Source organism: Rhinolophus sinicus, linkage group LG09 (genome assembly GCF_036562045.2).
Source record: "Rhinolophus sinicus isolate RSC01 linkage group LG09, ASM3656204v1, whole genome shotgun sequence".
Classification (NCBI taxonomy): Eukaryota; Metazoa; Chordata; class Mammalia; order Chiroptera; family Rhinolophidae; genus Rhinolophus; species Rhinolophus sinicus.
The window spans coordinates 74,982,223-75,126,401 of NC_133758.1; the positions used below are offsets into that span (position 1 = coordinate 74,982,223).

General features: G+C 34.2%; 1 protein-coding gene across 2 annotated transcripts; it reads right to left on the reverse strand.

The window, feature by feature from the left end:
• Window positions 1–26,787: 26,787 nt before the first annotated feature.
• Window positions 26,788–95,075, reverse strand: HGF (hepatocyte growth factor). Of its 2 annotated transcripts, XM_019746907.2 has the most exons (19): window positions 94,958–95,075; window positions 94,562–94,688; window positions 87,568–87,733; window positions 83,913–84,025; window positions 82,258–82,372; window positions 77,787–77,929; window positions 71,808–71,928; window positions 70,406–70,524; window positions 55,870–56,044; window positions 52,383–52,510; window positions 44,566–44,668; window positions 41,133–41,266; window positions 36,111–36,149; window positions 34,809–34,905; window positions 32,206–32,280; window positions 31,215–31,361; window positions 30,254–30,360; window positions 29,986–30,131; window positions 26,788–27,529 (listed from the first exon to the last, which is right to left on the reverse strand). In XM_019746907.2, the coding sequence occupies exons 2-19, from the start codon at window positions 94,647–94,649 to the stop codon at window positions 27,353–27,355; spliced, it is 2,193 nt and encodes a 730-aa protein (XP_019602466.1). In that variant the 5' UTR covers window positions 94,650–94,688; window positions 94,958–95,075; the 3' UTR covers window positions 26,788–27,352. The 2 variants fall into 2 exon arrangements, with proteins under 2 accessions (XP_019602466.1, XP_019602467.1); XM_019746908.2 differs by lacking the exon at window positions 94,958–95,075 and having other exon boundaries at window positions 77,787–77,914; window positions 94,562–94,798.
• Window positions 95,076–144,179: the final 49,104 nt, after the last annotated feature.

Genomic DNA, 144,179 nt, shown 5'->3' on the forward strand with positions numbered 1-144,179 from the left:
ACATACTTGTATTATTATGTACACATAATTTTAATGTGTTTGTTAGGAGTTTACATTTTTTATTTTTTTTAAACATTCCTTTGTGACATGCCATATGTCAAGAAAAGACACGTGATGTGTGAGTTGTAGCTCTTCAGTAGCAGATGTACATCCATGGGAGACCTCGGGTTTCCTTTTGTTAAATATTTATGTGACATTCACACCACAAACTAAACTCTCAACAGGCAGCACTGACTTCTTTCTCCACACAAATACTTATACAATAAATATATTGACAAAGGCAGCTACTTTCCATTTTGTCAAATATTACCAACATAGAAATCAGCAATTGTTACTAATTATAATTTTAAACTACTGAGACAGACTCTGTCCTCCCTTAAAATCAAGACTATAGTTTCACAGATGGGTAATTATGATTACTGTTAATAATTACAGTATGTATTACATTGCAGCATTTATTTCCTTTTCCACAATGTACTGATTTCTCTCATCTTAATTTACTTATGATGTATAATTCACTGTCTTCCAATAAGATTCGGGCGAATAAAATAAGGTATACAGGGAAAGGTGAAAAAATATTGTGAAATTTAAAAATAAATGTAAGACCACAGATATAGGGTTGTCAAACTCTGGATAAACTAATTATCAAACTGATAAACATGAACGTTAAGGCCAAAGAAGCCAAACAAATATTGTCTCACTCACAGACAAAATATGCGAATTAAATGTAACAGGTTTAAAGGACTAAGAGAAGGTCGAATAATCCATTAGGTTGGATAAAACTCCTTCTGAAACTATATTTGCTTATAATTTACTTGTAATTCCTTGCAAGTTTCTGTTCCAAGATCTCTATTTTGTGATAAAGTAATTTGCATATATTTAATACCTACTGAGAGTGTGATTATTCAAAGTATGGAGGTAGAATGTTAAGAAAAAAAGCAAATCTTTTTTTTAGCATATCACTACTTAAAAAGGAGAATTACTTTAACAGCTTTAGTCTTGGTTACATTGAATCTTTAAAACGTTTTAAGGAATGATTCTGGCTTTCATTTTCTTGCGTAATTTTAATTGCCTTATAGTCAGCTTTCTATTACCTCCACCTAATCCTACTGGATCAGAAGTGCCCTATCCCTTCACAGTTATCTTTGTTGCTTACACTTTGAGTTGGAAAAATCATAACTATTAAATACAAGGTTGTGCCAAGAAAAATATTCCATAATTTTAAAGTAGTAGTATTAAATTTATTTATTGTGTATTTCTGTCAAAACTGGGATGACAAGTAAAATACCATACCAGACACAAACTCTTACTGAAAGATTGTAGTCTCCCAAAGGACAAAGACAAAGCAAACTGATAACTTTAATCATATCAACTATGAAGATTGGTTAGTAAGGTAGCAAGGTAGCTGAATTTACCCAAGAAAGCCCCTAAAATAGAAGTTAGTTGTTCACGTGCACAGTGCAGAACCCTTACATTTCAAATTTCTAACAAAATTTAACTCTAATTCCAAAGTAAACTTTGAAGCTAATTAAAGATAAAATGTATGTCTTTTAGCCAAAGATGAAAGTTAGAAAATACAATAGGAACTTGGAAGTCAAACTTGGTGAATTACATTCTCTGAAAGGACAGAAAAATGATTCCTTCGTACTGAGATTTACAGTAGTACATATTATAGTTTAGGGCAGTTTAGCTTAATTTACCACCTGATCTTCATATGATTTAGTTAAAATACATACATATACTTTTATATTGATTTATTTATAAAGGAAAATAAGTTGTGCTCAACTCTGGTAATGTTCCCTTTTGCTCTGACAAAGAAAAAAGGAAGAGAGGAAGGGAGGGGGGAATGAGGGAGGAAGGGAGGAAGGAAGGAAGGAAGGAAGGAAGGAAGGAAGGAAGGAAGGAAGGAAGGAAGGAAGGAAAGAAATTTGAAAGTTCGGTTAATGAAAAAACTTGAATGCACATTACATTTTATTATTGTATCAGTATGTTCACAAGAGAAAATTTTATTGCTAAAATATCCCCATGGCGAAGCATTAAAAAGGAAAGAAAGAAAGAAAGAAAGAAAGAAAGAAAGAAAGAAAGAAAGAAAGAAAGAAAGAAAGAAAAGAAAGAAAGAGCCAATTTGTGTCTGCAGTTCAATCAGGGAAGTCAGAGCAATGAGCTCATTGGAGCAAGGTGGGTGACAAGTTGGAGGGACAATTTTCAAATTTAGAATATACACTTCTATTCCCTCATAGTGCAGAAGAAATATTTATGTGCTGCCTTTTTCACTGTTATGATTGATCTTTTTCTCTTCTTCCAGAGATTTCTTTATCTTTCCACAGTCCCTTCTGAAAGGGAACAGTAATTCTACTCCTGGATTGCATTCCTTCATTGGGAGCCGAGATCCTCTCTAAGAACTTTCTGAGGAGCTCCCAGCTGCTGGGGCATAGGTTAAAATCTCGCAAATGAATGTATCAATTGTTACAAGAATAAAATATAGAAGTTCATAAGCTTAAGAGCCTGCAGTACAACATTAGCACCACTTCCCTGATCACGTTGATGGCAGGGACTGGACCTTATTTCCATAACTACCTTAATTCTGAAGCCAAAAGAACTTAATTTATAAAACAGCCTTATATTTACACCAGATAAATGTGCAGTACAGTTTGTATTTGCACTTGATTGAAAGCTACATTGAATTATATGCCATTCTTTAGAGAGAATTTTACTTTTAGATTTATTTTTTGGAAAAAATCAAACAGCTGTTTTTAGTTTAAATAGTTTACTCTTGCTAAAAGCGATGGCAGTCCAGAAACATTTTTCTATCAAGGTTTATCTCCACTCGTTAAGTTTAGATAAGAGACTGCCAGATTTTCTGCTTCAAAAGAGATAAGAACAAATGTTACCACAGACACTGCTCATTTATCACTAGCATGTATGGCTTTACAGAACAAAGCAAAAATGCATCTATCTCAGCTTAGAAAGAGGATACATTTGAATTAGACCAAGGAGGAAACATCAGATATTTAATTTCAAAAGATAGTGGCACAGTTTTTGTACAAGAGGAGAGACTCATTCATAACTAATACAATAATGAAATTTTAAAGATAAAGTTGATAAATTGGTTTTGAACTTCTAGACTCAGGTGCTTTCAAGGGTTTTTTTGGAAAAGACTGAATGTTTTAAAACAGTCACTCATCATTATTCCGATGCTCAGAGTTGAAACATAGTGATTTTTTCTACCCAAGGAGATTTGCAAATATTTTTGATGCTTACATAGTATCTGTTTTTATTCAGCCACTAACACTTATGTTCACTTAAATAAACAAATTATTGAGAGGCATTAATCATTATAAACAAAATAATAAGTGGGAATTATCATGTAGGTAATATAGTCGAAGCTAATGCTAAGCACAGAGGATTAAAAGACAACAAATAAAGGATTCCGGAAGGAGAAGATACTGAAAATTACAAGCAAACAGAATGTAGTATGATAGGGATTATGATACAACAATGAATGAACAATTTATGGGCAAAGCAAGATTCATGGATAGGAGGATATTAGACCCGGGACTTCAAGAATAATCAGGGTTATACCAACTAAAGAATGCAGAAGGGAAAGACATTCTATTTAAGAGCCATAAGCAAAGGTACTGAATCATAAAATGATATTAGGAGTTTGGAGTCAGAAATATACCATGGTTCCCCGAAAATAAGACCGGGTCTTATATTAATTTTTGCTCCAAAAGACATATTAGGGTTTATGTTTAGGGGATGTCCTCCTGAAAAATCATGCTAGGCTTATTTTCCTGTTAGGTCTTATTTTCTGGAAAACATGGTAGTATGACTTGATCATACATTACCAGATGCTGAAATGGTCTGGTGAGAAACTATGTAGGAGATATAGATTTGGGCCAGGTAATGAAGACAATTTAATTGAAGCTTTGGCAAAATTGCATGGTACATTTCTCTCATGACAAATAGGACACTAGGGCTAAAATATCTTTGGGTAACCAAAGAAAAAAAGAGGCAGATATAAAAAGTCTGGAGCATCACATCATCTAAAAAGTTTGTATTTAGCTTCTGTCAATACAGAGCCACTGAATTTAAGCTAATGATTTGGTTAGATCTGTCTTTTGGGAAAACTGTAGTGATGCTGTAGTATATGTGCAAGAATGTGCAGGAACTGAATTGCACAATATCAGGCTCATGTTAACTTTGCCTTCCCATCATTCTTCTTCTCCCTTTTAGTAAAAGCACTTTTTCCTTTTTTTTTTTTTTTTCCTGATTCTGGGAGCAACGAGCACCCTATCCTACTGTGTCTGGGTTAATTACAGTAATTTTTATCCTTGGCTACAGTGAAAGGACCAGAAATGGGTTTGTATGCCAAGCAGAGGAAATTAGTGTTTCCCTCAGGTTACTTTTTTTTTTTTTCCAGCTGAGAGGGAAGAATTTACTTTCACTGTAAGCACCAAAGCACTCACAACCTTACAACCAGACTTGTGGAAATAGCTGCCTAAAAATGACAAATTAGAGAAGAAGAAAAATAGAGATTGATGCCTGGTAGACGTCTATTCCCGTATCTAATCTTCTTTAAAGCAACTCCATCCCATTCCTACATTTGTTTATGTGAGTATAGCAGATTGAGTGTGAAAAAGGCACCAATTCTTCCTCTCCCTTTACATGTGCCCTCTGTGATATGAATTATCAGCTCCTCCCATTCAGAAGTAGAGTCTATTTCTCCACCCCTTGAATATGGGATACCCTTGTGATTTACTTTGACAATAAAATGAGGCAGAAATAACTGTGTGCCAGTTTTGAGCCTAGGCCTCAAGAGGCCTGGGGCAATTTGTTCTCTGGAAACCCTGCCATCGCCCTCAGAAGAAACTCAGGGCAACTTGCTGAAGGTTGAGATCGACTGTAAAGAAGAGCTGAGCCAACCTAGCCAGTTGACAGTCAACTTGCCAGCCTATCTCAGACAGACAAGCTAGCCCAACCAAGATTATCCAAACCTAGTCCGTATCAGCAGAACTGCTCCAGCTCATAGACTTCTGGAGCAAAACAAGATTTATTGTTATTCCACCAAGATTTTATGGTTGTTTCAGGTGCAGCACTATTGTGGCAGTACGTGATTGTCACAGTAAGCCAATAAATTTCCTCTTTTCTTGAGTAAATTAGTTGGATTTGAAATTCTGACATGACTAAATGAATCTTAATATAACTGGTTAAGAAGGCATGTCAATATCTAGGTAAGAGTTCAACCTTGAAATACAGTGGAATGCACAAGACTGATATTAAAACCAGTCTAATGGGTACTATACAAAACTTGTTATACAACTGGATATGGTTTGGGACAGAGGAGGCATTATTAAAATGATGCTAAGATTTCAATCTAGAAAAATTGGGTGATTGGTAATTAAAATGGGGAATGAAAAAGCAGAACAGATAAAGGTGGTCTGACAAAACAGTAAGCATAATTTAGGTATATATATGTATATATATATATACATATATATGTGTATATATATATGTATATATATTATATATGTTATATCAGGGGATATATATATATATCCCCTGAATATAGAGAATTGTAAAATTGTATAGGATATGATCTGGAATTTCATCAGTTTGATTTTGCTGGAGAAGAAATTGTGCTGTAGGAATTGTAGTCAACCAGGTCAGAGACAAAAGCAGGGTCCAAATCATGAAGAGATTTATCCATTCCTAAGATTGGGATTTGTCCTATAGAGAAGCTTAGGAGCGGAAGACACTTATGACAAGGAGCTATAAGTTTTTTGTTTAGAAAGATAGCTCAGAAAACAGTATGGAGATAAAAAGAAGTAGAGCATGAGGTTGGGGTAAAAAGACAATCCAGGTAACATTTTTTCAAACATCAATTATTCCCATAAAAAGTCATCAGGATTTTTTTCATATCAATGTGTTACCTACATATGGCTTTACTTAATGTTTAAGTTATATCCACTTGCTTAAAAATGTAAACCTATTTATTCATAAATAAAACAAGTTATCTTAAAATAAAATAAACTATTTTTATGATTTATTCTTACATGCCTTCTAAAACAGTCTGTATTACTTGTGGCATGTGAATAATTTGGAAAACAATATCCTTTATCATTATCAGGAGTAACAAAAAGGAGAGGATAGAGTTGAAAGACACTAAGAAAGAGATTCATCACATCTGGTGACCTATTGAGTTGTGGTGGTGATATTAGCTAACTTTATATTAGACCCTTAATGTGTGCTGAATGTAATTGTTAGCACTTCACCATATAAGAATACTATTATTGGCTCTGTTTAGTGGACTTATACACATACCATAGATGGGAAATGAGGCAGGATGATTCTCAGGATTCTCATCTACTTGATTTTTTCTAAAGATTCAAGCAGATGAAATAAAGAAAAAATCAATATCATTGTGATTAAGCCAAAATTTATTGGATACTTGTATATTATTATTAGATATTATAACAGGATATTGATGGTAGTTGGTGATATTAAGTCCAGGCACAAAGAAATAACAATATTCTCCCCACTTATGAAAACTAACCTCTTGTCTTCCACTACTACGTGACGTGAATTTTCCTATAAAATTATTCTTAAAGACTAGTAGCAAACTGAGGATTAAAGTGCCCATTGAACTGTATTTCATAATCCCACTGGAAAACTGGTGAAATTGAGTTTGATGTAGAGCTTGGGCATTCTACTTTCTGCCAATCTATCTTTCTTTCTTTTATTTATTTATTTATTTATTATTATTATTTTTTTTTTTCCATTCATTTGGTAAACAAAGGTTGGGTACCTATACTGTGTCAAGTAGTAGGATTACAGGATTGAAGATACACCTTTCTACCGTCCTGGACTTTATATTCTATTGAAAAAAGAAAGACTATCAACAAGTTAGATTTTGAGTATGTTGGTTGATCATAAGTGGCTGGGGGCAATAAAACAGGGAAAATGATAGGGAGAACTAGAAAGGTGGGAACGCAGTTTGTAATAGGATGGATCAGAGAAGACCTCATTGAGAGCTTTGCACTTTGACAAAGACCAGAAGGAAGGAAGTCATAAAATAACTGAAGTATTTCAATGCAGAGATAGAGAGTGAGAGCACCACAGCTCAGCTAAGATTTTATCCACTCAGCTGCCTACAAAGAGAAAGTGGAAGCAAAAGAACCAAGAGATGGCAGCCACCCTTTAAGTTACAGTGATTCCATTTGCTGGTTATTGTGATTTATTTGTTTATTTTTATTTATTTGTTTGTTTGTTTTATAATACACGCAAGCTGATCAAGCAGGCCAGCAACTACCTCTTCAAAAGGAGAAACTAATAATGGGTTTTACAGAGGCAGGCATGGCTCAAGCAAAGGGGAGAAGTGTTCTCTCAGTGCTAGTCTTAGATTATTGACAGGCGAATAGAGGAACTTTGTACAAATAACTCCAATCCGTGCCAGAATGTGTTCAAAGGATTGCTTTTCCAAACTGACCTCCTTGTGTTATTATCATGTATGCATCTACTTCATTTAATTCATCACTGAAATAAAGGGTATGCTTAATAAATACTATGCTTAAATACAACATCTGTTTTCTAGTAATTAAGGAATAATTAAAAATAGGAAGTTTAAACACCATAATAATGCAATTAACCACCATTTTGTTAGAGTTCTCTCACTTAAATGTAACCTTATTTTTAATAATGTATTGAGTTACAGTTTATAGAAATCGATACCTCATTGGAAAGGAATTTTGTGATAGTATAAGTATGCATTTAACCATTAAAGTTGCTCATAAGAGGAAAACAACCTCCAAACACACGATATCATTGAAAAGAATTTCTTATATCTCCCACTGGAAAGACTGTTTCTAAAATCATAAGAGGGAGCTTATAAAACTAAATCAAAAGCCACTCAAATGTCAGCAAAATCCAGTAAAAGAGACACTAGCATGACTTTCCAATGTTGGCTTTACCAGAACTAGAAAATGCTAAATGGAGAAGGTATAGCTATAATGAAGCTGCAGAAGGTTCTGGTGCCTTTAAAAAACAGGCCAGGGGAGTATTCCCATGGGTCTGCTTTTGCCCAAAACAATATACTGTACGCAATTTGAACCTAAGATCATAGTAAACTCGGGCAATATCTGTTGGCGTTTTTGTATTGGCTGATTGTGGAAAGTACTGTTCTTCTTACCTTTTTCATCATATCAACTATGGAGTGGAATAAGCCCCAGAAGTGATAAGGTTTAGACCATAATTAGTATCATCCACAAGGTACAAAAATACACCCCCACAAAGATGCATATTTAGATTAAAGCTCATCAATATTCTCTTTGAAGATTTACTAATTTTGTGTTTTATGGTCAGAGTTGGTATATAACCTTAAAGTATGTATTCCATTGGTATTTATTTACCTTGCATTATTTGAGCACTGACTATTTGCTAGCCAATAGGCTAGACTGTGGAGAAGACAAACAGAAACTTTAAACACAACTTTTACTTTCTGAAAGTTTCTTTCTAGTGGAAATAGAAACATAATTATACTATATTATATTAGGGTATGTACCATGGTAAAAGCATGTCCAAATTGCTTTAGTAACTCATAGTAGGAAGTGATTATTCTCTCTGCGGAAGTCTAGGAGTGTTTCCCAGAGATGGTGATAGAATGGAATATGAAATATGAATGTGAGTTTACCATTATAGAAGTGAAGTGGGGTAGTATGTGAGAAAGCATATGCAACATTGTGAAACAATATGTCATATCTAGTGAATGAAAATTAGTTTTGCATGATGATGGTATCCAGAAACAAGGGACAAAAGAGTTTGAATGATTTTTAAATATTATCAATGATTTAAAACTAGATCCTTTAGAGAATTTGTAACCACTGAAGGTTTTTAAGCAGGATTACTACATTTTATTTTTAGGAAGATAAACTGAAGCAATGTAAGACAAATATTACTCATTACAAACACTTAAATAAGTGACATTAAGTGGTTTAATGGAAAGAATAAGGGCTACGTATTTTTACAGACATGTTCAGATACTATCATGGTCATTTATCACTTTTACTTTTTAACCTTTAGAACTAATTTTTTCTCTCTTTTGTAAAATGGTGATTATCTTCGGAATTATCAATGGATTATCAATGGAATATCTAACTTGCATGATAGCTGGACAAAATTTACACATTATCAGGTACATGATAGGTGTTCAATAAATAGTTTACCAACAATGGATTTTATTTACAGGGTCGTTGTGATGACAAAAACAAATGTATACATTTAAAATTCTTAGTATAAACCCTGAAATATATGAAGCACAATGTTTCATTTCCCTTTCTCTTTATTTTTTAAAATGAAATAAGTGGTTTATTAATGGTTATTTTAACAAGGAAAGGCAAAACATAAGACCTCATTTTGAAAATTCCATAAGAAAATCTTGGGGATTATAATCAGTGTGATTAAGAAAAAGTGACAATAATAAAGTTATGTGATATTTATTCATAAAAAATAATAGTTTTCAAGGGAAATGTTGATCTCTATATATGCAACCACAATATAAAATGAGTTCAGATATGGGGAGAGAAATGGTCTATAAGTGTGATCATGGAAAGAGCACATGATATAGTGCTGAGAGTACAAAACAAATTGCAAAACAATATCTGTAGGCTGATCTCATTTTAGAAAAAAGTGTGTATGTTATTATATAAATAGAATACTATTTGAAAGATATATACCAAACTGTTAATATCACTTCTGTGATAATGTGTTACTTTCACTTATTTTATATTGTTATATCGTTCTGCATTCTTTGCATTTTTATAATTATAGGTGTGTATTACATCTTCATAATAAATACAAAACTTGGTAATACAAACACACCCACCCCTCAACAAGCTATTTATCTTACACTAAGATAATGCACAAAAGACAACATTAATGAACAAAATACCAATTCCTTTTCCACAGGGCCCCAGCTCACAAAAAATGCAAAGGGGAAGTGGTGGCCTTACCTTAATGAAGATAAAGCTGACATTGAGAAAGCCCAGGGGAGGGTGATTGAAGAGACAGGCAGAGGAAAGCCTCCACTCATTATGGTGACTGACTCCCAACAAGGCTGCCATGCATGGACAGCAGAGGCAATCTGTGAGCTCACAAGTAAGCAAATAAAGATAAATTTTCCCCTTTATTCTACACAGAATTCGAAGCAAAAGGGGTCAGCAACCGAAGTGATAAATGGCACAAAATTAAACTTCAGCATATGGTACCTACAGCCACAGAGGATATGTTTCAGAGATTCCAGCTAGAGTTAAGAAAGAAAGTTTGCGTCATTTTCAAATGATAAATTGAAGGTATAATATTGTGAAATGGATTAATATGGAGTCATAAAGACTCTCATTCTGAGTTCCACAAAAAAATGTTGGCAATGTTCAGGGGAAACATGCTATTTTTCATGTAGATGAGAACTCAGGTTTTCTCTTTTAAACACTTTATGAACATTTTGCATTTGTATATATTATGTTTTCTGCTTAGATAATCCCAAGGCTGAGAGGGAACATTTGGAAAATCACAAACTAAAATCACCTACTAATTTATACATCATGTTTAATCTCTTTTCTTCCTCAATTAAATCTTGTCTTTCTAAGATCAGCCATAGCACACTCTACCTGCCAAATCCTATAGCCCCTATTTTTTCCTATATTAAATGTGGGTGTGTTCATACACTAGAATGATAAAATTTAGTAAAAAGTAGCAAGAATAATTTAAAATCACTTTTTAGTCCATCATCTTATGGTTGTAGATGTCATTATTTTGGTTTCTTGCCATCTCACAGGTTTTTTTCATTCATTCATATATATATATATATATATATATATATATATATATATATATATGGAGAGAGAGAGAGAGAGAGATTTCGCAAGCACAAGCATTTTATATGTAACATCAGCAACATAATGTTTTAATGGCAGCAAAATATATCTATGAATTTGTACTATGTATTCTATTATTCTAAAGCTGAATATTTAGGTTGTTTTGGTATGTATTATAAAATTCTTATTTCAAACATATTTGCATGCTTTTTGCTCTCTGTATACATTATTGTTTCCTTAGACTAGATGAGTTAGCTTATTGTGTTAACTTCATGTAAGTGTTTTAGTGTAGAAAGTTTGACAATTAAGTTCGCGAACTTGTTGCAACAATGTTGCAAACCTTTTTTTATATCAGAGGGATTATTCACCATAAATTTGAACAAACTGGACAAACAGTTAACCATGTTCACTATTTGGAAGTGTTGAAAAGGCTGCATGAAAAAGTGAGACGAAAACTACCTGAACTTTTCACCAACAATTCATGACTCTTGCATTACGACAATGCACCAGTTCACACGGCACTGTCTGTGAGGGAGTTTTTAGCCAGTAAACAAATAACTGTATTGGAACACTCTCCCTACTCACCTGATCTGGCCTCCAGTGACTTCTTTCTTTACTTGAACATAAAGAAAATATTGAAAGGAAGATATTTTGATGGTATTCAGGACATCAAGGGTAATACGATGACAGCTCTGATGGCCATTCCAGAACTAGAGATCCAAAATCACTTTGAAGGGTGGACGAGGCGCTGGCATCAGTGCATAGCTTCCCAAGAGAGTACTTTGAAGGTGACTGTAGTGATATTCAGCAATGAGGCATGTAGCACTTTTTCTAGGATGAGTTCGCAAATTTAATTGTCCTATCTAGTATCCTAATTGCATTCTTCTGAAACATAAATAAAGCAGTCAAGATAGAGTAGATTATGTCAGGTGATAAACAACATGAATATCCTGGTGGTTTTCAAGACAAGAGCTTTATTTCTTTTCACCCCACATACTCATTGCTAGTGAAGAGGGCATGAAAAAGGCTATCTTCAGAACTAGATAGACTTGCGTTCAAATTCCAGCTCCTCTTGGAAACTAGAGCAGGAGAGATTGTCCTTATTGTACTATGTGAAGAAACCTAAACACATCAAGCCAGAAAACAATCTATTATGCTCCAGCAACACTTAAGCTTTCATGTTGTTGATGGGAGCTTAAATTCACACAACCCTATTTTCAAGGCAATTTGACTGTGTGTGAAGAGCTTCAGAAATAATTCTCAATAATCTAATGATTCTTTTTCTAGGGCTTTAAGTAAATAGAGAGGTTGACCTGTTTAACTGGTAAATCTATTTGTTTCAAATAAATAGCTGAAACTTTATTTTTTCAAAATTGGAAAAATGCATTTTAAACGGTATGATTTAAATTTTGTTATATAGACTATATAAAATTTAGTTGGGGGGCCCAGAAGACCCTCAAAGTCACCACAATTACTATGGTAGGTTATGTCATTATTCACAAATGTTCTCTCCCACTCCCTGGGGGAGTATTACACTGTGTCACACAGACTGAGTTGCCCATGTGACACACTCTTTGCCCATGGCCAGCAGTTCTAAATCCCTTCTGCAATAATGACTGGCAGTGGTCCAGTGTGGGGACAGAGCCCCAGAGAGTAGTTTACAGGCTCTCGGCCTCATGTGCGGGGGTGCTGGCTCGGGTGGTGAATGGCCGTCGGCTGTGGCTGATTGGCCGTCGGCTGTGGCAGGTTAGCCAATTGGCCGCTGGTATAACTGCTGCGGCTACGGAGGACTGCCGAGGATTGCCAAGGAGCCGAGCAGAGAGGAACAGAGTCGAGAGAGTGGAGGAGAGTCGTTGGGTCGGTAGGTTGGCGGAAAGGCGGATGGCAGGTCACGCGTCCGGTGGGCCCAGCCTCCAGTGAGACCGTAGTGGTATGGCTCCCCTACCTGTGGCTCCGTGGGTGTTCCTTTTCGGCCTCACCATATCCTGCGTTCTTGTGTGGGGAACGGGAGCAGAGACCCCACAGGCCGCCCCGCCTGAAAGATGGCGCTGCGAGAAGGCCTCCGCGCACGACAAATGGCGCAGCGAGCAGGGTCTCCCGCACGACATCCAGACTGAGCTATTTTCATTGAGTTGTGTAAGCAGAGAACTGTACTACTTTTAGGATAAATGCAAACTCCTAAAGATGGCCTATAAAGCTCTCCATATATGTCCTGTCTATACCAAACGGTACCTTCCACTGCTGACAAACCCTCCTCCAGACAATCAGTCCTCTTTGTTGCTCTCATTCTATAACTGAACAAACTGGTACCCCATGAAGCGTACCCCACTTCATGTCCTTTTCTTTCCCTTCCCTCCCCATATAGCATGGATTTTTTTACCACATGCTTTCTGTCTCTACTCAAAATGATCTTCTTGAAGAGAGACGTCTTCCCTGACTATAGATCTACTACTTTAGGCTCTTCTTCTGATTTATCTCCCTACACTTTGATTTCTGACTTCGAAAACTATTGCTTTTATATTTTTAAATATAAAATTGGTTTTCACTTGTTTACTGCCTGGATCATTCACTGCTGCATTTTCAATGCTTAGAAAAGTACCCGACTCTCAGCATCTGTTCAATAAATGGGTGCAGGTTAAATTAATTAACAAATGTAACTGGGAGCAGGGTCTAGCTTCACATTCTTGAATAAATGGTTTGTTGTCTTGCTGTAAGGAATTTCCATAAATATCAACAAGCAGAAAATAAATTAAAACTAGGAAGGCAGAACATACAAATACAGCAACAACACTAGCATTTATGTAAAAAGATGTTTAAATTATTTCATCCTATTATCAAAGAATGAGACGAAAGTGCATGTTATGGTGGAGCAAGACGAAAATTCCACGGTTAAGAGCACACATTGGATACTATCACTTAAGACTATCATAATGTGTAGTTCTTAATATTCTGTTAACTTGTAAGTAAAATGAAGATGTGCAGATTATTGTAAAGTTTAAATTAGAAATCTATATTCATTTCTTAGTATAATATCTATTATATAGGAAACACTCAATAAATATCAGCTGTTTTACCTTTAATGAATATGCTTTCATTTGGGGGTATATAACATTGTTATTTGGAAGTAGATTACCTAATTATAAATATTTCCCAAATTGAATGTGTATTTAATAATGAAAAACTAGGCATTACACTAGTTATACACTTTAACTTAAGAAATTGGCCGTTGTAAAATAAAATTTTCTTCTGCATAGGCACATAGAATGCATAGAAGAAATGTTTATGGAATATCAGGTGTTAGTGACGTTATTTGATGTACTGCATTCTTTATCACAGGAATATAAAAATGTTTAATATAAATTGCAATAGTTGCTAGAACATTCATAAGAAGTACTACTCCACTTTCCCTCCTCTATAAAGTATCTTTTATTATCAGGGATATCATTAAATCACATGATTGTTACCTGAAATACTCATGACAAGATGTTAAGTACAGTTTATCTTCTTAATTTTAACAAGACATTTTTAGGTTTTTCTTGTGTGTTTTTTTAAAAAAACTCACTGATTGATTATACATTTTTTCCTACAAAGTATACAAAATTGGTTACAATACAGGTATACATAACATACATTATACAATAAAATTTCAGGACTGTAATGTGATGAAAACACTGGAAAATAAATATAAAAGGAAAATTTGAGGAATGCGAAATTTCATTAGCAAATATTCCCATTCTTATTCTGGAGACTGGAAATACTTATTTGAAGCTCTTACAAATACTGATTGTTCCTTTCTGTAGCCTGCCCCTGTCATTTAAATAAAATTATCTTGTCACTTTGTGAGTTAGATAATTATATCAATAGTTCCTCTAAGGAAGTATTATAAAAATACAGTGGTACCTTGGTTTTCGAATATAATCCGTTCTGGAGACCGTTCGAGATCTGAAACATTTGAAAACCGAGGTGCATTTCCCCATAGAAAGTAATGCAAAATGAATTAATCCATTCCAACCTTTAAAATCAAACCCCCAAACTGCAAATCTAGCATGAATTTTACTATCTAATGATACCATAGATCCATAAAATGTATGGCATTCGTAAACTGAAATGTTCGTTAACAGAGACGTTCGAAAACCGAGGTACCACTATATTAGCTTGTTACTTTCCATCCTTCCCATATAAGCCTCCTACACAAGGAAGAGTGAGATGTATACTAGATATTCTCTTCAAAACTGAGAACAATTCTGAATATATTAGTCCCTCCTTATCTGTGATTTTGCTTTCTGTGATTTTAGTTATGCATCTCAAACTGCAAAAGTTACAGCCACAGTGCATAAGTGCTTATTTAAAATGAAAAAACATTGAAATTTATCATAGGTATGTATGTATGTATAGGAAAATGCATAGTATATATAAGCTTCTGTATTATCAGTGGTTTCAGGCATCCACTGGGTGTCTTGGAAAGTATCTCCCATGGATAAGGCTTACTATAGTTGGGAAGAAGGGAAAAGAAGGTTTAAATGTTTTCTATAGAAAAGTAAATCCCCTGTATCACAGAATTTGTTAATGTTCCCCCAAATCTATTTTCCACTAATAGAATCCCCAATATTTAGCCGGGCACATGGAGCCTGAGAAACCATATATCCTAGCCACCCTTTCAGCTAATTTGGCTAAGTTTTGGCCAAGGAAATCCTGGAAAGTGTTCTTAAAGGGAGGGTGCCTTTTTTCCTCCCTTTTTCTTTCCTGCTATCTGGAACACAGACTTGATGACAGACACTTGAGCAGTCATTTCGGACATAAATTGGAGCTGAGGCTGAGAATAATGCAGAAATAAAATAGACGGAGTCAGAGACCCTGATCGTTTCCTGAATTTACCATGCCAACTCTGGACTTTTATCTCCACATTGCTTTTATATGAAAAATAAATGAAATTATTATTATTTTGAATTTTTATCAATTGTAGCCAAATCTAATTTTAACTAATAAGCCCACACCCATGGACTTTTCTTCTATATTAATACATGAAAGACTTCCTAACCTTGTAAATTACAACACCAAACCCACAAAAGTATCGGTAGGTTTCCTTAACATCATATACGTCATGTTAAGTACTTAACTGGAGTGAAAATTAGAATGATCCAAATCACTGCTGGTTAACTAAAAATCTAAAATTAAAATAAATAAAATAAACACAAGGTTATAATAATTATTTTAAAAGGAATTTCTGTGTTTTCTAGATTCTATTTCATGGAAGGGAAAGCAAAATTATCAGAATCTATGGTTCGATGATAGACACCTGTTCCACCTACAGTTGTAAGCACATTAGGTAATGCGCGATGTGGAAGGTGAAATTCCAAGGAAGACGGACCACCTGTGAGAACAATGTCACAGGGGTTATACATGTGACAGTTCAAGCCCTAAGAACTAGGCCCAGTTAATAACTGCAGAGCTGAGATCCCGTTGCCACAGGGAAAGTAGGTTCTTTAAGGATATCCATCTAAAAACAGATGGAACAGATCTAGAGCAGTGCTTATTTCCCAGACAACAGGGCTGGCAGGAACTAAACAAGAAAGTGGGACCCAGCCAGCCAGCTGGTTGGGATAAAGACCAAAAGGAGGCTACACCTAGGGTCAAACTCAAAATGCAAGTAGAATTTAGCAACGAATGGAGATGGTAGGCAGAACTATTTCAGGAAGACAGACACCATGACAAAATTGTCGAGGCAAGAAACAAAATAGAAAATAACAGACACTAAAACAAAACAAACCACCACTCTCTCAAGTCAGTTACCATGGTATCTCTTTGCCTAAAGCTGACTTAACAATGAGGGAAGAGGTATGGAGGGGGTTGTGAGGTCACTAAGAAGCTTGGGGTCTGTCTTCTGGCAGATGGAGAGCCATAGCAGATGTAGGCACAGGCTGCCTTTTTCGTATGTGCCTTTTAAACAGGTCACGCAAACAGCATTGAAGGGGATGGCTTAGGAGAGAACCAATTTGGATTTAGATTTTTAGACTACTGAACCAGTGAAGGGAAATAATGAGGACATCAGCCAGGGAAAAAGAGGTGAAAAAGAAGAAGGGTGGTCATCGTCAAGGCATAATTAGGTGGTAAAACCAGCAGACCTGGAGGTCGGAGCAGTGGGGAAATAGGAGAAGAATGGGATGAATCAGGACTCTAGTTTTGGTGGTTTTACAAATGGTACTGCCACAACTGGAATAGAAAATATTTGAGGAAAAGCAGGTGTAGGGGGAAACAAGATGTTCTGGGTTTGGAAGATATTATCTGAAGTACCTACTGGACATCGAGGTGGAGACAGGCACAGGATTTGTCCTTCTCAGGAACCCTCAGAGAGGGCATTTCAGACCCCACATACTGGAAGTTGGAAGTGTAACACTGTAAGAAAGGTCCACAAATTTAATTGACTAAAATGCATGTCACATTATTGTGAGGTTACTAAAAACAATATTTTCCAGGTTACCTTTACTATCACACACACACACAAAAGTCAGTTTTATGCAATTGTACATCATTAACCACAAGCTGAAGTGATAAAACTTCAAATGTTCAGGAGACCACATTTGCCAACCCCACCTCTTCCTCCATGGAGACTATCACATGAAGGAAAGAGACTGAAGTTTCCAGACAGGGTCATTGGACTCAGGTGGGCTTTTGTTATGTTTTCAGATATGTCCTGGAAATGCTCATAATATTCTAGGGTACATAGAGACAGAGTATGAAGAGTCAACGTGATGAATTAAGGTGGCTGAGACATATGTAAAGCATGCACATAACATTGGGAACTATAAGTACAATTTAATAAGTCTTCAATCCCAATGTGTAACCTTGTATGTGGGAAGCAGAGAGCGAGAGTGTCAAACTCATCTGTTCACAGGTTGCACAACCACAGAACACCCCTAGCCCTGTCTGGGGAACTGAAAACAATTCTAATCTGCCAACCAAGCCAATCTTTTAAAGTTGCTTTAAAAAATAAAAATGACCTCTCTAGGTCAAGACCTCTTGCAGATTTCTGAATTGGTTAGCCCGGCAGGTTTATTTCCCTAGAGCTGAAAAAGACAATCCTGCATTCTTCATTCCAGTCTATGCTACTGCTTGTTAGCTCTTGCTTTTTCTGAATTTCAATTCCGTTTTTTGCCAAAAAATAAATCCCCCAGCTTGTCCTTCTGACTGGCCGAGTCCAGGATGGGGTCAGATCACAAACAGAGCTGGGGAAGGAAGCCGAGTGACATCCCTCTTGGCTTGCTGCCTCTAGAGGAGTTTGCTAGATCCTTACCTGCTCTCAATCCTCTCTGCCAGGCCTCTGTCCGGATCTCCTTAGACTGTGAAGTAGATCCGCCCCCCCTCCCCCTGTAATCGGGCAGCATTTCGCGTTTTTGTTCATCATTCTTTTAAAATTCTTTTAAAGTTCGTTTGAGGTTTTGACTGAATTTCAAAATTATGTATTTTATGTTTATGATCTCACATTAAAGATAAGTAAATAATAAAAGCAAGGTTTTTAATGTAAAAAGAAGTACATTTAGTTTCTAGGACAGGTTTTGCCTCTATCTGTCCAAGTCTGTGTACCACGCAATATAATGCAAAAAAAAAAAAAAAAAAAAAAAAAAAGGTATACTAAGGTGCACACGACTGCAATGGCCCGATGTAAGAGATTCTAATTTCCTTTGAAGGTGTTTCCCTCTTTAACGAAACACCCTGTTGTATCTGCAATATAGGGCAGGCACCATTTCTGCTTTTCTTTTAGAATAAATTCTGAGCTTTTATCTTCCCTTCGAGGCCCCTTTGAATTCTTACCACTTTGTTATTCTCTACAGTTCTTACTACTTCTATCTCACAAGTCTGTCATTTTTCTTTGCCAATAGCTATATGCCCCTCCCCTATCAAAGATAAAGAAACCTCACTGCTAAACTAACCCCTTACCCCACTAACCTTCGACTTCTAAGTAATTAGCATTAGCAGCAACTCATATTTTAGCCATTCCTATTTGAAGGTGAGGAGGCCGCGCTCCTTTAACTGACGTCTCACCGAGCTTTGCGGAAGGCCTGCTTGAAAAGCCGTTTGACCTCTGAAAGCTTGCTCATATCCTTCCCAGATGATGGCAGCGTTTTCTTGTTTAAATAGGAGTTTCCCCCTTTTCGTATTTTTCTGGAAATAATTAAATGAAGTGCTCATTAAACGGGATAGAACTAAAGGGTCAAACAAAATTAATATTGAAAATCTGCCCCTAAGTGTCCTGTTATTACAAGTTATTTAAGCACTTCCTTTTCTCTAAAATAAATGTAGTTATAAAACCTGACTACGTAACATTGTAATGATGATTAAATGAAATAAAACAGAGCCTGGCAAATAGAAAGAACTAAATAAGCATTATCTATTTTTCTTAGATGATCTTCAAAAATAATTAGAAACTTACAATGATAAAACATTTATTAGTCTTGCACTAGCAAAAGAAACCTGTCTAATCTCGAAAAAATTGCTAGTCTTCTCACCATTTAAGAAGTTACATTATTTCCTTGATAATAAATGCATAAACCTCTTTGAATCTACTGCAAGTGTCATAATATTTTTGGGAACATAAGGAAGAAGGAGCAGGATTTAAAAGAGTCGAACTTGGAAAAACTGAAAAAAGGAAGGGGAAGATTAAAGAAAAGCAACATGAAACTTGGTTAAATAATTAGTAATGCAATGGTGGAAGTGTTCATAAAACAGAAAAAAATGATATTTCAATCAGCAGGATTTAAGACTATAACAATATTGAAAGATAAAGGGAAAATGAGCCAAAAAGCTCAGTAAAATCTTGCAATATGTTCCAGAAACTATTTGGGCTTCTCAGTTAACACTTTCAGGTTCTGATTCATGCTTGTCTCCTAGATTGTCTGTATTTATAATGAAGGTAGGGGCCAGATTTTATTTATTCACAGTTGTATTCCCAGGACCTAGCACTATTTCAGTAACTGATCAATAAATATATGCTGACATAAAACAAAAGTGCATGACAGAAGGCAGTAGAAACCACCTCCCCAACATTACCACCAAAGAAATTTGGAGATAATTACTATTTTCATAGTAAACAAATTTAAAGATTATAATGTGATTTAGAATTGAATGAAAAAAACAACAACAACAAACCTGCCTGCAAGAAGATAACTACTGATACATTCAACAAATATTTATTATGTAGTACTTAGACAGCAATCAAGATAAATTTGTGAAGAATTTAGACCTAGCCCATGTTCTCATGGAGCCTACAATCTAGTAGGAGAAACATATACATATCTATACCTATATATATGTACATATGCAAATAATTTAATGAACTGGTGCATCATACTTTGAGTTGTGTAACTGGATTAGGAGAGTGGCTGGGAGGATAGTTGGTGACATTTAAGCTGAATGATGAAGTAGGCATTAGTCAGGCAAAAACTGGTGGGTGGGGGATAATTTCAGGCAGAAAGAATAGCATATACAAAGGATTTAAGGAAACAAAGATTTAGCCTACACACAGAATAGAAAGAGTCTGATGTAGCTGGAATATAGTGGGCAAAACAAAACGAAGTGAACAGTCGGGGACAGTTCATGTAGTTATAAGTAGGCCAATGGGAAATCCTTGAAGGATTTTGAGCAGGAGAATGATACAGTTGTATTTTAAAATGTCTCTAGAAATTGAACAGAAAATGGTTTGGAATATATATGGAGAAATTATTTTCATATTATCGTAGCAACGAAGGAGAAAGAAAATTGTGTCATAACCTATTGTGGAGCCACTGGAGGTGGAGACGTGAAAGATACAATATATATTCAGGAGATAAAATTGATGTGTTGGTGTTTGAATGTAGAAAGGGAGGCACAAAAAAGGTAAAAAGTTATTTTTTGAATTGTGGTTTCAGCAAGCGAGATTGACGTATCTTCTACTGAGAATGAAGGGTAAGAAGGGATTGGTGTTTAGTTTTGAATACATTCAATTTAGATTCTGAGAATACATGTAAGCAGGGAACAATGTCAAGTGGACAGTTGAACTTTTGCCTTTGGTTCTCCACCTGGTACTTCAGTTTTTCCCCATTGAGTTTCCTTGAAGTTCTAGCCAAGTTCACCTATAAGTTTTGGCAGTAGAAAGATGCTGAAGCCCTTGAATGTGAGAAGGTCATTGTAATATTTAAACAGCAACGTTGCAATAATACAGAGAAAGCTCTATGTTTTTCCTCTTACTTTGCGTCACAGGTAAGATGTAATTGATGGAGGAAGCAAGTGAAAAAGGAATGGAGAAGTTGAAAAAATAAAAATGGGACACTGACTGTGAATGTAGGCAATTTGATGACTCATTATATTTAGTGTTTACAAATGGATTAGTGAAACACAAATGGTTGTGACTAAGAAGGAAAGAGGCTAATAAAGAATAATACTTTAGATCTTTTTGTTGACCTTACAAATGGGGACATGTAAACACCTCCAGAAAACTTTTTCCAGCTTTCCTTCAGGTTTTGTTTTTCTTTTTTCCTCTGTTCTACTCTTTTTTTTTTTTTTTTTTTTTTAATAATCTTTACTTATCTTTTTTTCCTTAGTGCCCCATGAACATTCCAAAGCTGGAAGTTTCAGCAGTTGAAAGGATATTGTGAAGGCTAGTAAGATGGAAAAACATACTAACTTTCTTTTTTTCTCCATCTTTAGGTGATAAATAGTATCACTTTCACATTTCTGTTACAATTTTTCTTTTACATTAATGATATATGAGAGGTCAAGCAGATGGTACACATATGTCAAGAAAAATATGCCTTAACTCTTCCTAAGTGTCTAAGTTTTACTCAAATTCAGTATGAAGGAATAAATCATGTACAAACAAACAAAAAATTGATCTGGGAAAATTTGTCAAATGGGAAGATTGCTAGAGATGGAGATGTGAGAGATACAATATATATTCAGGAGATAAAATTCTCAGAATATATTTTTGTAGAAAAGAAAAAATATTGTAGCTTATAAAAGATAATAGAAATCTCAAAGTATGTAGTTACCACTGCCTCTGATTCAGAAAATAAATATAACATGTAAATCAGAATTTCCGGAACTGTATTTAGCAGAACTCTAATGCTCAAGGTATAAATATTGTCTCCACAATTTTAAGGGGGTTCTGTTCAGTAAATTTGTAGACTATGTCCTACCGTACTCCCTCATGGAGCTTCAAAATACACATGAACATCCAAGGTCCTTGACAATTCTGCAGCAAAGTGACCTACATAAAGCATCTCAGCGTACCTAAAACTTATTCAAGCCATGAATATTTTGTTCTTCTCAGGACAGCTTTTATGTATCCTGCAGAATGGTGTACCACCAAAGAACAGTTCAGGTAAAGCTTCCTAAGTCATTGAAGGCGTATTTCCTGTTTTAAGAAACGTCCATAGTAAGAGAGTCCATGAGTTTTCTTATTAATTTATGCATTCTGGAGCCTTCAGAATTATGAAGTTCTACCCGGTACCAAAATTATCTAACTCAAATATCAATCGTATTTTTCCCAAATTCTTGCTCTCTTAACTAGAAGGAACTGAGAATTTTCTCTTGCAACAACCTAGGAAAGATATTAAATCATATGTACACCTGCTCTTCTCTACTTTAAAAATCCTTAATCACTTTTATCATTCCATAGTGTCAATTTTCCACTTATTAAATTATTCATTATTTTCACTCTATAGGGTATAAACTCTTTGTTTTAGGGTATAGTAATACAGGTATTCTACATTATCAGTGCAGTTGGATTTTAACCACCTAAAAAATCAGAGGTCTGAAACTGGACAATATCTTTGTAAAGCTTTAAAAATATATGAAGAAAATAATACAAAAATTCATCTGCCTTTTCTTCATTTAATTTCATTGCAACATGTTACCCAAGTTGGTTTCTCTCAGTTAAGAAAACTCATCAAAATTAAAACATTTTGTTAATTGAGTCACAATATTGTGAAACTTCTCAATTCACAGAACATGGCATATTTGCACACAAGTAATGAGTGGACTATTATTGACCCATAATATATTTTCAATAATTGATATGATCCTTTTCCCCTTAGTGTTATTACATCAACACTTCATGCAGGAAACTCAGAAGGGAAATGTTCACCAACATAATCTACACTGTATTAGCTTATATGAAGTAAACGTTTGTATCCATTAGCAAACTAAAATCTAGTTTTCCATTTTTATTTTTAATAACCACATTTACAAATATAAATGTATAAACTCTTTAAAGTTAATAATTTCTCTTTTCCAGCTACACGCTTTAATGACAAGAAACCACTTAAAAAGTCCTACTATTTGTATTTGAAAATACAAAATACTATTGCATTTGTATTTGAAAAATAGATTCAAATACAAAATCCTAAAATTGTTAACACTCAAAAAGAGAGAGCTGCATAATTTTTACAAAAATTTACAAATCTTGGGTTATACTGATAAACCTTCAAAGAGTTAAATTATAGATTAATAATTATAAAATATATAGGGTTTCATTATATGTAAAGCACTGAGCAAAGTAAAGAATATATAAATATTAATAGCAAGACATTGCTGATTTCTCCAGGAGCTCAAACTGGGTGGAGGTGGACTTGACATTAAATACAAAGCAAAACAAAATGAAACAGATCTCATGTAGTCATAGGCAGACTGTTATAACAAGTGTAAAGAAAACTCCAGCAAACCCTGCAGTAAGCTGAGGAAGTGATTTCTAGATAAGGAAGCTAAGGAAGGATTCACGAGGGACATTACATGACGTTTGACGGTTTTCAGGAGTTAGAGAAAAGCCCAATGTTGTCAGGGGCTGTTTGAATGCAGGCATGAAGTTTCAATGCAGTCATGTTCAAAATGATGAAAAGAAAGTGATGAGTGTTCAGGATTATTTGGGAGAGATAAGGGTCCAAAATTAGTCTGGAGTAAGATGATGTCAGATTGATAGGTTTTGTTTGACGTTTACTTTTTTGAGGCAAAAATAAACATATAAGTAACCTATAATCTCTCAAGTCTTTTGAATTATATAAAGTAGAAATGTCGTTCTTTTGCCCAGTATTTTCTGTCTTGCTTTGATGTGTTTAGGCAATAACATATTCTTCGTAGTACTGTAAACTTTGTTCAAATTACTACAAATACTATTTTTATCTTAAAGTTACTTTTAAATTTCACCTTTCCTAAACAACACATGCGATGGGGATATTTGTAAATGTAAGGGGCAAAAGAAAAATATAGACTGCCTAGAATAATACATTTAATCTGAATTTTACATGAAAGGGTTGTAATTTGGTGAAATGACATAGAAAGTACTTCTAGGACTGTATGGATTAAGGATGGTGCCTGTGTAGACAAATAATGGAATGGAATGAGCAGATTCAAATATGCCCATATATATAATTATAGTAAGAGAAGGGGATCGTTTTGATAAAAATGTTTTATTAATAATAATAATAATAGTAATATAATCATGGTTATAAAAATAACAACTTTATTAACTACAGACTCTTTATATACAAGTCATAACCACAGTGTTCCCTTTTTGGGTAAGCAACCTGCTATACCACTCAATAGGCAGCTTATCAATTTCCTATTTACACACAACACAAACAGTCATAACATCCACAGTATTCCATTTTCAGTTTCCTAAAGACGGAAACTTTCTGTGCAAATGGAAATGAACTTACTTAAAATTACACTGTCAAGATTTATAAGGTCCAGAAAATTTTAACATTTCCTTTTCATCAGTAAATTCTTAGTTCAAAACTCAGTTGGATGTTGAAAGATAACTTATTTTTGGACTTTATCATGAAAAGTAATTTATCCGCACAAAGACTGTCTTTTTATTCAAATTAATTTTATTTTTCAAATGAGTTTATCTATATATATGGTATATTGTTGTTTGAAAGTAATCAATTTTTGAAACTCAGTAAATCAATTAAAATTTTTTAGTATGAGATCTTATTAAAATTCTTTACCTCATAAACTTTATGTTTCAAAACCAGTATTTCTTTTAAAAAAAGAAATGTTTGAACCAATAAGAGCATGCCTCACAGTCATTTTTCACTTCTTGACAGTGTTTTTTTTTGTTTTGTTTTTTAATTTTGTTCCAAGAGAATGTTGTGGCTATAACATTCACTTTGTACAGTACCATTGGTACCAACAAAAAATATTCACAGGAATAAGTGAAATACAATTTTGCTATCATATACCATTATTGTTATTTTTCTTGCCTTCCAGTGTCTCGATTTTCCCATAGTTTGAAACACTTAGATAGCAAGCCAGAGCCTGTTAATACTAGAGATTGATTCAATATAAACCATTTCACCGAGGACCTGCCCACAGCAAATAGGTAAAAGTCATTACATATTTTACAATAAAATTAAAGAAGTATACAAAAGGATTATTATTCCTTCTGCACAGCAGAGGCATTATGACAAATAGTTTAAATTGACATTACTATTCCTGGTAGACATAAGAAAATGTCCACAATTGTAACAGCATATAACCATCAGTCAAACAGCCAAAACAAAAATAGCATTGAAAACTTCTAATTTAAAAGATACTTTTGTCCATGATTCAAAATGAAATGATTTTTGGATAAATTGGATTTTTCATTTTTTGTAGTTTATTAAGAAAAGGATGCCCAGGAAATAGTATCTTTTACCAGAGGAAAAATCATGATTATACCCTGTCCTACCACGTAAAATCATATGGATCTTGTTGATCTTGTTTCATTGTCAATTCCACCCACCTCTGTCTATTACAAATTTTCCAAAGAGAGAACTACTTTATATACCATGTCTGATGGTTTATTGGTGGTGTTGTTTTTAACCCTTTAATAAAATCCCTGGCATTAATAGAGATCTTTCAAGAAAAATGAGTTAGAGAAATGAGAATACTGGATTTCAATCATTCAAATAATTATTTAAAAAAATTTTTTTTTGTACAGGAAGATGTTTTAAAAATTTGGAACTTATGCTATTATTCTGTTATTTCATTTCATGACAAATACATGATCTTTAGCTAATCATGACAAATACAAAATATAATAAATATGATAATTTGGCTATGATGATACAGGGTACAAAATTTGAATGAATATTTCCCATCACATTAGGAAAGATCTATGTAAAATGAAGTAAGATAAAATAAAGATATCTTGCTAAAACATCTCATTCAGGAGATTTAACTCTACTTAAAAAATAATAATAATTGAATACAGAGTTTAGACAAGCCATTTTCTTTCCCTTTACATTTTTCCTTTGCTTGATTAAAGTTTTATTAGGCTAAAAGACTTCTAGGTTGAAAAAATATTGTTATTTTTTTCTTCAATATACACTTTAATGCATAATTTGATAAAGGGCTATTTGCAAATCTTTGAAGATGTGGAAATTTTCCTCTGAAATAATTTTTAAAAATTAAGGAGGGTGAGCTAGAAGTCAATCACAGCTGTAAGTCATAGAATTAATGTACTTAAGTACATTTTAAAAACATAAACAATTTTAAACTTCAGTTACACATTTATCTAAGAATTTAAAAAAGAATACTTTAGGAAAATAGATCAAAAATGATCTTGCATTAAAAAGTATCCCTAAATTTGGAGGAGATAAATAATACTAACACACATATTACCCTCTTGCCTTTAAGAATTAGAAACTACAAAAATTAACTAGGATGAGAAATATATGTAACCACCTAGATTAGATGTGATTTAACTTTGTGTGTCATGAACACAGCTTAAATGCTAACCAGTAGAGGTAATCTTCAGATTATATATGGAGGATGAGCTAGTCATTTCTATCTTGGACCTTTCCTTAATAATTCTACTGGTCTTCAGAAATTTGTTTATTTTTTCTTAAGGAAAATCTATAAGTACACACTTTCAGAATATTTAAGGGTTACATTAGATACACCACAATTTGAACTCTAGTGCATGCACATGTGTACCCAGGCATGTGTATATGGGTACATGTTCTTGTAAAATGTATGTGTACCAGTATTACAGGATACATGGTAAGGAGAAACTAATGAAATATAATGTATGGCATATGAAAGGTAATGTAATTTAATATTGAGTTACACTTTAAGGTAAAAATTGTTTTGTGAGAGTAAAATAATGTTTAAGTTATGGTTTATTCATTATTAAGAAACTAACTTTGGAAAGCAGCATAGAGAGATTAATTGATCTTTTCCATTAAATCTTTTATCACCCAGCAATTATTCCTTTGCATTTTTTAATCCATTCAAGTATCTTCAGGAGATATGTTACTACACTTGCATGTACCTTAAGTCACTTCAACATTTACAAAGTAACACTGACAAACAAAAGAAAACACGCATAAATATTAATGAGTATCTTAACAAACATGACACTCAAGTAGTTGTCTTAGGATTGTTTTATGTGACATTTTAATTCCATGTTCTCTGAATCTTCATGTAAAAGAGAGTTGTTTTGATGGAAGCTTCAGTCACAGTTACACCAGCTATAACTGTGGTACCTTATAAGTTAATATAATTTTGTGTATCCATTTTGCATAATATGCTACTCGGACAAAAATTCCAGGACGATTTGGAATGGCACATCCACGACCAGGAACAATGACACCAAGAACCATTCTCATTTTATGTTGTTCACAAACAAGTGGGCCACCATAATCACCCTAGAGAAAAGACATGTAACAATAGCAACAACAAAGTATTATTTTAGAAATAAAAAATTAATAATTCATCAACATTTTCTATATAGATTTGTATCTCAAAGGTACATATATACAGAAAAAGAGAATAACTGCAACTGAAATACGAAGACATAAAATTGATGTATTAGACCACTGGATATCTTTCTATTGAATTAGCAAAGTAAGACTGAGATAAGTACAAAAATTCAGTGTTCTATCATGTGTAGTATTTATTTTTGAATGACATGTTTTCCAAAATATTCACTCATCTTTTAAAGTGTGTTTTGCCTTTTGGAATGCATACTAACCCATAAGCACTAAAAGCTATTTAAGAAGATAGATTTTATGTTTATTTTGATTATCTTCTGATGTTCAAAATATGTTCAACATAGAAAATTTTGAAAATGTAGAAAAATGAAAGTACAAAGTCCTCACAGGTAATCATATAGTTTTAATGAATAAGCTGCCTTAAATATTCTCTTATTTCTAAAATGTTTTTTTCCCTTCCTCCAACCCTGCCCCTTAAATGATCTTAACAAGTGAAATAAAAACTGGTAGTTGATAAAATGATCCTATTTAATATTTAGAAATTGCTTTTCCAGGCATAAGGAAAGAATGTTTCTGCACTTACTGTTGTTATTAGTAGTTAATATGGTTATACTTATACCGCCCATTGTAGAAGGCAGCCTATGATTTTATGGCAATTTTTATATAGTAACCTTGTTGTATCATGAGATATAGATAGCGGATAGATGAAAGATGAATAGATTGATTTGTGTGTATATTTTTATATACATATATATTTATACACATTGTTGTATATAATCATTACAAATGTGCTGCATCACTTCCATGCACTATCTAGCCTCCTAAGATTGTGATGATGGGCTTTTGACATCCTTGTATGAAGAAGAGTGTTTGGGACTATCTTAATTTTCCCACAGCAGTGATCTGACAAGATAATAAACTACTGAAAAATTTACTTCTATAATACAAGTAGAAAGAAGAGAGCTATCAATATTCTGTGAAAGCGGAAAAAAATCAAAGCAAGGGTAAAGTAGAAGATAAAACTAGAGAAAAACTGTTTATTCTAACAGACTTCATATAAACTATGCCATGTGAGTTAATAAATTTGTTTTTTAAATAAAAGTTCCAATGATTACAGATATGATCTCTTCAAAGCAGTTCACTTTGGGAAACTTTCACTAAACATGATGCTATTGCTATATCTCAGAACTTCATGCTTACAGGGCTCTTAAGGTAAGGAAGGAGGGAAGAAGAAAGGGAAGGAGGGAGGGAGAGAGGAAGGAAGGAAGGAAGGAAGGAAGGAAGGAAGGAAGGAAGGAAGGAAGGAAGGAAGGAAGGAAGGAAGGAAAAATTCCTTCTCCTAGCAGATTTTCACTTGTTGTAATGATTACAGTAATGCTGACTTACTGGGGAAAAAAAGTTAAAAGTGGTTATAAACACATACTCTGTTTCTAACCACATCATTTAAAGCTGTTCTAAAAAAATATTTAACTTAGTAAACAATGTTTTTGTTTTCAGGAATAAATCTCAGCTATATATATAGCTGAGATTTATATATATATATATGTATATATATATATATATAATCTGAGATTTATATATATATATATATATATATATATATATATATATATATATATATATATATATAAAACACAAGCATTTCAGTACATATTTATGCTGTGTTCTTAGAGCATTTTCTGTATGTCAAAAGACATTTCACTATTATTGAACTCATTCTATGCTTTGCTACACATAATATTCTATAATTCCACAGCTCCCCGGATTGGAGAGCATGTCTCTTATGTTCAAAATACATCTAAAATAACAGTTGAACAGCTTGTCTATGTAAAACAGGGATAGGAACACTGCCAAATTGAAATAACAGTTGCCTAACAAATGACAGTGTCCAAGCTCTTACATTTACAACTTTGACCTTTTGTGTTTTTTTTTTAAATAGAATTTGTTAACACACACATAGACATATACACACTGGCTTAACCAAAAACACATTTAAAAGTTTAAAACCAGGTTTGTATTTCTTAATAAAATTACTAATATAGTTCATTAAGGGAGAATTTGGGAAGATCACATAAATAGAACAATGCAAACTATTTTATTAAATTCATATTGTGTAGTTCTAATCAGAACAGCTATCCTTTAGAGTTCTGGCTGTATTAGTTTATTTTATTGAGAGATAAATGTCATCATAGTTTGCTGGTAATGAAATGGATAGCCTCACTGTTCAGTTAAAAGAAATATAAAAGTAAAATACAGAGTTATTTTTTCCCAATTCATCTTAGAACATGTTGGTGTACAGTGATTTTTATTTGAGAAAAATAGACAAAACAAACATGAGAAACTGTACTATTCATCACATACTCCTTATTTTAAAAACACTCCTTTTTTACCTCACATGGTCCTGTTACAATATTTTCAGATCCAGCACATATTTCAGATTCATTCAAAGTCACCTTCCCTTGATGATATTGGCTGCATTTCTCATTCCCCATAATAGAGAGATGTGCTACTCGTAATAGATCATCAGAGTTGATCACTAGATTAGTGCAAAAAATGTACAGTTAATGAGCACAAGATAAGGTGACAAAAATAAGAAACAAATACTATCTTTTTATAAAATAAATATGATATCGCCTTATCTTTTTAAAAATAGCTTACATCCAGTGTAGCCCCATCCATAAATACTGCAAGTGGTTTTTTCAGGAATTGTGCATCCATAATTAGGCAAATCAATTGTACTAACAAAATCGTCCAGGACAGCAGGTCTGAAAAGAGAATACATGGTGTAGTACTCTGACTGGATCAATACAAAATTAATACGTTAAAATGTATTGTTAATATTTAATGACATTTAGAGAGAATAAACGGTTATGTGTCTTAAACCAGAAAGAAGAAAATGGGAATGTCTAATATATAATGCAGAAATCTATGCCATGTTTCCCTGAAAATAAGACCTAGCCAGACCTAATGCATCTTTTGGAGCAAAAATTAATATAAGACCTGGTCTTATTTTACTATAATATAAGACTGGTATAATGTAATATAATATAATATAATGTAATATAATATAATATAGTATGATATAATATAATATAATACTGGGTCTTATTTTACTATAAGACCAGGTATAATATAATATAATACAGTACAATATAATATCGGGTCTTATATTAATTTTTGCTCCATAAGACACATTAGAGCTGATTGTCCGGCTAGGTCTTATTTTCGGGGAAACACAATAGTAGCTGGTAGAGAAATGAGTTATTTGCTGATATTTAAGAATAAATGGTCACTGCTCTTTTTTTAATCATTATTTTACCAGTTAAAGTTATCATATAATTACTGTTCAGTAAGCTTTGGTTTTAGAGCAGGCTGAGTAGACCATTGTTCCAACTTCATTTATTCATTTTAGAAAATTTTGAAAATGCCTCAATGTGTGCATGTGTTTACACGCACACACAGTTTACACACACACACACACACACACACATATGAAACATGTGACATATGCTTTTATAATAAAACCACATGAGAGAGAAAGAATAGCCACATAGCTGAAGAAAAAGCTTCAACAATTCCAGTCTCCGTTAAAAATACAAAACCTTTTAAAGGAACTAACCTAGCAAGCTTCAGCAACACCAGATCTGATCCTTCAGGCCCATATACTAGTTGGGAAACATTCAGAACCTGTTTGCGTTTCTCATCTCCTCTTCCATGGACATCATGAATTCCGAGCCAAGCTTCATAATCTTTCAAGTCTTTGTTTCTAAATAAAAATGTAAAATGTAATTTTAAATTGTACAATATTATTCACACATGTTGTTATTTTAGCTTATAAGGACAGATAAATTACCTAAATTTAGAATTTCATTCAAAGTATAATGAACAGCAACACATTTGTTATGTGAAATTCTAACTGCTACAAGCACATAAATGTAGGAAGAACCTATGAATTTGTGAAAATCTAAATGGCTATTTCAAAAAACTTTTGATTATGGTTGCTAGAGTTAGTTATTTGTGAAAAATTTTAAGGTAAACCACATCACATGAAGTATAATATTACTGCAAATTATCCTTTTCATCTCAGTTGTATATGTTTGGTTTCTTAATGGGGCTTGCAGACCTATACTAACAAAATCAGTGTAAACTTGATGAGAATCAGCAAGTAAGCTTACAAATGTTGCCTCCATATCTTTTCCTTAACTAATTTTCATTGAAAATTATTCCCAGGATGATTCTGAGGCTGGCTCTACATAAGAAAGTAGAAATGAGGATTGAAAGAAATTTTTGAGAATTTAGAAAAATAATTTTTGCCTGAAAATATAGAGTGCAAGTATGAGGAGGTTGGAGTAAAAACTGTTTACGTAATTCTAGCAATATTTTTCCCCAAATGAGAGTAATGCCAATTGTGGGAAGTATTACCCAGTAAGTAAATATTAATTAAATCAAAGAAAGTTTTGTTAGCTAAATCTGAAAAATAAATTAATTTGTTTACCCCATGCTGGTCAAACTCTGTTAAATTAATACACATTCTAAACCTAAAAGCTAAGTGAAAGCCATACATATTTTTAAATACTCAAAACAAATAATTGGTTTCAGAAACACTTTACCGAGAAGGGAAACACTGTCTTGCCGTTAGAATCCAACTTTCCTTTATCAATGATCCTCCGCAGATATGTTTATTTCTTTGAGAAAGAGGAAAGAGAAACAAGTAACATCTGTGCAGGAAGGTTGCCTGCCAATTAATGCAAAACCTATGGCAACGTTTGTTAAAAATAAATTCAACTGAGAGAAAAATGTAGAAATTAACCCAACTAGAATAAAAGGATTAATCATTACATATCAGAAAGATATTTGGTGATTATAGTTATTAGCACTTTTCTTCATAATGTAATTACAATTTTATGAAATCAACTTTGTTTTTGTAAAAGGAACCTTGTCACTACACACCAAGATCCCTGCATTGTGAAAGTATGTACTATAAATATAGGATAATTAGAATGAACAAAAACACAAACAACAGAAAAAATGTAGACTTATTTTAAATTCAGTGTTTGATTATGAAAAATGCAAATTTGAGTTTTTATTTAAACCCTAAAAAACATGTGGTGGTAGCAATATATAAAATTTGCACACTACCTCCTTCTTTCATTACCATTCTTTAGTTTTGATATGTTAATTTATAATATTACTGAGTTTGAGTAAATTTGTTCAGATTAAGACCAGCAATATATTATTTCATTTATAAAATTAAGACAATTATGCAAGGCATATCATCTAGGAAATTATAAAATATTTGTAGAGAATAATAAATACTAGTACATTTATTTGATGATATCCCAAATCTGTAAATCCATTATTTTTGGCAGAGATGTGAAAAAAGTACAACATTTCACAATTTACATTTCCAATGAGTACAGATGTTCAGTGCTTGAGAGAGTAATAGAAGAAATTTCCCAGACTAAGACCACATTTATGGCTTGTACCACACAGGAGGATAAGAGTATATATTGAGTTTTAATTTCTATTCCTCTCAGTATGTGTTTTGGAAGAATAACTAAACAGCTGCTGTTACGAAGAACTTGGATTTAAAAGAAAAACTGTTTTTTTCTAAAAGTGTGTAGTACTCTGATCTGATGAAAAACAGTTTTACCTGCTTCTTCATGGAGACTTTCAAAATAGTATCCTTGTGTAATCTCCTATTGGTAATAATAAATTCAGAAATGCATGCCTCTTTTTTTCCTAGATTTGTGAGATTTGCAAAGAATCACTAATTCAGAGACGTGGATTCTTAAACCATTTTCTATAATAAAGAAAATGAAATACTCCCCCTAAATTTAGTCTTCATTAAATCTTCATATTGCACAATTAGCTTTAATATTCTGGTGAGTTTCAAAATTCTATTTCATATTACACACCTAGAAGAGCTACACTATACTTTCAACATACATATTTATAAAATTTGATGATTTACTCTTTGAAAGAAAGACATACTAAAAGAGAATTTTAGGCCATCTTCTACTTGGTGTATATCAATGGATATAAATTCTATGTTTGCTAAGAATTGGATTATTCATAAAAGAAATTCAGTCGTAAGTTGTCTCTATTCTACTTTAATATCACTGTGATTTAATTGTAGTAAAATTTATGTTTTCTTACTTTACTCTAGGAGGCTAGAGGTAAAGGAACAGGGAGGGTTTCCCCAAACAGGAGATATTTGAGCTGGTATTTGAAGAATGAGAAGGATTTTCCAGGTATAAAATATACAACATGCAGTAGAAACAGCAGCACAATGGCTCATAGGAAGCAACGTAGGGTGTCTTGAAAACAAGGGAAAATGTGGCTAGAATTCAGGTGAATTTTGGGGTATGTTACGTGATGAGTTTCCACTAGAGTTAGATGTTGAAAAGGATATTTTAGCATTCTGATTACCATATGGTGTAATATATGTAGTATGTGTAATATATGTAGTATAATATACGTAGAAAATTTTAAGATCAGATTTTAAGTTAACTCCCATTTTCAATATTTAATTCTTGTAATATTGTTATAAGCTTAATTATTAAGCTTAATAACAACAGTATATTTTGCAGTCATTTTACATAGAATATGTCATTGATTCTTAAAAGCACTGAGAAATATACAGGTCAAGATTTTTTTATTCATACTGAATATTATAATAAACAAGCTATGCAACCATCAGTGTTGTTTGTGAATATTTTTCTTAATGATAACATATTCTAAAATTTAAATTATTGCTATTTAATTAGTATGACAATGAAAAAAGTAAAAAATTATAAACAAGTATAAAATTTCTGATAAGATCATGCGTAGGCATGTTAGAAAATAAAGTCAAAATATCCTAGTTTAGGAAATTATTATAATAACATATGCATTAGAACTAGTATGGCAATATCAGAGTATAAGTTCTCTGTGTAGTTGTCTTGATTAATCAGAACTTGTGTCACATGTAAAATAATGCCAACACACATGTGACCTTTGCGAACATTTCAAGTCACTATCTCTGGAGGCAAAAATTGCAAAATCTAGGGCTCTTTGGCAAGCAGAGTGTCATCAGCCCCCTCCTGTGCCCATCTCCTATGGGTGCCCATCTGGAGGGCACAACCTGCATCACCACATATGGCCGTACTGCTGGGAATACGTCTTTTGCAAATAAGCCAAATATATATGATTTGTGTCTGTTAATAATTACCTGTATTTCAAACTAACCATCCATCCTACATTTGTTCGTGTTGGAATTCCATTTACAACTCGCAGTTGTTTTGTTTTGGCGCAAGATATTACAGGATCTAAAAAGAGGACAAAACATAACATTTTGACAAAAACATTTTGAAATCCTCTTCCTCTCAGCTTTCTTAAATGCAGTGGTAACTATACAAATGTAACTATTGTAATTGTGTCAGTACAGAATTTTTTTTGGGGGGGAAAGTAAATCTTATCACTATGGAGCCAAATCAGGCACAAAATGTTTGCTATCCTCATTTAGGTAGACGAGTAACACAGAAAAACGGATCAGCTCAAGGTTAACAGCGTTGCCATGACAGTGACAGTGGCTTTGCTCACCCAGCACTACGAACAAGTTCTTCAGATCTAATGCTAATTGTATTTCCCTCACCAGCCTCAACGTAAAATAAAACACTATTAACTGTAGTGGTTATTTCTAAATGTCAATGGAAATCAAGAGCTTGAGTGAAAAAATAAAACACTATATTTGGTTTATTACTTCTGAAATTGTAAAGTAAAAATGCAGAGCCATTTTGAAAGAGGTTACCAACATTATATTTACTGAAACTGTATCCAAATGACATTATTATGTCTAAATCACTATATCCAAATGACACAGTACAGAATTCTTTCAAGTAAACATTTCCTGACCTTCCGCTGTGTCCCTTGCCTTATCCTTTCTACGCCTTCCCATGGTCTAAAATAGATTTCCAATAGTTTCTTCAGCTTGGAACAAAGCAGGTAGTCTTTTAAATCAAAACGTTTGAATAAATTCCTTTAGCCCAAGAAATATGTAAAAATTAAAAACATGTAACTTTCAACAGATTTTCTTAAATTCAGGATTAACTGAATCTCTCAGATTGTGTCATCCTTTGCCTAGTAGAGTGCACAAAGAGCTTTAAAGACAGAGCATGACAGAGACACTGCGTAACTTTGCAACCTTCAGGTTTCATTTTGACATTTTCATCTTTGTTTAATTTAAAGGAAATAAAGGTTCATATATACATTTTGCCTGAAATTAAAAGCAATGTAAATGCTTTCTCAAAGTTAACTATAACATCTATTTTCTGATAGAGAATTGAATTTTGGTATTTATTATACAGTTGCCTTTGTAACCCCATTACATATGCACATAGAAAAAAAATAAAAATAAATAGATTAATTTACTTTTATGATGGAAGTTAATATAGAGGTAAGATATTTTTCTATGAAGAAAATAATGACATTTCTGAGACTCAAATATACTATATATTTTGAAATATTAACTTACGGTCTAAATTGACTATTGTAGGTGTAGTATCACCTTCACCTGTAAAAATAAATATATACATATAGGTATAATCAGTAGATACATATTTCTGTTATATATAACCAAAGATATATACTAAAATTCAAATATCCATGAATTCGATAATTTACTAAAATTCTTGACATTTTATTCAAAGATAAAGTGTAATAGTACTCTTTTGAGTAATTATGTATCACTTTTACTGGACAATATTGAATACACATGCCTACTGGTATCGGGTGATATGAGGAAAAGGCCTGTTTTATGACTTGAGACTCCATTGGCTGCTTCAAGGAGTGGCCTCATTCTACAAAGATGCCCAACACTGTACACCAGGAACGTTTCATTAAATAGCCCCAATGCTCACTATTGCTTGCTTGTGCCATTCATATATATAGACTATGGTTTGTTTGTTCTTTACTGTAATTTGGCACATTTACATTTTTTTCTGAAAACCACTTTTTAAAAAAATATGGTTGAGTATAATTGAAACTTCACAGGCTTCAGACAACTTCAAAAATTCCAGAAGATAAAAATCAACGTTATAATTGGGAAAAGAGGGATAACAGAATATAATTTTGTTTTGTTAGAATATTTCAAAGATCGTTTTTTCCAGATGGTAGTAAAAAAAGAGTATGGAAAAAAGAGAACACCAGAAACTGGAAATTAATTCTGACTAAAACCACATAACTTACTCCTTTTTCATAACCTCCCTACTGGGGCTTAATTGCTACAAAGTGAGGCTTGGAAGATGCTAGGATTTGAAAATACTTACACAGTAACGAATGAGGCATGAGACATTTCCTGCAGTTTAATGTCTGACTGTTCAGAATTGATGGCATAGAGTTTAGTCAGGTACTGTTAGACCCAGCTGGTTGTTAATCCCTGGAAATGCCCTGAGCTCAAATAAACTGGCAACAAAACAATAATGGCATATGGATTCTTTGTAATAGATGCAAATTTAATTGCTATTTATGGAGAATCTCCAAAGAATCGATACCTGCTAAAGAGTTTTTCTTAAGTTCATTTACCAGATCTAGACATTTTAAATGAATAGGGAAAAGGCGAACATAAATTTTATCATTTCTCTTTCCCTTTAGCTTATCCTGGAGGAGGGTTTTGTCTTAGAGCTTAGGTTAGTGCTTTAATTTACAATAAGTACAAATTGAGGCCGAATTTGTACTTATTCGAAGGACTGAAGCCGAATATGGGTCATTAAAACATCAAGGATATTGGTTTTTCCACACAAGTCAATTACTAGAAAATTCTAAAATAAAAAAACAGGTATTTATTCCTTATGTCATCCTTATGAGAAAGACCAGATTATTTATATTGCATGTCAAGTTTCCTGTTTCTGAGCATCAAGTTAATAGGTAAACAAAGTATTAGTTCACCATTGTATCTCACTAAAATATTTAACTTTAAAAAATGTGTAGATATTGTAAATTATGGACTTTAATAATTAATTAATAATTAATATTATACTATTGATATTATTACTTGAGTATATATGTGTATATATATATATATATATATATATATATATATATATATATTTCCTCTGAGCCAATATTTCTCACAATTTAGAATAAGCTGAAATACCACTTAAAATCAGATTTCTGGAGAGTATGGGTTGAAGGCTAAATTATGAATTTTTCAAATGCGTCCCAGTTACTTCTGCTGCATGCTATGAGCAAAATCTTAAAACACTGCTCTCTAGACATTTTCCATTTTACCATCAAATACTATTCTCACTTTTTCTCATTTGCTTTTCCACCATTAACTCCACCACAGTACTCAATTTGAAAAACCATATATATAACACAAATCTTATGTTGTATTGATTGAACTTTAAAGAAGGAAAACAGGTCAATGGTAAAAGTTATACCTATGGAAGAGTAGTTCTGTGTGTGTGTGTGCATGTGTGTGTGTGTGTGTGTGTGTGTGTGTTTGTATGGCTTCAGAATCAAATACAAACTCTTGCTGAAAACAAACAGAATCTTTTAATATATTCTTAAATTTTTGATTCGGGTTCAAAACTTTATGAACATCACATATTTCTCCAGGCAGATATCTATGTTCCCATCCTCATTATATATTCTAATGTTAATATGTATTTCTTAAATGATTATATTTGCAAGTATTTACATAAATGTCTCCTCTCAACACTGAAAATAATTTGAAGGTAAGAAATATTGTTTATATTGTTGTATAACTAACATGTTATATAGGGCTTTGCGTATAATAGAGCTTAATTTCAAATTGTTAATAAATGAATAAATAAATAAATAAATAAATAATAAATACAGACAGAAATGGATGTTACTTGCCTAAGGCACTTACAGTAACAGAGCTAGAATTCTTAGCCAGGAACCTAGAGTTGAAGCTCTTAACTATACACGCTCAGTAGTTAAAACTTAAGATTTTTCAAAGATATATTGAGTGTATATGGGCATAGACAAATGTATAGTTATATCTACAGTTTTATTTTTACATATTTGATAATCTTAAAATATATGTTAAATATTATTTTGTACGCAATTTTAAAAGGGAATAAAAACCTTTAAATGTTTTGTATGACAAATGTACAGTGCAAAAATGACTTATACAGTCAGTGCAGTTAAATAAATAAGAACTCAGATCTTCTAAAGATAAATGTTATTAGCCTTTCACCAGTGGGAAAATGTAAATAAATCCTGGCTATAAATATGAGTTAGAAAAGTGACAGTGTAAAAATATTTATTGAAATTAATGTTCAGAATACATTGAAATAAAAATGAGTTATCTGCAATAGCATTTAATCAAACATAATACCTTGAAGACTTTCAACTGCACATTACAACTTTTAGTTTTAAAATGTTCGTTGCAAATGTTTTGAAAACTTTAAAATTATTTGAGTCCTGTGTCAGTTAGAGTTATAATATAAAGCACATTTCCCTTATATTCTACAGGAACATTTTCCTCTATGTGCTAAAGTTAAGCTACTGTGATTTTTATAAACCTGGAATTCTGCAGGGAAAGAATTAGAATTCTGGTATAAAAGCCAGATCATTGATTTTGTTTCTTCTTCCTAGATCATTGGATATTCTATTAGCCTCTATTATTCTTAATCATAGAAACTTCATGAAAAGTTACCATGAGGTAAAAGTAATATTTTAAAAAAATAATCCTTCAGCCATTTAAAAAAAAAAAAGTTTGTGTGCCTGAGACGTAGGTTTGTTTGCTTATTTTAGTGTTAAAACTTGAAAGATGTCTTCTATACATTTTCAGGACCTATGAATCCCTAATATTGGAAAAGTAGAACCCCAGGGAAACATTAATTAATTTGAAAGGCGATGATTATAGCTGATGAAATAAAATATAAAAATATGAAAGAGTATTTCTTTGCAACCATAAATATTTATTATTATAGGTAATTTATTAAAAATAGTTTGGGAAGTTCCAAGTCTTAATTATAGATACACTTTATTAACACTGTATCTAAGAAGTTTTCCTTTTTATGCTAAATATCATGAGACATGACTAGTGTTTCCACCTAAGGTGAGAAATTCTCTCTTTGATTTGACATACATTAAGGAAAAATATAGACTTGTATTTTTATTTCATGTTTTACAGCAAACATAATTTCTTCAATCTAATCTCTAATTTTTAAAGTGGGTATTTTTGCTGCTGTTTTCAAGGTACTTGCTACTGGCTTTGTCTCACAAAAAAAAAAGTCTTAAAATACACTCTTACTCAACTTATAAAGGTGTGTCCTTTTTTAAAAAAGAAGGTAGATTAACATAGTGTTTAAAGATGTTTGCTATAACATGGAGCTGTGAGATATGTAGCATAGTACAATGAATCCATGCTACTGACGCAGCTTTATAATAAGGCTTTTTCACTCAATAGCGTATTGAGGACATATTCCTATCTGACTATCAATTGCTCTACATCAGTGGATCTCATTGGAGGTTATTTTGCCCACTCCATGGGGACACTTAGCAACATCTGGAGATATTTTGGATTGTCATGACTGGAGTGACTGGTGGTGCTATTGACATCTAGTAGGAAGAGGCCAGGGACAGCAGTAAACATCTTACATTGCACAGCACAGCCTTCCATGAGATTTATCTAGCACAACATGGCTGTAGTGCTGAGGTTGAAAAATGCAGGTACGTTTCCCCAATCTACTTCCAGACAGGGTTACCATTTCAAACTGTAACACAGTATTGATTACCCAGGCCCCCACTAATATTGGGTGTTAACAATCGTTTTATTTGACAACCTGCTAGGTGGAAATTATTTCTTAAGTTTTATAGTTTCATTTTTCTCACTATTAAGTTTTAATGTCTTTCATTTGTTTATTAATTATATTTATTTTTGAAAATTAATTTTCTTCATTATATCCTGAATTATCTCATCTTTTTCTTACTGATATATAGGAGCTCTTTTATATGAAGAAAATCAGACATATATATTTTACATATATCTTTTAATTTACACACTAATATTCTTTTAAAAAAATAATCTTGGGCCAGAGAAGTGGATGGAATACTCTAGGCTTCCTATTTGGCCAAAGAAAAGAGAAGATGATGGAAGCACCACTATTTCAGGTCTGTTCGTTGGTCTCTTAGTGGGCTGGGGGCTTTGCTGAGAGCTTGGCTACATTCAGAAACTGAACAGCTAGCATTCGTGGTGGGGCATGGAGAAGTCATTCTAGAACAGTCATATTAGAACCACGGCCATTTATTGTTTCTGGATTTCAAATGGAAATCTCCTAAGGGAGGGAAATCTTCTTTAAATGGTGAGCAGAATGTCTCCTTGTCTAGATGAAAAATGAAAAAAGGTGTGTGTGTGTGTGTGTGTATGTGTGTGTGTTTGTTGCTCTCTGGAGTGCCTCCTCACTTGGGGGTCAGCTGCAGCCTTCCTATATTATTTCTACCTCCGATTAAGGTATCAATTTAAAGGAGATGCAGTATATTTAACATATGTCATCTAAAAAAGATCACTAATTATACTTACAACGAGAAATAGGGCAGTAATCCCAAGGAATAAGAGGATTCCCGGTGTAACACCAGGGACCATGGGCGTCATCATCAGGATTCCGGCAGTAATTCTTATTCAGCTTACTAGCATCTGGTTCCCAGAAGATGTGCCTGCATAAACAATAAACTCTGAATATCACAAGATGCTTATTTTGTCCAACAAAAACAAAATGTCATCAAGAAGATATAATCCTAACACATAACTTTCATTATAGATACAACACATGCATCGACTAGTATAAATTTCGGTTACTTTGTTTGAGATTTAGTTTGTTGTTCTAACGGTTTCGAAGCATGTTTTCTAACTCAAGCATTTGGAACAGGGATGCATAATTAGCATAGATAACATGAAAGATTTTGTGACTTTACTTCTGTTTAATAATTGCAGTGGCAAGGTAACAATACCTTTGTGCATAGAAATGGAGAAACCTTGATAAAAAAAGAGCAGAGAATAAAGATCAAAGCTCTAAAATACATAAAAAATATAAGCCATTGCAAAAGTATTCTTTTTATATTTCAGAAACACTTGAAGCATCACTAGCCAAATCACTATGACAAAGTATAAGATATATTAAAAAATTAATAATAATGTGCTAACAAAATAGTTAAATTTTAAAATACTACTCGTCATAGAGTTACAAAATACATTTTTTTCATAGATAACTGAGTAATACTTTAGCTTTTCTTATTTTATATCTTAACAAAATTTATTACAAAGAAAAGCAAAAATATTGTATGTTATTATATAAAACCATGACTACTCATATAACATCAACATTTATATTTACCTCAATAACGTTAATGGAGTCAAATTCCACATGGCTATCCTAAGTTATGAAAACTATACACCTAACTGGATTTGTTTTGGATTATTCATTACTACAATGTTTCAATGTAATTAATATGTCATTTTAAAAATCAAGAAGAGTTTGGATGTGGGAACTTGGATTATCTTTCCAAACTTAGGTTCATTTTCTGGAGAAATAATAACAGCAAGCATGTATAGTACTTACTAAGTGCTAGATTCTATTATATGTGATTTACATGTAGAAACGTCGACCAACAAAATGAAACCTGCTCTAAGATGATGCTATTATATATTTGAGGACACATGGCTTATAAGCAGTAGAGCAGGGGTTTGAATACATGACTCTTTCCAGAGTCAATGTTCAAAACCACCATGCTGTATTACCTCCTTACTCAGGTGTAGTTTGTTCTTGAACCAAAATGGTACCACACAACTTAGTCATACATCAATTTTGTACAAATTTTCTCCAAATGACTTTAAATTATTTCCATAAGTCAAACCAAACCCAATTAATTCATTATTATAACCACAGTGATACCTGAATAAATATGTCACATATTTCCAATAGTATGCTGCTAAATGTTTAACTGGCACTCTGAGGTGTGTATGAGGGGAGTCTTTATTTGTTGTTCATACTGATTTCTGTGGTGTAAATAATTTCACCATAAAAATGACGACTTTCCTATGTGAGATCACTGAAGGCAGAGTTGGTACAATTATCTCATATTAGTCCATAAGAGCTAGATCCACCACACTCAATTTGTAAAAATAATTTTAAAAATAGCAGTGTTGAAATCATTTAATTTCAATCATGCCAATTCTTGCTTAAAATTATTTAATGAATGCTTAGGATAAAATTGAAACTTCTTACCACAGTTTACAGGGCTTTGTATGGTATTGCCACTGGAGAATTCCTTCTCTGTGGACATTGACCAAATTACACTATGTTTCAACCTTACTAAAAATATTTCTGATTTTTAAACACTTCAATCTTTGGGCATTTGCACAAGCTATTCCTGCTGCCTGACGTACTCTTCCTCCTACATTTTCTTTTACCAATTCCTACTTATCATGTATGTCCCAACTAATGTCTCTTCCTCTAGGAAGTCTTCCTGACTATCTAAGGCTTGGGTTTTTCCACAGCATAAAATACGTGATTTCCCCCTGGCATTTATAATAGTCTTGGCATTTCCTGTTCTCTGGCATTCCATACTAGAGTGTGAGATCAATGAGTGCAGAATTCTGCTTATCTTCGAAGTCCTAGAGCTACGGTGTCTAACATAGTAGCTACCAGCTACATGTGATTACCGAGAAATTGGTATGTGGCTAGTACAAATTAAGAGGTGCTATAATTGTTAAAATACACCAGGTTTTGAAGGTTTAATACGAAAAAATGTAACAGACCTCATTAATAATTTTTATATTGAATACATATTAAAATTTTAAGAAGCTTTAAATATGTGGGATTAAAAAATATATTATTAAAAATAATTTGCCTGTTGATTTTTACTTCTTTAAATGTGGCTATTACAAAACTTAAAAGTACATGTGCAGCTTACATATGTGAATTGCCTATTTACATCAGAGAGCACTGCTTAGAACTGTCACTGTTTATGAAGTAAATGAATTGAAACAATATCATCCACTAGTTAGTACATTTTGGAAAAAAGTAAAGGCTTTAAGTTAAAGTGGGACTGGATGCAAAATGACTCAACTTCTCTGAGTCCTAAAATTCTTATTCACACATAAAGAAATATCTTGGATATAGCACTGTGATGGCCAAATGAGACAACAACTCATGTAAAACAATTGTGTACTTGATCAAATGACACTAACATTTTTATCTTTTAGTCTAGTGCATATATTCTTGGATATTTATTAAATATTGGTTTTACGTCACAACTATGTCTCATACTTTTATAATTTCAATCACATTAGCATTATTGCTAGGGTTGAGTGGAAAATAACTTATTTTTCTGTGAATATATCCAATGTCAAAATCTCTAATTCTCTGAAATATATAGATTTTTTTTCCAATTACATATACATTCCTTTAATTATAGAAAAATTTTGTATGTCAAAATCAGGCTATACAAGGAATTACGTCTCGCTAAGTTTCTAGTAGTTAATTGGATATTAAGGTATGTATGTACATGAAAATTGTAACTTATTAATTTTTCATGATTAGCAATTAATAATTAATTATGAGAAATAATAATATAATGTACTATATGAAACATGAGCTTTGCTACTTAATTATACACTGTCTTTATCAAGTTATATAATTGTTTTCTCAATATAACCGTATCTTGCTCAAAGATGAAGCTAAAATGTGTGCCCACTTTTTGTTACTGTTCCCCATGGCACCTATCACAGAGCAAAACATACAGTAAATGCTCAATAAATATGTGCTGGATTGACTAACTTATTTAAAAGTTTGCTACTTAGAAATTATTACATTGAGTTCCACGAATCATCAAACTAATGTTTTTGTTAGCTTACAATGATACACAAGTAATGGAAAGAAATAGCAATATACATGAATATACCTATTTGCTGTTATCACTACATACTAACTATTGAAAGAAATATATTTACACACCGGTGTAAGTCTTCCATGTTCTTGTCCCACATTGAACATGTTAGTCCAGATCGTGTTTTGGATAAATTGCCCATGTAATTTTTGCCATTCCCACGATAACAATCTAAATGTAAATACATGGAAAAACACACACACACAAAAAAAAAAAAACACAAAAAAACAACAACTAGTAAATACTAGGGAGGATAGAACAAAAACATTTTTATAAGCATATAAGTTCATGAAAATCAACGTAAAAATTAAAGCACTCTGAAATTTGTACAAATCACAGATTTAAATATTTCAAATTACAATATCTTTATTTTCAGCCAAATTTCTTTTTCATTAAAATGAGTTTATGCAGCAAGTTACACAGTATTTTTTTTTTAAAAATCAAATACAAAATTAAATGAGTGGCTCTTAGGGACACCAAAGAAATGAGAATTTTTAGAATGACATATGTATTTCCCAACATTTTTTTCTGAAAAATTTATGCCACAGGAAAGAATGATGTAATGAATAATCATGTACTCCTCACATTTGCTCTGTTTTGGTTTTTATCTTTCAGGAGATTCTCGAGTCACTGGAACCAACTGTTTTGCAAATGCTCTTTAATTTCATTTTGTCTTTTTATTTTCCCAAAAGTAAAACCAAGTTTAAGACAGGGATATTGCATAGGTGATATTTTGTCCTATTCAAAGCATTATATCATGCAACATATGATATCAGTTTGTTTCATGATTGGTGGTGAGTTTCATAACTTGGTTAAGTGGTGTAAAGGAAGAACTTCTCTTTGTATATAACAATAACAACAAAAGAAATTGTTGTGGCCTTTGAGACAGATTAACATCCTATTGTCAAACAATTTTCACAAAATGGCTTTGGCATACTTTGATTAATTTTGCATGAAGTAGTACTATGCTGGTTTTAAAGTAGTTATTTTTTGATTTCCTATACTTTATTTATTAGCTGTCATTCTTGTCAATGAGAGCATTTCCTTCTCCCCTACTCCTTCCATTTAGGCATTAGTAGTACCAGTATTAGTTACAATGATAGTAGTAGTAATACTAGTACTAGTGGTAGAAGGAATAATATAAATATGGATTTTTTTAATTCAATGTGATATATAATCTATTCCTGTTATTCATTTTGATGCTCAAATTGTTCCAAATTTAGCCAATAGGAGCCACTTTAAACTGGCTCCTGCATCTTTCATCATGTCCCATGTGGTTTTATTTTTTACTTTTTTTCACTTGAGCAATTTGTGTTCTGTTAAGCATTGATCTAAGTGTCCATATTCTTAATTTTTAAAAAAATCATGAAAAGAAGTCAAGCTCTTCCAAATAAGTTGCAGTTCTACATCTTAAAGGAAACACTATTTCATATTTTGAAATAATAACATGTATTTAAAAAAGTGATTATCTGTGAAACATTCTTAATTTTTATATGAATAAAACCTGTAGATTTGACTATAAAATGTTATCTACAAGTATACATCAACATTGAGATCAGTCTCTGTTTTAAACTTTGTAAACTATAGTATATTATCATTGGTTTTGAATACACTCTGTTATTATAAATAATAGGTATAAATCCTAATAAAATTAAAAAATATACCTATGTATAGAATACACATATATACATATATACTATGAATATAAAATATTTGTATATATATATTCTATACATTATTATATCCCATTCTTTATTACTAGTAGTAAATTCATTTATTTATTACTAATAGAATATCAAATATATACTTTAGTGTCTTGCTTTTTTTTTGCTTTGTTTTTTTAAAATTAACAATATACTTGAAAATCACTTGATATAAGTTCATGGAGAGTTTTTTCATTCATTCTTTTTTCATTGCCTGAGTTTATTTGGGTTATTCTGCTAGTACAGAAAATGCTGCAATAAAAAAATACACTTGTATATGTTTTTGCATACGCTGGAGCTATATTTTGAGGTATTGGTAGTGCATTATTGGGCTAAAGGGGGAATGCATATGTTATTTTATTATTATAAAATTCTGTTCCATAATATTGTACCATTTTGTACTCCTGAGAGCAATGTGTGAGAGTTCCTTAGCCCATATATATCTTCCCAAAGATAGTGCTTTTTAGCTTTTGAATTTTGGGGAATGCATATTTGAGAAATGGAAGTTTCATGTTGTGAGACATCTCAATACTTATATTTTACTTTTCTCTTGTTATATGTGAATTTAAGCACAATTTCATATGCTTAAGGGACTTTTGATATCCATTTTTAAAGAAATCTTTTTGTTCATGTATTCTTCCATTATTTAAAATTTTTGGTCCTTTATTTTTCAATTTCAGCTTTTTTCCATATTAAAATATTTTCTTTATTTATGTATGATATTCAAAACTTATTTCAATATTGCTACTGTCTTTTGAATGTTTGTTTTGTTGTTATTGTTGTTGTTGTTCTTTTGCCATGGTAGGTTTTTGATGTCGTTTATATATTTTTTTTTATTTTTTGCCTCTAGATTTTGAGTGTTAATTAGAAAGCATTTCATCACATCTAAGTTATAAAGGCATTCTTCCAAGTTTACTTCTAGTATTTATATGGTTTCCTCTTTTACATTCACATCTCTAATCCATTTGGAGTTTATTTTCAGGTATAGTATAAGGCATGAATTTAACTTTATCATTTTTCCAAATTGTTACCTGTTGATCCACTACTACAGTTTAAAAATTCATTTTTCATTCAGTGATATATAATGTCACATTCTTAATATAATGACCCCCAGTAAACAGTCTGCTTCTGGACTCTGTGTTTTGCTCCAATTGTCCATTTATTCATGGGCTAGAACTACACTCTTTTAATTATAAACTGTTCATAAAATATTTTAATGTCTGATGTTTAATTACCTCTAATCACTTTTTTCCAATGTTTTCCTTGGTATACTTACATATTTATTTTTATAGGAGAACTTTAGAATCAATATGTTTGGAATCAGAAAAAGACTTGTAGATCTATTTAATAACATCACATCAAATTTATTAATTAGCTTAGGTATAGTTTATGTATTTATAATGTTGGGTTCTCATATTTAGGATAATGAATCTTTTTCTACATGTTAAAGTACAGTTTCATGGCTTTTCAAAGTGATTTAAAATTTTATTACATATATTTTGCACATATCTTTATAAGTTTATTCCTGAGTTTCCATCTATTTTGTTACTAATATAGATGTAGCTTTTTATTTAATTAGATCTTCAAACTCATATATATAATGCTATTGATATTTGTACATTAATTGTATATCCTACTACCTTAGTGAAATTTTATATTACTTGAATTCAGTTTTCCAACTATATTACTATTATATCATTCACATAAACAGAGGTCTTTTGCTTTTTTACCCAATCAATATGCTTTCTTATCTAGTTGTATGCAATAATATCTCCAATAGACTGTTAAAGGGAAATACAATAACTTATATTTACAATGTTAGAGATAGCAGAGATTCTTGTTTTTCTTTTCTTTTACCTTATTACGAATGTCTCTAATGTTTCCTGATGAAGTAAGTGGTGGTTGCTTTATTGAACCATTCACCCAAATTTCATTTAGTATCTGTATATTAATATTAACAAATGAGATACTACTATAGTTTTATTCAGTGCTGTCTTTATCATGTTTAGGTATCAATGCTATAATTCTGTCATAAAAATAATTTGGAAGTGTTACTGTATTTGTTAAGCTACAGGGCAATTTATTTAGCATTGAGATTATCTGGTCTGTGAATTCATCAAGACATGGTATATTTTTGCTAGAGTAGTTCATTAACAAATTTGTATATTTTGTCTATAAGAATCAGTCTATTTAAACTTTCTATCTCTACCAGGGGCAATTCAAGCCATTTCATTTTTATTTTCAAAGTTTTTTTCCATGATGTTGTATAAAATAGCCTCTTATGTTTACTACTTTTCCTATTTTAATGGTTATCGCTCTTGATAATTATATTTTATAATTAAATGATATCTATAACATACATTCTAAATAATTATATTTTATCATTTTTAAAAATAATTAAGCCTATACATATGCTTTATATATGTGTGTGTGTATAGATAGATAGATGATAGATAGATAGATAGATAGATAGATAGATAGATAGATAGATAGATAGAGATGTTCCTTTCTTGAGACAGCAGTTGTTGTCTATTTTATTAATTTTTTCAAAGAAACATTATTTTCCTTTAGTCATTAGTTCTCTTTTTCTTTCTCTGCCTTATTAACATCCGCTTTTATCATTGTTTCTTTTTTCTTTCTTATATTGCTTTTGTTTTACTTTTCTCACCAACTCCTTGAGTTGTAAATTTCATTGACTTGTCTTCATTATTTATGATATTGAAGTAAATATTTAAAGCTGTGAATTGTCTTCTCTCTACTGTCTTAAGTATATCTTATATAATCTAATAAGTTTTATTGGTATTTTTAAAGAACTTCTGCAGTTTCAGTTTTTTAAGAGTTATTTAATATTCAAATAGAATAGCATATATATACTAATTCGGGTACTGCAAGATTTGAGAAACTTTCTAACTCATCAATCTATATGTCAAACTTTTATTTTCTATTATATGGAGAAGGATAAAAGCAACATCTTTCCGTGTGTGTGCGCGCACATGTGTGTGTGCATGCATGCATACATATCACACATGTAACAATGCATACCATTACCTTGGCAATATCATACAATAGCATAACTGTATGTTAATATTTCACAACCGAATGTTGAATTGGCTAACAGTGTCTCTCAAGTAGGACCTCTCCATTTTAAAATTGCCCCATGGAGCCTACACCTTGTTGCATGTATTATATACAATATTACTAAAGAAAAATAATATGTTAAAAAATAATATGTTCAAGTATTAATGAAAGAGAGAAAGTGTGGTGTAATAGGAAGGTCATTTTAAGGAGAGTTAGATTCAATCCCAGCTGTGTTAATTTGAGGATTTAGGCAAGGTATTTAAATTCCATGAAACAAATGTCTTCATTTATTCATGTGTGTACTTATTAGATAAGCAATAACATCTGCTTGACTTCCAAAAGGCAGAATTTTCATATTCTATTACCTGATCCTTTGGTGAGTGCAGTATATATATTGTACATAAAACTATCTTATTCTCTTCAAGGTTTATAAATAGACCTTTATTCATTTAGAGATTCCAACAGTATTGCTTTGAGAATTCAAGATGCATTTCTTGAAGGCATTAATTTAATTTATTTTTTATATTAGTTTCAGATTTATAAAACAGCATAATGATTAGACATTTACAACCCTCACAAAGTGATAACCCAATCTACTACCCCTCTGACATTGTACATAACTGTTATAATATCATTGACTGTATTCCCTATGCTGTACTTTATATTGCGTGACAACTATATGTATGTGTACATATTTACATATTTAATTATAGTTGACATTCAATATTATTCTATATCAGCTTAAGGTGCACAGCACAGTGGTCAGGCATCTACACAATCTATGAAGTGATCTCTTCGATAAGTCTAGTATCCATCTGGCACCCTACATAATCTATACAACACTATTGGTTATATTGCCCATACTGTATTTCACATCCCCATGACTATTTTGTGACTACTAATTGGTACTTTCTAATCCCTTCACCTTCTACCCCATGTCCCAACTTTCCTTCCATCTAGCAACCATAAGCTTTTTTCTCCATATCTCCACGTCTATTTGTTTTGTTTGATTGTTTATTGTGTTCTTTAGATTCTATGTATAAGTAAGATCGTATGGTAATTGTCTTTCTCAGTCTGGCTTATTTCACTTAGCATAATATTCTTTAGACATCTTACTGAATGGGAGAAGATTATTTGCCAATGATACCTCTGATAAGGGGTTAATATCCAAAATTTATTTTTAAAAATCATACAATTCAACACCAAAAAAACCCACAAAAACACCCAATTAAAATATGGGCAGAGGACATGAAGAGACATTTCTCTAAAGAGGACATATAAATAGTCAATAGACATATGAAAAGATGCTCAAAGTCACTGATCATCAGAGAAATTCAAATAAAAACCACAATGAGATACCACCTCACTCCTGTCAGAACGATTGTCATCAACAAATCAACAAACAAGTGTTGGCAAGGATGTAGAGAAAAAGGAACCCTCGTGCACTGTTGGTAGGATTGTAAATTGTTACAGCCACTATGGAAAACAGTATGGATATTCCTCAAAAAATTAAAAATAGAACTGCCTTATGACTCAGCAGTTCTACTCCTGCGTATTTATCCAAAGAAATCCAAACATTAATTCAAAAAATATATGTACCCCTATGCTTATGGCAGCGCTATTCATAATAGGCAAGATATTGAAACAACTGAAATGCCTATCAATAGATGATTGGATAAAGAAATTGTGGTACATTTATACAATGACACATTACTCTGCCATAAATAAAAATGAAATCTTACCATTTGCAACAACATAAAAGTTTCTTAATACACACCAGAAGTTTATAAAAACAATTGTTATAATCTGCCTCTATCATTCATAAATTATCAATAATTAAGTGAACAACACAGGGACAAAGAAGATCCAGTTGGTACCAAACCTCCCCTAGTCATTGGTTTTAATTTTATTTCCAGCTGAGCTTTTAAATCTGCCAAAGAACAGTGAAACTGACTGAAAAGGAACTCATCCCTTCTTCCCTCTACAATTGTGTCAGTTTTTCATGTAAAATGTCACTGAGAAAAAAGTTAAGGATGGAAGAGTATGTATAGGGCAAAAAAAAATCTATGAAATGAAGCTTTAAATTTGGCTTAGCCTTTTTGGGATAATTCAGGACTGACCATGACTATAACCACCAAAATTATATTTAAGTGAAATAATATGATTATTTAAAACTCATAACTCTGAATTCATGGATACCAATGAATGCCCAGAGCCCAACATTATTATTAATCTTTGACAAATGATTTCTATTTTTAAACCTATTTCAGTCTGACTTTTCTCTACTACTTTTCCCTGAAACAATTATCTTCAATGGCATCTATGTTTCCAGGTACAATGGTGATTTTCCCAAACCACCCTGCTACACAGCCTCTCCACTGCTACCACTGCTAACTCTCAGGTCCACGCCACTCCCATCTCTTGCCTGAATTACTGAAACAATCACCCTATGCAATTTTAGCCCAATAGCTCTGTAACCTCATCTCCTGCTACTCTCTATCGTGTTCATTCTGTACTAGTCACAAGATGTGCTGTTTCTTTCCTTGAAACTTTTCAAGCACTCTCCCATTTCATGTCATTTTCATTTGCAGATTTTCTCTACTGAGAATGCTTTTTATAAATGTTTGCATGTCACACATGCTGTTCCCTCACTTATCTCAGTTCCTCCTTAAATGTTACCTTAATATGTAAGATCTTCCCAAACAATTAAAATATAAAATACCAACATGCCTTTCTCCTAACTGAGACATTTTTCTTTCTAGCACTTACTACAGACTAACTTACAATCCCCACCTCCTTTTTCATTTTGCTTGTTTTCTGTTTACTAGAAATTATTTCCATGGGGTCAGAGAATTTTGTTTTCTTTACTGGTATATCTCCAGTGCCTAGAACTGTGCCTGGCACTGGCACACAGTAAAATCAATCAATAAATGTTGAAGAAATGAATATGAAAAAGAAATCCAACTTTAGACTTGGTGACTTTGTTTGTTACCAGCCAGCGAAACTAGTACAATGAGAAGTAGATCTTCTGTAAAATATGAACTCTCTTTTAGGCATTTCCCCTAAATTTAATCAGGCCCACACTGCAAAATGTCAGCTATTACCTTGTCCACTTGACACGTCACATTTTGGAATTTGGGAGCAGTAGCCGACTCGGATGTTTGGATCCGTGGTAAAACACCAGGGTGACTCAGCCCCATCTGGATTTCGGCAATAATTTTCTCTTAGGTCCCTATTGAGAATAAGTTTGTTAATATAAATTTCACGAGTTCTTACACTGATGGAGTTAACATTTCTAAAACCCCAGAATGTATGCATGTCTATAAATATAATTCTAAGTTTTAGCTTTAGGGTAGTTGTAACAATTTAGAATTTAATATACACAACTGACACTGCCCCGTTACTAAAATAAATGCTGTCAGATGTCAGTATTTTTTTCTTTCCAATGCCTTGAGTTCCACACAAACACTACTGTTCCATGAAGAGAGAAATAGTACCCCTTCATTCTTCTCATTCTCAAGACTTGTACTCTCAACTGTTACAATTTTTTAAAACCAACCTATTTATTATGATTTCATGGCCCATATATAATATGAAAACAACATGTATCTCTCTGTAGAAGAAAGACTATTAGTAATAGTTATTAACTACTCTCATTTATAATGAAAGTTCCATCTATTCAAACATTTGTCACAAAAAAATGATAGCTATTTCTTCCATGAATTCTGTATTTGCTTGATTTATTTAATTTGCTACATAGATTTATTTTCATTATAAAGTAGTAATGTCTTGATTTTCAGAAGTTACTTGAATCTTTATAAATATTTTTGTAAAATGAAGGCTTAATTATAATACAGAAAACCTAACTACCCTGTTTCCCCAAAAATAAGACCTAGACGGGCAATCAGCTCTAATGAGTTTTTTGGAAAAATAATTAATATAAGACCTGGTATTATTATATTATATTATATTACATTATATTATATTACATTATATTATATTATACCTGGTCTTATAGTAAAATAAGACCGGGTCTTATATTAATTTTTGCTCCAAAAGACGCATTGGAGCTGATAGTTCAGCTAGGTCTTATTTTCGGAGAAACATGGTATAGAAGTTGTCAACTGTATATCCCTTATTTTACCAGTGATTTATTAAACATTTAGAGTTCTCAATAAGAAAAAACCATCTATATAAATATTCTCTGTATGTAAAGGGATTTTAATGTGAACCTTGTAAGGTTCACATTAAATGAAATGTTGAATTTATGAGTTGCTTTCCTGAAGAATGCTCTCTAATTTGAAGCAAATATGTACTTTCTTTTCTTAGGATCCATGACTAATAACTTAACAAAATTTATATTTAATCTACTGGAAACTCTATTATTTATATGACTGAGGTCCAAATAGAAGCAACCAAATTGACAATTAGAAACTGAGATGTTTTTAAAGAAGAAGGTTGGGTTTGGTTATAAAATCAAATAAACAATAGTTTATCTAGTCAAAATAGGTCCTGACACAAACCGCGTTATTTAAGGTTATCAGAACAGTGATTGCCAATAAGTAAGGCCACAGTATAGCAAGTTTTCCTAGTTATCATTCAAGTCTTTAAACCTTCTTATAAAATGATAAACCTATTAAATGGGAAGATAAAGAAAATCTTTCATTTCTTTTAACCAATTTATATTTATGTTTCAAAAATTTATGTCAGTACAAAAACATGTGCACTTAATTATACATAACGTTTATACAAATTTGCAATTTTAGATGAATAATTGCTTAGTTAAATTATTTTAAGTTGTTCGTTTAAGGCAAGATAATTACATAGAAATCTAAGGCTAACAAAAGTCTTAGCTTTGGCCCACTCTAAAAATCTGTATCTAGAAGTACCTCATTAATCTAGATTAAGCAAGAATGAGAGTCAAGGTCTGCCCAAATATTTTTTCTTAGATCTTTCCTCTCACTTGAAGAAATAATTGTTTACAATTACTAAAACAAATTAATGATTAAATGATTCATGTAGATTCATCACAGGCAGCGTAGTTGAGTTATAGTTTTAAATATTGTCATCTGTAAAGAGTCTTAGTATGAGGTGGTGTTTAATACAACCAGAGACACCTGACCAGCACACTATTCTCTGCTAGGCCACAAATAGTAAATGCATCAATATTCTGAGAAAAATGTTGAGTCAGATTTTATCTGTTTTATAACATAGTTCACTTTTTGCTTTTTGATATTTATATTTGGTTATCTTGACCAAATGACTAGATTAACAAAGGATGGCTTAAATTCTGACAACAAATCACAGCTAATTTTTTGATAATTTTTAACTGTGAAATGTGTGAATTAAGTTTCTATAATTACTTTTTCTTACAAATTAAGCTCATTGGGTATTTGCACATACATGATTTTTTTATGTATTGCCAGTCATTAGAAGTTAAGAAAAAGTGTGACTGGCACTGAGGCTGTGTTCTGTGCCTCCCTTAATTAATATTTTCTCATTTTCTCTGCTTTCTCTACTTTGATGTTTGTTTCTGATGTGTAAAACACATGGGTCAGGAAAAAAGAGTGAATTTTTTGTGAAGAAAATGGTGGGAAATAAACCCAGAATGACAACAGCAACTTTGTTATTATAAAGTAATAAAAAAATCATAACAGATGAATATTTACTAAGTAAGTACATTAAATTAACTAAAAAAAAACAAAAACCGAAAAACAAAAACATAATATATCTCCTCTCTCCAGTGAATGGGCCAACTAGTACTCAGTTCTCCATCTTGAAATGTTAAGCTCTCTTATTAAAAGCTAATTATATAAAGCCAATATATGTTATTTATAGGTGCTATTTCAGCAAAACCGCTATGAATGACACGTGTGTTGTAAATCTCAAAAGCAATCATTTTATGTTCCCCATTACAAGGTGGACAATTTAAAAACATTTGGCACTGTGACTGTGTCTGTCCAGCAAAGTCAAGTGGCGAAAAGCCTCAGCCACAGAGAAGGCACATACAATTATATAATTAATATTAAAGGGCAGTTTCTTTGACTTGATTCATCTAAACAATTATTTTGCTTCTTCATTTTTTAAAGCAAATCTTAAGCAACAGAAAACCTTCCTTTAAAATTTTTAAAATAATTTTGTTTTAAGGTTGAAAACTCAGTGTACAGTGTTGACTGAAATCAAGGTATGTCTCATCTGGTAGGAGAAAACAATACGTAATATCCCCTAAAGTTAAAACGAAGATTTAAAAAGGAACTAGTTTGAAATTTGCCTGGTTATTATTGCCATTTATTTGTTTAGTAAATAGAATAAAGCTGCAAAAACAAAGTTGTGATCTGAAACCTAGGGATGTGTTTCCCAAAGCATGGTACATCAACCATCTGATTCAGAATCACCTAGAATGTTTATTAAAAATGCATATATGAGGTCCAAATATCAGACCTAACAAATCAAAATCTCTAGGTGAATCAACCTGCCTAGGCACACTAAAGTTTGAGGATCAATAACACAGAAATTAGTAAAAAAATAACTACCCTGCCTCATTTCCCCCAGGGCATACTGAAATTTATAATATTTTCCTAGTTTACTCACTTGCACTTGAAATTTTCGGGAGTTATGTCATGCTGGTGAGGATACTGGGAATCCCATCGCTGACATGGAATTCCATTCCAAATGGTATTGATGGTGCCCCGATAACCTTCTCCTTGAGCTTTAATGCATTCAGTTGTTTCGAAAGGGACATCCGTGTCATTCATAGTACTGTGAGCTATTGGTAAAAAGAAATATAAACTAAATAAAATCTTTCAACCTATCAACTACTTCTGAGAGTTCATTTGCGTTGGTATTACCAAGGTTTTCTGTCACATAAGTTTTTATAATAATTAAGTGGAACAAAAAATTCAATTTTAAAAAGTCATTATTACTATCACACTCAACCTAAAGGAGTGAGTTGATATGGTGGACTCAACTGTGAAAGTCCTCTGCTTGTAAGACAGAATATTTTAGCTTGGCTTTATATAGAAGCATTTGAAAAAGCATCATCTAATAATGCTTAATATTAGATGTAAAATCTCTCTATTCATGTTTATATATGTTTTTAAAAAATCACTTTTATTACAATGGAAATGGAAAAACATCTATGAGCAATACTGTGACCAAGTAGAGAAATTAAAAAGCACTTTGCTTTAAATTCGGTCACTAAAACATGTAAGAAAAGGAAAATTAATGTTAGTCTATAGAGCACATTTATTTAAAAAATCAATTTATCATTATTATTATCTCCATTACAATTTTCCTTTCAAACACCAAATTTGTTATTGAAAAATTTATTAAAGGCATTTACTTCCATAAGTCACTATAACTTATCTATGCTGCATATGCAGTATTTCTAAAATAATTGTACAATTATTCCTAAATTTAGTTTGCTTAAATACATATAAAGTTGATAATGGTATGAACCATGGTTTTCTTTCAATATAATAAACATATTCTGAGTTGGTATGTTAAAATTTTCTTTTTAATCAACTTGTTGCCATTAAAAAAAACACACACAAAAATCAGGTTCTCCTAAGCAGATTTATTTCTTGCTTTTTTCTTAGTCCAACTGCAATGCTTGCCACACTTTATGAGGGTCATGAAAATCTCAGTAACAAAGTGAAAAAAAGTACCAAATTAAATTTTTACCACAACTTGGACTCTTTCTTTTTGTCTATAATGTTTAATCACTTAAGCAAAATATAATTCAAAACATTCTGGACCAACTGAAATTCATATACGTTCTCAAAGCAGACGTGAAAATGTTCATGGGTCAATAGTGTAGAGTCAGTGTAAACTCCCCAGCTACCTTTACAATCTATATGGTCATTAAAGATGCCTTTGGGTAAAATTCAAAGTGACTACTCTAGGACAGTTTAAGAATTGAATAAATGTCTATGATTCATCCATTCTGGAATTAGACATATCATTTTTACAAAAGAGGTCAAAATTAGACATGACTTCAGAGTCTAGGATGTATATAAAGTGTTCTATATTTAATAGTGTAAATTCTTTTTAAATGGCTCTTCAATTTTATTTAATTTATATCTTTCTTACAAATAATTACTACTTTATGCAACCGAACACTTTATTTCATTAAATTCCATGCAAACTATGTAGAGCCTAAGTTTGGAATTATACTATGAAACTTTGTGAAAAAAGGAGGAGTATTAATTAATGACCATCTCAACCACTGGAATATGTTGTATATGCAGATTTCCACAAATTGCCCTTATAATAACTTTTCTTCAGCTCATTTTACAATGTGCTTTTTCTTATTTATCTACTTTAAGGAAAAAAAAAATGTGGCTCAGAATTATCCTAAATTAAAAGGAAATTCAAATAGAGATAAGAAAGTGTCCAAAGATTGACCCATAAAGTGGTCATTGAGAGTAGATAGCCTAGAGAATTTACATATGTGTGTGTGTGTGTGTGTGTGTGTGTGTGTGTGTAAGAACAAAAATTTTTGTTCAGAACAAAAATTATTGGACTGGGAGAAATTACTTGTATAGAAAAAGTTAAAAAAAAAAAAGAAAAAGTTGGTGCTGGTTAACAAAATCCTTTATGATTTTAATCTTATCTAAAGCTCTTTCTGTTTTTTTGGGGGTTGGGGGGGTACAGCAATTCCATACCTAAAGGTCATTGATGAAATAGAAAATAAGATGGATTTCATAGGTCCTGAGGAACTCTATTTCATCAAAACAAATGCCACTAAGCTACCATGTTTCTGATGATTTGAGTTTACTGTTAAATGATTTGAGGAGGTTATGGGGTAGAAGGTCTTTTAAGAGTGATAATGTTAAAACATGTAAAAGGTCAAGCTTGTACAGACATATTTCATGTTTAGTTATAAAACTATAATGTGAAAGAAGACAAAAAAAATGTCCCTAGGAATCTGTCAATTCATTAGCTTAACGTTTTAAGAAGAAACGTTTTGATTACCCCACTTCTTGGGCACAAGTTCCTGGGCAAAAAGAATTGTGACATTGGTCAGGACTCAGAATGTTGACAATGGAGAAAGGTCAGAGTTAGGGCAACCAAAGCAAAACACGTCCATTAATCTTCCCACCAACCACACTGCCTTTCTTGGATACTTCTGCTCTTTTAGTTTCCTACTTATTTGTGTATGTTTTGTTTTATTTGTTTATTACTGACTCATTTTTTTCACATGGCTCATTAGTTTCACATGAACAGTTCAAAGAAAGTCATCAGCAGCTTTTGCTTAATGTTAAAAAAAAAAAAGAAGGAGAAGGAGATGGAAAAGGAGATGGAGATAGAGAAGGAGAAGGAAAAGAAAAAAAACCCACGCAAACATAATATACAAAATCTTGGTCTTAAAGGAAACCTATCTGTCACTAACAGTCTGGTTGAAGGATTCATATATTTAGAAGGGAAATATAGTGAAAAATTCTTTAGAGAGCAGTTTTTAAAGTTGGAGAGCACGGAATTTTAAAGCTAGTTTGGGGGGCTTATTTCCCAGGCTCAAGTATGACTTTGATACTGTGAACATGTAACCAAAAACCCCAGTCTTGATGAGTCCTGATGTCAGTGAGGGCCACTTTTGGCTCGATATGGGCCCAACACATTTCCCCAATAACCTAGTTGGAAGGTGAGCCCCTCAGAGATTAACAGGCCCATCTCCTAGGACAGTAGTGTGATTTGCCAGATACTAACCTAAAAAATGAAAAAAAGGAATATGGTATTCAGAGATGATTAGGGATTTGGCTATTATTTGATGGACTTTCTAAATGTGAAAGCAGGTTGAGAGGGCTGTTTCTTCCACTGGGTAAAATGTAACTTCTCATTGTAAAACCATGGCTATGTTGAGGTGAGAGAGCAAAACATGCTTACAGTGTCCACGTAAGATTAAACATCAGATGTCATTTCTAGAGTGTGTTATTAGACAAGAATAATTGCATTTTCAAATTAATTTTTTTCATAAATACCTTTTTAAAAGTGACACTCTTATAGAAATGACCCAGAACAGTTAAAATATGAAATAATACACAGAACTTTTAACTAAAAAAAAAAAAAAAACTTTAAATATACTGCTATTTATAAAAGGGAAAGTAATTAAACAAATATTATCATGGTTCATTAGGAAATCAATACTGAGAAAATTCAATGAATAAGCAACCACATGATCATCAGACGATACAAAGAGGAATGCTAAAATATAAAAGCTAGTAGAAACTAAATATTTTCTAATTTGAGGGCAAAGTTTTCAAATTTTGGAGTCTCTATGAGAACAAATATCTATATTTCAAAACCCTAGGTCTAAGAAAAGGCCACTTATATAAGAATATTGAGGAAAACATTTCATTGCTGATTGATCCACTAATATTTGATTGTCAAGTTCAGAGACCTGTATTGTTGGCTCTAACTTTTCACCTTGACTACAGAGGTCCCCAACAAGATTTACTTAAAGGATCTTTTACTTTTAAAAGTAGGAATCATAGAATCATCATCTGAACAATTATATTGAACAGTTTTTTCTAAACTTTCATTGGTATATTTTAAAACCTTTGATAAAATCTTATCTTAAGAAGTCACTGAATATTCACAAAAAGACAAATGCAAGTTAAAATGCTTAAATAAAAATCAAAATTTTGGATTTGGATTAAATAACTTGGATCATTTAACAGATTCTGATTTGGAGGTAGAAACTAAAACCTTTTAAAATTACAAAAATTACAGAATATAAAGAATTACTGCACATTAATGAAAATACAACATGGTACAGAATAAATAAGACTTTTCACTAGGACTTGCTATAGATTGACTATTTGTGTCTCCTCCAAATTTATATGTTGAAATCCTAATTCCTAATGTGATTGAATTAGGAGGTGGGGCCTTTGATAGGTGATTAGGTTATAAGGGCAGAACCCTTGTGAATGGGCTTAGTACTAGAGTTCCCCAGCCCCTTCCACCATATGAGGACACAGCAAATAGACAATCATCTGTGAACCAGGAATCAGGCCCTCACCAGTTACAAATCTGCCGGCACCTTGATCTTGGACTTCCCAGACTCCAAACTGTGAGAAATAAATGTCTTGTTTATAAGCCCCACAGTCTGTGGTATTCAGTTATAGCAGTCTGAACTATGATGGCCTCAACAAGACATAAAGGATCTTAATAATAATATTATTTTTTGTCTTTTATAAGTATCTGTAAATTTATATATAATAACTTCAAACAACTTAATGGTTTTACTTATTTTTGTGTTTTAATTCTGTGGAAATAGTACTTATGTTTTTAACTACAAACTAGCAGTATTCAGTATTTTTTAACTATATATTTATTATATTTATTTATATTTATTTTTTTATTTATATTTATCATATTTTTTAACTACATATTTTTAACTAATATTTTTCTTTAACTATAAAGTACCCTCTGAAGTTAGTTCATCTATATTTATACCATTTGACATTCAACTGCTAAAAGTAAACCCATAAACAAAACTACATAATTCTAGTGACAATGTATAAAAATAAATAATATAAGCAAAAAGGATATATTTGTACAAGGTACCAAATAGTTCATCAATAAGTAAGTTATTATGAGGCTCATGCAGCTGCTTAATAAATATTATATGATGAAGACCATGATGAATTATTTGTCCATAGACCATTTGATTGTAATATAAATGTTTGATCTTTGCTGCCCATGTACATACTTACTCTTCAAACAAAATGAATTATTCCTGAACAGCAATAAAATAGACTTCTTCAGCTGTCCTACCATATAAATGTCAAACCTTGGCACAAAAACAAAACAAATGTTTTATACCAATTAATTTGGAAAGGGCTATTAAATGTTGAGAAAGCTATTCCTTTGGATTTAATACTTCAACATGGCACCTGAATCGAGGAAAGGATTTGAAGTCTCTGGTGGCCAAGTGAAGGGTTAAATAAGCACAGAAACATGCCCAAATATCAGCTAAAGCTCATCAAATCTAGCCAAAGCAACAGGTTTTTGAAATACTGCATCCCCCCATACACAAATAATTTTGCAAGTTATGTCCACCAAGTTTACACTGAAATACCAGAAAAGCTTTTGAGAGTTCCTCCCATATAAAACATTTGCCAGAGGTGTCAGTAGTGACACCATTCGGAGCACATGTGAAGATATTTCTATGATCCTCAGTGGCCTGTGAGTGGAGGAATGTGTTTCTTTGTTGATTGACACAAAGTTTTCTGTTTGGAAATGTTTTAAGGAAAACAACATTTGCTCTTGAAATTTTTTACTTTCCTGTTAGAACACAATCAAATACAATGGGTGTCTCTTGGAACATTAATTTCGCTTTTCTGGTGTGGATGTGCTATGATCTGATTGCTAATAGGGAAGTTTAAGGTTTGAGTAGATTTTTTGAGAGAATGAACATTAACTGTGATGCAATTCTTGAGACAAGTATCTGGCCCCTCAAAAAAGACAACAGTAGAACAATATGACTACTAAGAAATCTGATCCATTTTTTCTGTGAAAAGCTAGCTAAATCCCTATAGAGACCACACAGCCCTGATGGAGGTCCACACAAGGCAACTAGAGAATGCAAATGCACATGCATATTACAGAGAGTCACACCCAGGGCTCTGTAAGCTTTACATGGAGGATAAGTACATCCTTACATCGACATTTGGCCTACCCCACAAAAACATCTAGATTTCTCAGGGGTGATAAAGCTATTGCTGTTCTTTTGCCTATCGATAAGAACAAGTTGTTTCATAGGCTGTTAGACAAATGCCTGCTTATTCCTTGGAGTAGTTCAACCCAACCCACTTCTTATTCCCAGCTATTGAAGAGCAACTGAAATGTAGGGTTTACTTTATGATGGTCCCTGGAGATTGGGAGCAGTATGTAAAGCTACTCTCCTGTCAACAGACTTGTATTCTTTGGGACCACAAAGGACAGCATCAGGCTCAATGTAAATTTAAAGAGCTTCTTGTTTTAAAATTGACATGGGAAAGTAGTATAAAGGCCTCTAAAGTGCTAACCTCAAATTGCTTGCATGTTTGCTTTCCATGTGAATATACCATTCCTATCTGAAACTTCCCTGGGCTTTATCCAAGCCTTTTCTGGTATAAAATGCTCGAGAGAAAAGACTTTCATGAAAGGTCTTCTATTCTGTACTCTTATTCCTTAGTGGATGACTTGGAAAAGACCTCCAAGTACAAGATCATTCCCTTGAGGAAGGGAAGGGTATTGATACCATTGTTTGTTTTTTTCCTGACTTAGACTGCAATAAGAATATTTAATTTCTACAAATCTCTGTTCTGGCATGGATGAATTAATACGATTCACAAAAATAATCAGCTTTCTTTAAGAAAGAAAATAATTTCCTAAAATTATTTTCCCAACATCCAAACACATTGAATTTGAAAAGGTTAGATATTCTCTTAAAATGACCCCAGTGTACATTGGTTACTAGAAGGAAGGATTCTTTTATTTATTACCAGTGACAACATACGTGTATTAGTCTGCTCAGGCTGCCATGAAAAAATACCACAGACTGGGTGGCTTAAACAACAGATGTGCATTTTCTCAAAATTCTGGAAGCTGGGAAGTCTAAGATCAAGGCACCTGCCAACCTGGTTCCTGGTTTGCAGATGGCCACCTTCTTGCTGTGTCCTTATATTGTAGAGAAAGAGAGATCTCTCTCTCTTCCTCTACTTATAAGGCACTGAATCCTATCAGATTATGGTCCCACCCTTATGACCTTATTTAACCTTAATTACCTCCTAAAAGCTCTATCTCAAAATATAGACGCAATAGGGGTTAAGACTTTAATGTATGAATGTAGGGGGAGGGACACAGTTTAGTTCATAACAATACTTTTAATAGAAATCTTAGCTATCAAAGATCTGCATAGGTCAGAATTCAGAAATGGGGAGTTGTTCAACAGGTATAAAGTTGCAGTTATGCAAGATGAGTAAATTCTAGAGATCTACTGTACCACATGGTAACTATAGTTAATGATACTATATTGGGTACTAAAACTTGTTACGAGAGTAGATCTCAAGTTAAGTGTTCTTACCTACACACACAAAAAGGCGGGGGCAAGGAAACTTTGATGGGTAGGGTTATTACGTTGATTGTGGAGATGGTTTCATGGGTTTATGGATATGTCCAAATCCATCAAATTGTATACATTAAACATGTAAACACTTTAATATCATTTATACTGCAATAAGGTTGTTAAAAACTGAAATGTATCTGGATACCTACATATCTAGAAGAGTAAGAAATAATAAGGAAAATAACTAGGAGGAGAAAAATAAAGTAAAATATTAAAAGTCTCATCTATTTTGTTTGTAAAGGAAAAGCCATCAAGACAACGAGAAACAAAAGAACAAAAATTAGTTCAGGGAAGCATGAAACCTGAGGATGAGTTGAGGTGATGGGAAGAAGGTATGAAGTAAATCTTCCGGGTAGACAATGTCTTGACAAAAGTCAAGTTTTCATATGAAAACCAAAAAGCATAGAAGAAATTCCAGGAGACACAAAAAGAAAATGAAAACTATCATTGTGTAGGAAGGTAACATTCATTCATTCAGCAATATTTGTGGACCTTCTGTCATGAGCAAGACTATGTGCTAAGCACTATGGGATACAAGAGACATGGTTCTTGATCTATTGGAGCTTACAAATTTCAATACAGCTATTAACCAAATAATTTCAAAATTCAATGTAAAAACTGAACTCTAAGAAGCACATGGAAGGAGAGGCTTATGGTGCTATAAATATATAATAAGGAATTTGACCAAGTTAGGGAAGTTGAATGAAGAGATGATAACTGAAGAAATAATAACTGAGTTGAAATTTGAATGATGAATAACTGTCAACTAGATGAGAAAAGAAGAGAAAATATTTCAAGGCAGAGGAGATGGCAGGTCTGAAGGAACTATAATGAGAATGGAAAATTACGAGGTATAGGAAGGAAACTATTCTGGATGGAACGGAGAGCATGGAGAGAAATGTGGTAGTATATGAGGTTAGAGATACAGGTGTGGGAGTAAAAGACAGTTTTGTCTCCTCCTTGTCCTAAGATCAAAGGAAATTATTGAAGAGTTTTTAACTAGTGTGTGTGTGTGTGTGTGTGTGTGTGTGTGTGTGTGTGTGTGGTGTATGCTAGGGATGGGGAATGCTATACTTAGAGTTTTAAAATATTATTTTTGCAGCATTGAGAAGGGATTGGAGAGGAAAAATAGTGAATATGGATACAACTCCACTCAGAAGGTTATTCAAGATGAAAAACAATACTCTCTTGGAAAAAGAAGACGCTTATGGAGTGTAATGGCCAAATTTAAGAGGTACACAGAAGATAAAATTGACAGATCTTGAGGGATCAAATATGAAGAATGAAGGAAAGGGCATGTCTGAGGTGATTCTAGGCTTTTGGAGTTTAAACTGTGGAAATGGTGGTAACAATCATGCAAAAGAGAGCTTCAAAAGCAGATTGGACCATCCTACACCATAAATGAAGAAAATCAGAGATAAAGATAATAAACGATAGAAAAAATCTCCAAGCAGGTGAATTGCTGGTGATGAGAGGTGGGAAACAACTGGAGCAGCTAACAGGTATATCCAGGTTAGTGTATTCTAACAGGACTACATCAGCCTTACACATCTGACATGGAACAAATAAGTTGTCAGAGGAACACCTGGGGTTCTGGAGATCCTTTCAGGGATCTAGGAGATGAAAACTATTCTCTATATAGTGGAACTTCCAGATGCATTTGATGTATGATATTCCAAAAGATGGACTGCAGAAACAAATGAGATACTCAGTTATCTTCTTCTGATTAAGGTGGTATGAAAGAAATTTGCAAAAAATCTAAAACAATGCCATTGTTTACCCGGAAAAAAAAATCATTTAAAATATTATGTATATTAACATCCAATAAGCTTATTTTTAGTGAATTAATGAATTTTTAAAAATTTTGTTTTAGTTTCCAATACAATGAATATTGATTCACATAACCCACACTTGCAATTTGGGGCTCTCAATAACGTTAAAGTTGTCAAGATATCTTTAGCCCAAGAAGTTTGTGAACAACTAATTTAAATAATCCATGAGATTTCTTAAGGGACATCAACCACAACATAGTTTTTCTATGGCTAGAGAGCTATTAAAGATCACTTGAGGAAAATACAATTCGTCCCAACAAATATTATTTCTTCCTGAAAAGCTGTGAACTAATCTATAGAATGAACTGTTTTCAGAATATGAAGTCATTACGGAGGAAAACCATAAGAAAGTCAGTACTTCATTTAGGCACTATTCAGGACCTCCAATCTTGTTATGTGTTTGCAATGTCTTAAAATTCCATATACCTGGAAGCCTGTGAAAAGTTATATAGCCAGAGTATATGTGTGCTGCATTCATGTGGGTAGGCAACACATCCTGAGGAATGTGGTATCAAAGAAAACTGAGAAGGCCTGTCCTGAAACACCCTTGCACACAATTGTCAGGTGATAAGCAACGTTCATCCTTCATTTTCTGTGATACACAGATAGTAAGATTAAAAGGTTGGAAGCAAACTGACAAGAACAAATTTGTGGTTCATTCCGCTTTTTAACAAATAAAAGCAACTGAGAGCAGTATGCAAAACCTTGGTTCAGAAAGCAGTATGCAAAACCTTGGTTCAGAATATCCTTATGTCCAGGCAATGTCAGCTTTCACTTGACTAGATCATGCTGAAACTCTGAAATTTCAGTTGTATTACAGAGGCTTTGGTCTGTTTTGTTCACTTCTGTATCCCTAGCATTGAGAAAAGCATTTGACTTACAAGAGCTACTCAAAACATATTTATTGAATGAATCCTATAGAAAAGGGACAAACAACCTTCTTTGTGTTCTCTTGTACTCCCTGGGATTGCTGCTATGCCCAAGGCTTTCACTATCACTAGTATTTACTTATGACTTTGCATGACCTTCAGAGAAGACTGAACTTAGCTGTGCAATGAGCACACACGTCAATACAAGCAGACCTAAACTTATTATCTCTCTCCTCAAATTTACAATTCTCTCAAATTTGCATCATCTACCCAATAATGTAGAAAATATTTTAGACTTTTCTCTTTCTCTTTCTCTATCTCATCTCCCACTACATCCAAGTTGTCATTATATCCTAGACATTCTACCTCTTTAATATTGTTCACATCCTTCCTCACCCTGCTATTCGCACAGCTTACTCCCTTTGTTCACATTCTCTTTATTTCTTACTGGCCTATTGAAATCAGATCTTATCAGACCCACCTGCCTCTTTCCTCAGCTCTCCCCATGCCAATTACTCAGCGTGTATAATAATTCTTCTAGATCAGTGGCCTTCAAATGTTGTTGGCTTTTTGTTTTTTTGTTTTTTACTCCTGTCACTAAAAGAATGTTATTCTAATGTATTTTATTTTGTTGGATAGTCTTTTATTCTTTGCCCCATCATACTTTTCTGAAAGATTTTTGTATATTGAAATTAATTTTTAAAAATTCCTTGAATTACAAAATACTAAGATAAATATACATATTCACTAAACATGCACATACACATAAACACAGACATGTATATATGTATGTATGTATATATATATATACTCATATATATGTGTGTATATATGTATATGTATACACATATATGCATATATTCAAATTATATATTTGTTGGAACCAGTATATAAATGATAAACAACTTATACAGTATTTTCAAAGATCTCTTTGTTTAGTGCCCCCAAGTTTTCTACACCCCAGGACAATGCACCACATTAAAATTCAGGAGGGAATGCAGTCTGCCTTTGCTCAATAAAGTAGGAAAGAGTGGTTGTGAATGGGAAGGTAGGATGTTGACCTTGACTGACTCCTTAGGAAAATATGCATCTTAAACAGAAGACTTTAGGAAAGAATTTATACTGAAGTAGAGGAGGCAGAATTTAAGCCCTTTGAGCTATCCATGCCCCCAGACCTTTAGGAGAGTCATTGTGCTCCCTGGGGTGTCACTGACACCAATTTGGAGACTACTATTCTAGATCACAAAGCATCAGATAAGACCATTCTCTGCTTAATATTTCAGGGTTTCTCATGGGAACTGGATGAGCCACTTTTGGCTCCTACTTGATCTGCCTCACATCAATCTTATCTTTTTTTATTTTCTTCCATTTCTCTGTTTTCAGCTCATCCCTACCCATATCAACCTAATTACCACATCTTGAATATTGCAGTGATGCTCCACCCATCTTCCCTCACTGGCATAATCACAGCCGTTTTGTAAAACTGAAATCAGGATTATTGATAATAGGTGGAAAGCACCTCTCAGTAGGTGTTAAATAAATAGTGGCAGTTATCATTTTTTAATACAGATATCATATAATGAAACAAGAGTTTAAAAACCCTCCTTTAACTGTAGAGAGGATAAGTGACTTAATCAACTCTTATTTGTTTCTTCAAACATTGAAAACTCAGAATGAATTCAAGCAGTCAGGACTCATAAATAACCACAAAGCCCGCCCATGAACTGAATGATACAAATAAAAAGTGATAATATTCTGTTACAACCAGTGCATGTAAATATGTGTGTGGTATGCAGACTGCAGTAAAGGAACCCAAGATTGCCACCCACCAGTGTATACTCTGTATAACTCCCTCCCCTTAAGTGTGGGTGGAACTTGTGAATATCATGGGAGAGTCACCCTGATTATTAGCTTATTAGCTTATATTAGCTTCACAAAAATGAGATTTTGCCAATGTAATTAAAGTCCCTAATCAATTGACTTTGAATTAATTAAAGGAAAATTACCCTAGGCAGAGCAGACCTAATCAAGCAAGCTATTTACAAGAGGGTGTAGAGGTCACAGGCTCAAAGTAACAGAAAGCTATCCTGCTAGGCTTGAAGAAGTAAACTGACATATTGTGGAGAGGGTCATGTGGTAGAAAACACTGGGATTTCAAAGGACCTGAGGACTTTATTATAGGTTTTACTGTATATGAAATCTAAAATATTTGGAAGAATATTCATAAAACATTATCTCATACTTTCCAGAATTCCAAAATGTCAACTTTTATTTATTTGAATAAAAGTATAGTCTCTCTATAATTTCACAAACTAAAATTTCCCTATAATAAATTACTTCTAAAATATTCCCAAAGCTCAAATGATTATTTTATTCTTGACTATTTAGGTTTGGCTTCTATCACCATTTTCGTAGAATTAAAATCCTATAAATACCACCCTCTGTTTAACAAAGCCATCAGAATTATTGTAAGTCACTTGCATAATTAGCCAACTCTTCCTTGGACAGAAAGGGGAAAAAAAATCTATGTAATAGTTAAGAAGTGTCATATTCTATTTATTTCTTCTCCCAATGTCTTTTAAAAATAACCCAAGATTGGTTGGAAAATGAAGAGGAGGGCAACACTTGGATATTTTTGGTGTGTGTGTGCCCAATGGAAGTTGAATGTGCAGGGGTGTGTGTGTGTGTGTGTGTGTGTGTGTGTGTGTGTGTGTATTTATACTGGTCTTATTCCAGAGACAAATTATAAGAGTACCTAACACACACATAACAATAAAATGGAAGGAAAACAGTTGGGTTACTGTACCTGAATGGCTTAAAATGATGGAAAGATGAACAAGATTTAAAAAGTCAACTGGTGAATCTAATTCAACCTATATAGAGAAACACTGTCACAGGACTCGTCTTTTATTTTAAAGGATCAAACAGATGATTCAATTTCTTTGGAACACTGTGTTCACATTGAAAGCCTTCCAGATTCTGCAGTTATTTCACATATGCCAGACACATCCCCTTTCTATGGGCTTTATTTGAGTCGCCCAAAACACTTCCTTTTATTATCAGGTCTAAGTGGAGAGAGATTTACCTTGGCAATATCATATGGTGGATAACACTAAACTAGGTTTGTTCAAAGGAATATCCCCATCTGCTGTTCTAGGGAAATACACAAATACATGTCCCTATCCTCATAATTGTATAGTTATTCTGGATGCTGGTATATGATTATATGTATATTATGTATCTCTCTCTCTCTCTCTCTCTCTCTCTCTCTATATATATATATATATATATATATATGTATATATATATGTATATGTATATATGTATGTATGTGTATATATGGATATATCTAATACATAGATACTATCTAATATATATCTAATATATAGATACACATATATAAAGATATAACTATATTATCAAGTCAATTTATAACATTATTACTTAATTACTAAATTTATGCAATTCTACTGGTCTTAAAGCATTTTAAGATTCAGTTGAATAAACAAGACCTGCACTCATAGAAATAAAAACATATCTATATCTAATTATTATCCAATAGTATTATTTCAGAGAAGAGTAAAAATGTGTGAGTTGACCATGGAGGAGAAGACCAAGTATACAGATTTGAAGGGATACCACAAAACAAGTGAGAAAAGAAGCTTTTTATCATAAATTCAGGAGGATGGGACAAAGGACAGTATATAGAAAAGGACTGTAGGACTGTTAAAAGACAGGTTGGAGCAGAATGCAGGCTGTGTACAAGGACAGCCATAGAAGGAGGGATCAGCTGCTAGAGATTAAAGCTGTCTGTGAGAATCTTCCTCTAGACTTCTCCTTCTCCGTTGCAGCCTCTATCATGCACAAGAAGAGGTTCACAGTCGGTTGATGGCTCACGTTATGTCTGGGGAGGACAGCTACAGGTAGGGAAAGGATACAGGACTGGAAGGTAAGCATCTAAGGTCCCAGCGTTTCCAGCCCTAATGGCATTATGATACTGCATATCATCCCTGATCTTTTCCTCATTCTCTGGATTTTCTTTTTCTTTTTCTTGATAATGTAAGAATGCTTAGTCTTTGCAATAAGTATAAAAGTTTTGTGGATATGTGTGCACTTGCATATTTACCTCTTACAAAATAATGGCTCTCTGAAATTCAAAAGTTTGAGTAGGATTATGTAACACATTTTTAAATATTAAAACCTACACACATTAAAACATCAAGCAAAATAGTTGTTAACCTGTCTCACTAATAACCACCTGCTTAGATCTAGTCTGAGAGGAAAAGGAAGCAATAAATTTGATCCTAACTTACCGCACATTTTAATTGCACAGTACTCCCAAGGGGTGTCAGGGTCAAGAGTGTAGCACCATGGCCTCGGCTTGCCGTCAGGATTGCGGCAATAATTATCATCAAAGCCCTTGTCGGGATATCTGCAAACCACACGAAGAAAAGTGTCATGTAAATCTGCCTGGAAACACCACCCAGCCCTCAGCTCACTAAGTAACTTTTGATGTAGCTTGGATACTACCAGTTGGGGAAAAAACAGATCCTGTGTGTTTTACCTGATGAGGAAGGCTAATAATGGAGAATTGAATCTATTAACTTTTATATTCTACCAAGTATAGCGAGGTCCCAAACCAAATCCCCTTTTCACAAAGCCCAATTAAGGATAGATTACATAAACATGACCTCATGTTAAATGCTCATTAAGAAAACAGGTCCTCTTCGATGGCAGGCTTAAAGTTTAAACTGAAAGATAGGTTTCAATAGCTCTGTTACTAATGATAGCTCAATTCTGGAACTAGAGACCTTTATAGGTCATGCCCTAACCTCCACCAGAGCAAGAGACAAACCATCACACCACTTTCTCTATACTCCCTCCTCCCTTTAAATTAACAGGGGCCCGAATTGGTGACTTGATTTTAATTGCTACCATGTCCCTTCTGCTCTCACTTGAAAGGCGAGAGATGCACTTAAAAATAAAGCAGAGTTTTAATTTCATTTAGAAGAACTATAAACAAAAAGATAGAGGAAGAAGAAAGAATAAAAATACCTTTCAGCAATTTCCAGACAAAGGCAGGGATAGAGTTTCCTCTGCAATTATTTGTATTTTTATTTTTATAATACAAATAAGAGAATTTGTTTTTCAACTAAAATGTTTCATGTGAAATGAATGGGCAAAAGTAGACTTTTTGTTTTTTAACCATTTAAGCTCAACACCTACTTCTGACTTCTCCAGACTGGCAATCTCAAAATACACCAGAATAAAGCAGCTAAAGAACTATTTGCTCTACCATCTCATTCCCTTTCTATGGGAATGACCTCTGTCATATTGTCACACATATGAGCCCATTTGTCACTGAAGATGTGGTTCTAGGAGATGGGCTTATATTTGGCAATAACGCCTCCTGCTACAACTCAAACTTGTCAAAGTGGTCATTATCGAATGGGCCTCTGTCTTTTTCCTGTTTGTGCTTCCTTTCCACATCCCACTGTTGCTCCTGTGTCCCAGACCATCCTGATTTCTAGAATCTTATCTAGTCAGCCAAGCCCAGTTGAAAGTGTAGCCATCATTCTCATATAACTCATCATAAACCCTTTTGCCCAAGACTTTCCAGATAACATCATATAAAGATTTATACGGCAGTTTTTCATGGAGCAAATAACAGTTTGTAAAAAGAGTCATCAGAAGCATGATTTGGTGGTCTTTTACCTTTCTGGCAAGAATTTGTGCCGATGTGGCGTCTGATGATCCCAGCGCTGACAAATCTTGCCTGATTCTGTATGATCCATGGGACCTCGGTAACTTTCCCCATTGCAGGTCATGCATTCAACTAATAAAATTAAAGTACGGCATGTTAATTGCTTCTGACAGAAAAATCAAGCACATCACTGTTCCATTTAAAGAACAGTAAATCACCTGTTTAGCAAAGAGATTTTTAGAAAACCTTACATCTCATTTTAACTTTAAATTAGAGCCTAATGTCCATAAAGAGTGACATGAAATACTCCTTACAGAACTGCTCATATAGTTTAAGTGGGTTTTTGTACTCAATGTCCGACAGATTTACCACAGGGCCAGCATGCTACCTTTCTAATGTTCCAATAACTGTCTGAAAGGTATCCAGAAACTGGAAATATAAGGCAGAACCTTGAGGATTTTCCCTGTTGGTCTAAAATGCCAGGATATCAGTATCTATACTGTCAGTACAATACGCTCCTCTCTCAATTTAACCTCCAGTCACATACGTAGAAAATACACAACTTTTAAAATGAGTACACAGTGTACTCCCACAGCTAATGCCAACATCAGGACCAGATAGAGTGGAGAGACCAATTTTGGACAGAAATCTGGTACTATTCAAAGAACATGGATATTTTAAAAGAGGACACCACAACTGCTTTCTGTTAGTGAACGTCCATGTTGAATAACTAGGCAGGCTTACATTCTTATCTAGCTTGGGATAGAAACTGACCTGCTACTGAACTTCTTGTATTCACTCCTTTTAAAATGTATAAGCTGGTCTAATTATGCAGGACCTTACTGATGATTTTGTGTGGTTAATAGTTCTCTTCTGGCTGGCCTCTTATATCACACTGAAAACTCTGAGTCATATCAACTAGCTGGAAAAGAGGCTTCTCAAATGGACAGGTTGATTTGTAGCACAGCAGGCATCCTGTGGAATAAATCATTGCTTGGTTTTCCTACGAATCAGGCAAATTTCCCCAAACACATCATTTGTATCTTGTGATTATTGATCATCTAACTTTAGCTGAAAGGGAGCAAAGATATCAATGTTCAGTGTTATCTACTGGCATCTAGCCTAACGAGCATTTGTAATAATTTGGGATACAATATTAGAATAATCACTTTTGAATCTTTGACTTTTGTAATCTAATAGGACATTAACTATTAACTTTCTAAAACATGAGACCATTTAGCTTGATCCATCTACTTCTGTACATGTAGGTTGAAACCTGTGAATGAAAACAAAGGACCAATTCAGATCCTCTTATTTGATACTGAGATTCCCCAGACTACAGTCAGTAAGCTCTTGAACTGTAAATGAGAGGGGTCCAAGAGTATATTGATAAAGGCTCTCTGTTTGGTCAAGGTCATTTCCACATGGAAATGTTCAGTATAGTTTATGCATTATCACATTTCAGCTTTCCATGAGGTACAGATTATTTAGTTTCCTTTTCTTAAAGGACATAAGGTTTGATATCTTCACAGAAAATTATGTGACATTTATCATTGTTGTATGCTCTTTTGTATTGAATGGAAAAATACTATGGTCATACATAAGACATAAGTATCCACATACACAATTACGAATCTTGTATAGTACTCAGGAATCAGAATATACCTATTCTTCAAATGCAGTTTATAAGAGTATATCTCTTTCTAATGGGAGTAAATTAACTTATTTTCTAGGAAGCTGTACTCTGGGGATTATTATAAAACATTTTCCTGGACTTCAGGGTTTTTAATTTTCTTATGACCACTTTCCAAATTGAATGGAGCAGACCCACGATTCTCCAAACTTTAAGTGCATAAAAAGTCACTTTGAAATCTTGTTTAAGGAAGAAAGAAAGAAAGAAAGAAAGAAAGAAAGAAAGAAAGAAAGAAAGAAAGAAAGAAAGAAAGAAAGAAAGAAAGAAAGAAAGAAAGAAAGAAAGAAAGAAAGAAATCTTGTTAAAGGGCACATTCTGATTCAGAGATCAGGGCTGGGGCATTAATAACAAGCTCCCAGGGGATACTGATGCATCTGGTCCTTGGATCTCATGTTGAGTAGCAAGTTTGTAGATAATTTGTTCTATTCTAAAAGTAATGGCATTTTAGAAGAGAATGGATTTTATGTGGTCCTTGAAGGATGGGTGAGATTTGGATAAGCTATAAAAGGACAAAATAACACCAAATAGTACACTAACATGAATTATTATATTATGTTTATAGTAAAGTGAAGAGATAAATATGGAGACAGTTTGTAGACCTAGCGAGATTTTTAAAAATAATAAAAGTTAATAAGAATAATGTTTGATTTTGGTAGGCAATAAAAGTTGTTGTTGGGGTGAGAATTAAATGTATTTTGTGATAGAACTGAGATGCTAAATATATTCTAGTTACATATTCTTTTATTATTCAGTAATTTTAACATTTACAAAGAGATTTGGTTGGTACAGTTAGGAAAAAAAGGGCTTACAAAAGTTTTAAGGGACTTACCTAAAACAGAGAATGTCAAACCAGTGTCTGGAACACAGGTGTTCTGACCCCACAGCCCAGTGTCCATTTCATTCTCTCTAATTGCCTTTTGGCCTACATATTTTAGCATGTTGCCTATATATTTTAACTGGTCATACTTAAATACAGACTGATAACAATAATTTCAGAAAGTCAATCCCCTGACTTTTTCAACATTGTCCCAACTGCTCTTTGCCTTCTTGTTTACAACAGTAAGTTGCCCTCCTATTGGTGTTCCACCAGTTGAAGGATATGGAAAAGGAGCCATGGGAAAGCAAATAGATTAGCTATTCTTATCCAAGGCTTAAAAGCTGTTGTTTCAGCATTCCATCAAGCCACCAGGTTTGTCATAAAAATTACCTCCAGAAAGCCAAATTTGCAACTCATGGTCACTTTTCAAACTTCCAGAATTCTAAGAACCTTCTAAGTTGTCCCAGCTCCACGTTAAGCAGTACAAGTGGAAAGTAAGTCTACCTACTCAAGGAACCAGCTGAAGTATGATCTATGCAGCAGTAAAAAGGGTAAAGATTGCCCCTCCTGCTCTGTTTTCTTTGAGCTCTCTTTATTGTAGCCAGTGTATTATTTAACCCTTCTGTCAAGTTCTGCCCTTTAAAACAAATAAATAAAAAAAGTAAAATGCTGTCCCAGATCACATAAACAGAAACTAAATAAATATTTCTATTCATAAGTACAGTATTTTTTCTAAATATAGTTCTGACCTAAACAGTAGTACGAAACTACAAAACTACACATAAATTGTAACATAAGTAGGATTTACTTAACATCTTTCTTATCATACTAACCAACTACCTCAAAAACTATGGTGTTCCATTTTTCTCAATCATAAAACTACAAGTGATCTGAGTTTACAGACTAAAACAGATATTTTGAAATTATCTCTCAGAAAAAATCCATGCTAGTGATTACTTAAGTAAAAATGAATGTTTAAAATATGGATAGTCCCACAAATCCACATTTACAAATAATGGTTATATTTATCTTTGTTTTTAAAAGTCTTTCTCCACACAGAATACGGAATTACACACATAAGATTTTGGCAGTATTATCTAGGATTTTAAGTGTAGGGTATTAAAAAATAATGATTACAACTTAATAGAATTTGCTTAAATATTTGAAAATAATAAAAAAGACATCTGTTCCAATGACTCGTGATGGCTTTATGTTTAATCCTAAGCAAATGTTTAAGCAAGAAATTGGATTTTATGTAACTCAGTTTTCTATAATCTTTGAATCAAACATTAATGGTCCTCTTCTCTTTATATAATTATATAAGGTTTTAAATGAGATAAGAGTACTCATTTTCTTTTCGAATGCTTAATATATTTTAAAGTTTTAAATTATAAGAAAATAATATTATTCATTGGACATCAGATATGTATATATCTTCAAACTTTCAAAGAAATTTCAGACAATTATTTAGCTGAGTTTGATTGCTATAAATATTTCAAAAAATATATACTGTTTTACAAGTCCTTTTCAAAACAACAGTTCAAAATTTCACGTTATTTTTCTTGCTTAATTTTAAATATACAAAATGATTTGCTCATTACTACCTCATCCATAATGATGTAACCTTTGAACTTGCCATTTAACAAATTAAGATCCATAGATTAAAAAAAAGTGGCTCACCCATTATATTATATAATCATTCTGGATTTTGAGGTTTCTCACTTAGATTTGTATTTTAATAGGAATGTATTTCATATGTACAGTATTTTGTATATTTTATATTGTTTATTTTATAAATAGCTGTTTTTCTTTATTAATGTATTGACAATGCTTCTTATTTTAGATCTTCTTTATTAAAATCCTGCTAAAACATTGTTCATTATAATGTGAATTTAAATAACACAGCTCAATTCACACACACTGAAAACTGGAAATAGGACTTTTACAATTACTTCTAGCACATTTATTCTATGTTGACTCTCAGTCCAGATCTATACCAGTGTATTTTGATGAAGGTTCTTATAAACCAGAGGTTGAAAAATCACATTCTCACACAGACTAGGCAGGTCACATAAATCTAAGCTGTTTAAAATTTGAACATGTTACCGTCCCTTGAAAACACTTTCTCAGGTCAAACAAAACCAGTAACAGAAGTTGCAATGACTTTTAACCTCAGTAAACTGTGATAATGGACAGTTCCCAAAAAGTAGGTTATTTTCTTCCATGTGTAAATTTAAGACAAACATTGATGACAGACTTATTCATACAAAACAGACTTGTTCATAACGTTATCACAGATCAGTTTATTATTTTTAAAAGAAAAGAAAACAATGAAGAAGTTATAGTGAACAGAATATGATATGGAATGGAAAGTAAGAATTTACAAACAAAGATAGAATTGGATCTAGCACATGAAGTCAAGAACTTTAAATTAACTAACAACAGAAAATAAATTCACCTTCTCTGTGACAATTAACTAATGATCATCTTTTTATGTGATAAATATCAACCTGATATTAAATGGATATTTATGGGAGAAATATTTCCTCCCCAAACTGGTTAACAACAAATAGGTAAGATATCTTACTATAAAAACTGGACAGCACTTCAGCAGGCCCCCACCCCAAGTACTTCAAATCTTACTAAATTTCTATCAGAATTTAATCCATGTTTCATTTGGATTTTTAGAATTTTAGTTTCTGACAGAACTAAAAAGCCAGCTATTAGGTAGCCAGGTAACTAAAAAAAATGAAACCATATACAATGCTGAAATGATTACTCTTTCTTCTTGTCAGTCATTCAGTTTCCACTGCAAAAGTAAGGACAGTGCCCTCTTATGCTGTGAGAGGAGGTAAAACATAGAATGTATTTAGGGTGTCTGCCTTCAAGACAGCTTGGGATCTCCCACTTTGATCTCTTCAGATACTATTCTCAGTGGTGTTCTAATCTATGTATCAGATTTGGTTCTAGTCACATTTTCACCCAAAGGCACACAAGTGTATCAAATTCCAGTGATTTCCTCCCATATTCTCTTCCAGGTCTATAAACACTTGCCACAGCACTTCAGGGTAGGTTTGACAAAATTTCTGTGGAAGCAGGAGCTGGATGAATAGAGAATTAGCTTTACTCAGAAAGGGCTACGTTTCATTCAGCTCCTTTCAGGTGATGTGTGGGAACAGATTTTGAGGTATGTGACCTCAAGACAGTAAATGAAGAAGCCCAAACTTTTATTCTCCCCAGAAGGATGCCTTAGGCTCTGTTGAAACTCAAACTGATAACTTGCTCCATTATTTTGCAATAATCTGGTGATAATCAGGTTTTAAAATTTTGAGTCAAATTCTCAAATAATCAACTATAGTTGCATTTGAATGAACAACAGATTTATCGTGATTTGATTCGTTTCTGTTAACCTTTAATGCGAGTTGCAGTTCTACAGAAAGGAGGAGCAGAGTGCCCCCCACGGCATTCAGGCTCATTTACCTTCTGAACACTGAGGAATGTCACAGACTTCGTAGCGTACCTCTGGATTGCTTGTGAAACACCACGGTCCCCCTTCTTCCCCTCGAGGATTTCGACAGTAGTTTTCCTGTAGGTCTTTACCCCGATAGCTCGAAGGCAAAAAGCTAGTTTTAAAATGATAATCATTACAGTATAAGCACATGCAACTTTAGTTTTGGTCTATTAATTTTACTAATTAGTGGGTATGTTTTCCCTGAAAGTAAAGAAATCCTTTATTCTAACTCAGATCTCCATATATATATTAACCTGAACTATTATTTTCATCCATTCTTAAAATACTTAAATTTTGTTAACGTTTAGTTAACTGAATTCCCAATATTCAGCATGGTTAAAAGTGACTCATCTCTGGATTTGTGAAGAACCAATCATTCGAGGACCTAAATGACATTTTTTGAACCACAATTTCAAAGCTCCATGCAAAGACAGCAAGTGACTGAGTGAGGCCAGTTAAGAGAGAATAGAAGAAATACTGCAATCAACCTTGAAATCTCACTATTACACTGCTTATCCAACATAATTACTTGTTTGATTATTGCTTTTATTTTGAAGAATAGCCCCCCTATTTTCTGCACAATTGAGAAACAGATTGATGAAGTAACAGGAACAAAGGATCTAGAATCAAATTAAACCTGGACTCAAATTTCAGCTCTCTTGCTCACTAACTGGAGACCCAGCAGGTACTTCAGCCTCTTAGCCTGTTAGCTCACCGGTATACTGAGTATAACCATAACTTATAACATCTTACACCTTATAGGGTTGTTTTGAGAAGTTCTAACAGATGACAGAGTCATTGACACTTAATAAATACTATTATTAAGCACACACTACTTAGTAGTCTACTCTGTCATAGTAAAAAACAGAATTGCTATTCTGTTAACAACTTTTAGTAATTTTCATTGTGACTGGGACTTGGTGTTTCCAGGTTTACTTAGTTCACGAGGCCACTGGATGCAGAGACTGAAATACACTTTAGTTAAAATCTTTAATGTCCTAGTTATAGTTTTGTTACCAGCATAAAGTATTTCAACACAATATCAGACAAATCCAAAGTCTTTTTTATTCTTTTGTACTGCTTGTGGCACTGGCCTCAGTGATGCTACATTTGTCTAGTAGATGACATACAAAAATATCATAAAGAAAGAATATACATCTATAGGTAATGCTAGTAATTACTGTATTGAAAATCTAATTACATTTTCAATATTAAGTTCAATTTTTGCTATAATGCCTTATTTCTACTTTTACTGATCTCTGAGTTCTAAATAGTACTTAAATTAAAAACCAAGGATTTTAGTCTTCTGGTAAATACCACTCAAATGTGTCCCCTACCCATTGAAATTTCTAATTAGTAAATCATCTTTTTTGTTTGTTTGTTTTTGTTAGGCTGTGAAACAACATGAATATGGACATGCATTGAGTACTAAGCAACATTTTGCAATGATATTCTTTTATTTGGACATGAAATATACCAGACTTAAATCCTTAGAAATTATAAATTATTGGTCACAAGAGACATTCTAAGAGACTTACTAATAACCAAACATTTTCAAGGTACCTATTAAGTGTTATAGACATTATTAAACTCCAAAACGTCTTTAGATAAAAAAGTTTATAACCTTACTTCACTAGCATTCTAAATATGGGAAAATAAAAATTAGACATTAGGCCATGTGATTGACAAAAATTATAATTACAATTAAAGCTCATTATGATTTCAGAGTTCCTAACAATTTTCAAAAAAAATAAAAAGTCATCTTTTGTCTTAGTTTTAGCCCTACTATTCCAGAGTAATTTAGGACACCTTTTGTTTATTCTATTGCTTGAAATTTATTTTCTTTCATTTTTGTCAGTTCTCTAATTTTTCATAGTAAATTTAAAATGAAGTACGAATTTTTCTGATAGAACTTAGCATCCCATACTTGACCAAGGGAGGCAGTCTACACCCGCTCTTTTCACTTATTTGTTTTCATTCAACAGATGTTTATGACAACCTGTTACACCCAAGTCATGTGCCAGTCAGTAGGCTCTGTAACAAACTTTTATTCACATACAATTTTCGGTTCTTTGTCCTTGTTAGCAAGGCTTTAACAGATAAGTGAAGAAATGTTTAAAATTGAGTTATATCCAAATGCACCTTGAAATATAAATTAGATCTTCTGGGTGCTAGCCACCTTTCCTTTTCTTTTAATATAAACTGTGTTCATAGGAAACTTGATCTAGTCCATCATCTGCTTCATTAATGAATGCTGGGTGGCCAATGAAGGATAGAGATGTAGATATCAGGTCACTTGATTTTCCGGTTAAGCTTCTATACTAATTTCATCATCTATCATCATCTTCCTATTAAACCACTTGTAAAATATTTTAATTTAGGGAGTCAACAATAAATCACTCCTCTAGACAGAGACATATATGTATTTCTTTTTCCATTTTCCATAAAGTGAATCTTTAGTTAACACTTAAAGTGTTAAAGCTAAGTGTTAAAGTTATCATGCGGATATTCCAATAAGCTGTTAATTGATTATAATTGTGTTGCTCCGTTTCAATTATTTTTTTTATTTATTTTTTTATTATCAGTGCACAAGATCCTCTCAGCCCTAAACCTCTATATCACAAGGAATTGTTTGCTGGTAAAAGAGCTGATTGGACTGGGAAGCCTGTTCCCAGGGAGATCTATTTCACATTCACTCCCTTAGCAGAAAATCACAATCATAGAGAATTTGGGTTGAAATAAGACCTCTACTGGGTCAGTCCAGTGCACTCTCCTCGACTAGGGTAGGATTGATTTCCAATGCTATTCCTTTGTTCATGAAAAACATAGATCTATCTATTTAAATAAAATGTTTTCCTCACTATGCAAGGAGTGACACTATGCAAATACCTGTGAGAGGACAAAATCAATTATATTGTTTGTTTTTGTAATATAAGGACAATATTGTGTTTCAGAGATATTCCTGTATAATCAGAAGTAACTATTTTGGAGAAAAATAGTTGTTTTCTGTTATTGAAACTCTGTAAAGCTGATTAGTTTGGACATGGACTAGCTGGTGTTAATTAGGCTGCGATCACAGGTTTGATCTGAATGTGGAGAAACTAACTCTTTTTCTTTATATGTGGGCCAATTAACTGGTCTCTATTTAATGAAGTGAAATCATCTTGCATGATTGTGCTCTCCAAAAAGGCATGAAATTGAATAAAAAGTGAATTCATCAAGGCAAAGTCAACTTCCCTATTGCAAAAACAAGTCACAGCATGTGTCCTACTGATCAGCTAAGTGATTCATGCTTTGGTGTTGTTGAAAACAAAGGTTATAGAGAGACACCAGTTGGACTCAGACTCTGGCCACACCATTGACTACTTGTGTATGATCTTGAACAGTTACTAAGGCTCCTTGTGCTTTAGTTTTATCACATATAAAATAGAATTAATAAAACCACCCACTATGTGGTTCTTGGGAGGATTAAATGAGATATACTAAAGGTATGCTGCTCAGCAAGGTACCTGGCACATGGTAAAACTAAATCTTCTAGCTCATTTAATAACTAGGGAGAGCTATTTTCAATGACTTTAGTTCCTGTTTAAATTATTTGTGAAATAAGTCTTGAGAACTGTGGCTATATTTAGTTCTCTAGTGGGTAGTAGATATCTGTTTCTCCTCCATGATGATTAAAACTCTTAGACTAATGAGCCAATGGATATTGTTTACTCATCTTTAAATAGCATTCATCTGTTATAATGAACACAATGCTTAAGTGTAGACATTAAGTCCCAAAAAATAAGAAGTTTTCTCCACTCATTAGACAATAGGTGCAATGAGAAAGCCGGTCAATTTGAGGCATGAGTTTTTAGTAGTTCTCAATTTTGATTGTACTTTGGAATCAGCTGGGGAACTCTTAAAAAACACTGGTACCTGGGTTTTCCCCAAAAAGTTCTGATTTAATTGTTGTGTTGACACCTGGGTGGTGGAATTTGTTAAGGGGTCATAGTGGCTGATATTAATGTGCAGCCAAGGTTGAGAACCACCCTGGATAGAGAACATCCGGCCCCTGGGTAAGGTCAGAATGTGATCCATCTCTAATTTCTCACAATCAGCCTCTCCACTCCAGCTGCAGAGGTACTTCCTCAAAGGCAAAGGGCGGGAGGGAAATATCTCATTTAAAATTTACATTTTCATTATTGCTTCACAAACACCAAGATCTATAAATTGAAATTTTGAGGTAGGATAAGGTTAAACCACATCTTAATGATAAATTTATTAATCATTGGCTAAATATCAGTCATGAATTCACATAATCCTTGGCCTAATGTAATTCAGGAAAGTTAGCTAAATCATTATAGAATTGTAGGATTATTCTGAAGGACTAACATGAGATTGCTAATACCCATATAGAAAAAGAGAGGTTCTATCCTCTCTTCTTTATGCTGTTCTTACCTGTGTTCATGTGGTATCATGGAATTCCAGGGCTGGCATTTGATGCCACTCTTAGTGACAGATACCGTTCCCTTGTAGCTACCTCCTTTACCAATGATGCAGTTTCTAATGTAGTCTATTGGAGCAAGCAAAAAAAGAAAAAAAAGAAAACAAAAATGTTATAACTATGTGAAATATATGCTGTATATATGAAAAAGAAAAAGAGAATTCCATTCAAATCTTTAAGTAATTAACTCTTGTAAACTATCTCAAATCATATTAAAGTGTCTTGTCTAACGCTTCTATTAATAGTTTCAAAATAATACATTTCAGAATAATCCAAAACAGACAAAAAGAGACTACTGAAAAGTTTTAATTTTGTGAGCATATACCTGGATAACTGCAGAGATTAATCAAATACTTAGAGTAGATTAGGTCTTTACACTTAGTTGACCAGACAAACTTAATTTGGCAGAATGATTTGCTCAAATATTCAGCCCATTTTAAGAAAATATTAAAAACAAAAATTAAGTGATTTGTAAAACCCATATTGAATTCAGAAGTTACTTTAAAATAATAAAAATAACTAATTTGTCTTCACCTCAGAAAAATCATGTGGGTTACGTATGCATGTGTGTGTGAAAGACAGAGATAATTATATTACGCTTATTTTTTCCATATTTTTGCTAACATTTCAGCTGCTAAATTATAAAGCAATCAAATTGAAATAAGCTGTATATTCCTACCAAATAATAGTATTTGATAGGAACAATACCTTTGCTTATAACCTATAAGAATAAACATGGTCTTATGCTAGACTATAAATTATGTTTAGGATTTGTAGAATTATTGAAGGGTTAGAGATCATCTTATTTTCTACCATGAATTAATTTTAATTTAAAATCTACCTTATTAACAAGAAAATATCTGTGTAGATTGACAAATATCAAAATTTAATAGCATACACTATGACTAAAGAAAACATTAAAATTGAAATAAATACTATTTGTACAAAATTATCATAAATATAGCCCATGATTATTATTGTTGGAATGAGAGATTTTGTTCAATTCATATTTATTTATCATTCTTCAATTATTTTATTGATATCATTATGCTTTTGACCAAAGTAAATACCTTGTGAATGTAATATCAGGCTACCAAAATAGACAAATTAACAAATAATATGGTCTCAATTTTTCTTTTAAAGATTTTAAAGAATATAATTAGAAATAGATCCAACTAATTTTTTCACAATCTCCACATTTTTAAAAAATCATTAATCATGACTATAACTTAGATTAGTTATCCAAAATTGTTAAAATTTAAAACACTATAGTAAGCTCAAAATATACTATAATATATCTTAAAATAATAACTTTAGGTGGCACTTTCTAAAATGACATGGAAAATACCAGTTCTGGGAGAGTCTCCTAGAAATGAACAAAGAGGGAAGGGATAATCTAATTATAAGAAGTTTGGGAAATGACCTTTAATCAAAAGGACCACACTGAATATGCTTGGGAAATGCTTGTGTCATCTGTCTTAATGGATGAATTGAATGCATAACAGATCCAGTATATATTAGAAAAATCAGGGAAAGAGCATTGTGGCAAGAAATTACATGTATGTTACACTTTATTTCATTATGGAATATTTAGGGAGAAGCCAGTTACCTTTGTTTTCATAGAGGTCGAACTCATGGCCAAATTCTTTTTTCACTCCACTTGACATGCTATTGAAAGGGAACCAGAGGCATCGTTTTCTTGTTTTATCAAAAACAAAGGCCCTGGGGGGGAAAAAAATCTGAATGAAAGAAGGGATACTACTATTTATACAAGTTTTAAAGAATGGGCACATAGTTTAACCAAAGAGGGCAATATAAACATATTTTTAAGCCAAAATGATAAATGCAAAAATCTCTGAACTGAGAATAGTAAAGTACTTCATAAAATTTTCAACATATTAAATGTCACCATTTCTTACAATACAGGAAATGATGTTGGAATTTCGAACGGTTTTCCTTCCATAAAAAAAAATGGTATTAAAACTCCTTGCTGTGTTCATTCTAATTACAATGTCACCATGTATAAGTATCTAATTAAGAGAAATACACAGATTTTCTAAGAATAGGATTTTTTTACTTCTAGTCCATATATTTTTTGAGAACAAATAATCTTCTTGTAAACTTTAGATATTTCAAATTAGTCATTTATATCTTTGTATTTTGACAACTTTTAAGTACTTTTAAATGAGGGAAAATAACTTTTATAAAACAAATATAAAAAGGCAAACAATACTTTAAAATATTTACCTATCTTTTTTTGTATTTACTACATTTTATTTTATATCTAAAACTTCAAAAAATATATTCATAAACTTTGTGCTTTGATTTACATATGGATATTTTGAAATGCCTATCTATAAGAACATTTAACATCTAAAATAATAATTAAGAGCTAATCATAAAAGTATACTTTTGCAGCTGTATCAGAATAACTTGATAAGAGAGAATTGGCTAATAGACTTGAATTTGGTCTGGTAAAACTGTAAGCTAATGCAATACATGTGGAATTCCCTATTTCCCTATTGTAGGGCGTGTGGGGAGGAGGGTGTTAAACGACTTTAAAGACATAATAAATAGATAAAGAACACATATAAAAATAAAACTGACCAAACATTTATAAAAGAAAATGTAAAGTTACAGAATCAATAGCCTCACATTAATTTCACACTAAAACAAAAAATGTACCACACATATATAAACTACTTTGACCTGAGATCACCTTGCAGATAGATGACTCACGAGTGCCATCAGGAACATTCCAGATTTCCCTCTATGACTACAAATGTAACTCCTTTTGAAAAGTAGGGGACAGGGTTTCCAGTTTTCTGACTTCATTCACTCTTTTCTCTCCTTCCATTACAATGCCATATTCTCTCAAAAAAGCATTTCCTAATATATCATTTTACACTTCCATGAGGACTGGATCCAAATGTCAAATTCCATGAGTTGCATCTTCTTTTAAGATTGACTTTAAGAGTTTTTCTCTTAGCCTTATTTTAATTATCATCTTCATTTCAAGAATTTATTATATCTTGTTTTCTAGTTGATCATGACAGGAGGGCAATTCCAATACTAGTTAGTCATGGCTAGAAGAGGAAAGTCTATTTTCTTCTCTTGAGCTAATTAATGAATAGCAATTTTCTGAAGAGCTTAGAATCAGGCATTCTGGTCATCTTTCTGACACAGCAAAGAAAAATTTCAATCTCTGAAAAATCAATATTGTTGATTCTTTCTCAAGAGAAAACATTGTTTGAAAATGTTTCACCCCATACCCACTCAATCACAGATGTTTTCACACAGCTTTGCTGATATTTTTCAAACATTGTCCTATATTTGCCATTGTTTTCCAGTGATTCTAGTCCATGGCAAGTCTGCAAACAGAGCTTTTAATTCGTTAAGAACCTAATTTCAGACTATCACAGTATGCCCATTCAATTCTGAATAACTAATATATTTAGTGATTCCAAACACATATGTTAATATACACATATTGGGATAAATGTATGAGAAGGATGATACAATTTCTGGGCAGAAGAACGCTGGCTGTCCACAGGTATTATTACATATGGTTTTCAGTACAGGTTGCCATAAATTTGGAGACTAAGTTTAACTCAACCAGAATATGGTAGGAAAATATGAAACCTCATAGACATGAAATATGTAAAGATTTATTAATCAGGTCACATGTGTCTCTAATGCAGCAAACTCATTTTGGTTTCTCCTAAATAAAACAAAGGGAAAGGTTTTTTGTTTTGCTTTGTTTTGTATTTTAATAGGCATAAGGCTGACTAACGTGAAGATAGAAAGGTTACAATACTTGCCTTGGACTTGTGGACGCAGGCAGCAAAGTGTACGTTCAGATACAAAGTTAAAAACCAGCAATGAAATGTGGTTCTCCCATCCCCTCTGCCCAACCCTTCCAACCCCAAAAGGGGAAAATACAATAAATCCAACTTCATCAGTTGCCAGAATAACATATCCATAAATCTACACAGCTGAGATGTTGATTGAGAGTAGCTTTCTCAAATTTATTTTTTAAAATCTCAAAGCTTTTCTAGGAAAAAAAGGGAAAGAAACAGAATTATCTAACATAAGGATATACTTGCAAAGTCGATCCCCCATTGCCCTTGCCATGAAATATCTCTCTGAAAGTGGCAGTTTGGATATAAAAATATTTCCAGAGGAGCTGTGAATGAATAGAAAAGAGACAGTCTCTCCTCTCCCTAACTCAGCTGAAGACCTTTTCTGACAATGTCCTTTGTCCACAGGTCCGTGACACTCTGAGAAAGACAAGATCAATTTAGGACCACTTGCCATGACATTACTAAATCTGTGTTCACATTAAGTGTCGTGACACAAGTGTAATAGAGGAGAATTTAAAACTCACAGCGTGTCATGCTCAATCCTGTAAAACATGGGATGAAATAGAAAATGAAAGGGTGGAAAGTGAGGGAAGTAAATGTTTATGAAGAACTAGGAAATGCATTTTATTCTGGCAGTTCAGAAGACTATTCAGATGAAATTGTCACCTTGATGGCCCAAAACTCCAAGTTTTATCCTCTGGGATCACTGGCAAAGTAGTCAGGAATTCTTCCCTGCGAGGTTACACAGGGACTTTCAAAAGATAAGAAAACTCCCTCTTTGAGTCTGCTCCTGCCTCTGTGAATTATCCCCATCACTTTTCACCTAAAACTTCATCATCACTACTCCTAACCTCTTTTAAACAGCCTCTGCTGCTGACACCAATCCCTCTAGTTTTTAATCTAATTCTCTCAACACCTTTTATTTAAATCCCTAAAGACAATGACATATGTTGCAGTAAATTTTGGCTGTTGCCCAATTTATATTCTGAAAATTCCTTCACTCCCTTTGCAAGAAAAATAAAATAAAGACAATGTCTACTCTGAATAGAACATTTTCAATGTTAGAGGGATGAAAGTCAATCTAATTGAATTTTAGTTCCTAAAGTTCAACTATTTATAAGATGAGAAAACATCAATTCCATAACCAAAGCCATTGTGGATTCTAAAAGATATCAGTTTATATGCACTCCCTTACTCATATTTCCACCAACTGAGAGCTAAGTCTTCTGTTGTAATGGGTTTAGAACTCAAGCCAAGCTTATAATTCTAAGGGCAAATTACATTGACTAGGAAAAAAAAAAAAAAAAAAAAAAGAAAAGAAAAGAAAAAAGAAAACCATGGTGGTAATAAGTACATGTTATATTTGGAAAATTATCCTAAGAACAAAATGAAGCAACTTACTTGCAAGTGAATGGAAGTCCTTTATTCCTAACACATCTATTGGCACATTGGTCTGCTGTGTTCATTTTTTTTGTTTTTATCTTCAGTAATGGGTCTTCTTTAAATAGAGTAGTCTTTGCTGACTTTTTGAATTCATGAAGTGTGTTTCTTCTTTTCTTCTGTCCTTCTATTAACAATAATTAAAAAAAACGGGGAGGGGATAAGCTTTTAAGGCTCATGTAGAAAAAATGTCCTTAAGGACCATCTACAAGATAATGATTTTATCTGACAACGTATGAGAAAACCTCCAGGGGTTCGGGATGGAGTGAGGTAAGGAATGATACTCTTAGATAGTTAAGAACAAGAGAGAAATATTGTAATCAGTGAAGAATAAATAACTTGTTATGTAGAGCCACTCATCTACATTCTTTTAAACGAAGGATGTTTTTGAAAATTAGGACAGAGTTCACTCTAAAGAAACAAATAACATGATATTCTCCAAACAGTATGCAAGCAAGTTCCAGGACATATCGTATCAGGCTATACAATTAAATTTGTCATTTCCTTCTATAATTGGCCCTTATGTGAGTTATGGTATTAATTAGATAAGCCAATTTAGTGACAGGTGAGAAACTTCTCACTAAAAACGGTGTAGTGGATAAATTCTTCTGACTTGCTCTTTAAAGTATTTCATACTATCCATATTTTAGCCCATCTCATTTTTTACATAAGTGTTTTCTGTGCGTTGAGGCACTATTTCTTAGTATCACTGAACTGTTTGTCTTGAAAACAAGCCAAATGCTGCAAATCACATGTATGTAAAACTTCATCCTTTAATGGAGCAATATCATTTTTCTTCATGAAATATTCTATAAGGCCCCTAGATAGTATGAAGCCTCCTATTGAAAACCTACAAACAAAACTGAAATATCCTAAAAGACTTACTCTTATGAATAACTTTAGGGTATCAAGAACTTTACTCTCAATTTGCCTAAAGTTACCTGCTTTCTAACAATGATCATCATTTTCATAAAGATCAAAATGTCTAAGAGGTCGCAGCTGTTGTATAATAAGGATAGGCATAGTTGTGCACCTCTTCTGCCTGTCAATTCTTTTGAACACCCTTAAACAAAGTCAGTAGTAATCTATTCTTTTTAAGATGCAGCAACCAAGACACCGGGAAAAATTGACCACTCAGAAGAGCTGATTCAAAACCCAGCTGCCTAGCGTGAGAACCCCCTTCTTAAACACTTATGATGACATCTTTCTCTAAGAATTGCTAGGAAAGTACGTGGAAACATGGTTTGTACATATTTTCTGAAGATTTGGTTTAGAGATATCAGTATGGAAGAAATGTAGACAGTAGAACTAGAAACGTACACCTAGTCTTATATATGTGCTGAAATGTGTCAAGAAAAGAGGGTGAAAATTTTTGTTCAGAAAATCTGGAAATCTGGCTAGTGAAGTGAGGTACCAAGAATGGCATTAAATTTGCTAGCAACCACTGTCTCCAGCTGGTTGATTAAATAGACAGATGCTACTCATTAATGTCTATCCTAAACTGAAGTCCACAATAAATAAGAGAAAACATGAAGTGCTCTAAATTTCTGGTTCTCTATGAAACTCCAGAACACAAGCACCAAAAGACTGGTACTAATTTCTGTAATAATGCCTTCATCTTTAATTTTTCTTTGCCCTACAACATGGGATAGCTATGGTACACAGGTATAATTTAAAAGGCATTTTGACATAGAAATTCAATCAACCAAATAATCCATCAACATGTTATTTATTGAGTGTGGACCAAATGCTTTGCATGACGTTGGCAGACAGATGATAATTCTGGCATTCTTATTGACTTTCCAAATGACTTTGTTTAATTACCTGAAATGCTAATATCCCAATTACTGAATCTAAAACATGCAAGTTATATTATATTTGAACTAAAATGAGCTATTTAAATTATACTCATTAAGTAAATATTTGGAAATCAATTTGGATAAATAATGTTATTAACATGCAATGATTTAGTTTTAGTTTTGAAATTTAATTTCTGGCATTTGTGTGAAACTTATTTTCCCAGGCAAAAAAAGTGGTACAATTCTTTTCAAATGTTGGGTTCTCCCACAGGACCATTAGAGAGAAGAGTATCTTTCTCCATTAAGAGATTCTCCTTCTTTTGACCTTAGTGAACTATTTCTTAGGTGCTGTGAAATGTTTCACAGCATAATAATCATCTGATTTTCTGTATAAATAGGAATATTTCTTAGAAACAAATAGGTGCAGGTCCTCTATTTTTTTAAAAAACTGTCCACCAAAATGGAAGAATTATATATATATATATATTTCTCAAATTCTGTCAACTAAAAATATAGAACTAAAATTGGCCTCATTTATAATGCATTTATTATACATATCTAAGTGAGAGAGAAGAGCATAAAACTAAATTTAAAAAGTCTAAGACAAACATTAAATTCAGATATGTATTTTCCTAGAGCCCCTCATCAATTTTCTGTTTTTTTTTCTTAGGACCATGCAATATGAAAGCAAGCATTGAGGACTACCATAGAGAAAGAAGGTCTCTTTTGGATTGATTGTGTTTGGTTCTATATCTCCTCAGTTGTCCTATTGAAACGTGTTCATGTGTAGCTGTACCTCATAAAAACAGTCTACTCTTGCTTGCTGATAAATTTTTCCATCACTACCTTTCATCTAAAGATCAAAAAGCATTCTAAAAAGCAAATAAATCTATGATTTCCCTTTACTAGATAATAAATAGGAGTGAAAAGCTTGTCTGGGCCTACAAAGCTAATCAGAGGCAAATGGAACCAGAAACCAGATTCCCTTTTCACTATGTATTTCTCATGACTTAGAAACTTTCCTTCATAATTCAGTCATTTCTACTAGATCAGTAACTAATTAATCAAAAATGTGAAGTTCAAGCTAATTGTACATCATGTAAGCCACACATTTATAAAATGAATTCCTTCTTCAATAAAAGAGAAATTCAAAACAGACGTCATTCAAAAATGGCATCTGAAAATAAAATTCCTTTGCTGAAAATAATTTTAACTTTTTCTTTCATATGTGTTAACAATTGATGCTTGTTTTACTGAAAACAGTTAAAAGACAAGCTTAATTTGGAAAGAAACTGAAAAATATCTTTGGATCAGATTTTTTTCCCTACTATATTTTTATGCATGACTGTTAGTTGAAGTTTATAAACAAAATATTGAAATGAAATCAAAGGGTGAGAGATCACTCCAACTTGGTCATGTTTTCCTGTACTTTAAATTGCAACTCCTTTTTCCTCTTCTCTCAGTATGGGAAAACATTCTGGAAGCTATATTTCCTGAAGAACCTGAAGTCCCTATTTCAGAACTGAAATCATTAGGATCTTAGTGAAAACCTATAAACAGAGAGTAGGGTCAAATGTATCAAGGTGCTTGAAAAAAGACACATTTCTCCCTCTGGTCCCTGGGCCTCACACTCATTTCTCTCAGTACCTCATATATTTTCTTCTCTGTATGGACTAACCATTTACTTCAAAGGAAAATCATGCAAGGCAAGGATTTGCAGGGTGTAGAAAGAAGCAGGAATCTGGCTCCACATATTCTGAGAAACTTACCACATGATTAGTGATTAACAGCTTGAAGTGGCAAAGTGTTAAGATGAAAGTACACAAATAATTAATGGAAGGGAATGGTTGTGACTGGAGATTTTAAATTTCTCAAAGACAAGAATCATAAAAATGAATCCATTTTGGAACTATGAGTATACGAAAATTTGACTGTATGAAAATAGCTCCTTTTCATAGCTATTATCTAGGACTTGGATTTCACAATCATCTCTCCTTTTTTTTAAAGAAGGTTAACAGTATCACAAGTCAAGATGTCAAGAAGAAAGGGATCATGTCAGATTTAAATCCAATGTTGGTACTACAGAAGCAGCATAATAATCTCCAAAGAGATTTCCAAAATGAAGTGACGTTCACTGTGAGATTAGGAGGTTCCCTAGCTATTTCCCTCCTTCTCTTTCATTCCACTTCCTTGTTCAGTATTTCATTGGTATAGAAGCCTCCTCCTGCTCTCTTCCTTCACTGTTTGTTTCTGTCTACCACTCTCTGTCCACATAGCAACCAAAACAACCACACTGAAGTAATTCTGTCAGGTGTCTTGTCAACTCAAAATCTTTTAGCAGCAGCACATGATGTTCAGAATAGTTTAGCATGGTACTCATCGCTTTTGCATGCATGCTATCCTATCTTAGTTCCCTAATCACAGATCATACTGCTCTCCCCTCAGGTACTCAGTACACCAGCCCACATGGTTACCTGTCCTTTCTTATACTTTCTCACGTCTACAGCTTTGGTCCCGGTGTTCCCCTGGCTTAGGGACTACTGACTGTGTGACTACCCATCTTTTCATATTCAACTTGGGTACCATAGACTTTCTAAACCTGGTTTGATCTTTAAACCTAGAAAGGGAATCTCAACCGCAGTAAAACAGTATTTCTAAAACAGAGTTTTTCTTATATTTCTTAGCAAAATTGATTTTTTTAAAGGCAGTTGCAGTTGGTTTCACTGCTGTTGGCTTCAGTATAAATATTTAAAAAACAAACAAATACGTATTTTATTCACATAGATTTGGGTAGGAATATCAGTTCCATCCCTTAATTTAGATAATAAAATAATTAAGATAGTTAACCTTGGTTTACTCATGTTAGCGGAGTCGAATAATGCCAATTTTATTAAAATTAAATAACCTTTGTTTTAGAACTTGGTCCATAACAGCTACCCAGTAATGTAGGTTTCTTTCTCAATTGTTCTTTATACCCCCACCCACCCACAGATTCCTGGACATTAGGTGCTCAATTAATGCTTCTTTTGTTACAGAGGATTGGATATTTGTTTCCACTGTAGGTGGAAGTTGATAGAGGGTAATTCTATGTAGACCAACTTCTACGAGAATGGCTTGGGTTCACTATATTGAACATTCCTTAAGAAACTTTTCTATAAATTATTTCCATAATATATTCTACTTATAACTGGCTGTCAAGTCATTATAGTATCCAGTTCTTTTCTAACATTGTGCTATCTTATAATATGTGCAAATATAGACTCACAGGATAAATCAAAAAGTATAACCGAAGTAAGCAACAACAACAAAAAAACTTCTAAATGTTCAATGTTAGATGATAGAAAAAAGAACAAACTTTCTGTATGTTCTAAGAGGGCTATCCGTGTTTTCCATTTTGAAGAATGTTACAAAAAAACAAAACAAAACCAAAAAAAAAACAACTATCAAAATAGACTTGCCACCCAAACAAAGGCAGACCCTCTTTTGATGACAATTTTAGCATTATCCACTTCAGGAATTATTCGCAGCATATCTGTAATTCCCAGTTGGCCTCCCTTGCCTGCCAGCACGCTCTTGGGCTGCATTTTCCCTATACTCAGGAAACGCAGTCATTTCAACATTAGCCAAAGTGAAATATAATTACGAATGTATATCTCCTGCCAAAACTTCGTAATGCATGCCAAAAACAAATAGACATTGTCTATGGTTGATCTACTGTTTGGGTTTTCCACACTGTGTTCCCCTTGCATTAGCACAGATATTTCAGGTAACATATTCTACTTAAGACCAACATCATTTTAATCTTTAACAATGAAAACCCTCAAAATATTAGCCATGATTTCAATTTATGCTCAAACTCCCCTAAACCAGCAATGTCTTATAGGAGTCTATTTTAAAATGACACATCTCAAGCATGATGCCCTGCTTGATTCAAGTAACTTCTTTTTCACCTTTTCAGAAATCTTACCTATATGATTTCAAACTCACCCTCCCAGACAGTGTTGTTTTCCAAAAGGGCCACTTTGCAAAATAGAAGAAAGCCAGATGGACTGAACAATTTCTTGACATTTAGCAAATTATTTATGCTTTCAACCCTTGTATTACATCAGAAACTAGATCAGAGGTCTGATGAATTTCACATTTAACTTATCTCAAAAGATAAGCCAATTCTCTGTTTTAGATTATACAATGGCCATGTCTACCATCTGGGCATTTGTTTCATGCTTTTATTCCCCTGTGCCCACCCATGATGCTCACCACCTTGTCCCGTTGGCATCCCAGCCACTGCAATGATAATACAACCGAATGCAGATGTTTCCTCTTGTCCTTATAACAACAGAAACCTTCCCAAAGCAGCAAATGAAATCTCTCAACTTTCCGGCAGTACAAACTCCCAAGCAACTCCTTCCCAACCTGTAAATTCAGGAGAGAACATGGGAACTGGAAAGGAGAAATTCTGAAGCTTTCATCAAAGTCACGCAATTTTTGCCTTCCTTGCACTACAGTTGCAAAAGCGCAGGCAGGCATCCATACCCAGAAAGAATGAGATCTCAGAAGAGAGGCTTTCTCTTTCATTTTTGTAACATGCAGATACTCAGAGTTCAATCTACCTTCTCCAAATAAAAACCTGGATAAAGCCATAATTTGGCTCTGAAAAGTGACTGAGTGATGTGGGGTAGTGGATTGTCATGGAAAATTATCCTCTGGAAAAAAATGAGTCCCTGCGTGCTGACCACCACTCTCTTCCAGTTCAGACGAGACCTTCTGTTCAGCTTTAAACTTGTCCAAACCAGCCAAGTTCCAGCCCCTGTTAGCACTTCACTCCTATCCCACAGTCCTCAACTATTAAGCTAATTGAGAAGGGGCTGGCTCAGTAGGGGGAGAGGTGGGTGCGACACACTAAAGGGATGTTAATTATCATGTTAAATGCTTTGCAAATAGAAATAGAATATGAAAAGAAAGGACAATGAGTGGTTAAAAACAAAAAACAAAAAAAGAAAACCCATACTAAATACAGAGCTGAGAAAGGATGCTGGGAATAGGCTAAAGGAAGAACGAGTAAAGGGAAAAGGAAAGGTTAGCAAGAGAGTTAAAATAATAATAATAATGATAATAATGATGATGATCATGATGATGATGATGAAGAGAAAACGAACCTGCATAGGGGATGGCGATGGGAAGCAGAAGGAGATGCAGGAGGACATGCTGCAGCAGCAGGACTGGCAGAAGTTTGGTCACCCACATGATGCTGGACACGCTGTCGGATCCCACTGGAGAAGATGCCTGGGGGAAAGAATCCTGTTCCGACTCAATGCCTAAAAGAGCCAGGCGGCTCTGAGCTGCTTTTTATTGCGATGAGCTAAGTTTGTTGTGTGATTAACTGGAAAGATCTAGGTCTGAACTCCCTCTTACGGTAAGAAACTGTTTAACAACAGCCCTTTACTCTCTTCCACCCACCCCCCTTTTCCTCACTACCCCTCCAACTTCACCAAACAGATCCCAGCTCCCCGCCCCCCCTCCACCCCCCAACTCTGCTTAGGAAAGAAACTTACAAAGAAAAGGTCACCTGGCCTGTGGCCAGCTTCAATTTGGAAGTTCGAGCTCCAGATCCCAGTGGCTCCTATCCGAGTAGGGAAGGGAGGAGCAAGGCTCAGCCCAATAGCTAAATCCAGGCACAGGCAGAGGACCAATTCGCTAAATTTAAACAGAAAAATACATGTGTTTACATATCTATTTGGGAAAAGAGGAAGGGGAAGCAGCATGAGAAGAAAGCAAAGAGCTGCCTTTCAGTCAAATGCGCCTTAGCTCCTGACCTGTCTAGTTTCACAGCTAGAGCAACCTAGGGATTCAAAACACTGACACGGGTTCCCTAGAGTGTTGGAGACAGGGTGGGCGGGGGAGGCGGGAGGGAGGCAGAGCATACAGGCAGGTCCAGCCCAGGTAAAAAGAGGTTAGGTAAGAAAAGGGTGTGGTATTGTGCAGTGAAAATAAACAAGTAAAAAAGCACCCACAATGTCAGGTGGGAAAATTGTCCCTGCCCGATGGGCTCAGAGCAGGCAGCTTTTTTCAGAAGCTATGCTAAGCTCCCCCCAGTCACCACACATGTACCCAAAGTGCATAAAAGAAACTTGTCTGATGTGGGGTTTGTGATCAAATCTGGTCATGCACTTAAAATGTCTAAGAGACTGGGATGATCCATTTCTTGTCCTCGACAGATAAATGTAGCATTGACTATTGCCCTTCTGATGCCAGGGTAGTGAATCCCTCAGGTGGGGGACTCAAACCCTGGGCCAGGAAGGTTCTTGGCTTCACGTAGGAAAGAATTCAAATGTGAGCCAATACAGAGTTTAAAGTGAAAGTAAATTTATGTAGCAGAGAGTAAGTAAGAAAAGACCATCCCGCAGATGGAGTGGCGGTCTCTCCTATATTGTTTCTTGTTTCTGTGGAAAATTTCTTGGTATGGGGAACTTCTGCAAGGTACAAGAAGAATAGGGGCAGGTTTACTTTTAACTTTTATAAGGAACATCCTGTGGCTAGTTTGTAATAGGTTTAATTATGGGAATGGCCACTACAATGGAAACTCTTCCCTTAATAGGCTTCAGTTGGTCTGTTCTGTGTGATTGATTACCATCTGCCCAAGTTCTGTGTCTGGCAGCACGTAAGTAGCAGGCTTGGAATTCAACCTCCTAAATTTCTTCTTTTGTAAAAATAGTCCTCAGGCCCCTTCCCTATATTATTTCCCCCCTCAGAGAGTTTACTCCCTTAATCTGAAGGGGTTGTTGAAGAATGAAGATCCGTCTTCTGTAACTTCTTCAAGGCTGAGAAAGGGCAGTAGTCCCTGCCTGTCGGGAATAAAGATCTCTGGAATCTTGTTCTAGAGGCCCCAGGGGCTGACGACGTGAGTTTGGTTTGTGATGGAATCAAAACAGGTTGGAAGTCCTGTAAGATCATCATCTTTAGATGAAATTGTTGTAGCCTGAAAGATACAAACGTGATAAGCTTAAAAAGACAAGGGCCAAAGATTAACAGTAAAACTCAGGCTACTAGGGATCATAAAAATGGCAATACAGGTAAAGCCAGGAAACTACCCCTTAAATGTGTCTTGTAAATCTTTATTTTCTTTGTTATACTGATGTAACCATTCAGCTTGGTCATATATGTTTTTGATGTTGGTTTCTATGATTCCAGAACTGTTGACATAAGTGCAACAGGTTTTATTAACAGCACATACACCCCTGTTCGGCTAGAATATAGTCTAAGGCTAATCATCGATTGTCACAAACTACATTTGCTAATGAATTTAGAGGGATTTGTAATGCCCCTAAGGAGTCTGGAGCATACCTAATGACTTCTCCTACTTCTGTAATTATTTCTTTAAGAGTGATTTCATGATAAATAAGTGAATCCTCCCCATGGGCCAAGGCCTAGATGGCTCCAATCACCTCTGCGAGGATTAGGCCAAAAGCTCTTTGGATCTTGGGTGTATCTTGGTTATGTTAAGAATGGTAATGCTTTCCAGGGCTATGTTTCCCAAAGTGCAATCCTCTCCCCTCCCCCACCCCCATGTTGGGAGTTGTCTAAGTGAGAGTAGAGTCCTGCCTCAAGGGGCTCTCTAGGTCCTTTAAGAAAATTGTTAATGGGTGTCTCAAAGCCAGTAAAGTCTTGATGGAAGTTTGATTTGTTTTATTAAATCAGTATAGGAATGTGGTGGATAGATTTAGGCAATTGCATAAAGGCCTGAGAGAAGACTGGATTCAAGGATCCTTTGTTGCCTGAGGCCTTTTAAAGGAGGGTAATATTCTTTGAAGAGTGTAGCCTAATTTCCAGGAAGTACAACCAGCCCCATCAGACCTGGAACATGAGCTAAATCAATATATGAGAGGGTAGTATTGGGGACAAAATCGACCTAAACTTGAGCTATGTTACAAGGTTAGGCCAATTTAGTGGTTTCAATATAGATCCTTCTCGTGGGAGGGCTACCCCTGACTTAAATTAGCTAAAATTTTATAAGGTGTCTATGTCACTAGTATGGGTATCATTGTAACAGGGTGTGTATCCCACATTCATTTTACAATTTAAAGAGGTGGTAGTATAAATAAACTTGTGAGGAGTGAGGTTGGTTATGTGAAAACAAAGAGGGGGCGGTGAGGCCAATTGTATCATAAGACTGGTTTTTGGCCTTCTAATATTTAAAGTGGTATTTAGGGTCTGGAATATTGTGCCACTACTTATAGGATAAGCTCTTGAGTTAGTTTGGGCATTTCCCAGACTTGCAGATCTCAAATAACAGACCCAGCAATTAGACGTTTTCTCCCTTAGTAATAATCCAAGAAGAATTGATAATCATATTATTTTGCTATGGTAGACTTAGGCAGTCTGTTAATATACAGTAGAAGTGTATAATGTTAAGTAAAATTTTTATAATGAGAGTGGATAGACTACCTGGGAAGGCCTCTCGATGTGTCTAACTTACCTGTTTTCCTTCCAAACAGAAGCTTGAGGTCTTCTATGGGTTCACAAGAGTAGGTCATACTTCTTGTCCAGCTTTCTGGAGGAACCTGCAGGGACTCATGAGAAACAGGTTTAATTTGAGACAGCTGTACCCAACTGTTGATTCCTTGTAGTTTGACAGTAGTTAGTATACCTAACAGAACTTGGTAGGGCCCCTTCCATTTGTGTTGAAGTTGATTCTCTGGGGAGCCTTCCTCCCAATTTTTTAATAACCCATAGTTTCCTGGTTGTATTGGAGAGTCTAATTGAGTTTTAGAGGCACTAAGTACAATGCTATTGTGGTACTCTTGGAGTGCCTTTTGACTTGGCCTAGATTAATGACATGAGATAGTATCCATTGAATTTCTTTATTCAAATATAAATCTGAAGTTACAAAGGGACTTCCATAAGTCATTTCAAAAGGGCTTAGCTTCAAGGTGTATTTAGGGGCTACCTGGACTCTTAACAGTGTGATAGTTAAAAGAGTTACCCATGTCTCAGAATTTTCTTGGCAGTGTTTAGCTAGGACTTGGTTAGCTTTCTCTACCTTCTCCTAGGATTGGGGCCTCCAGAAGGAGTGAAAATGATACTTAATTCCTAAAGCAGAGGTTACTTGTTGGGGTATTTTAGCAGTGAGAGAGCCCGTTGTTGCTCAGTAAACTCCTTAGCAATCCAAATCTAGTGATAGTTTCCTGAAGTAAAAACTCAGAAACTCCTAAGGCCTTTTCAGTCCTTGTGGGGAAGGCCTCTATCCACCCAGTAAAAGTATCGATAAATACTAATAAGTACCTAAATCCTTCGCATGATGGCATTTGGGTGAAATCCATTTGCCAGTCTTCCCCAGGGAATGATCCCCTGTGTTGTACTGGCTTTAACAATGGAGAGGGGATCAGGTGGCTCTCTGGGTCACTGCGAGCACAAAGTTCACAGGCTCTGGTTACTTCTTAGTGGTTTAAGATAATCCCTTCCCTATGAAGATACGGGAGATCAACTTATGTAATGAATCTCAACCTAAATGGGAAGAGTCATGTAAATGTTTAATAACTTTTCATTATTCAGCTCTTTGGAGGAACAATCATTCTTTATCAGTGAACCATCCCGATGGGTCTGGGTCGAGAGTGAGGTCTCTTTGTTTTGTCCATGTAGTTTCTTCTAAGGTGTAACTGGGTGTGTAATTGGGAAGTGGGACATCTGGTAAGAGGGCTGCCTGGAGTGGGGGGGTAGCTTTTGCTGCAATTTTGGCTACTTTATCTGTTAGACTGTTTCCCTCAATTATATCTGAATCTCCCCTTTGATGTCCCTGGCAATGAATGATTGCTATCTTTTGAGGTTTATTTACAGCTTCTAAGAGCTGTAAAATTCCAGCCTTATGTTGGATTAGGGAGTTCTTTCTTTCCAGATGGTAGCATGTACATGAAGGACCATAAACCCATATTTTGAATAAGTATAAATATCTAGTCTAAGCCCTTTGCCCAACTGTGGTTCCCTAATGAGGGCAATAAGTTCTGCTTTTTGAGCGGACATATTAGCTGTTAAAGGACTAGACTCAATGGTGTCTGATAAGGTCACAATCGATACCCAGCCTTCCTGAGTCCCTTATCCATAAAGCTGCTTCCATCTGTAAACCATTCAGCATCAGGATTGAGCAAGGGTCCATCCTTTAAATCAAGCCTACTTGAAAGACTTGTTCTATAGTCTTAACACAATGGTGGAAGGGAGTTTCTAGATCAGGTACAGGCATTAAGGTGACAGGGTTTAATGTTTGACAGACCTTGAGAATAATATTAGGAATGTCTAGCAAGAGGGTCTGATACTTTAATAATCATCCTCCTGTTAACCACCGATGTCCCTTTGTTTCTAACAAACTTTTGGGGGTCAGTACCTTAACATGTTCTCCTAAAGTAAATTTGGAAGCTTCTTTAACAAAAGTTACCTGATCTAATTGTTTTGAGAATAGGCACTTGGCTTTGGAATACCCCCTATTAGTCTTAAAGCTACTCCCTGTTTTACAGCTATATAAAGGGTAAATGGTTTTTCTAAATTCAGGAGACCTAAAGCCGAAGCCATTCCAAACTTTTCCTTTAGGGGATTAAAAGTAGCTTCAAATGACCTGTTCCAAAGTGGGACTCAGTGTCAGGTCCTTTTATGGCTTTATATAAAGGCTTAGCTATTATTCCAAAATTGGGTATCCATATTCTGCAAAACCCCGCTATACCTAAAAAAGTTCTTAATTCCTTCTTTATCTGGGGGATCCAATTGCTAATATAGCTTCTTTTCATTTGGGAGCTAAGGCTCGGGATCCCAGTGTTAGAATATAACCTAGGGGTCTAATCTTTTGGAGAAAAAATTATGCTTTTTGTGAGGACACTTGATATCCCCGTTCTCCTAAAATGTTTAAAACTTTGATAGTATTAGAGTCACAACTCTCTTTTGTTGGGCTAGTTATTAGTAAGTCATCTCCATATTGGATAAGATAACCATTTATTAACTTTAAATGTCAAAGTTCTTTGTCCAGGGCATTTCCAAATAAATAGGGGCTATCCTGGAAAGCCCTGGGGTAAGACTGTCCAAGGGCATTGGGTGATCTTTAGAAGAGTTGGGGTCAGTCCATTCTAATGCAACAGATATTGGCTATCAGGTTGTAGAGGGATGCAGAAAAAGCCATCTTTGAGATCTAGGACTGTAAACAATTGGGCATTTTCTGAAATTTGAGTCAGAAGGGTGTGGGGATTAGATATGGCTGGATGAATTGGGACTATAGTTCCATTTATTGCCCTCCAACCTTGAACAAACCTGTACTCTCTGTTAGGCTTTTTTACTGGTAAAATAGGGGTATTACAAGGTGACTGTAGTCCATGGCTTTAGTAGTCCATATGAAAAAAATACAATAAAATAAAAAAATTTAATAGTGGTTGTATTAATTTTGAGTGGGTACTGTTTGTGCCTTAATTTTGAGTGGGTACTGTTTTCTATGGGGATAATTCTTATCATGTTTTAATTGTATTTTAATAAGAATGGCATTGATAGCTTTTCTAAGGACTTCTGTGGCCCAAACCTTAGGATTGACCTGTGATATAATATTGGGCAGTATTGATCTTGTAAGGGTAATGGAGATGCAGTAATGCAGGTAAGGACTGGAGTGTCAAGGTGGATAGTGGCTTGTAAGTGCTGTGACAAATCTCGTCCTTGTAGTGGGATTGGGTACTCTGGCATGAGCAAAAATTGATGAGTGAACATATGATCTCCTAAAATACAATTAATTGGGTCTTGAACCACTTTGTCTTAGGCTTGCCATTAACCCCAGTAATTAGACAAGTTCAGGGAGACATAGGCTTGGAAAACTGGGTTACAACAGAGTAAGCGGCTCCCGGTATCAAGGAAGAACTCCCCGCCATGTCAAAAGTTACCCGAGGCTCTTTGGCGGTGATGGATGTTCCGAAGGAGCTGGTGGGGGGTTTGGGGTGCTCGGGCCCAGTCAATCTCTTTCCCTTTCGGCCAAGATTGACTTGGGAGTTCCCATCTCTCTTTGGAGGTGGACGGATGTACCATTGCCAGTATTCTTCCTGTTTGCACAAGGGACAGGGATAGTTATCATATGATTTTTATGCTCTAGGTGCCGAGCTCCCGTCGCGTAGTTGTATTGGGGTTCCAGTCTGGGATTGCATTTCCCTCTCTTCAGGAAATGTGGTCCTCATTGCAGGCTGCAACGTGGTGCACGTGCCCCCTAGCGGCACCAGTAATTCTTTGTTTTTCTTCTACAGCCCAGTGGATAGAATTTGCAAGTCTTGCCAAGTTAAATCAAAACTCATAGTAAGCTTTTCAAATTCATCAGTAAATTTGCTAGGGTCCTCAGAGAATCTGCTGAACTTCTCTTTGCATAAGGCTAAATCTGACAGAAAATGGAACATGTACTCTGTTTCCCCGTCAGTGTTCCCAACTAAGAGCATACCTTATTGCGGAGAGGGTGGTATGAGGTCCCACTTCTGGTGGTGCTAGTGGGGTAATTTCCTCAGGGAGCTGTGGGTACAGAGGAAAGCTCAGGCTAGTCGGGTAAGAAGGAGGACTCCCAGAAGTTAGGGAGGAGGAAGGTGGAGGGGCCATCTTGCTAGGTCTCCTCCTCAGAATAGGAGGGGGTAAGTGGGGGATATTCCCACCTGATGGCCCAGGGTTGTTTCGGCATCTTTGGGGTGGGGCCCCAGTAATTGGGTCATTTGGTAAATCTGGACCAGGGGGTACCCGTTCGTGGCCTTAATATGAGCGAGACACATTTTACATTTATTCCGGAGATTAGGGTTTTGGTAAAAGTGCACGAAAGCCTGAACACGAGATATCTTCCCTTTTTTCCCCCGTCTTTTTCAAGGGAGATATAATTGCAAAAATAGTACTGTAGCTTAATGAGCCATTTTTTGGCCAGACCTCTTGATCATCAAGCTCATATTGAGGCCAGGCAGTATTGCAAAAGAAGATTAATTTCTTTTTCTTTATCAGTTTGAGGGTGTTCCAATGGGCCAAGAGGCAACCCCGTGGGGTGGTCTTTAAGAATGCTGGGTGCACCGCCTATGTCTGAGACTGAGGGAAAAGTTTTGGGCAGAAAGAAGTTGGGTTTGCCAAGTCTGAACAGCGTGGTACTAGTAAAACGGGGAAAGGAGATTTTGGTCAACTGAGAACTGAGGGAAATGACTGCTTAACCAGTGTTGTAACAGGCATCCTAGTGGTTGGAAATCAGAGGGGACAGAGAGGTAGAAGGGCCCTATGCAAACACAATAAATAGTCTGCAAGAAAAGCAGACAGCGGGGGTAGAAGTGAAAGAATGTAACGAGAAGATCAAGCCGGAAAGCCAAGGTGCGAGCCCTGATGGGGTGCAGGGTGCACAAGGATCAAGAAAATAGCAAAACTAAGTGGAAGAAAAGTGTTCTCCTGGAGGGTCCATGACCTATTAGGTATTGTGCAGTGGGGAGGGGCAGGTGTATGCTTTCACAGTGTTCCTTGTTGCACGGACATTTGCTTGCAGTCAGCAGTGGGGCCCACTGCCAACCTACCCCATTCTGTGACAGGCTTATTCTTTCACGTGAGTGTTCCAGTGGCGAGTGCCCTACTGGCTTTTAAATGCTTAACCCATGCCTACAGAAGGTGGCAATTTTCCTCTGGGAGGGAGAGAGAGAAAGAGACAGAAAAGAAGACTAGCTGTTGGGGGAAGAGCTATCTTAATGGTTCCACCATGTGGGTGATATCAGGCTGAGAAACCCGAAGTACTCAGCGTGGCCAAGACAAAGTCCAAGGGAAATGACTCTCCTCATAGATTGTTCTGGCATTCCAGAACCAACTGGGAAAATACAAGGAAGAAAGGGATGCTACGAGCAGTGTCTCATTGGTGTTGAGAGCAAGGAAGTCCTGAGTCACTCGAACACAGGAAAGGACGGGAGGAGAAGTTTAGGTCAAGAGCGGGGGATTGAGTGATCCCGAAAGGTGCTGTGCACAGTCTTAATTTGTGATACATGTGAGGGTCTTGGGGTCCCGATCAATCTTCTCCAGAGGAGACGAGGAGCCTCGTCGTAGTCAACAAAGATGATGCCAGCTTGGCGAATCCGCCAGAAAGGAGACTCAAGCCCTGGGCCAAGAAGGCTCTTGGCTTCATGTAGAAAAGAATTCAAATGTGAGCCAAAATAGAGTTTAAAGTGAAATTAAGTTTATGTAGCAGAGAGTAAGTAAGAAAAAGACCATCCCACAGACGGAATGGCGGTCTCTAATCGCCAGTGAAAGAGAGATCCCTTTAGCCCTTTGGGCTAGGGTTTACATGCGTTTCTTGTTTCTATGGAAAATTTATTGGTATGGGGAACTTCTGCAAGGTACAAGAATAGGGACAGATTTACTTTTTTTTTTTTAATTAAAGTTTATTGCAGTGACAATAGTTAGTAAATTTATGTAGGTTTCTGATGTACAATTCTGTAATACATTGTCTACATATCACATTGTGTGTTCACCATCCAGAGTCAGTTCTCCTTCCATTACCATATATTTGACCCCATTTACCCTCCTCTACCACCCTCCTCCTTTACCCTCTGGTAACCACTAAACTATTGTCTGTGTCTATGAGTTTTTGTTTCTTTATTTGTTTGTCTTCCTTTGTTGCTTTCAGTTTATATCCCACATATCAGTGAAATCATATGGTTCTCGTTTTTTTTCACCTGACTTATTTTGTTTAGCATAATAACCTCAAGATCCATCCATGTTGTCGCAAATGGCACTATTTCATCTTTTTTCATGGCAGAATAGTATTCCATTGTGTATATATACCACATCTTCTTTATCCAATCATCTAGAACAAAAACTCATCAGAGATACTTTTTTTTTTTTTTTCAGGACTTTATTGGGGAACAGTGTGTACTTCCAGGCCTTTTTTCCAAGTCAAGTTGTTGTCCTTTCAATCTTAGTTGTGGAGGGTGCAACTCAGCTCCAGGTCCAGTTGCTGTTGTTAGTTGCAGGGGGCACAGCCCACCATCCCTTGCGGGAGTCAAACTGGCAACCTTGTGGTTGAGAGGGCGCATTCCAACCAACTGAGCCATCCGGGAGCTCAGCGGCAGCTCAGCTCCAGGTGCCGTGTTCAATTTTAGTTGCAGGGGGTGCTGCCCACCATCCCTTGCGGGAGTCGAGGAATTGAACTGACAACCTTGTGGCTGAGAGCCCACTGGCCCATGTGGGAATCGAACCGTCAGCCTTTGGAGTTAGGATCATGGAGCTCTAACCGCCTGAGCCACCGTGCTGGTCCCCAGAGATACTTTTAACTATTTTCCCTGTGGCTAGTTTGTAATAGGTTTAGTTACAGAAATGACCATTACAATGGAACCTCTTTGCTCAATGGAACCTCTTCAGTTGGTCTGCTCTGTATGACTGGTTAATATCTGTCCAAGTTCTGTGTCTGGTAGCACGTAGGTAGCAGTCTTGGAAACCAACCTCCTAGCGCCTTCTTTTGTAACAATAGTTCTCATGTCTCTTCTCTGTATTACTTGCACACATACACAAACACTCACACATAGAGGTATATATCTATATGATGAATGTCTGTGTGATGTGCATACCTTCTAAGAGTAACTTTCACTGGAAATCTCTCAAACTATTTCAATTTATGAGTAATGACTGGACCTTTCTTCTCCAGCTCCATCCCCCTGCATCCACCCTCCAGCCTCCCAAAATTGAAGTGGAGGGATGAAGAGTTTAGGGATTGGTGTGTGTGTGTATGTGTGTGTGGGGGGGTGTTACTCACATCTGTAGATCTTTGTGAAATCCTTGCCCAGACCTCCCATCCTCCCATTTATTGAGAGGATTTGTCTTGCACCGCTCCGGGTGATGCTCTGATTATTTTCAGCAAGTACTTGCTTTATTTTTTAATGGATTTGGGGGGATAGTTGCCCATGTGTCTCTCAGATGAGTACAAGTAGGAACCAGCATCTCTGTTGACAGAAGAAGGGAAAGTGGGCATGATGTGGGAATGACTCTGGAGTAGTGTACAGGTGTACAGAAGTGGTAGAGGGCAAAATTAAAACCATCCACCTGGAGGCCATCCCTTTTGTCAGCTCTCATTCTTCCTCCTCCAGCTCCAGTCATTCCCACCTCCAGAAAAGAAACCTAAGGTTGTGGGATAGCTAGAGAAGGTGGGGGTTAAGAGAACTACTTTCGATGAATCCACTTTATATTACCTTTCCTTATTGTTAATCTTTCTCTTTGATGATTTTCTTCTTATTTACACAAAACCAAGCAAACTTCAAAATCATTTGTCAGCCTCTTCCTGATGCCCCAAGTATCCATTTTACTTTCCTTTTTACTTTCTATTACACTTTTTGGAAAATCTCAGTTTCAGTGTATTCCCTGACCATGATCCTGAATTGCCCCGCAGCATGTCTTGTTCTTTATTAGTATTTAGACTCCTTTTAAAGAAGCTAGATTTTTCTATAAGTAAATTCTGGTAGGTAAAAAATGAAGGAGAACAGTCTTTCTATTTGTTTTAAAGAGATCAGTCTCTCTCTCTCTCTCTCTCTCTCTCTCTCTCTCTCTCTCTCTCCCCCCCTCTCCTTCTTCCTCTCCCTCTCCCTTTCTCTCTCCTTCTGCCTCTCCCTCTCTCTCTCTCTTAGCGAAAACAGTATCAGGGCTGTAAGTATAAATGTAGTTATCATTATAGGCTGGGGACAAAATCTATCCTGGATAAGAGATTATTTAAGAGGTCACACATTTTCACCATTTTTATTGTCACATTAAATACAATAAATGCTTAAAACTGTTTAGAATTATGTATTTATGTTTCTCTTTAAACAGGTTACTTTATTTCTCTGTGTTGAAATGATAGCTCCTATGCATTGAGCTTTTAGTGTGTGCTAAGCATTGTGCTAAGTATTCTTAAAAAGATTGTCTTATTTAATCCTTACAATAAACTTATATTAAGAAAAAATATATAATTCCCATTTTATTGTTGAGGAAGCTTAAGTAAATTATTTCTATTCTTAAATGACTTGCCTGAGATCCCAAATAAAAATAATAAAAATTCAGTATTAGATTTGAACAGAGTTGGTCGCACTCCATAAGATGGGTAAATTTCTGTAAACCCCATGAGAAGAACCATGTGTCTTTTGTTCAAGATGTAATCACCAAAATTAGCCTAAGACTGAACACATAGGAGATGCTCAGCAATAATTTGCTAAATAAACCAATATGTAAATAATTTAAAATTTCCCAAAACTATAATGAAATATACCAATGAAATAAGTTAATTGTGCTATTGATTTACTTTGTCTTGATGACACATTGTCTTTGTTCTTTCTAAATTATAATGATGATGTTTTCCCATCCTCTTTATACACCTTAGGTATTAGTTAAACTGTCTTTATAAATCCCCAAAAATATGTCTGAAAAATTTTTGGTAAAACAGAAAGTCTTGTTAGAAAAATACTTCAAATGTTAGAATTTGTGTAATTGCTTAAATACAGGATGGATACTAATTGCCCATATATTGTTTTAAATCAGTTATAACATCAAGGTCTCTATTATCCCATGTAAACTATATGGATTGAGTGGAAAAATGTACATTATCATATTTTTTAAAAAGGCAGCACTTGGTTCAAAAACAACAAAAAAAATAACTTTGCTTCAAAATCCCCATGTTTCTCAAGCACAAGTAATGTTTGCACCTACTCACATCAGGAAAAAGCTGATGTGACACTGTGCTCTGCAGGCCACCAAAGAGTTCTGTGCTCTCGGACTAGTCATTTCATTTTTTAAGTGACTGGCACTGGTGTGGTGCCATTCTGTTTGCTGCTACTACACGTGGTCTCAATTCCCAGATGTCTCACTTACAAAGTGTGTTACTAATTGAGAAAGTTCATTAATCTCCCTATACCTCAATTACCCTACTACTAAAATAGGATGCTAACGTGCCAAGTACTCTGCTAGATGTTTCAAATGTATTATCCCACTTACTCACCCCCAATAAAAGAGATATGTCTATCGAACAGGTGTGTACTATTATTGTCACTGATTTATAGACAAGGAAACTGAGATTTAGAGATGATAAGTAACTCCTTTTAGGTTAAACTGCTAATAAAGTATAATTCTAAGCCCCAGCTGTCAGGTATCAAGTCACTGTTATCAACTACTATGCCACATTGAAAGAGATCCAGATTGAGAGATTTTCAACATTCTTCCCAGCTTTAAAATTTGATGATTCTATTTGTCTGGTGTCTTTAGTGGCCGCCATTCTTTTATATAATGCGTGTGTTCTAAGAAAGAAACATCTGTGTAATCTTTGATATTACTTATCTTTCCCATGCAACTCTGTCTTCTTATTCTTTCCTTCCTTATTGGTTCCACTCTCTAAATGGTAATTTTTCATCTTGTAGGCCTCACCACTGAATAATTTTTGTTGACTACTTTTAATGTAGGAAGTATTGCAAAAATTCATTACATATCAGATTAATTTCCCTTAGATAGTATAGCTCATTTTAGAGCATGTGCACAAAATGTTGGTCAACACATTAATTTGTCTTGACTTATATCAAAGGTGCTATCATCTGAAAGTTTGTTTCCCCCCAAAATTAAAATATTGAAATCCTAATTCCCAAAGATGATAGTGGTAAGAAGTGGGGGTTGGGGGAAGTGCTTAAGTTGTGAAGGTGGATCCCTCATGAATAGAATTAGTGCCTTTATAATAGGTGCTCCTGAGAGCTCCCAAGGCCCTTCTACCCTGTGAAGACAAAGCAAGAAGGCACCATCTATGAACAAAAAAACGGGCCCTCACTAGACATCAATTTTGCTGGTGCCCTGATCTTGAACTTCCAGCTTTCAGAACTATGGGGAATACATTTCTGTTGTTTATAAACCATCTACTCTATGGGATTTAGTTGTAGTAGCCCAAATGGACTAAGACACAAGTATCTTTAACAGGAACTCCTAATGAAATGGAATGTATGCTCTAGGGAGGGAAAATGGTTATTGGGTAATTGATCTTCAGAAAACAAAATTTAAAACATGTCTAATATCTACCACTGAGTAGTATGGTTCAACTGAAACTTTGGATTAGAGAGATTACATTTTTAAGTACGTGAAGCAGAATGAAACAACAATGAGACAAGCAGGTGTGATGGCTATTTATTTGAATTTTTTGTTTTGTCAAGTGTGGGTACAATGGCCACAAAAATCTAGACCTCTTTGTTGTCAGCATGGTCGCCACAAGACACACGTGGCTATGTAAATTTAAACTTAAGTAAAATTAAAAGTAAACTTTCAAAGTTGCACTAGCCATATTTCGAGTACTTAATAGTCAAATATGTGTGGCTGTTGGCTCCCATAGTGGGCAATATAGAATTTTTCCATCATTGCTAAATGTTCTGTTAGATAATGTTGATCTAGTCTAAGATGACAGGTATGTCACCTAAATGTGATTATGGGCTCAACCAGAGGGGCAGAGCAAGACAATGATTATTAAAGATGTAATAAAAAGAGGATACTCAATAAATAACCTGTATGTTGATGACATTTACTTTGAATTTATCCATTTTCTTGTGTTAGCATTTTACATAGTTTAAACAAGGAGAACAGGATTTCGATTATTTTGTCTTTTGAACATAAAGTAAAAATGACAGCAGACAGCTCATTGTTTAGAAGATATGTCAGGCATACATTACAGACACAAGCACAGAGAAACTGGGCATAAGAAAAACATTTTTTAAGACAGGTATTTTTAACACCTGTCTACTAAGGAATGTGATGAAATCCATACATTCAAGTACATATAGGTTCTCTGGGAATGTGGCAAATCTGTCTATTACATTAAAAGTGATCTAATTGAAAGCAACTGACAGCAGTTTAGGACATGATGTAAAGGTTTTCAAAATTAATGTTACATTGATTAACCACTAAAAAGACTCTAATGTTTACTCAATCAGATCGTAGACTCAGCCACTAGCCCATGACTTTTGCCACACTCCCAGGAAATCTGTTGCAGAACTTGTGGTGAGACCACAAGGCAACATCCAGGAAAATGACAGTAACAGTTGAAGTACATCGTCACAAGGTAGAAATTGTCAAGTGTGTAAAAAAGCAGTTGTTTTTCTTTTTTTTCCTAGAAACATGTCATATGTACTTAAGCAGAAACCATTTTCCTCCGTGCAGTTAACTAATGTTGATGCAGCAGTAATACAGAGCATACTAAAAGAAATTCTTCCAAAACCAAAAGAACAGTCATGACTAGAGCTGTCCTTGCCTTTCGGGAGTAAAGATGTTGAGAAAACCAGGAAATCTGAGCTAAAACTAAACTCTGTGATGCTGAATTTTCAGTTTTCTTTTCTGAGCCGCGAGGGGCCATTTTCTGAATCCAGGGGGCCTAGTTAAGTAACACTCATCACCTTGTGTTTAGAGGCCAGCTTTTATGTCTTTCCAGGTGTTAGCTGCTTTGTTAAATCTGGAGTGCCCCCAAACTTATAAAGCCTAAACATTCCACACCTGGTATGTCGGACATGGGGATATTAGTAAAATGTATAAATTGGGGGATCAATTTCTTTTTGCTGTATTTAGAATCCAATGATGATAAAATCATTAGTGTAAAAAAACTGAACTATCACAATAAGGTGCTTTTCAAAGCAACTGTTTAATCCATTTATTTTGTATCTTAAAAGCCACATAATAAAATGGAGGTTTCCCTTTTATTATATGTACATGTTGCATGTTTATTGTGGTCTTGGGGATATCTGAGGGCAACTCCATTTACCAGATGGTACTGAATACCAGGAATTACATTTCAAACTTGAGAGAAAAGGCTTCACCTGGTGGAGCACTGCTTTTGTGTGAGTGTGTGTGTGTGTGTGTGTGTGTGTGTGTGTGTGTGTTTCTTTATAATACACCATACTGCACACAGCTCATCTCGTCCATTGGCCCTACTTATGAATTACTTAAACTATTTAACTAATCCTATGATACTATGGTCCAAAAAAAAACACATAATAACCTTGGTGATTTTTTTAAAAATGACTAATTTGTTCATAATAAGGTGGAATGGTTTAGGTTTTTAAAGAAGATTATACTTAAATTCCTAATCTATGAGCCTGGTACTCCTCATTCTAATTGGTAGGGTTCTTGGCAGACTTCTTGCCTCTCTTATGTTTGGGATGTTTGCACTCATTGGGCTCCGGGAGACGTTTTAGAGCTACGGGACTATCAAATTGATCAAAAACATCACTTTTCTCTAGACATGTAGCGCTGAATATAAGGAGGCAAATTCATGGTTCCTGAAACTGTCTATATTACTTATTTAATTGTGCCATGCTTATATGTTTTTATAATTCACAATAATGTTAGGGGGGAAATCCCAGAATTATGTAAATTGCTGATCTTAAAAGACAGATGAAGTATGCTGCTCAATGTTTTAATCTAATCCAGAATGGAGAAAAATAATTCTAGAATGAAGCAAATATTCTCACTCTTCAACTCTAAAACAGAATTATACCTCATATATTGAATAGGTGATGACATTTAGCAGAACACCCACATGGAGGACACCAAATTATAGTTATCTTAAACTTTTCTTTCCCTGATAAAAGAAAAATGTGCATAAAATTTTCTGAATCTCTTTTCCATGGTTGGATTATTTTATATTGTAAATTTTTATGACTAAGAGAGGTTACAGACTTCTCTTTTAAAAGTAAATAGAATATTTTCTTTATCTCTATCCCAAAATAATATATTTATTGTAGCATTTCTTATGTTTAAGCGTTTACTAATATTTTTTCCAGTTGTTGTTTTTTTCCTTAAAAACAACTTCCCAATTTTCCAAAGTGCTCCTAAGAGTTAGTTATAAGAAATCGTCATGCCCTGCTTAATATTTAATTCAGGATTTCTGTACAATATGTAGCTTTAATGCCCCATGATTTAACATTTCTTGTTATGGATTTATTTAATTCTTTCTTAAGGTATACAAGGAGATAGTGCAAAGTCAAGGCCAGCTACTTCAAGTCCTAATTGTACCACTTATTAACTGAGAAAACCTGGACAAATTACCTCACTTTACTCATCTGCAAAATGATAATAAGAGTTATAATAAAATAAGGGTTGCAACTGTTGTTTATAATTACATATATTTGATCATTATTAATTATAGTAACAATGGAGAATAGTCATTCAAAGCACATGGGAAATATTTAGGAATATAATATAAGTTTAGTTATCTTTGTTGATACTGAAACATTTAAGACACTCTTTTGGTCATTTAATATCTCAGACAGAAACTACCTGAATTCAAATATGAAGTGAAGACATTCTCTTGGCATAATGACATTAGGAAACCCCCTAGTGTTTAACAGTTATTTAATCTGAAGTGTCCTTTAGTATTTTACAATAAATTTTAAGTGACACTAGATATGAATTTGTTTTACATATGTGTCTATTTATTAACTAATTTAGGGAAGCAGAGAAAGCTACAGAATTCCATGTTATAAAATATTGCTAGTAAAAAAGTATATATTAATAAAATAATTTGATATTTTAATACGTAAAATGTTTTGGGTATGCTCAGCTTTGCATTGGCATCTTGCCTGGATAAATGTTGTTAAAATAATTTTCTTGATTTTACCTAAGGGAATTATAGCATCCAAAAACTAACAATATTTTCATTTTGCTCCATTAAATCAGTAAAAAAAGAGATTAAATACCTGCATTCTTTATCCAAAAGATTCTTATTGAATTGATTTCAGGGGTAGCCAGTTAGCTCAGTTGGTTAGAGCATGGTGCTAATAACACCAAGGTTGCTGGTTCGATCTCCACATGGGCCACTGTAAAATGCACCCTCCTTAAAAAAAAAAAAAAAAAAAAAAAGCATGAATTAATTTCACAGTGCTAAAACATTAACTGTTTTTTTTTCCTATTTCCAAATAACTCAAGCTAGCCACTCATTTTACATTCAAGTGTATAGAGTATATGATTGAATAGATATTGTCCACTAGAGTCTATAACAGCATTGGGAATATCTTAGTGACATCAAAAACTACTTAGACTCTGAATAGACTATTAATTTTTACCTAATATATTCAAAATGTTTGATGTTGTCTTCAAACAGCATGACAAGATAGTAGTAAATTAACTATTTAATTTTATACACGTAGACACATATATACACATACACACATATGAATGCATACATAAAATCCGTTGGTCAATCCATCATAAACTACTCTAAGGAAAGCCATTTTGCCATTTAGTAGATTGTTAGATTTTTAAGTGACTCAAAATCTGTCAATTTACAGAAGAAGAAATTGAAACTGAAAGCAAAGTCCTACTTTTCTAGAACTTTCAAAGACCCCTGTTTTCAGATAGCTATCTTTAGACATTGATTTAAAACAAAATCCAAGAACCACGTCTACTGACACTCTGTTATTGGCATTTGTTTTAGCTCTAATAAATACCTTCTTAATAGTATATGATTTGTAATAGCAAAACTTAGACACTGTTATTATACATTGACATTAGAATGTATTTTCAATTATAAAACATTGAGTACTATATAAGCATATGATAATAACTTATAATAAATTCTAAATTGATGTCTTCAAATCTTTTGACTTGAAATCTTTTATGTCAATTAGATATTTCTGTAGCCCTAGCCAAGTCCTGTAAATTTTTGTACAAGCAATGTCTATTTCTAAAAATCTAAATGTACTTTCCTTATATCTTTAATATATCACTTCATACATTTTTCTATTGATTCAAAACATTTATGGAGCACTCTGCTAAGTGCTAAAGATAGCAGAGTGACATTATATGTTGTGGTAGGAAGAAGAATGGCTCCCCAAAATGTCCATGTCTTAATTCCTCTACCCAACCTTACATAGCAAATTAAGATTAAGGATCTTGTGAGATTATCCTTGGTTATAAAGGTCGACCCTATCGCATGAGTTTTTTTTAAATCAGAGAACTTTTCTGAGCTGTGTTCAGAGAGAGCCATGATGACTGAAGAAGTGTCAGAGAAATGCAAATTGCTGATGAAGGAAGGGGACCACAAACTAGGATTGGGGAGCAGCCTCTTGAAGCTGAAAAAGGCATGGTAACAGATTCTCTCCTAGAACCTCCAGAAGGAATATTGCCTTGCCATTATTTTAATTTTATCCTAGTGAGACAAATGTCAGATGTCTGACCTACACTAAAAAGGTAATATACATTGTTTTACATCACCCAGTTTGTAGGAATTGGTTACAACAGCAATAAAAACCAATACATATGTATATGTCTTACCTCCCTGAGTAGTTTATACACTCTTTTAAAGGAGTTAAGCCTTACATTTCCTTATATCTTTTCAAATTAATTATTTTTATTTTTTTCACTTATTAAGTGGTCAAGAAATCTTGATTGAATGATATAATAAGGAAGTTTAAGAAAAACATTTGTACTCATTAGGTTGTGATGGCAATCTTAACCTTATAGTGGTTTCTGCCTTGCTCTGGGCAATGATGCATTAACTGCTCTCTGAAAGAAACATTTTGCAATGTGTTGTTTATTCAAGTAATCAGGAGAAAGCACAAAAATTACACTTGACATTGCAGGAAGATTAGCAAACAATAGTGCTGTTTTGAAAGACAGAGATCTGTATCTTTGAAAGGGGAAGTTGCAAAACTGTCTTTTCCTTTATCTGTTCGGATTCCTAAGGAAGGAGGATTTTACAACTAGTATTATCCTTATTGGAGGCTCTTTTCTGTGTCTGGCACGCCTCCAGTCCAAGTTTATCTGATACCCTAAGGCTTCCCAGAGCCTCCTCTGGGATGTAAATCCAAAGTTCTTGTGCAAAATGTAACTGAAAAGATGATGTAGCAGTGCAAAAAATTGCCAAATAATTTATTTTAAAAGAGTAGAAAAATAGTTATAGGAATTACACAAAGTCTGTCAAACACAGATGGGTTTTGCTAAAAGTCTTGGCCACATCCTCTAGGACCTGTGGGTGTAAAGTGGATAACTGAAAGTATTTTTATCCCCCACTTCACCTTATTGGCCCATTTACTATTTCTTGGATGACTGTTGTATTTGCACATCTTATTACAAACATAAATCATATGTTAAAACCTACTCCAATTCTTGCACCTGCTGGAAAATGACATTAATAATCTTTGAGTGCCCGATGTATTAATAAATATGAGGTCATGCTAAGAAATAGGAGACATGATCCCCATCCAAAGGAGGACTTATCGTCTACCTAACAAGATAACCTGAGAGAGCCACTAGAGATGTATAAAATGATTTCACGTATTTTTACATTTAATTTTGTGTTTCCATTCTTTGTATTACTTTTCTCGTGATTTTTAAACTGTTAGGTAAGTAAGCAGAACTGGGTATCCTCTTCCTTTTGTTATGGGAGTTTCAGTTCTTCTTGCGGACATCAAAGGTCAGCAAGCTGATTAGTATGCAAGCAGTGTTTATTATTGATACGTTCTCAGGGAAGAGAATGGGCCTATCCAATGTGGGGGAGACAGGCATAGGCCCCGTCCCCTTGTTCTTAGGACTTAAGTAGTTTGCTGGGTGGAGTGAGTGATTGACATTGATTTGGCGGGAAAGCTCTTCCACAGGAGGGCGTGACCTCCTAAGATGGGTGGAGGTCTGTTGAGTCAGATGCTTATCTTTTCCAGACCACCTCTTGTCATCTGTTGTAAAAACAGGTATGTGGCTGGAGGAAGTTAATCAAAGCTATTTATGAGCGTTTTCTGTAGGCATTATGGACCCTTTACTGCCCCTCCTCCTGCTCCTGCACTTTCTAACTTCTACCTAACACTTTCATCCTCAGTTATCCTAGATTTTGGTCATCATGATGGCCAGTCAGTAATATTCACCCATTTCCAATTCCTACAACCTTATTATTTGCACTATATTTTCTAATTTAAAAATAAATAGAAATACCATTTTCATTAATTTAAGAAATGTGTATAGGGGAATCACTAGGTCATCTCCCTTACTGAGTTTTTTGTAAATAATTTAAATCGAATAACTCCAGATCATAAATAATAATAGATATTTATTGGAGCACTATTCTAAGCACTTTCTATATTGTATACTTAAATCTTCACAACAAACATGGATAAGTACTATTATTATCCTCACTTCACAGATACTACATACAGATATCATTGGCAAATCTAAGATTGGAACCCAAGCATTTTGCTTCTGGAGGCTATCATATAACCTCTAGCAAAAAAAGAAGAAGGAAAAAAAAAAAGAAGAAGACTGAAATACTTCACAGCAGTCTAAAGGCAGAGGATAGAGATTTTCCTCTAATTGGAATTTGAATTAAATGTGGAAAATTGGGGGAAATCTGTCCATTAATAATTTAACTGATTCCTCCATCTAGTAGGTAGCAGTGTGGATTAGTCACTTTTCTTAATCATTACTCAGGACTACCCCATCCCCTGTATACATCTACATAACTTGACATTTTTTTCTGAATCCTATTGGTGGTTGCAAGTTTCTTAGATATTGAAATAAAACATTGATTCTAAAATCTTAGTACTCATTGCTATAAATGACACCTTCAACTAGTAGCCATCCATTCTGTTATTTATTCAAAGACAAGAAATCTACTGTCATTTTAGGTAGTTCTTTCTGGTGTTGAACAATTGTGCTGTTAGAAAATTCTCCTTCATATTGATCAGAAATCTGTCACCTTACAACTTTCATGTACTTGGTTCTGATTCTGCCTCTCAGAAACAAAGAAAATAAGATTACTCCCTTTCAAATACATAAAGATATGTACTACTTTTTCAAGTGATGCATCTCATTCCAGTCCTTTTAACCTCATTTTCAGCTGTTATGTTCAAATGTCCACTTAAATCACCAAATCCAGAGGAGACTCGAACACCATAAACATGGTCCAATCCACACATAGTGGAACTCTCTATTCATGAACTAAAACTTAAAGAAATGTCAATTGGATTCAATTATTATAATGCAGAATCTGCCATCTATTGACAGGCTATTATAGCCCAAGATTGGGAAATAATTTTATATAACACCATACCATTTAATCTTCATGACAACCCCTTGAGGTGGGTAATGTTGGGGAGCAAAACATATTATTTTTATCCAGATGCAAATTTTCTTTCTCCACATTTTGTTCCCTGTGGTCTCTCAGTGCCCACTCAGTATCACTTCTTTAAGCAGCCTTGTGAAACTTCTCTTACATACTTTGTAGATATTTAGAAACAATAAAATATAAAATGTACATAAATGTATTTTATAGCAGTATTAAAATGATGTAGTAAAACTATTCCCACATAATAAATCCTCATAAATGCAGCAATTTTAAAGTGTGATTTTTCCCATGTAATCCATTCTTTAATGTCAGCTCATATATTAACATGTGATTTGATTATGTAATATTTACAGATAAACATTTGTTCATAGAAGGTTTTTTTTTTTTTTTTTTCAAAATGGAATTCTACCATATTAGGTAAAAAATACATATCATTAAGAAAAAGCTTTCTAGAACGTAAAAATAAAAACAACTATACAAAGTTTCCATAAATCACAAAGAAAAGCCTTTGAAATATTTACTCACACTTAAAACCAGAGACCTGATTTTCAACTGGAATAAAATTTAATTATCATGCCATTAGCATCAAGAATAACTGTCCAATAATGTGTTTTAAATTAACTAAATGACACCTAACACTCTTTTCACATCTACTCCAGAAACCCCTGATCTTCATAGTTCACAAAAATATAAACAGACTTGTCAGACCTTTCTAAATTTATTAAGGTTTGGCAGAATGCCTGCAGGGAAAAAAAAATCATATTTCAGATAAAATTTAAAATGAGTAAGAAAAATAACCTCTTGAAAGTCAAGCAAAGCAGGTTGCGGCTAACTGGTGAAATAATGAGTTCCTTTAGTATTTATCTGTCATATACTTACCGTTTGTTTTTATTTTATTTTATTTTATTTTTTGGAAACAAAGTTCTAAAACAGATTTACTGCAGCCTGAGTTCTGTTTATTCTGGAATATGTGATCAAAATCTTACAGAGGTAAATCTGTGTCATAAAAATGAGGGAGGAAGATAAAGATAAGCACATTCACTTGATGATGCTGTCCCGTACACTGATGCCTTGAATTTGTTTTCACCTGTATTTTGAATTTATATAGTACTTGGTATATCACTCCTGTATTGTGTTGGCTTAGCTGACTTTAGGCATAGAACATTAGACTGGCTATTTCAAAGTAAACAATGAAACAAGGGATAAAAAGTCTTACAATATTTATAGAAATAAAATACATTTAAATCATCATTCTTTAATTCCCTTATTAAGAATTTAAGAAAATATCAATGAATATCAATGTGCATATATACACACATGTATACACATTCACATTTTCAAAATATGTACAAAGAAATTACAAGTTGTAAATTCACAAATATGCCTTCAAATAATTTATATTTTCATGTCATTCTTAAAAGGGTTATCTCCCGAAAACTGTTTGCTGTTATTTATAAAGATTTTCATAACTATTCATTAAGGATTTCTGGCACTGTAACATTTTTTTAAAGACAAATCCACTTTAAAACTTAATTACTCAATATCTTTGATTTAGGAATGAAAAATATATTTTTTTTCAATAGCACACAAATTACCCAAGGGTTTACTAATGTGGTACATTAAATGTGTCCATTATTAACCTAATTTTCTGCTACTGTGGTTAAAAATGTACATAGGATCTAGCCCTGTAAATAAAGGATATGAATTTTGTAAATGGATATATAATTTAAACGGATTATTGTTAATCATAGAAAGGAAAATGACTTCTGAAAAAAAAAATTGTTTTATAAATTATTTATTTTACTTTAATTCTTGAAATGAAAACAAAGACAGGCCAACTTTTTTACCTCCCATTGAATATATCATAACAACAAAGACATTCAAGATAACATAGTCAAAACTCAAACAAATTTGGAGACTAAACTAACTATTAAGTACATAATTACACCATGAGTTACAGACTGAGTATAAGTTTCTCTAAAGTAAAATTTAAATGGTAATAATTAAAATGTAATTTAAATTTTTTGCCAAGAGAAATATTGTTTTCATTCTTGCTAATCTTTTCCAGCTCTTGAACTACCACTAATGTTACATTTACCTCCAAATAGGACCACAATTTCAGAAGAAAATGATAATATATAACAGGCGAAATATTGTGTTCTGATGTTCGAGAGAGATAATTTCACTTAACTATTCATATGTAGCACATATTATTATATTTTTCCTATTGTTATTATATACTTATTGTACTATATAAATAGGATATAAAAAACACATGCAAATTATTTTTAAAACATCACCATAGAAACATTTCAGGAATGTGTGGGGACAAAAGCAAAAATACTGTAAGTTTTTAACTTATTATTTATCTTTGAAAAGGACTAACATACAAAGTAGTGTTAATAAGTTAGCATTTAAATAGACTTTACATATTTTTATTATCTCTGAAATTTAATCAGTAAATTACAATTTAAATTGTTTTATCTTATACCACAAATGTTCACCACAAAGCATTTTCTCACTTGGTTTCCATGCTATTATATTATCATATTTTTACTACATGTTTTTATATTTCTTTCTCATTACATCAATTTTGTCCCACACATCATATCTTTGGCTGCTTTCCAGAGTTTAGTCCTTCATTTTGTTCTAATGCCTAAATACTTTCCTTCAGAAAACTTCTTTATTGTTATGGTTTAGCTGCTTAATGACAAGGGATATGCTTCATTAAATAGTGAATCTTCAGTTTTTAACTCAGAGGCCCCAATACATTTCAGCTGAATTATTTACATTCATTCCTTCTTTCTTTCACTTTTTTTTCCTATAAAAAAATTATTGTGTGCCTACTACCTGCCAATAATACTTGTAGGCTCTGAAGACACACTGGTAAACAAGATAGGCAAAAGTCCATGGTCACCTGGAGATGATATATTAGTGAGAAGAGACAACAAACCAGTAAGTAAATAATGACTAAGGTAATTCAGATAATAAGCACTATGAAGAACATAAAACACATCGGTATACTAGAGTGATAGGAAAGGTAGGGATGGGAAGTTTAGATTGGACTAAGGAAGACTAAGTGGGAGAGGTAACAAGAGAATAGGACTATAATACCGCCAAAAGTAGATTGTTTGGGGAAATCTGGGACAGGACTTCCAGGCAGAGGGAACAGTAAGGATCATTTTAAAGCTGTATGTCCAGAATGAGCCTGTTACATGGCCTACCCTCTCAAATACCTTCAGTTACCTTCTCAAGTCCTCTCAATAAATATTTGGATATCAACTCATAATCAGTTTAACAGATGATCGTATAAACTCCTCTTTAAACTGCTGTCCTTTTTAACTTTAAAATGTTTTTGGTGATGTTACCATTTTTTAATTCACGAGGTTCAGAATCTTAAATTAGCTGAGACCCACATCCTTTCTTTTTAGGAAGCATCAGCCATTATTCTTTTAAGATGCTCTCCTATCTCTTCCTTCTTACTTCCCTGGATGTGTCAACCTAGACCAGTTACATAACTGTCTTAAAGCATAGTTTCTCATCTGTAAAACAGAGGTAATAATTATATACACTTCTAGTGGAAAGAACATGGGTTTTGGAAAGAGGCAAACAAATTTAAAATGTGGCCCACCATTCATAAGCTATGGCCTCAGGAATGTGACAACCTATTTAATCTCAGTTTCCTTACCTTATAAAATAAAAAATGATGTACTCGCTTCACAAGTGAAGATACCACATTGGTGAAGATACCACAGAAAAAGAACATAATGAGTATTTAATGAGTGTGAGCAATCTTCCTTGTCCCTTTTGCTTATGCAACTTTTATACACATATGTATATATATACATATATATAAGTACTTTACTGATGATGTAAAATATTTTATCAATTTCTCGTTTTTTCCCTTATATTCTCAATGTCACAGTGTCACCATTTGATCCAAATCCTCATATCTTTTCACTTGAATTTCTGTCTAATCTTTGGATGCTAAAATGAAAAATTCTGAATTCTTTTGCCTTTAGCACTCTCACATCAAGCAAATTGAAATTGGGACATTAGAACATCGAACCTGGAACTTTTGTCTAGAATAGGTTATAGGAGACAGAAACTGTCATTGAGAACAGAGTTTTGGCAGTTCAAGTACCATTTTATTCTTGCTCCACCACAAATAGTTCCTTGGGAATGAATGCCTAAGCCCTGTATTAAGGTAGAAGGAGGAGTCCAACACCCTATTAGAAGGAGGATCTTCTCCATTCAACTGTGATATCCTGGAGGTCAAAGCCAGGTCTCATTTGTCCCAGTATCAATAGTTCTTAGCACAGTTCCTAGAACATGGTAGGTGCCATATATATATATATATGCTTTATATATATTTTTTCATATGATGCTGATATAGTCTTGAGTGAATTTTCAGATAAGAAGAGTGGGGTGTATCACTGAATGTGAAACCACCACTACTTCATCACACTGCCCATGACTGAGTTTCTAAGGGTTCAAAGGATTATATGGAGAACTCTGTGACCACTGGCACTGAGTGGTTTGAGTGAATGGTTATTCTGAAAGGACTGCCATCAATGAGCCAACTGAACAGGGAGTCCTCGCTTAGTCCTGTAAACTTCACACCACCCATGATCAGGAGCTTGGCAGCTCACTCTACAGACTTTTGCCAACACAGTGACTACAATATCATAAAGCAGGTCATAGCCCTCAAAGATCAAGAGAGAATGTCTTTTTGAAGCTATCATTCCCTACACTGGGAGGTCCAGCAAAGAGGGTCTTTTGCTGTGGTTGCTTTATTTGTTTTTGGTTTTGTTTTGTTTTTGCTTTTTTTTTTTTTAAACTCAGTTCAAGGCTAGAGAAGTGGATTGCCCATAAAATAACCCCAGAACTTCATGCCAGAGGAATTTCTGACAAAATGAATGGTTTCAAATATAACAGCCTGCTACCAAGTTCCCAGCTTGCAATCTCCCTGGACTCTGCAGTCTGAGATTAACTCTCAGCAAAAAAAAAAAACCCTTCATTCTGATGCCTATGCTGCCCCTATTATCTGCTCCAATTCTATGGACCCTCCAGGCTGGGTAAGCTAATTTGGATAACTAGATGTGTGGTCATACTTAAAAGCCATTTTGTTCTATTCTTTCCAAATACATATATTTTTAAATATAAGTGGAAAGTAGCAAAGTCTCTTTAAACACCCAAATTCAAAACTCTGCAGAAGGAACACAGGAAGTTTTACAGAGTAATTGAAGTGATTACATGCAAAGCACTTTCCCATAATCAAGTAGTTTCAAAGGAGGTTAGAGGGTGATTGACAGTGTTGGCCACCCTTGAAACTACATCCTGATTGGAGGAAATAATTACAAGCTGGGAAAAAGAGACCCAGTATGCTACATTTCTTTATTGTCAGATCTAATCTGGGAGAAGAAAGACAATAGTAGAAAATAAACTTTCTTGGGGAACAAGAAAGCAGGAGTCCCTACTACACCTACAACAGATTTTCCTCTTCTTTTCTTTTTTTTTTTTTCTCTTCTTTTATTAATTTACCAAACACTTAACTATGCTCCAGGTTGTGAGAAGGATCAAAGGATATAATGCCATGAAAGACCTTCGTGTGAACAGTAAACCTATAAAAAGATATAAGCTGTCCTTGTGGATATTAACTATTTAAGAAAAGCAATTAGGGCCAAGTGGCAAGCTCTGATACCACATTAAGCTTGATGTCTTTCTGCCAGAACATACATCTATATACACATATGTGCAGACAGGTGCAAAGTAATTTTAGTTGAAACAGGTATGGGGTCACTTGACTCCAAGAATTTTAGAGTTTCAGGAAAGCATTTCAAAACCAGTAGATTAGGAGAAAATTTTCATGTATCTCTCTCTGCTGTTGGTGCTTTGGCCCTTCAGAAGTAGCCAGGCTCTTTTCTTAATGTCTTGGAAACATTTCCCCCTTTCCCCTTTAACTTGCTTTTCCACTCTGATGCTCCTACCTTCAATTCTTGATCTTTTTTTTTTTTTTTTTTTCTAAAAAAAACAAAAGCTTGACCATTTTCCCGGAAGATTTCCAGATTCACATTTATCTTTTGATATCCCCTGTTGCCTATATATAACAACTACAAAAAAAAAATAAAATACAGTATTGAATTATATACTTGTTTTATTACTTACTCACTGTGTAGGTTTCTCATAAGTCCTAAGAAACTCATGAGATAATTATCTACATTTTTTTGGAATAACCTATCACAAGTGCCTAGTCTTAGGAGTCAGCTTTAGAAGGCTTGGATCCTGGCTTTACCACTTAATTGCCATGACATGCAAATAAGCTACTTACCATCTTCATTTTCTTCATCTATGAAATGGTAGTAATACTCATATTTACCTCTTATGGTTGCTTTAAGTGTTAAAAAATAATGAATGTATAGTTTTTAGCTTAATGCCTGGCATATATTAAGTCCTCAGTAAATTTCAGCTAATGTTCGTATTATTAGCATTATAATTACGTACTTGGGGAAGTCTTACGAAACGGAATTCTGTTGAATAAAACTTAGAATAGGTCTATGTTCAACATTTTTTCCCAAGGGGAAAAAATGGAAACTTTTCAGAGTGTCACCCATTCACAGGAATGCATTGCTGAAGCCAAATGGGAGGGAACTAGAAAATCCTGAATGGAACTGGCTAAGCAGAAAGTACATTAGTCTAAACAGCAAGCTGGGTGATGTAGGGGAATAAAGCATTAATAAGAAAGCATTGGCTTTGAAATCCCTGGTCACCCCTGGTCAAGTTGGATGAGCAGAAAGTGATGTGGCCCAGCTGCCTTCCTTGCCATTGCTCCTTCCATGTTGCAAGCATTTTCTTAGTATTTAATCCTGTGGTTAGGTATCCTGTTCCATTGTACAATTAAATCATTCTCTGAAGCCTTTAGTTGGTTTTGTAAATTAATTATTGGTGGCAGAATTGTGGTCTAAAAAAGTATAGAACTTGGATATTTTTAGAGACATAGATAACCCACTATTTCAGTGTAAGGACTGGACCCCCAGTTCTGCTGTGTGTGTGTCACGGCAGCAGAGCAGTGAGTGAGCCATGAAATGCTGAGCAAAATTAAGTTCTACCAAAGAGAAAACATGTGACATTTACAAAAATGAAACATTTCGTAAATAGTATACACAATGAAGCACCTTAAAAAGATTCCTCCTTTTAATGGTGTTTACGTAAATTTTTTAATCTTATACATTTTTCTAATTTTGATTACATTCTCTCAGCAGTCTTGTTAATTAAACTATGTTGGCCATTGGTCCAACACCATCTTATGTGTAAAAAGAAAAAGCTACTTTATAAATAAACTGGCATCTTAACTATTTCTTCTTATATGTGACATACAAGAAAACAGCAAAAATACTGAACCCTCTTAAAAAAAAAAAAAACTGTATAAATTATATAATCTGGAGACATTTATGATCACAAAAGCAAATAAATTTCTCCAGGCTCAGTATATAGTGGACATGACTGGGGACAGATTAGAAGAAAGAATATTTCTAATTCTTCAGTTATCGTCCCTAGTTTTAGAAGCCAAAGAATTATAGGCTAGGATGCAGCCACTCATTAAACATATATTTATTGGACTTCTCCTATGGCCCTGAATAGTTATAATCATATGGTTATGCACAAAAATTGCAAATGTTTATTATATATACCTATGTGTGTGTATATATACAATAAAACATATATATGTGATTTATATATGCATATATTATGTATACGATATGTATGTATATCAGCCAGCAACTACAGAGTTCTTTTTATGTGTGAGAAATTGCTCAAAGAACTTTGCCCATTTAATAATTTAAACAACCTAATGAAGTAAATATTATCTCCCATTTTGGAGATGAGTAAACTGAGACAGAGATGTTAAATGAACCTCCTAAACTCGCACAGCTATTAAATGGCTATAAACCTAGGTAATCTGCATCCACAGAAGATGGATGAAAAGAAGAATTTTAACCATAAAAAGAACTTTTTTTAATCATGAAAAAAATACAACACTGCATTTGTTTTTTTGTGAATCTTAGCTGTCTGATGATAGAAAACAAATTTATTTTTGCTTGAGTTTGAGCTTTAGGAGTTTATGGTTACAAGAAACATTTTAATCATTAATGATAAAGCTAATTTCTCTCTGGTCCTTAAAGCACTTTTGCATTGTATCAGACAGAGGTCTTGATCATATTATAATACTTGGGATTTATATAACTTTTATTAAAGATTGTCATTTTTTAATAGTCACAGTGCTCCCAAAAAGAAACTTAAGATTCTTCAGCTCAGATTTGAAATGTTTCATGCTGTTTTTCCATTACATCAAATTACTTCCCATGTAGCAAGGTAAATGTTATTTGTCCATTTAATAGATGAGAAAACTAGCGTAAAGAGGTTGAGAAACTTGCCACATCTCATTAAGTTGGACACAGATGAGCTTGAAAGCTGAATCTCACATTTCTACTCCGGAGTTTTTCAGCCATTTCATGCTACCTTCTCACATCGTACAGTGCTTCATATTGTAGAAACCAAACATAACATTAGCTTGGTACTGAACCTAATTGTTTTTCACCTTTTAAACTGAAATTACTTTTGCACCAACCTAATATAACCACGGGATTTAGATAGTAGTGGGTAACATTGCTGTTCCAGCAGGTATATGTCCTTCCCCTCTGTCCATCCACTGTGTGATTTCACCTTCAATATCCAGCACCCAGGACTCTTCTGAAGGTGACTTCAAGGGCTTGGGAATTTTTGTCTTTTTGGAATGAACCATAAAGCAATCTTGAGTGTCCCAAACTCCCTCTCCTGGGGAAAAACCCTGAGGCATAACTTAGATCAGAGTGCCCTGACATCAGGCTCAAACTAACCTCTGAATTTTGCTTGAGAGCGCTCCTTTGTTTGGCGTATTCCCCTTCCCTGCCCTGTTTCTCCCCTCCTTTACCACTTTCCATAGAGTGCTTCCTTCATGAATCACTCATACAAGTATCTCTGTCAGAGTCAGCCTCTGTGGAACTTAACTAAGACAGATGGGATTTGTTTATTATTACTAAAATTGTTATTTTCATAATAAATAAATGTTTGCTTTCTGTACCTTCTCATGGGCTACAATACTCTTATATCACATTCTATTTCTTCCAGAGAGGTAGATTTGAGTTGGTAACTACTGAGCACTGTCTATGTGGATATTTTAAAAGTCCTCCTAACGTCTAGTAGTAGAGAATGCATTGTCTTCTCCTCACAGTCACTGCCTCGCCTTCTTATCTGTTAGTGGAAGTTTCTTAAGGAAGAAACATGTCATTTTAACTTTCTCTCCTTTTTTACCTTATATTAAATCAGTCCCCAATACCTACCTGTTTTTTTTTTTCAAGTAAATTTTACTACTTTTTATTACTACTTTTTACATTCCCATCACTTATTTCTTGTACTGCTCTAATAATATTCTACATTTCTCCATTGTCTCGACTATCTATCCTCAAATTTATCCTATACTGAGATGATCTTGAAATATGACCATTATTTCTTTGCCTGGGGAACTGATGACTTTCCAGAATCATCAGAGAGCCCCTTCATAACCCAGTTGTAATCAAAATCTTCAGTCTTATCTCCTGACAAATCCCTTCCCTCAGTGCAATGCCAAAGCTGGTCAGAACCCCTGGCAAGCTTCATAAACTCATCTTGCACTTTACATATGAGTGTCCCTCTGCCTGAAATGCACTTTTCCCAGTGCATTTATTTATCATTCTATTTAATCTCCCAACACCACCACTGAATTATCTTCTCTGTCTTCACTGGACAAAAGTAGTTCTTCACTCCTTATTTGTACAATGAGCTGGTCTCAATATTTCTCACATGGTTTTATCTATAGTATGTCTGTCTCTCTCACTTTAGGCTCTTAGCTCCTTGAAGACAAGGACTTTATTAATCATCTGTATATTTTCAATTTGAGGCATGTACCAGATGAACATAATATAAATGTTGAAAAAACAAATGGTAAATATATTATGAGCAAAGAAAAGTATATATATAGATGATTAATATATATTTTAAGTTTTCTATTAATTCTGGGGCCTAGATTTATAAAACTCTGCAAAGTTACTTTCTTGAATTCAGAAATTGTCCAACATATATCCTAATTCCAGGAAACCCATTAATAATGTCCCTCATATGTATGGTTCACCCACAATCTTCTTGCACACAATATTGTGAGTTTTATTTCTTTGTCTGCAAATGGGGAAAATTATATCTACCTCAAAGATAATATGGGAAACAAACAACCACCTCAGGGTTTACAAATGCACATGTTACTGTTGGCAGTAAAGAGTGACAGCAAGAGAAGCAAGAGCCTTTGAGAGAGTGCCGTTGAAAGGCCAGCCCCAGGAGGAGAAATTTGTCAGTTATATTTATATAAATCCATTATTTTGGGGGAAAGCCCTAAGTCTACATTTCAGTAAACAGTGCTCATCTGCTTAAAATGTTAATAAAGATGCCATAGAGTAATCTTTCAAAGAACCAAAAATGAATATATATTCCTCCAGAATCTTTAGTGGTTAATAATTACATCAGATTGAATCATCTAAAATATTCCATTAGATGACCCACAGGTTACTATAAATTTGGTTGTTTCCAAATTTATTGTAAATAATTCTGGATTAAATATCTCATCTTCTAAAACAATATATTTTCATTAAGAAACATGTTGTATAAACATTATAGATTCTGTGTTCTGAAATGTATTTATGTCTGAGAGAATGATATCATTTGCTTTTAAATATTCTTTGATTTCATACAATTCTTTGATTCCACATACAAAAGGAAAAGATGTACAAATTGTTCTGTAAATATTGATTGCAACTATATATATGCTTTGCTAAATCAAAATGCATGAGAACATTTAAACTTTCCATACTTAAATAGTAACATATTTAGCCATGCCTGTAAGATTCTTTCCATAAACTCTACCTTTTTTTAAATATATATATATATATATATATATATATATATATAATATATATAAGTATATACTTGGAATAAAATACCTTGACTGATCTTGATCTCCTAAGTAATGCTTTAAATAATTTCATTTCTTTGTTAGAAATGTGAACATTTTCAGGTGAATTGTATAATGTACATTGTTCAGTAAAGTTCATGAGATGGTAGTAATGATAAGAAATTTTATTTAAATTACTCCCAGTGGAAATGTAGACATAAGAAAATAGTGAAAGCTCAGTTGAAAATATACTTACCTAAAAACGTAGTACATATGTATAGTTATAGTTGGGAAAAATAAGCTGTAGTTATTTATAACAGACTTCCACTAATTAGACAGTAGCTGAAAAGAATCTTTGAAAAGAATTTTAAATCCATTTAACCAGTGTTGGTAAGAAAATCTCCACCAGCAAAAAAACATGAAAAAAAAAAAAAAAAAAAAAAAAAAAAAGCCCACAGCTGGCGGGGTGGGGGGCCACACACACCACACCATTCATCATTGAGCAGTTAAAAAAATTTTATTATGCTGCTATGAGTGTGTGTCAGTGTGTGTCAGCAGTGTGGGGTGGGAGGGAGGGAAAAAAAAAAAGAAAAAAAAAAAAAAGAGAGAAGAGAAGAGAAGAAAGCAAAAAAAATTCAAAAAAAAATCTTGAAAAGAAGAGAAGAAAAGAAAAAAAAAACTTTTTTTTTAAAAAATAAGTCTTTTTTTTTTGCAATTTTTTTAAAAAAATTTTTTTTAACTTTTTTTTTTTTTTTTTTTTTTCAAAAAAAAAAAAAAACAAAAAGTAATTATAAAGTTTGACACACTGTGTATCATCAGTGTCTTAAATCAGACATGCAAATTTCAAGTCACTTGCTAGGGATCAAGAATGAATTATGTCTCACTTATATAAGCTTGCTTTATGCACAGAGTCTTCATTCATGGAATCATTTCAAAGAACATGGTGATAAACATGAATTGAATATTTCCAGAATGAGCTTATCATGCACAGCAACAATGGGTGGATCACACAATTTGAGAAATAGACCATGCCCCCTTCTCTTTATAATGCCTTTTAAAGTCTGTCCGTAATGCATCTGGTGTTTGTTCTCCTAGACTGAAAATAACTAGTAGACCACCAGTAATTTAAATTGTACCCTGTTCCAAGAATATTTGACATGTGGTCCCTTTGGAAGAACTAATGCAAAAAACTGGCTCTAACCCTGGAAATAAGGTTACTATAGACACACAGAAGGTTGCAATTAACTAATATCAAGAAGAACCTGCAAATTTCTCTCTTAAATACATACTAATCTCAGTTTTAAACCCTTTTATGCAGTTAGAGAATGAAATAATAAGGGTTATAATGTTTAATTTTAAATTTGATTTCTTTTCTGCGAAAAGAAACATAAGAAGGAAATGTCACATTAAGTTAATAGTTACCAGTCTACCAAAGAACACACACAGTGAATTTATTTAATGCCTGAAGTTTACAGATAGATGACACAGAGAGAAATTCTGTCTGAAGACCATGATAATCTGTTTTATTTTTATTTGAACATATTTAGAAATAAATAATTAAACTTTTATATTTTAAGGTCTTCCTCCATCATTCTCCATCACTGTGATTTCCTAGTGGGTGGGGGGAAAGAATAGACTCAATACAATATCAGAGCATGAAGAGTTAGAAATTATATAATTTAACCACTGTACTGCATCAATTAAGAAACTAAAACCCAGATCACTGAAGTGACTTGTTGCAGTATGCCCAGTCAGTAATTGGCAAACAAGAACTAGAAATCTGTTTTCGTGATTCAAAGTCCAGAACACTTTTTTACAATACCATAGTGTCTCTCATAAAATATTCTGCTTGTCTCTCTGCAATTGATAAAATGTGGGCATACTCAACTAGAAGGTTTAAATAGGAGCATGTAACACTCAGTGACAATTTAAATAAATTGTTGCATAAAAAGGATTCCATTTTAGAATTTAAAAATATTTTAATGGAAGGGGGCAAAGAGAATGGCTTTGTAATTGAAAGAAGTGATCTATTTATTAGAATTTAAAAAAAAATAAAACCTTATCATGAAACATTTAAGACTTACCTATGAAGAATTACTTTAGATTCATGTTGACTGTTTGGAACAAAGAATATAAACTAGAACAGGTAGGCTCATGATACTACAGGTTCCTATGAATTATGATGTTGTCCATCCATGCATAATAGGATCAGTAGAAATCACTGTGATGTTTTCTTTTTTACTTAAGAGAACACTTTATAGAACCACATACCAACGTAAGAGAGCAAAATATAATTAAATAAAAATTGAAAATGGCATAGAGTATTAATTTATATGACAATAAAAATAAATTTGTCTATAAAATAATAGAGTTTAATATATAATTATCCCTAAGTAAGTAATTTGTTGATCATTTTAGTCATTTACATTTACCCTATAGCCCTTCAGCACCCTCTCCCCAATGATCACCATCTCTCTCATGTCTTCCACATAATTTTTTTCTTGGCTCATCATATGAAAAAGTGGATCACTCATTTATTTCCTCCATCTGAATATTAAATAATTCATAACACCATTAAATCTGAAACATAATCCTAAACTGAAACATAATTCATAACACCATTAAATCCTAAAACTGTAAACACTGCTGCATGAAAATTATTATTGATTTTTATAATATATTCAAAATAAAATTGAATAATAAATTTGACACTGAAAATGTGAACAATTTTACTGAAGTGCAGATCTTCAACATGAGCAGGGATATGAGCATTTGAAGGACTTAAAACAGCATCACTAATAATAAAGTTAACAGTCCCCATAAATAAACTCATCAGTATTAGATAATGCTACTTTCTGATCATGAAATTTTGACATATTGTTGAAAAAATTTTACTCCTGGATATTTGATCTTGAAAAGTGTCAAAAATCAAGAAAGATATAAAATATGAATAAAAACAATATTCAGCATATATGATCAAAAATTTCCAAAGTAGGTCTAGGCAACTTCTATTTTTGAGACAAAGTCACCTTGAAGGAAATATATTAAATTTTATTTCAACTTTCTCATCAAAGTCTTCTAAAATGTGAAGTGATAAAGTAGGTATGAAACAATAGATAATTGGTGTGACTCGTTGATGCATTTTCTTCAACCACCCTTTCCTCACATAAAAAATATGGAAAATAATATCTTGCAGAGTTGTGTTGAGTTTCTCAAATAACATACATAAAATGTCTGATGCAAAAGAGGAGTTTAATAAATGATAGTATTATTAATCTTACTGGAGGACGTAGGCTTAGCAAAGGTTGGGGAAAATTTCAGACGGGAAAGGAGTAAAAAAACGCCACAATGTTTCTAAGTTTGGCTCTATTAAACATCATCTTGGCAAGAACAAATCATTTGTACAATGCAGCATTTCTTATGCAGGTGCAAATGTATGATTTATACACATACGAGTATAACTAAATCTGGCTTTACACATGGTTGACTATGCAAAATGGAGCTTTTTTTTCCCCCAGGTGATTTGTTATCATGGTATCCGTGTATAAAAGAAAGTGGAATTGTTGAAGACTCATAATAGCAGGAATTGTGGAAATTATGATGTTAAGAAAAGCTTGAAATATTTGAAAATAATTTTCTAAAAATGCCATTATACCCAAGTCCATTAGTTTTTAAAAGTGAATGCAGATAGCTAATATATTATGGTCAACATCAATGTGTAAGAAATACTGTTCTTCAAGGAATTACATAAGTGGAAAGAAGTTAAAAACTAAAATCATAGGCAGTATGCTATCACATAAAGATCTACGTGGAGGGGATCATTAAGTGGGGTAAAATTTCAGTTATTCTCTTGCTGTCTTTGGGACCATAGATAATACACTGGGCCTTAGTTTTATTAACAATTATTTAGGTCAGTATGTCACTGATTTTCTATCATTTTATTTATTTTTAATGTTGTTGTTGTTTAGCCATGCAAGCCTTTCTTTAAAAAAGATAGCTTACTCATATGCCTGTATTTAAGACAGATAAAACTCTATTTCTTTGACTAAAACAGAGATGATATCCTAGTATTCTTCCAGCTCCCAGATTGGCATACATTCCTTCATCCCAAACACCTTAGAGCACCATGGAACCCAGTTTGAAATAACTTTTTCAGGGGTCTTTGATAATAAAAATATTTGATTCAATGGTTCATTTCGAACAAGTGCTACACTTTCCTTAAGAATAGATCTCCCTTATTGATTATTCAAAGAAGAATAATCACCTTCTCCTACTTATTTCTAAAAATAACATTTGACATAAATTATCTACAGTTCTCCAGAAAAGATGCTAGTATGATATGAAATAAATAGCAATGGGCTTTGAGCAACAAAATTTGGTTTGGTTCCATTTGCCTGCATTTACAACCTAGGTGACCTTAGCAAATCTAACTTCTCTGAGCCTCTATGCTCTCCAACATCTAATGTACACAACTGTCTCTCTTATTTTGAAGGTGTTTCTTCTCTGCAACTGTCTAGTCATCTTTTGAAGGTGAGGCAATTAAAGATGTTCTTGGCATACCTGTGTATACAGACAGGGCTTTGCCTTAAAGTGCTCAGGCAAGGAGCTTTCCCCTCCCTGCAGGGACGTAAAGCTTGTTCTTCGGACATTTAATTTCTCCATGGAACAAATTTCTAATTAAATGTAATACTGATACAATCACCTCTCAAGTTAGGGTCACTCCAAGGTAAAAATGAAAACAGACCCCTCTTTATCCTCTCCACATGTAGCAGGATTTATCTATATAAAATATTTTCCCAGAAAAATCCATGTTCTATGATGATCTTGTTATTTTTTTCATCAAGATTTAACAAATGATTTATCTTGAGAATTAAGCAATAGAAAAGGTTAAGATTGATTTAGTGGGAGAAATGTTTGAGTAGCTAAAGGAAAGCCACATTATAAGTAAGGTGGTCTAGGCATAGAAAATACCAAGGGAACTTCAAGATAAGAGACTTCAGTGTTTATTGTGGACATGAAAAATATTAACCCCTGTGTGTCCCCATGCAAGCATATGCTGGTACCTGATCATGAATATTTTTTAACTATAGAAAGAACCGATGCATTGAAGAGAGCTGGGAATGTGTGGAGAAGGCAGACAATGATGAGAAAAATTAGTAAAATCAAGTCTCACTTTAACCTGTCTCTTTCTCACCCATTTCATATTCAAAGACCTAAACATAAGACCTGAAACAATAAATTGCATAGAAGAAAGCATAAGTATTAAACTAATGGACCTTGTGTTCAAAGAGGATTTTATGAATTTGATTTCACAGGCAAGAGATGTAAAAGCTGAAATAAATGAATGGGATTATATCAAACTAAAAAAGCTTCTGCACAGGGAAAGAAACCATCGACAAAATAAAGAGGCAACCAATCGAATGGGAGAAGATTTTGCAAACAAAGCCTCCAAAAATGGGCTAATATCCAAAATATATAAGGAACTCATACAACTCAACAACATAAAAACAAACAATCCAATTAAAAAACGGGCAGAGGACCCGAACAGACACTTCTTCCAAGAAGACATACAAATGGCCAACAGATATATGATAAAATGCTCAACTTTACTAGCTATTAGGGAAATGCAAATCAAAATCATAATGAGAGATCACCTTATACCTGTTAGAATAGCTATCATCAACAAGATAAGTAATACCATATAATGGAGAAGCTGTGCAGAGAAAGGAACCCTCATACACTGCTGGTGGGATTGTAAATTGTTATAGCTGTTGTACCAATGGAAAACAGTATAGAGATTCCTCAAAACATTAAGAATAGAATTACCACACGACCCAGCAATCCCTCTCCTGGATATCTACCCCGAAATTCTGAAAACGTTTATCCATAAAGATATATGTACTCTGATATTCATTGCAACATTATTTATGGTGGCCAAGACATGGAAACAACCAGTGTCCTTCGATAGATGAGTGGATGAAGAAGATGTAATAAATATAGACAATGGAATACTACTCTGTCATAAGAAAAGATGAAATACTGACATTTGAGACAACATGGATAGATCTTGAAATTATCATGCCAAATGAAATACATCACACAGAAAAAGTCGAGAACCATATGACTTCACTCATGTGGAATATAAAACTGAAAGCAACAAAGGAATAAGACAAGCAAACAAAGAAACAAAAATTCATAGACACAGACAACAGTTTAATGGTTACCAGAGGGAAAGAGGGAAAGGAGGGTTGTAGAAAAAGAGGATATGATGATGGAATGAAAACTGACTGGGTGGTGAGCTCACAATGTGATATATAGGTAATGTATTATAGAAATGCACGCTTAAAACCTCTGTAATTTTACTAACCATTGTTGCCCCAGTAAATTTAATTATTAAAAAAATAATAATAGTAAATAATAAATAAAAGGAAAAAGCTATTGTCCATATGTCAGGTGGTGGTGGGAAAACATGAATAAATAAATAAGTAAATAAATAAATAAATAAATAATCCCGAAGTGCGATCTTCCCAGTAGTAAGAAATCCTTTCTCAAAAGATGCTCAAAATAATAAAAATTCACTATAACACTTCAATGTGTGTGACACATACAATTTAAATTTGTAAGGCAATAATATCTGATTTTATAAATTACATATGTCAGATATGTATATATCTGACATATATAATTTATATATGTCTGAAATTATATGTCAGATATATTACATATATGACATATGTCATATATGTAATACATGTATATACTTTTATATATGATATGATATGCTATGCTGTTATGGACATCATTGCATATAAAGGCCATATTTCCTGGTTTATTCTCTCAGTACACATTTCCACAAGTGAATTTTCAAATAAAAAAATAATAAATTAAAAAATCTTACCATATAACTATTGTCACTTGAATGGATTTATTGTACAATGAACACCCCAAATCATTAATAGACTTATAGACTTGTGGGAGGTATATATATATATATATATACCCCAGCAATCTCTTTTCTCTCATTTGAGAGAACACTGATTTTCTTTTGGGAAATTGCCACTCCTACTTTGTGTGGCCTTGGTGAGACTGTAAACTCAGATGCCTACTGTCCTACTAGGGGAGCCAGTGACATCCCAGGAAGTTCCCTACATCAGAGCCCTCCCCTCACTGCCCCATATGGTAATTGTATGGGTTTGTGTGCCACCCAAGCTCACCCAGTTATTCTCTGATAAGACTTTAAATACTGAGCATCTTACAGATATGGAACCATTTTTTAAAATATCCAACATACGTTTTGCTTTTTAGGAGTGGTTCTTTATATCTCTTTCCCTGAAGGTGATAGGTTTACTTTCTCCTCTTTCCTTCTCCTTTTCCCTGTACTCTGGTCAACAAGTAGAGGTGAGGGAGAAAGAAGATTTTGATTCTCATTTAAAAGTTTCACTTTCTCCTGAAAATTTCTGTCTATGGGTGCAATGACATGTAGTTTCATTAGATCATTAAATTTCACTCTCATTTAGTTCAATATTCCCTCTCCCCTCAGAATAATTTGCTGAACTTCACTTATCTGGATCTGGCAATGTCTACTAGCCATTGACATAGTGGGAAGGGATGGGGGTAGACCATGATGGCAAGAGAAGGAAAGCAGTTCTAGATATCAAGTGACTGTCCCAAGTTATAAAAGCTAAGACTATGGAAAAGCTGGACTGATTTATTAGAGTGATACTGTCTGAGAGAAAATGTCAAATTCCTTCTGCTACTGAGACACAAGTCGCCTTGTTATAACAATAGATACAGGGACAGCAAGAAAGTGGGACTTACTGAAGGGCTAAGGTCTGGGAGAGGCTGTCAGCCTGTTCCAGGAACAGAGCTTCTAAAAAGCCTGGTTCCTCTTGCATCCAAGCCTGGCTTTCCCATCTTCCCTTTGATTCTGGGAGCTCCCTCAATATCTTTTCAATAAATGTCCTCAGGTTACCCAGAGGTGGTTTCTGCTGCCAGAAACTGACGACTCACTGAATCAACACTGTACAATGTCACTTAAGAGATAAATTCCTGAAAATTAGTGCTAAGAGAAAATTTGTTTTCCTGATATTCTATTGTGCTTCCCATGAGATAGTTTATTCTGTTTTACTTTTTGCTTACCAGCTAGGAAGTTTAGGAATAGAAATATAACTATGGTATCTATCTTTAAGCTAGAATTTTTTCTGGGGGGAATGTCTTCTTTTTCTACTATCAGAACATCTTTACCATATTTTAATTTTTACCTCACTTTAATTTTTGCTACGTAGTTCCCATTATCACAAGTTGCTTCTCTTATGCTTAAATAGATGTGTAAATAAAAAAACAGAACTTTAAAAAAATAACCAAATCAAAGATAGAGAATATATTTTTATTTCAGAATATTAAAGCCTTGTCCCATTTCCATCTATTCTGCTGTTCTCCTACACATACCCCAAAAGACTCAGCTGTTAAGACAAATATTTTTATTCAGAGTCATGAATTGGTCTTTAGGTTTCTTTTATCAGATTTCTTTTAAACTGATATTTGCAAATATGTATAGACATGAAACTTTAGTGTCAATAAGTCAGATTATCATGAACGTTTGCACAATTCTTTTTTCCCCTGTGATATTTAATGTCATTGGACCTTTTTCTTTATATTTAAACTCTTCAGTGACACTCACTGATGATTAATGATCCATTGGCTCGTGCTGCCTTAGAACATGAAAGTCACCGAAATGCCTTTTCCCAGGAGAGCAATTATTCTGTGGAACAATATCCCCTACCTGGTGCATTGAAGTCCCCAAAGCTGGCTGTTAAACTTGCAGTTGTAATTCGTGAAAAAGTCCAGAAAGCCAAGTTTTGAACTGCTGGGGGTTTTATGCACAGTTTCATTTTACCAGAACAACTTATTTCTTTTCGGCCTTTCCTCGCAAAGAATTTGAATAAGTGGTAGGAACAGCAAAACTTGAATTAGATGTGTTTCTATTAAATCCAAGGATAATTAACTGGGAGCTATGCATCTTCTAGCTTTTTGGTTTGTGCAATTAATTATACTGCTGACATGGAAAAAACAAAAACAAAAAACACATAAATTCAGGCATGTGTATGTACTCAGATACTCACCCATTTTGATATTTCAATTTGGGTAAGACAATTAGAAAGAAGATGAAGCACAGGCATAGAATTTCAATATATTTTGAAACAGTATATAATTTCTGTAATTCTGTGTGTAAATCTCTGGTCTTTGAAATAAAGGATGTTTCCTAATCTGATACTTTCTTTGTCAACAGAATATTCAGAATATTTGGCTCAGGATAAGTACATTAAAAAGCCAAAATTATTAGACTTGTAAAATCTAAAGAAGTTATAACCTCCTTGAGATTTGATATTGAGGGCTATCTTGTCAGCTTTTCCTATCTGGTGATAAAAAATAATAATATATGTTTAATGAATCAGTCAGTCAATTAGTAGAATAACACTTTTATGTGCCTTCACTGTTTTTATGCTGTGAAAGGCACAAGTGCAATTAGTTCTACACAGTATTTGTAATCTCTTTGGTAAGATAAACACACCATATCCATTAGAGCACAAAGAAAGACCAGAGTATATGATACAGGTAGAAATCATATGAATTCAGGAAATAGAGAAATCATAAGCGTCCTTAATCATAGAAAATGGGGGACATTGATTCTGAGTTGAGCCTTTAAGTATGACTACAGTTTGAATAAAAAGAAGATGGATAGAAAGGAAGGAAGAGAAAATTATCCGAAACAAAGTTTTGGAGCAGAAATAAGGTGACTTGTGTAGAAGGGTAGATGGAAAATGGCCTCCCTTGAGTTGAGAATAAATGTTAGACAATCCTAGAAAAAAGGACTTAAATTAGAAAGCCTCAGATTCCCAGAATAAGTGTTTTGACTAGCTAGTGGCTCTGAATATAGACGAGCCACTGATCTGGGGCCAGAGCAGCAGATGATGGAGTGCAGGCAAGGGAGTCATCTGAAGGCTCTTTCAGTAATTTAAGTCTGAGGTGATGAAAGCCTCGAATAGTGAGGTAGCTGTGGGAATCAAGCAGGGGAGGCAAAGATGAAGGGATGATAACTTTGGGGGCCAGTTCATAATTAGACGATGAAGGAGCAGAATGAGTAAAAGATGTCTCCAAACTTCTAGTCTCTTTCCAATGACTAGAAGAATAATAGTATCTGTTAGAGACAGGATGCAGTTAGGATTTGATAAATTGAATGTAGTGGCAAAACAGTTCAGTGGCAATACCTCACAAGCAGTTGGAAATATGACTCAGGAGAACGCTGCAAGGTCCAAGATATACATGTACGTATCTTTTGAGATAAGAGTTTCCATGTCTCTACGACACTTGGATGAGTGCCAGACAAATTAATAAACAGGAAACTGGGAAATCGAAACTGATCTCAATTTTAATATAAGTAAAAATAAAATACCATATTAAGAAATCTAATTTATTCAAACTTAATATTCAGTAATCCCAGATAACTGCCTCAGCCACTTTGTTCATCAGTAAGCTGGAGATAATAATCTTGGCCTTTCCTAACTCAGAAGACAGTATCTAAATGTTTTCATTCTAATTATGTTTTATACTTATTTTTAAAATGCCTGGTTAGTCAATAAGTTATATATATATATATATATATTTTTTTTTTTCTTCTTTTTTTTTTTTTTAAGAATTATTGGGGAAGGGGAACAGGACTTTATTGGGGAACAGTGTGTACTTCCAGGCCTTCTTTCCAAGTCAAGTTGTTCTTTCAATCTTAGTTGTGGAGGGCACAGCTCAGCTCCAGGTCCAGTTGCCGTTTTCTAGTTGCAGGGGGCACAGCCCACCATCCCTTGCGGGAGTCGAACCGGCAACCTTGTGGTTGAGAGGACGCACTCCAACCAACTGATCCATCCAGGAGCTCAGCGGCAGCTCAGGTCAAGGTGCTGTGTTCAATCTTAGTTGCAGGGGGCGCTGCCCACCATCCCTTGCAGGACTCAAGGAATTGAATCGGCAACCTTGTGGTTGAGAGCCCACTGGCCCATGTGGGAGTCGAACCGGCAGCCTTCTGATTTAGGAGCATGGAGCTCTAACCACCTGAGCCACCGGGCCGGCCTAAAATATATTTTTTTGTGTTTGGATTTTGTATTATCTCTTAGTGATATAAGATATATAACTATATATGACAATTTCTGACTAATGTACACGTCTACATCTGGTACTTTGGGGGCCTGTTACTTTGTTAGATAGCTACTTCAACTAGCCAGTTATGGAGCTTATCTTCTGGGTTATTGTGGAATATATCACTCACCTTACTCAACTGATGGGTAACATAATCCAACTGATGTCTAACAAGTCTACTGCAACTCACCACCATCTGCCCAGCACTCTGCTTCTCCTATCCCAAAGGCCTGTGGGGAGCAGTGGAACATAGCTACACTGACATGTGTGTAAGGAGGGGAAAGCACTGAAAAGAGGGTACCCTGTTCCCCAGATACCATCTGGCTGTTAGCAACCATAATATTCCATAGTTCTTCTGCTGCAATAGAAACAAAGTGGAATGGAAAGAGAAGGGTAAGGCATAGAATAAAACTGAGGAGAGTAAATCATGGGGAAAGGAGAGAACAAGCTTAAGTCCTTTTCAATCCTCAGCCAAGCATTCTTTTTACTTCATTACTCTAACATTCCACTCATATTTCTCAGCCCCTAATCTGTGATACCTGAATCCTTCTGTGTCTCCCCTATTTTCTATCTGGAGTCCTAGTTTCATAATCTTCAGGTCCAAAGTTTTGAAGATGATGCCACAAGGCTAGAGTCAGGGGACAGTCTTATTTATCATCATCTATCAACATCTAGAAGGACACAAAGAGATGAAACAGTCTAAATGCAACAGTTTCCTGCCCTTTGCCCTCTTGTAGGACCACAGCAATGACCTTCTTGATCTCTAAAGTCAGTATTATAAAAGAAATTGATGTCACTAAAAATGTGAAAATTTTTTGTCCTTTTCCTTGTCTTTCATTATATATGATGCATTTTCAAAGACGACTTAGCACTTAAGCCTTGGAAATTTTTATTTTACATTGTTCTGTTCATGATGTGTTTATTATAGTTTTTAATCTGTAGGCCAGATTTTCTGATTTCATGTTTCTTTTTAATTTAATATTTTAGATCGTCTCTACAATTCTGTATGAAGGGAAGCATTGAGCCAAAAAAAAAAAAAAAAAGAAAAAGAAAAGAAAAAAGATTATTCTTGTCCCAACTCGGCCTCAGCAGCCTTGGGCAAATCATGTTGATTTCAGTCTTTTTAAGTATGTATCATCATCTCTGAAATTCAGTTATCTCAATATAATCTTGGGATAATAATATTTATCTTACTGGGCTTTTGTGACCTTTAAATTAGGTAATATACTTAAAGCATTTACTAACTACCATTATTAGACGATAATTTTAAAATTCTATATTCTACTTTTGAAAGAGAGAATCACAAATGTTTTGTAATATGGTATGACTTCAGTAGTAGATTCAAATAATGAAATTCTTAATGAAATTAAAAAATCAAGGGCCGGCCTGGTGACTCAGGCGATTAGAGCTCCATGCTCCTGACTCCGAAGGCTGTCGGTTTGATTCCCACATGGGCCAGTGGGCTCTCAACCACAAGGTTGGCAGTTCAATTTCTTGAGTCCCGCAAGGGATGGTGGGCAGCACCCTCTGCAACTAAGATTGAACACGGCACCTTGAGCTGAGCTGCCGCTGAGCTCCCGGATGGCTCAGTTGGTTGGAGTGTGTCCTCTCAACCACAAGGTTGCTGGTTTCGACTCCCGCAAGGGATGGTGGGCTGTGCCCCCTGCAACTAACAACGGCAACTGGACCTGGAGCTGAGCTGCGCCCTCCACCACAAGGTTGCTGGTTTCGACTCCCGCAAGGGATGGTGGGCTGTGCCCCCTGCAACTAACAACGGCAACTGGACCTGGAGCTGAGCTGCGCCCTCCACCACAAGGTTGCTGGTTTCGACTCCCGCAAGGGATGGTGGGCTGTGCCCCCTGCAACTAACAACGGCAACTGGACCTGGAGCTGAGCTGCACCCTCCACAACTAAGACTGAAAGGACAACAACTTGAAGCTGAACAGCACCCTCCACAACTAAGATTGAAAGGACAACTTGACTTGGAAAAAAGTCCTGGAAGTACACACTGTTCCCCAATAAAGTCCTGATCCCCTTCCCCAATTAAAAAAAAAAAAATCAAGCCACACTGTGAATTAAATATTATTAAATTCAGAATCTCTTGATTTTATAAAGTTTTTTTTTTTTTTTGAATAGAGAGAAAGGTTGTATTTTCAGACAAAAAAACAAGTTCGATAAAAATAGAGTTAACAGATGTCTCGAACCTCAAACAAGTTGATAGACACCTCCATGTACTTGGAAGATAAAGGCAGTAAAACCTGCTGGGCCTGATCCACTGTCACCTTGTCACAGGCTGAACTTTTCCTTTCCTAGTTGCCCCTTGCTTCACATTTAAGTAACATTTTAGTCCCATCACCAAGGCAGCATCAGGGTAACAGAAGCACTGGGAAACACCCAGGTGCCTGCTTTTGTGGGTATAATAGAAAACAACTAGATAGTAGGTCATAATGTTGTTGCAAGTGAACTTGTAAATATAATTTTTAATGTAAGTTTAATTTTTGCTGATTATTAGAATGATTTGATGATGATTAAAAATATAAATAAAATGTAATTATAATAAAAATAATTCAATACTGGAAATAATTTTAGAGATTTACAGCTTGCATGTTATATACATATCTCTTTTCTTTCACCATATATTAATACATTTGGGTACTAAGTTCATTTTATGCATAGAAGAATTGTAATATGAATCACATTCAATTGAAATTTAAATATAAATATTTTAATAATCGAGTGATATAATATATTTTCCATTTTAAAAAATGTTGCCTCAATTTTGCTAAACCTATGACCTTCCTAAGGGCATTTCCATATTTAATCAATAAAATATATAATTGGATGTTTATTTATCTGAAAATTAATAATATTTTTTTTTTCCCTATTCACATTCTAAGGGAAACAATCATGTTTTGTGTTGTGATTTCTATCATAAAGATATTTACAAATTGTCTGCAAACATCCTACTATATTCTCTGGTATGAACAACCTTGAAGGGAAAAGATTAAATTTCCTGTATTTCAGAGTTTGGCACATAGAATTCTCTTTATAAAGTATTTATTAATTTCAGAGGCTTGATCTTTAATATGTTTAGAGATAGAGAAAGTACGTAAACACTGCAGTTGGACAGAGTTAGTCAATTCTCAGCTCAGCTTCTAGGGCAAGTCATTTCATTTCCCTCTGCCTTATCTGTGAAATAGAGCTAACAATGCCTTTCTCAGTGCTTGTTTGAAGCAGTCACCCAGGCAGCCCATGCGAAGACTGAACACGTGACCTAATAAAACTATTATAATGGTATCATCTTTACACCCTTCCTGTGCTTGGCATTGGCCTGGGAACAATGGGAGGTTAAGGGCCTGAGCATGTGCGCACACCACACACACACACACACACACACACACACACACACACACACACACACCACCCTATCCTTCTTAGGGCTAAAACATGCAATAGCACTGTTCTGAAAGCCTGTTTATTTTCTTCTTAATGAAACCAGTTTACACATACAATCTGGATGTCCATCAACTATAAAAGCCATAGAGTTAGACTAATTTTCACTTTGGACCTCCTGTATCTTACTCCAGCAGTCACGCCTCACACGGCCCACCCTCAAGATGGTGCAGCAGGGACAAGCTTTACTCTGCACTGAACGGCACAGTGGGGAGGAGGCATCGTCTCAGTTTCCTATCAGCTGGTTTATAACAACCTCCACTCAGGTCTCACTTCGAAGAGCACAGATCCAAGGGAAAGTCATTCTGTTTGGGACACTTCCCAAAATATATTAGACTGAACATTAGAGCAAGTTTTAAAGGGAAAAGAAATTTTAGAAGCCTAGCTTGCTATGGTGCTTTGGGATTATTGGCAGCCTGCCGGCGGGCACCTTACATGCTCATGAAAGAGGCCTTCTTAGGCCTTTAAAAAATAGTTTCTTCTATAACTGGAATGAGACAACACAGGGCTGAAACTTCACTCTTCAAAAATAAGCACTGGATGGGCTAAATTTAGCTTAATATGTTGTCACACCAGAAATAACGAAATTCATTTAGGGAACTTCGCAAAGGTTTATGACAAAAATATATATTTACAATGGTATAATCTTTATGTGTTGGTATTTTCTGGAGTTGATTTTGCCATGCTGAAAGAGTCTGGTTTTAATTAAACACCAGAACAATGGTCTTTTCCAGATGAAAAGAGAAGCAGGTAATACCGTCCTCAGAATAAACCTAGTGTCTTAGGGATTCAAGAGTGAAGATAGACCATGAGATTTGCTTACAGTAGTCAGGGAAAGACACTGAACTTACCCCACTGGTCTGTATAATCATGTGGTCCATCCAAAGCCTCCGCTGACAACACAGGGACTGCCTGCTGATGCAGCAGGATTATTTTTAAGTATTATTTAATGGTCTTGAGTCCCTTGTTGAACAAGAACAATTCCTCTTTTTCTCCTAAGTAAGGCGACTCATATTTGGAGGCTCTAAGCCGATCACTAAGACCTGATCCAGTAAAGCTTACCCTGTGGAACAAAGTTCTACTTCTCAGAGAACTGCTCTGGCATCACACAAAGACTACCTCAGGGATAAAGAGCAGACAGACAATCCTGAATATCTATCCAAGAGCTTTCATTTCTGTAACTCCCTAACAATATTTGGTGAAGGCAATCAGCCACTGGATGAGTGGGTCAGCCTTGTAGACTGTAATGTTTAGGGACTGCCACCACCAGCTAAAAGCACAACATGTGTATGCAAACAGAGGACATAGCGTCACTGGGACCAGCACTGTTGATCTTTGGAAAGAAGGCAGCTCTGGTGAGACTGGGTTCTGCCAGGGTATGACTTACTCAGAGGCTTCACAATTTGACAGTACCCTAAGGGACTTATTCATAATGGGAAGAGTAGAAACTTTATTTGGTAAATACACCAAAAGTGGTCTATAGCAAATATATTTATCTAGCTCACAATAAACTCTGGATAAACCAGAAATAAGCCAGGCGTTTATCAATTTACAAGAAAGACAGTTGTACTGGAAACTGACAACATTGCCCACATGATCAGCTCATTTTCTTTCTGTAGGAGACTAGCATGAGGAACGAAACCATAATTGGAAGTGAGAAGTATAAGACCAGCGCAAAGAGGACCAATCTCCTGTGAGCTAGGATGCATCTGTGGATGAGTTAGGGAGCTTGTTAAAATATGGGTGACTGAGCCATATTCTGGAGGTATCGAGGACGGCATGGAAGTTGTATTTTAAAAGCACCTCAGCCTAGTCTCTGGACACCCATTTGTGTTTGGGAATGACACAGATTATTCATTGTGTGCTGGGATTGTTCTAGGACAATCAAATGTGTTTATCTCCACATCAAACATAACAGCCTCCTGAGTAAACAATTCATATCCTTATCTCCTCTCTGCTGGACATAGTTAAATGAGCAGTGCCAGTGAAGTTCCTTCTCCAAACATCTAAGAGAGTAACTGCTTGCGTAAAACATACCTTCTGTATTTACATATGCTGTTACCTTCATTTGATTTATTTTTTTAATTAA

What these genes read in the sequence shown, in the direction of transcription:
- HGF (XM_019746907.2), bottom strand. Translation starts at nt 94,649, where the DNA reads ATGTGGGTGACCAAACTTCTGCCAGTCCTGCTGCTGCAGCATGTCCTC. An exon ending in CATTCCTCAGTGTTCAGAAG is followed by an intron (nt 71,929 to 77,786) that starts GTAAATGAGCCT and finishes TAATTTTATTAG; the next exon opens with TTGAATGCATGACCTGCAAT. An exon ending in GTGTTGCTGAAGCTTGCTAG is followed by an intron (nt 30,361 to 31,214) that starts GTTAGTTCCTTT and finishes TTCTCTTTTCAG; the next exon opens with ACCTGCTGTCCTGGACGATT.